The sequence below is a fragment of the Rhineura floridana genome, chromosome 2, assembly GCF_030035675.1.
Source record: "Rhineura floridana isolate rRhiFlo1 chromosome 2, rRhiFlo1.hap2, whole genome shotgun sequence".
Classification (NCBI taxonomy): Eukaryota; Metazoa; Chordata; class Lepidosauria; order Squamata; family Rhineuridae; genus Rhineura; species Rhineura floridana.
In genome coordinates this window covers 237,505,889-237,628,294 of record NC_084481.1, presented here as the reverse complement: position 1 = coordinate 237,628,294, position 122,406 = coordinate 237,505,889, and the positions used below count along the sequence as shown (strand labels likewise).

Genomic DNA, 122,406 nt, shown 5'->3' with positions numbered 1-122,406 from the left:
GAAGATGTAGTGGGAGCATCATGTATGGGAGTGTCTTTGATTTCTGCCTTTGATTCATCCCTTTCCTTTTCTACCCTTGCTTGATTTTCTTGAGTCTTGCAAGGCAAGATCTGTGATTTCTTTGCAGTCACATGCACTCCTTTTTTTTGGAAACTTCAGGCCTTTTTCAGATTGCTTTCCTTGCATTTCGTTATGGATTGCTGTTTGGTTGCTCTTTTTGTTGTAGCCTATGTGTCTGTCTTTCTGAATAATTATTTCCTGCGTGCACATTGAGCAGCAATTTTGTCTTTGCAGTGCATGTAGTCCTTGCTTGTGCATGCTCTTCTTCAAGAATCCATTTTGGTCCTTCATCTGTGATGTGAGAGGGGAAAAGAAAACAAAGATGATATATGAGCACAGAGAAATAGTTTATACATGATGTGGACTACTGTGGCTAGCAGATGTCTTCTTCTACCGCACAAAGGGGGCTTGTAAGTGGCCCATATTTTTTAACTTTTGGGCTCTAACTTTTTGAGACAGATAATGCACCAGCCAATCACTTCACAAACCTGTAACACCCGAAACTCACAAACTTGAAATGCCCCCTTAACTTAAACAGATTGAACTGGACATAGATTGCAAGAAATGCAAGTACAGACTGCTTCTTCATAGTCTCTATCCAAGGTCAGAGTTCTGTATATGAAAAGTGGTGATTACATCCATCAGCGTAATAAAAACCCCATTTTTTGCCATATTATATCACTGGGGAATGGATGTATATACAGTGGAATGAATGATTACAATATTGGAAGTAGTTCTGATGCTAGATTGAGAGTGGCTCCCAAAAGAATGGCCAATGGCATTCCCGTATCAAAGAACATTAAGAGCTCGGAAAAGTTACTTTTTTGGACTACAACTCCCATCAGCCCCAGCCAGCGCTTGCTGGCTGGGGCTGATGGGAATTGTAGTTCAAAAAAGTAACTTTTCCAAGCTCTGCAACAAGTTTCTTTCATTTCTTGTTCACATATTGCCTTCCCCCTGCATAGGCCCAGTATCAGTCTGCGAGGAATGGCAATCATGCAATGACTCTGAAATAGAAATGAGCAGTTATAAAGAACTAGATTGTAATACATAAATAGTAATTAGAAAGATACATAAATACACATAATTCAATTAATAAGGCGAATGAAGTAGTCTTTAATAAATATCAACATATAGGGCTCCTGCTGGGAGGAAGGGCGGGATATAAATCAATGAATCAATCAATAAACAAACATGAAGTAGTATTTTGGGCTCTTCAGTCACTTTAGTGCTTCTATACAGTCTCTTATTAGTTGATTAAAATAATACTGATAATCATATTATTTGTTAAAAAATGAATTCCACTTCCATAGCAATACACTTATTACAGAACTAATTCCAGAATTATTGCAGCTGTCCATTCTAGCATGCCCTAATTAAATAATAATAATAATAGACCCCTTCTTTAGTTTAACAGCATAGCTACATAACTGGTTAAAAAAAACCTGGCATGCAAAACTAGTTTGAGTATGCAAAGCTCAAGAGCCAATATTAGCTGCCTTTAGGTGTTCCTTTCACTGTTGTCTGTAGTGCTTTTTTTTTTTAAAAAAAGAAAGGAACCCCCAAAAGCAAAAGGTGGCTCTTCCTTAACTTTTTAAATTTTCAATTAAAGTCCCACATAAGCACTTGCCTGTGCCACCTCAAATTTATGCTACACAAATAATACATTGTTCATGTGTGCATATCACACCAGAGAAGGGATGGTGCCTGACCTTACCCATACAGAAATACAGCAAGGAAAGAGTTTGGCAATGCCCTTAAATAAACTCTTCTCCGTGGAGCACCAAGTAGCCTATGTAGAAGAAAATTTGCCTATTTAATCAAGCAAGCAGCTGAAGCAAGCAATCCAATTGCTGGACTGGTGGTGTGTGTGTGTGTGTGTGAAAGAGACAGAGAGTAAAAGAAGTGGTTTCATATAAGATTGCCATACTGGTATAGCCCACAGATATTTCTATCAAACTTTAAAAAGCAGGAAAATTGGGCAGCTATAGTGAATGCACTAGGGGAGCAGGCAGTGGTGTGCTGGTAAATGTTTAACAACAGGCTCTCTGAAAAAAAAAATCCAAGCTGGATTTAGAAAAGGAAGAGGCACCAGAGATCATATTGCAAGCATACGCTGGATGGAATGGACCAAGGTATTTCAGAAGAAAATCACCCTGTGCTTTATAGATTACAGCAAAGCCTTAGATCATGAAAAACTATGGAGCGGTTTTAAAAGAAATGGGGGTACCAGAGTATCTGATTGTTCTGATGCACAACTACTCTGGACAAGAGGCTAGTGTAAGGACAGAATATGGAGAAACCGATTGGTTTCCCATCGGAAAGGGTGTGAGACAGGGGTGTATTTTATCATCCTTTGTTTAATCTATATGCAGAACACATCATATGGAAAGCAGGATTGGCCCAAGATGAAGGAGGTGTGAAAATTGAGGGAGAAATATCAGTAATTTAAGATAAGTAGATAATACCATACTGCTAGCAGAAACCAGTAATGATCTGAAACGAATGGTGATGAAAGTTAAAGAGGAAAGCTCAAAAGCAGGACTACAGCTGAACGCAAAGAAGACTAAAGTAATGATAACAGAAGATTTATGTAACTTCAGAGCTGATAATGAGGACATTGACCTTGTCAAGGATTATCAATACCTTGGCACAGTCATTAACCAAACTGGAGACAATAGTCAAGAAATCAGAAGAAGGCTAGGACTGGGGAGGGCAGTTATGAGAGAACTAGAAAAGGTTCTCAAATGCAAAGATGTATCAACACTAAAGTCAGGATCATTCAGACCATGGTATTCCCAATCTCTATGTGTGGATGTGAAAGTTGGACAGTGAAAACAGCAGGTAAGAGAAAAATCAACTCATTTGAAATGTGGTGTTGGAGGAGAGCTTTGCGGATACCATGGACTGCGAAAAAGACAAATAATTTGATGTTAGAACAAATTAACCCAGAACTGTCACTAGAAGCTAAAATGATGAAACTGAGGTTATCATGCTTTGGACACATAATGAGAAGACCTGATTCACTAGAAAAGACCATAATGCTGGGAAAAACAGAAGGGAGTGGAAAAAGAGGAAGAGCTAACAAGAAATTGGTTGATTCCATAAAGGAAGCCACAGACCTGAATTTACAAGATCTGAACAGGGTGGTTCATGACAGATGCTCTTGGAGGTCACTGATTCATAGGGTCGCCATAAGTCGTAATCGACCTGAAGGCACGTAACAACCATCGGGCCAAGTGGTGGTTTTACCATTGCCTTCCTCTGAGGCTGAGAGGCAGTGACTGGCCAAAGGTCACCCAGTAAGCTTCATGGCTGTGTGGGGATTCGAACTCTGGTCTCCCAGGTTGTAGTCTAGCACCTTAACCACTACACCACACTGGCTTTCATGAATCAATATACAGTATCTATATCTATATCTGTAATTAGTAATAAAGCTGAATGATGTATGTAAAGCATTTTTTCTCTTTTCTTATTTATTATTATTTTATTACTACTTGTAATTTTCTTCTTAATAAACATTATTTAAAAATATTATTAATAATAATGATAATTAACTCTGTACAAGCCTCTATGCACTATCACAAAATTGCTTATGGGGGGGCATGGATGGTTTGAAATGGGTTTACTTTGGAAGGAAGGAACTATTTGGAACAAACGTCCCCTGCCAGCAACTAAGGCACTTGCGGGGCTTGCCTGCCCAAGGGAGGAGGGGAGGGCAGGAAGACAGAGGCCACCACTCAGCTGCTTTGCCTGCCATCCAGGCTCACCAAGCACAGACAGAGCAAGTAGCTACGAGGGGCAGGGAAGCAGCCGCTTAGTGCAAGTACGCGCACACACACCTCTCAGCTAGCACCCATCGAGGCTCACCAAGCACAGATGGAGCAAGTAGCCACGAGGAGCCCCTGCTTCCTCTCAACAACTGGCTCGCAAAACCCCCCAAAATGTAACAATGGGCTCTCGCGAGCCCCTATGAGCCGGCTCCAGCACACCACTGGGAGCAGGAGACCTGAACTCCTCTCTGAGATATTGTACTGCCCTACAAATTGGTCAAAATGCAAATACCATTTGGGTTGGTCTTTCACAGTCAAATTCACTTCCTGTGTAGCTTGGAAGAATTTGGTAATGTGCCTCTGAGCATATGGTAAGTGGTGGCAACACCTGCAATCAGCCCAAATAATAGAAAGAAGACATGTGCTGTGCTGATCTTGTTTTAGCAGGGAGGAAGCAACATTATTAAGACAGTTGATATAGTTCAGATGGTCACTTTGAATATGTCTGATTTCCTTTGCAATTTTAGTGACGTTTCCTATAGGAAATCATTTTCTTTTGTTTCTATTTCTGTGAATATGTGAAGTACAGCAACACTTTGCAAAATTTACACTAAAAAAACTCCAAACATAATTGTGTTATAATGGCACTGACTTCTGCAGAATAGTCTCCAGTGGACCTCAGGAGTGTCTCAATTTGCACAAGATAAAATAGTGGGAGGTGAAATATATTCTAGCAAAATTCTAGGTGTGCTCTATGTTTTTAATTGACTGTACACACCTTGCCTTAAATGAAGTGGTTTAAACATAGCAGGCTGAAAACATGCATCCTCTTTTTTCTAACAGCTAGAGTCATTGCTGAAGTAGCAACATATTGTAGATTTTACATCAAACTGCAGTTTCAGATTCCACTGTTAATGCACCCAAAATAGAAATAGAACATAACCTCCAATTTGAAACACAAAAGGCTATCTTCACCATCATATAACACTGACCAATAAAAAGGCTTTGAAATTAATAAAAATAAATTTGACAGATTTCTGGGATGAATAAGGAGGGAAATAAAATTTTCTAGTTTAGATTCTCTGTAGAAACATTAGTAACACAAGAAAGAAGCAACGTAAGCAGAACACCAACAAACATACACAAATATAATTCTCTATCTTTGGAGATGGCAGGTGTTGCCACCATGCACCATATGCTCAGAGGCACATGTTACCAAATTCTCCCAAGCTACACAGGAAGTGGATTGGACTGTGAAAGACCAACCCAAATGGTGTTTGCATTTTGACCAATTTGCAGGGCAGTCTAATATCTCAGAGAGGAGTTCAGGTCTCCTGCTCCCCTGGTGCATTCACTATAGCTGCACAATTTCCCTGCTTTTTAAAGTTTGATAGAAATATCTGTTGGCTATAGGTACATTCTTAAACTGCAAGGTTTTTTGCCTATTAGTGAATATATAGATAGATAGATAGATAGATAGATAGATAGATAGATAGATAGATAGATAGATAGATAGATAGATAGATAGATAGATAGATAGATAGATAGATAGATAGATAGATAGATATAGTTAGTACCACCTTAGAGAGTTTTAAAAATATTAAGCAGATTATAAATGCTTCTAAATAAATAACTATTTTATTTACATTTTTGTAAACTGCCTTGTATAATCTTGATAGATGTGGGATAGTTTAAAAGTGAAAAATAAACTATAAGATAAAACCTTCTTTCACTTTGTCAGGTGCTCCAGTCTTAAGTGCTGGCAAAGGCCTACCTCTCACAGTTGGGGGGAAGGGGGGCAGCATGTATCCAGAACTGAGAGAGAAGCGGCAGGCAGGCAGTTTGGAAGCAGAGAGAGGAGCATCCTGTCTCAGCCACTCTTGAAGCTTTCTAGCAGGCAGTGAATGGCACAGGATTGGCTTTGACCCTTGCAACATGGAGGATTATGGTCTGTAGCATTAAGTATTCCAGCTTGACCCGACTGCAGTTCCTGCCTCCAAATTCCCAGTGGAGCAGGGAGTAGGGAATATAACCTGGAATGATACCTATAGTGTCTGATAAGTATGAAAATGGAAATGGCCTGCCTTCAAGTTGATCCCGACTTATGGCTACCCTATGAATAGGGTTTTCATGGAAAGCGGTATTCAGAGGGGGTTTACCATTGCCTCCCTCTGAGGCTAGTCCTCCCCAGCTGGCTAGAGCCTGCTCAGCTTGCCACAGCTGCACAAGCCAGTCCCTTCCTTGTCCGCAACTGCCAGCTGGGGGGCAACTGGGCTCCTTGGAACTATGCAGCTTGCCCACAAGTGGCAGGGCATGTAACCCCTGAGTCACTCACTGTGGTGGGGATCTTTAGCTAGCCCTTGACACCCAGGAGACACGAGCGGAGATTTGAACTCACAGACTCTGGACTCCCAGCCAGGCTCTCCTCCCCACTGTGCCATACCAGCTGTTCTGATAAGTATACTTCACTGTAAAGTAAATAATAGTAAATAAGATTTCTGCTTACCTTGAATGTGATGGGTGAGTGCATTATATTACCTGCTTACCTTGAATTTGACAGGTGACTGCTAGGAGGAAGGGTGGGATATAAAATAATAAGTAAGCAAGTAAGTAAATAAATAAATAAAATAATTATATCACACATGCACACAGATACAGGGCCAGCACCAGGAGCTGGCATTCTCAGGCATCTGCTGAGGCTCGTACACAGCAGGGAGCCTGCTACAAACCCCCAGAGCCCTGTGACCCCAGTGTTCCTATTCCTTTCCATAACTGCCTGCTTGTCTCTTCTCTCCAAGGAAGTTAGCAGTGACAAGAGCCAGGAGAGGAGCACCAGCCTTAGCTTGCCTTGCCCTTTCTCTCTCTGGGCAAAGGTGCCAGTGGGAATTAGAGGGACAGGTCAAGTGAGTGGACAGCTACAGTGTGGAGGAGGGGTTCCCTGAAAGCATGTTGTGCAAGTGCCCCCCTCAAACTGGGGCCAACTGTGTATGTGTGATATATAGTTATATAATATATAAATACAGTGCCTTACAAAAGTAATCAAACCCCTGACCAGTGCTCTGATATTACTGAATTACAAATGGTGCATTGTAATTTCATTCTGTGTGATATTTTATTTTGAAACATTGAAATTCACAATCAATTATTGTAAGGTGACATTGGTTTTATGTTGGAAAGTGTTTGTAAGAAACATAAAAAACTGAAACATGTTGCTTGCGTAAGTATCCAACCCGCACATATTAATATTTGGTAGAGCCACCTTTCGCTGCAATAACAGCTTTAAGTCTTTTGAGGTAGGTATACTCCAGCTTTGCACATAGTGTCGGAGAGATTTTGGCCCATTTCAGGTCGTTCAGGTTGGTTGGATGTCGCTTGTGGACTGAATTTTTCAAAGAGCACAACATATTCTCGATGGGATTGAGATCAGGACTTTGACTGGGCCACTGTAGGACATTAACCTTCTTGAGCCACTCCAGTGTTGCTTTGGCCTTGCCCTTGGGATCACTGCCCTGCTAAAAAGTGAATTTCCTCCCAAGCTTCAGTTTTTTAGTGGACTGAAGCAGGTTCTCTTGCAGTATTTCCCTATATTTTGCTCCATCCATTTTTCCTTCAATTTTAACAAGATGCCTAGTCTCTGCTGATGAGAAGCATCCCCACAGCATGATGCTGTCACCACCATACTTCACTGTAGGGATGGTGTGTCTTGAGACATGGGCAGTGTTAGGTTTGCGCCACACATAGCGCTTTGAGTTTTGGCCAAAAAGCTCTATCTTGGTCTCATCTGACCACAAAACCTTTTCCCAAATCACAACTAGGGTGCACTCATGCTTTCTGGCAAACTCCAGATGTGCTTTTAGATGGTACTTTTTGAGTAACAGCTTCTTTCTTGCCACCCTCCCATACAGCCCAGTGTTATGCATACCTCTTGATATGGTTGACTGGTGCACCATCACTCCGCTCCCAGCCACTGAACTCTGTAGCTCCTTCAAAGTGATTATTGGCATCTCTGTGGTGTCTCTCACAATTCTCCTTGTTTTGGATGGCCTTTTCTTGGCAGTGCGTGGGAGGTGTGATGCAGCTTCCACTTCCTGATTATTGATCCAACTGTGCTCACTGGGACATCCAAACACTTGGATATTATTTTGTACCCTTTTCCTAATCTATGGATTAGTATTACATTATCTCTCACTTCTGTAGAATGCTCTTTGGTCTTCATTTTCCTTCAGATCCACAGCCTGACCAATGATCCCTCAACAGTGGCGTTTTTATCCTGACAATGTGACAGCCATGTTAATGGTTCACAGGTGGAGAATTGTGTCTTGGATAGGACAATTTATTTCATCTGTGTAAACTGGGAGCTTCCACAGCACAGGGGTTGAATACTTATGCAAGTAACATGTTTCAGTTTTTTATGTTTCTTACAAACATTTCCCAACATAAAACCAATGTTACCTTACAGTAATTGATTTTGTTTCAAAATATCACACAGAACAAAATTACAATGTACCATTTGTAATTCAGTAATATGAGAGCATTGGTCAGGGGTCTGATTATTTTTGCAAGGCACTGTATATATAAGTCACTTTGATGGATTTTAGGGGGTGGGGAGGGAAGGCAACCTTAAACCACAACATAAAAGTCCCCAGAGCAGCCTCATCCTAAGCTGTGTGAGGGTGGGCTGAATTTTTAAAGCAAGCATGTTCCCAAGGTTCATCTTATGTCCACTAAGACCAGGGACTTTAATCTAATGTGGCAGCACCTGTTCTTTGGAACACGCCACCAGTGAACCTCAGGCAGGCACCGCCGGTATTGGCTTTTAGGCACCTGCTTAAACTCATCACCTGAGGAGTATTCCAGCTTTGTTGATGTATTAAGCTTAACAACTGATTTGTGGTGTATTTTGTACTTGTTTTATAAATGTAATTTTATTATCAATTTTATGCTGTTGGCCACCCTGATATTTTCTTCTTAATATTGGCGGTGTATAAATTTTTGCCAATAAAATAAATAAGTTATTGCAGGCTGTGTCTGTTCTCCCCAGGGACTTCTTTGTGGTGTCTGTATTATGACTTGTCTTCCTCGTTATCCTGAGGGAAAAAACCTAGAATGTCTCATGGATTTTTACAGGCACAGGCTTGCAGATACAATATGGTAGGGAAAAATCCCACACACACCATAGAAGTCAGGAATTGAAGGGTAAAAAAAAAAGCTGCTTTGTGTAGATACTGCACTCTAAATTGGAAGCTAAGATTTGAAAAGATAGAACTGGAGGAAGTATCCAGTTTTGAAGCTTGTGACTGAATGTGGAGCATGCTAACAACTCTTATTCACTAGGAAGATTTCCCCACAGAGGTAACCCCCAGTCTTTGGAGGACATTGTCTGGGGAGGGGGAACAGCTTGTCTTGGTATAGTATGAGCAGATATTTTATTATTTATTTATTTATTATTGGATTTATATCCTGTCCTTCTTCCCAGCAGGAGCCCAGGGCAGCATAATATGTAGATAATATGTAGTATGGTTGAAGAAGTAATTCAAAAGACTGAACTGATAGTTAAGGAAGATAGTTTCAATAGGTGTTGAAATTCCTGCTTAGGAAACTGTCTTGATCTCTCTTGACTGTCTGTCACGATATAATAATTATTTTCCTTCTGAAATATTTATTTTGTAATCTCCAGAGTGAAACTGTGGGACTTATTTTTACAGTATGTTTTGAACAGCTGGTAACTTGATATGGTACAGTAGGGCACCGCTTACTGGTGCTTCGCATTCCGACGTTCCGCTAATGCGGCGGCTTTCAATTAGGGGAAATTCCCCGTTTTAAAGCCATTTTTGTGCTTTTGCGCCATTTTCGCATCATTTTCGTGTGATGCACCCCATTATCCTCAATGGGTTCCACTTTACGGCGATTTACGCTTTACGGCGGCAGTCCAGAACGGAACCTGCTGTATAAGAGGGGCCCGCCTGTATCCAGTAGCTTGAGTGCCTTAGATATCTCATAGAATCATAGAATAGTAGAGTAGGCCATTAAATCCAACCCCCTGCTCAATGCAGGAATCCAAATCAAAGCATTCCCAACAGATGTCTGTCCAGCTGCCTCTTGAATGTCTCCAGTGTCGGAGACCCCACTACCTCTCTAGGTAATTGGTTCCATTGTCATATGGCTCTTACAGTTAGGAAGTTTTTCCTTTTTTTTTTTTTGTAATAATTTTTATTATTCAAATTTTCATAAAACAAACACAAACAAAATCAAACAACAAAAACAATACAACAAAAATAAAAAAAGAACTTGACTTCCGATTTGTTACAGATCAGCTATAAGTATATAATATATATCAAACCTGTCCCCTAAAACATACGAAATTCACTTTTTCCCATGGTCTATCTTAATTAATAGTCAAATCCCATTATCATCATTTCATTTTTTTCTTTCAACAAAAAGTCCAAAAGAGGCTTCCATTCCTTAAGAAATGTATCTGTCGTTTTTTCTCTGAGAAGGCATGTCAATTTGTCCATCTCAACTAAATCCATTAATCTCAATAGCCATTCTTCCATTGTTGGTATTGATTCCATTTTCCACTTTTGTGCATATAATAATCTTGCTGCCGTAATCATATATAATATTATTCTTCCATATTTCTTTTCCTTTTGTTTATCCATAAAACCCAATAAAAAAAATTCTGGCTTTGACTGAATATTTATCTTTAAGATTTTTTGCATCATCCTACCTATCTGTGCCCAAAATAATTTTGCCTGTTTACACGACCACCACATATGATAAAAAGATCCTTCTTGTTGTTTACATTTCCAACATACATTAGAAACATTACTATACATTTTTGACAACTTTTCTGGAGTCATGTACCAACGATACATCATTTTATAAAAATTTTCTTTAAGATTATAGCATAATGTAAATTTCAAACCTTTTTTCCACATATTTTCCCATTGATCCATTTGTATATTATAACCAAAATTTTTTGCCCACTTGACCATACATTCTTTTACTTGTTCTTCTTCCATGTCCATTTTCAATAAAAATTTATACATTTTTGCAATTATACATTCATCATTTGTACACAAACCTATTTCAAAATCAGATTTATTTATTTCAAACCCATACATTTTCTTATCCAATTTGTATCTTTCTAACAATTGTAAATAGGCAAACCATTGAGAACTATATCCTTCCTTTATTAGTTGTTCTCTCTCTTTCATTATATATTCTCCATGTACATTTTCTAATAGTTCTTGGTAAGTTAACCATTTCTCTTTTCCAGCCATTTCTCTTCTATAAAATGCTTCTTGACTTGAAACACATAGTGGTATTTTCGAAAAAAACCTTGTTTTGTATTTATTCCATATTTTCAACAAAGGACGTCTTATAAAATGATTATTAAAATCCACATTAACTTTTACTTTATCATACCATAGATATCCATGCCATCCCCACTTCAGGTTGTGGCCCTCCAAATCCAATAATCTTTTGTTCCTCAATACAATCCATTCCTTTATCCAGACTAAGCAACAAGCAGCAAAATAAAGTCTCAAATTTGATAATCCCAGTCCTCCTCTTTCTTTGGCATCTTGTAATAATTTAAATTTAACTCTTGGTTTTTCCCCCTGCCAAACAAATTTAGAAATATCTTTTTGCCATTGTTTAAAAGGTAAATCAGAGGATATGACAGGTATTGTTTGAAATAGAAACATCATTCTCGGCAATACATTCATTTTTATTACAGATATTCTACCCATTAATGACAACTGTAATTTATCCCATCTTAACAAATCTTTCTTAATCTCTGTCCATAATTTTTCATAATTATTATGAAACAACTTTGATTTTTTATTTGTCATAATAATACCTAAATATTTCACCTTTTCTTCTATTTTAAAATCTGTTAGGAAGTTTTTCCTGATGTCCAGTTGAAATCTGGCTTCCTGCAACTTGAGCCCATTATTCCACGTCCTGCACTCTGGGACGATTGAGAAGAGATCCCGGCCCTCCTCTGTGTGGCAACTCTTCATGTACCTGAAGAGTGCTATCATATCTCCCCTCAGTCTTCTCTTCTCCAGGCTAAACATGCCCAGTTCTTTCAGTCTCTCCTCATAGGGCTTTGTTTCCAGTCCCCTGATCATCCTTGTTGCCCTCCTCTGAACCTGTTCCAGTATGTCTGCATCCTTCTTGAGTGTGGAGACCAGAACTGGATGCAGTACTCAAGATGAGGCTTAACCAGTGCTGAATAAAGGGGAACTAATACTTCACACGATTTGGAAACTATACTTCTGTTAATGTAGCCTAATATAGCATTTGCCTTTTTTGCAGCCACATCACACTGTTGGCTCATATTCAGCTTGTGATCAACGATTCCTTCTCACATGTCGTATTGCTGAGCCAAGTATCCCTCATCTTATAACTGTGCATTTGGTTTCTTTTTCCTAAGTGTAGAACTTTGCATTTATCCCTGTTGAATTTCATTCTGTTGTTTTCAGCCCAATGCTCCAGCCTATCAAGGTCCCTTTGAATTTTGTTTCTGTCTTCCACGGTATTAGCTATGCCCCCCAATTTTGTATCATCTGCAAATTTGATAAGCATGCTCTGTACCTCCTCATCCAAGTCGTTAATGAAAATGTTGAAGGGCACTGGGCCCAGGACCGAGCCCTGTGGTACCCCTCTCGTTACTTCTGCCCAGTTTGAGAAGTAACCATTGATAAGCACTCTTTGAGTATGATTCTGGATCCAACTGTGGATCCACCTGATAGTTGTTCCATCCAGCCCACATTTAGCTAGCTTGCTAATCAGAATATCATGGGGCACTTTCTCAAAAGCTTTGCTGAAGTCGAGATATATTATGTCCACAGCATTCCCACAGTCTACAAGGGAAGTTACCCAATCAAAAAATGAGATAATATTAGTTTGGCAGGATTTGTTCTTCATAAATCCATGTTGGCTCCTAGTAATCACTGCATTGCTTTCAAGGTGCTTAGAGATTGACTGCTTTATAATCTGCTCCAGAGTTTTTCCAAGGATTGATGTTAGGCTGACTGGTCTGTAGTTCCCTGGTTCCTCCTTCTTGCCCTTTTTGAAGATAGGGACAACATTAGCTCTCCTCCAGTCATCCGGCATTTCACCAGTCCTCCACGATTTTGCAAAGATAATAGACAGTGGTTCTGAGAGTTCTTCAGCCAGTTCCTTCAATACTCTAGGATGCAGTTTATCGGGCCCTGCTGATTTGAACTCATTCAAAGTGATTAGGTATTCCTTGACTGTTTGTCTATCAATCTCAAGGTCAAATCCTGCCCCTTCTACTTCCTGTTTCCCGGGAGGGTCATAGACCCTTTTTTGGGAGAAGACTGAGCCAAAGTAGGAATTGAGCATTTCTGCCTTTTCTTTGTCATCTGTTATCATTTTGCCATCCTCACTGAGTAGCTGTGCCACCATTTCTTTTCTCTGTCTTTTACTATGGATGTACCTGATGAAAACTTTTTTGTTGCTTTTAGCATCCCTTGCTAACCTCAGCTCATTCTTAGCTTTAGTTTTCCTGACACCATCCCTGCAATTCCGTGCTATCTCTGACTGGAATTGCTCTTCTTGACCTTGATGACAATGAAGCACATGAATTCCTGTCCTCCTGCTTACCTGCAATCTTCGGTAGACTAAGTGCTATTGCAATTGGCTTCACATCTTTTGGGAATCAAATTCGTTTGGCAAAAATATGGCTTGCTATTTGTAGTTTGAGATCCTTCGTGGCGCAGAGAGGTAAGCAGTGGTAACGCAGCCAAAGCTCTGCTCACGGCCAGAGTTCGATTCCAATGGAAGGAGGAAGTCGAATCTCCGGTAAAAGGGGTCGAGGTCCACTCAGCCTTCCATCCATCTGTGGTCGGTAAAATGAGTACCCGGCATATGCTGGGGGGTAAAGAAAGGCCAGGGAAGGAACTGGCAATCCCACCCCATATATAAGGTCTGCCTAGTAAACGTCACAAGACATCACCCTAAGAGTCGGAAACAACTCGCACTATAAGTGCGGGGACACCTTTACCTTTACCTTTATTTGCACAGAAGCTGGAAAAGGCCATTTAAAATATTTACAGTTTCTGTGGCTCTTTTTGAATATTTTTTTTAAAAAATTAGTAATTCTTAGGATAACCCTGTAAGGTAAGTGTGTGTTAACCTCAAACAGGGCTCCACAGCTGCTTGCTATGCCCACCTCAGTGAGTGTTCTGTTTTGCTCTGGTGAGGATAATGAGGACAGCCTTCCTCTTCCGTTTGGAGCAGGAGAGTTGGTGGGGTTTGTCCCCACGTTTGTGATAAGCTTAAGAAGTTCAGCAGAGCTATGGGAAAGATGATCCCTGCAGTTGCACGGGCGCATCCTTCCCCCAGCTCCAAACATGGAGCATAGGGAGGGGGATTGCCCCGATCTTGCATGGAGATGCAGTATGAGGTTGCAGATGAGGGAAGGGCAGGGTTCTGGTGATCACAGATTTTGGCTTGGTTACCAACATTTCAGCTGGAGAGCTGGGGCTAAGAGCATATTGGCTTGTCTAAGGGAGACTGTGGCGAAGGCAACTCTTACCAGTTATGCTACACCAGCTTTCAGGTGCTGCAAAGATAGCGTGAGGACCTGTAGGAAAGAATTATCTTCAAAAAGGCAGCTTGAGGCAACCCAAAAGTGGAAGATGCCCATGCACTTTTTAAGATGATAAAAAAACATGTGAGAAGCAAGAATTTTGAATACATGCAAATGGCAGCCCCCAAAAAGGCTCAGGGCAGAGCACAATAAATGGATACAATGCAGCAAAACTGGAGATAAAGCTCCAGTTCAAGCTTATAAATACTTCATAATTCCAAAATGAAGTGTGAGCATGTGTGTGTTCTCCAGCTGAAGCATCAGTAACACTTGCTTATCAAGGGAGTCTAAACCAATTTCTTACTGCTGACTTTTTGTCCTGGCATTAAACATGCATGAGGTATATGGGAAAACCCAGTGGAGCAATGGAACAGTGTGCAATGCATGCAGACTTCCTATCTCGATCAATGATAAAACCAAACGCTGAGAAATTGTACTTAAGAGTTTAGATCAGAAATTCCCTCGAGCCCTTGATATCAAGTGTTTTGTGTAGAGCTAAGCTGTCTGCCTTGCTTGTGAGTGCAAATGGGAAAAGCGGGATAAGTTAGGAATGGAGACAGATTTTTTTTCGGAGTCAGAGTTGGTAAGATGTCATTGTCTTTGGTGTGTATGTATGGAGGGCCCATTGCTCAGTGGTGAAGCATCTACTTTGTATGCAGAAAGTCCCAGGTTCAGTCCCTGGCATCTCCAGTTAAAAGGATCACGTAGCAGGTGATAAGAAAGACCTGTGTCTGCCTAAGACCCGGGAAAGCTGCTGCCAGTCAGAGTAGACAATACTGGACTGGTATACGGTCATTTTACTATCTGCTCTTGTTGATTTTTGGCCGTAGTGAATCAAAAGAGCTGCCCTGGGCTCTTTCTAGGAGGAAGGGCAGGATATAAATAAATAAATAAAAAGAGAGAGGTGTACCATAGCAATAATGGCTCTGTTAAATGACCTTCAATTCTCTGTTGCGGGTGTGGGGAATCTTTGGCCTTTCAGATGTTGAACTACAACTCTCATCAGCCCCAACAAGCATAGCCAGTGGCAAAGGATGTTGGGAGTTGTAGTCTAGCAACATCTGGAAGGCCAAAGGTTCTCCACAACTGATGTGCTGTGCCACCCTAGTCAGAGGCAGCATGCTTCTGAAAACCAGTTGCCGGAAGCCTCAGGAGGGGAGAGTGTTCTTGCACTCAGGTCCTGCTTGCGGGCTTCCCCCAGGCACCTGGTTGGCCACTGTGAGAACAGGATGCTGGACTAGATGGGCCACTGGCCTGATCCAGCAGGCTCTTCTTATGTTTGTATGTATTGTCCTCTGTCTCCAGCCTTAGATAAAACTAGGTAGACTATATGGATGAAATACAGTAATTGCTGAAGCAGAAATCGTCACCCCAGACATCTGGAATAGATTTTGGGAGAAGCAGGAGACGCTGCGGTGGGGAAGAAAGGAAGGTGAAGTCCTGCCGTGTGAACAGAAATTGCTCGTGCAAGGGCAGCATCAGATAAAATCTTATCTTTGAAAACTTTTGTAGGCCTAAGAATAGAAACTACTTCACACTGTCATTAGAAAAAGTAACGTTTGATTTGGCTATTTAGAATTTTAGTTTGTAGCATGATGGCTGCATTCAGTGAAAATTTACACCCAGACTTGGTAAAGGAAATCTTGACTATGGTTTGGTGAGATACCTGAATAGACAGAGTTGGCTTGTTGATCACAAACAAGGTTCTGAAATAATAGTTTGAATTGGATATCCACAGAATGGTTTTGCATGAAGTATGGTTTGACATGTCTGAATTGACAAACCATAGTTATGGCCTTTACTCTGCCTCTAGGAAGTCCCTGCATTACAGAAACAGGAGCTACTAAACAGGTGGAATACAAAAGCAGACAAGCATCTCTAAACTATGGTTTGCCCTAGGCTGAGAACCTCAGTTCATGGTTTGGTTTTAAATGGTTAGTGCAGACCGTGTGTTGGTGAAATCCTGTGATTGAGTTTATATTTCTCTTGCACATCTGAGATGCTGGAATGACATTTGATGTGTACTTTCAGGACACTAGTCAGAACATCAGCTGGACTGGGCATGTATTTTCAATTTGGTGGGATGGGTGAGGAAAATGAAAAATATATTGTAATGTCATCTCTCTCTTGAAGATTGAGATATCAGAATGAAAGTTGGTTCAGAGGTGGTGAAACTTTGGCGCTCCAGATGTTGCTGAACCACAACTCCTATCATCCCTGCCCATGGACCATGCTTGCTGGGGTTGATGGGTATTGTACTTCAGCAAAATCTGGAGTGCCAAAGGTTCACTACCCCTGGATGGTGTGCATGTTTAAGATCAGTACTTGGAAAGTTAATTTTAAAAAGGAACTAGTTCAAGCTCATGCTGTTCAAAAAGGAAGTTATTCCAGTTTGTTCTTTGGAAAATAAACCAGTTCAATTTGAATGTTCATCCTTGGCATTTTCCCCCTCAGCATTCAGAATGTTATGAACTGCTGTGCTTAAGTATAGGGCACAAAAGTAAATCAGGAGCCATGCACAAGTAATAAGATATCTGACAGACAGAATGTCAAGAGGCGAAGCTTCCCCATAATTGTATTTCCATTCTACAAAAGGCTTACACTATTTATTTATTTATTTATTTATTTATTTATTAAATTTATATCCCACCCTTCCTCCCAGGAGCAGGATTCATTTGTGCAGCCACACAACTGTATTATTTATTTATTTATTGTATTTATATACCGCCCCATAGCCAGAGCTCTCTGGGCGGTTTACAATAACTAACGCACAGTAAAATGCACAAGGCATCATTCGTTTTATTTCTGTATCTATACTTCTCACTGCAAGTTGTTTCTGTTGCAAGAGAGTGAATCTCTTCACAGGGAGATACAGGAAATGCTTCACATTCCTTCCTTCTGATTGCTTTGCAACAGCAATAAAGTGACTAACCGTGCTTATCAATAGAAGAGCTCCCATATCTGCCTAATAAGCCTTAGAACATTACCTCCATGTTTTGCTCTCTAACTTTCTTTATAGATGTCTGATTGACTTACTTGCATTTAGAAGGAAAAAGCTGATTCCTGGTCTCCTGCTGTGGTGGATAGAAGGAATGAGCATGAAGATGAATTAGAAGTCATTCAAAGTTCTATCCCAGAATGAACTGAGTTCACCTTTCATTCACCTGGCAATTATGGGAACTACTTTCAGGTGTAGTTCAGAGATTTTTGAACTAGTTCATTCCAAACACTGTTCAAGATGCAATTCTGTGATATTACCACACTTATTTAAAGGATGGGGGAGGGGAGAAAGATGAAGAATGTGTTGCAATGTGGTATCTAAAGTGCAACTTCTTGAATATTGTGCTTATACTGGCTTTTTTTTCTGGGAGGGGGCTTCCAGATATTGGTGCCCCTAGCCACAGGTAACAATTTGAGCTTTGTGCCCTGACCCCACTTACCTTGTTTTTTCTCCCTCCCTGCAATATGTTTGGCATTGGTTACAAGAGGCTTCTTGCTCTTGCTCTGCTGGATTTAGTTTGTGGCAACCCATGGATGTTTTTCCTGCTTTCATGTAAAGAATGGGAAAGGGCAGAGGACCAGTAGACAGAAATGTCGATTGGTTGATCTGTGCATTGCCCTCCCTGCACATATGTAAATGGAAAGATACTAATTGTAATAAGCAGGAAAAAGCTATGGTGTTTGGCTCAAAGATATGACTGGCCAACTTTCTACATAGAAGGGTTAGAGCTGAAGGTCAGCCAATTAAGAGGGTAATACAACTTGGAGAATACTCTTCAGTCTAAAAAAAAAAGTAATTTTCTAAAAACCTGTAAGAAGCCATTTTCTTGATAAGACATCTACAGAATTTATTGCATAGTAAAAATTCGTATGAACTATGAATAACTGAGATGAGGAATATTGCTATAGGTGAAATGTGTTTTTCCTCCCCTCACAATCATAGGTGTTGTAAGGAAGCTTACTTGAAAATGCTGGCCCCTTTTAAGACCACCGAGAGCTTTATGCTACACCTTGACCAGCATCCACTTTTACTTGGTGCTTCTTCATGTGCTGACCTGTACTGTACGTTTTGTGACATCTCTTCCTGTTTACCCACTGGCTTTTTCCATATCCTTCAGAGAGACGATATTCATGAACTTGATACGCTGAAGTAGGAGAGCCAAGACACAATTATTTGTTTGACAACCTTGCCGAATGGAGCTTGTGCAATTGTAGTGGTGCCGCATGTCCTTCTAACACAGGCTAACTTTGTAATTGCTTTTGGGGGGATTGATTTGCAGTGCTGGGAGATGAATGATGAAACAGTTATGGCTTTGTAGCGTAATTGATGTTTGTATATGAATAAATGAAGGTTGTGATTCAGGCTAACAATATCTGACAGTTGCCAAAGTGCTTAAGAACAAATTGGAAGTCTATCAAAGGCCATATTGGCTTAGGGCGGTATATAAATGAAATAAAATAAATAAATAAATAAATAATACATGGCAAGGAGTAGAGTGTCTCATTCCTTTCAGTGGGTTGTATCTGTCAGTAGCTTTAGACGAGTGGGAAGTGCCTATGGTTATGCAAAGCACAGTAACCTGTTTTCAGCAATGTTCCACCCACCCACTGCAGCTCTGTAGGCCAGATATCTCATACTATTCCCTGTAACTAGTCTCTCTGTGCCATATCCTGAATCTGGGCAACCCTCAGATGCATCTTTTTGGCAGGTCCAGGTGACTGCAGTGGGCAGAGGGACTTGGTGAAAATTGGGTGCCTTACTTCACATGAGTGGAAGTGTTTTCTGCTAGTGCAAAGCCAGCACTGGATACAAACCAGTGTGGATATTTCTGGCCTTTAAGACTGATAAATAATAACTGGCAGTACTAGAAGTGGATTTTTTTCATACACTTGGATGCTTGTTTAAATGTAAACTGATCATTTTCAGGATACTGTTTTATATCTATACAAGGGCATATTTAACTTCTATTTTTTTCCCCTCCTTATACAGGTGAATGTCTACATCTTGGGGAAAACTTTTCTTCTGTTGGCCAGAGAGCTCTGCATAAATGCTCCAGCTATAGGTATTTTTTAATAAGAGTTGGCTTTCGGTACGTGGGTATCTTGTGCCATGATTTCATGGCAGCTTCTCAAAGCTAAAATATTTGCATAATGCAATTTAACCTGTTTTTAAAAGGCATTTCAATATTAAATCCAGGAGCTGGGAGATGAAAGCTGTCAATTAAAAGCACAGAGGTAACCTTAGAATAGACAATCTTACAGCAGTCTATTATCACGTTACAAGCAAGATAAGGCTTTCTCTTTCAATTTTATTTATTAAATTTGAGTAAATTAAAGGCTCAGCTGTTGATTAAAATTCAGTAGAAATGGTACAAATTATCTTATTAAACATTTAATGTCATCACCTGTAGAGGGAAAGCCTTGCAATTAGACATTGACTTGTTGCATCTAGCAGATTTCCCTTTGGCAGTTGGGCCTCTTGAAGTAGAGAGTGCTGCTCAGAGAACAGCATCACAGCACCCTTGTGCATGGAGTCCTCCTGATCCTTTACCTGTAGGAAGCTCAATTCGTATCCTACCTGGTTGCGACTGCCTGTGAGATGTAAATAGGGTTGTGCGTTTGAACAATCTGCTTGGTTTGAAATCATAAACAGGTTGAAGTATCTTTTGAAAGTACTGTTTTATTTTAGACAGAAGTCAGTCAATGTTTTTCTGGCTTTGATGTTCCCCACTTTGAAATGGCAGTGGTTCACAAGCAACCTTGAGAAATCAAAGCAAATTTTGTAACTCTGGTGTTGTACGCAGACTCTTTGGGGCTTGTTTCCATGACCAAAGATGCATTCTCACAATTACTGGTAAAGAAATATATACTCAACTAGTAATGCCTTCTGTTGGTGTCATACTACTAGTGGTACCAACTCCTATAGAGATGTGTTTATCACGTCTGATGTATAAGCAATGGCGTACGCCCAGTGGAGTGTGTTACTCCTCTAAAAGTATACATATCACTGCAAATGTTAGAAGCATGCTGAATGTTGTCATTTGCAGGCTAATTGCTAATATTTTGAGGAAGTGAGACATGCCAGGGAATCCCACATTTACTGCTCAATGTGAAAAATCTGCACATATGTTTTGACTAATGACCAATTTTTTAATCTGCATTTAACAAGCTATTCCATGTTGATCAAGGCACTAGTGTAATTGCCCTAAACTTGTCTGGTAATAACTCTACTGTCATAATAATACATAGAATTTGTATGGTATTTTAGAATGCCCCAAGCACTTCACATACAACTGAGACAGGCACATACGATCTTACAGTAAGCTTGTGAATCGGCATTACTCTAGTTTAACACTCCAGCTGAGGACAAAGGCTGAGTGGCTTGGCGAACGCCATTTGGGGAGTTCATGGCAGAGGTGACACTTGAACCAGGGATGTTGTGGCTTGCACTCCTTGTGATAAAGCCGTGACAACTATTTCCAAAAGACAGCTTGTGTTGCATGCTGCTATGCATGTTGAATAGGATATATTATGCTTTTGGTTTCAAAGGCTACCAAAGCTATTTAGGATATGATTCAGACACCAGCTAACATTATTGTAGTCTAATTAGCTTAAATGACACAATGACAGTACAAATGGTCTTTAAACTTGCACCAACTTCTTGCACTGTTGGACCTTAGCGAATGGACAGGAATATTACGAGTGACATCAGTATAGATTTGTGCTATCGTATCGTAGGAGTTCATCAGCATGATGCTGAGATATCTCAAAAGCTGTTTGGCTATTCATTCATGGTGATCTTGCAGTACGACTTCTGTGGAATTCATAAAAATTATGCCCAGTATCAAAGCCACTTGAGACATTATATACGCTCAAATTTCTGACTGTGGCTTTTCTTGCAACAGTGTCCCTATTTGTGAATGTTCCTCCAGTTTCAAAAATGTACCACAGTGGACATTTTATTTTGAGAAAATATAAATGTATAGTCGCATTGAGTGTACAGAACTAGTTGCAATCTTCTTTAGATCCTGGACAGTGCCACTTTACTAGTTCACCCTAACTCTAATGCTACCAAATTGTTTCAGATGAGAATATTTAACCCAACCACAATCAATTTGAGCATACGTTGTTCTGAAAATGTGTTTGTTATGACAAACTTTCAAGATCTAAAGTTCTAATGACCATCTACCTATGTGAGTTTCTGCAAGACCTGCTCCCTGCATTTCTGGCTGATTTCCACCTGGCCTGGAAGGGCGGGGCCCTGTCTCTCTCCAGCTGCAAAAGCAGCAACTGCTGAAGGGGCCAGAGACCATCTACCTGTGTGAGTTTCTGCAAGACCTGCTCCCTGCATTTCTGGCTGATTTCCACCTGGCCTGGAAGGGTGGGGCCCTGTCTCTCTCCAGCTGCAAAAGCAGCAACTGCTGAAGGGGCCAGAGACCATCTACCTGTGTGAGTTTCTGCAAGACCTACCTGCTCCCTGCATTTCTGGTTGATTTCCACCTGGCCTGGAAGGGTGGGGCCCTGTCTCTCTCCAGCTGCAAAAGCAGCAACTGCTGAAGGGGCCAGAGACCGTGTGTGTGTATGTGTGCGTGAACCTGCTGCTCGGGATGTCTATAGACTACTGTGGTTTTGTTTAGTATTATATGTTATATTTTACTCTGTTATATTTTAGTCTATGTACGCCGCCTAGAGTGGCCGTTAATTCGGCCAGATAGGCGGCCTAGAAATAAAATTTTATTATTATTATTATTATTAATGAAAGGGTATCATGGCTGCCAAAACCATTCAGAAAACAAGTAAACTTTGAAATTAGCAATCTCCAATTGGTCTCAGTTTTTGTAGGTGAAAAGGGAGATAGCTAGTATACCCCACGATTGTAAAATACCTTGAGAGCACTCAATTCTGTTTATTTAATTGATTTATATCCCTGCCTTCCTCCCAGTAGGAGCCCAGGGCAGCTGTCCCTAGGATCTACTGTGTAGGGTATATATGCAGCCGATGAACTGACAGCAATCTTCTGGGGGTTTATTGTATTGTAAAAAACAGTTAACCCCCCCCCTCAATTGTGAGGCAGTCCTTTTCACAGTTAAGACTTTTAAAGGTATTTAATAGCAAAACCCAGTGTTCGCTTATCAAGAAGTAAACTTCCCTAAGTTCAGAATGACCTAAGGATAGCTGCATAAAGATTAGTCTGTCATTGTTTCTTCTTTGTTCATGATTTTGAAAATAAAGTGAATGCAACGTGCAGTTTGACACCAAACAGAAAAAAGTTTCATTATTTGCCAATAGTTTTTGGCTGACCTTACAATAAGATTGCTAGGACTGAGATACTAATTGTTGTTTAGGAAGTAAAATTCTGTTGGTATCTGAGTGTAAGGATTGGAGTTATACAGAACTCTTTTAGGGTTTGCAAACATTTTGAGTTGTTCAACTCTGACAATTGTACTTTTTGCTAGTCAAAGGTAGATTTATTGTTACCTCTTATTCAAGGCACCCAACTGGACAATAGTTATCATGGTCTGCGGCAGAGAATAACTGCAAATGTAACTGTTATTTGCAGTGTAGTCCTGCCCTCAGTCATGTGGTCACATGTATTTTTAACATCAATGGAAGTGGGCGTGGAAGTGCAGCCTTGGGTTGATCCTTATAAAAGTCTCAGTTTATGCAAACATTCATGTGAAAGCAAGTGATCGAGGTTCAGTAATCAGCAAAACACAGATATCTAGGACAAGTAAAAATGTTTTATATTCAACAGATCCTCAAAACTGCTCTACTTTAGAACATTCTGTTTGAGTCAGCTGCAGTCTGCAAGTTAGTTATCTATATACAAAATAAATGCACACCATGTGCAATTTTTAAAAACATTTTCTCCCTCCTGCATGTTGCAGTTCAATAATTAAGTCAAATAGCTTATGAATAAATAAAATAAGATTAAATTCAAGAGCATTCCTTCACTTAGTTTGATAGCCAGATGGTAAGGTAAGTAGATGGGTAAGTAGTATAACATTCCAAGCTGCTCTGGAATCTTTGCAGTCAAACCAAAGTATCCCTTAATGTGCAGAGCAGTCCTGGAATACAATCTAAGTGAAGTGCATCATGCATAGAAAATGAGTTCAGGTATTTGTCCTCCTTGTACTCCTGTGCCATTGGTGCTGTCTGAGGAGCACTGGAACTGGAAGGTCACTTTCCCACATTGTACTTCTGTCATTCCCTCTTGTCCAAAATAACTCAGTTCATTGCCATCCAGAATGGCGCTTACATTGTAAAAGGTGTCTTGCTCAACTTGCACAGGATGCTCAAACCATACTGAGAAAGTGTTACTAGATCCATCAGAGGTAAACTTTGTCAGGTTCTGGGCGAGAACAGCTCCTAGCCGCTTTAGTTCGATTTTGACGCTGTATTCAGCTTTTCCACAACTTGACCCATACAACCCCAGTCCGGCTATAAATATCCTTTTATCTACAGCAAACTGGATGCTGTCACACCGCCCTCGGTACCTCCACTGGTTGCTACGATAGGCAGAGGATTGAAATCGATGGCACCTTTGAGGTGCAAGTCCTTTCCTTTTTGTTAGTGGAAATTCTAGCTTAGGTTTATTTGCAGCAGTATACCATAAGAAAATATTATGCCTTTCCTCAAGGGTTAGGATGTCAGACTGTGCTGCACCGTTGGCAAACTCTTCCAAAGTCATGGTTGGAATCCGTACCAAGTATAAAGCTTTGCCCAATACATTCCGCTTGTTCCTTGGTGTAATTGGCAGCCCTTGTCTCTTGCATTCAGCCTCAGCCCAGTTCAGAACTGCCTCAAATACTACAACCTCTTTCGTGTTCAGTGCTTCCCTTGTCACAATGATCTCTAGCGTCTGGTGATCTATTTCGCAGAAACCCTCCGATTTTAGTGCCATTTCAGCTTGAGCGTCAATGACTTCCCAGCAGCGCTGTGTGAGCTCCGGCTCTTCAAAGAGTCTGCTCTGAGACAGCAGGACGCAAGCATTCTTGGCTTCTAGACTGGTCTCCAGGAAATTGACACAAGCTTTTGCTAATGCTGGGACAATGTATTTCTTGGCTGCATACAAAGTAGCAAGCACAGTATCTGCTTCCAGGTCGATTTCATCGCTGTACATGTACCTATTAATATATATATAAAAAACTTCTTTAAAAAAAAGAATGACCATATGGCTGTCCACGTTTTGCAGATAGTAATTTAACATCAACATCTTTACATGCCTTTAAACGCAATGCTTCCAAGTTGTGAAAAGACCTTTATAAAAAGCTTTGTTTTTTTGGTGAGATTTAGCCAAGTTATCTTTAAGACTTACTTTAATAAGATAAGGAAGGCTGCAGGTTCCACATCTGGTATATGGATCTCAGATTTGACCTCTGCAAGATCTCCATAAAACATTGCGTAGAAGACAGAGCTACCAACCGCCAAAACATACTGCATTAAAATAATAACAATAATAAATTCAGCCATGGAAATAGGCAGTTCTATTTAAATAGGTAGGTAGAATTATACCAAAATTTCAATTTTAGGAGTATTCTCTCCCTTCCCCCATTTAGCTATAAAACCTGGACTGTACCACATGTGAGCAAATTAATTTTATCTAACTATATTTTTAGACAACCCTTTGGTGGCATTTTGTAAAGATAGTATCATTGGATGACCCTGCAGCTAAGAACATGTTGAGCTGGGACAGATTGAAGGGATGGGCAATACAGGTGTCTTTGATACAGAGGATATTATAAATGTCATAAACGTTACCGTGGAAGAGAAAGGTGTGTGAGATTCCACAAACCTTGTGAGCAGGAACTTTCTTGGCTGCCCCCACTGGGCCCACAATAAAATGCACGTCAGCCATAAGTTCGTTATTGAACATGAGTGCGTTCCTGCAAGTTTACAGAAAAGGAGGCAGTGTTGAAACCACAACAGAGTAGACAAGACAGCCATCCCACTGCTTTTGAGTATTTCCTCTTCCCCCTTCTTCTTCAAGGGGCTGTGCATGCCATCCTCCCCCATCTTGGAACCATTCCAACCATTACTGCAGTGCCTCCTTCCCTTCTGGTTTATCACCAGAAAAGGACAGCAAATCCCCCCCCAAATATCTCTGGAAACATCTCCTATGAGCTCAAGGCCCTTTTTCCAGGCACTCCAAACTCCACCCCCCCTTGTTGATCTTGCAACCCTCCTCAGAAGTTCACGCCCAGGTTCTTGCTGCAACCTGCAGCGGGCTGGAGCTTTTTCAGCTCTTAAGGGGAGAGTTTCTCTCTCTCTCTGCTGCTGCCCTCCCTCCCTTTCTCCCACTGCCGCTGCCACCCCCAGGAGCTTCTCCCTCTTCTGGGCTAGTTGCCCGGGCAGGCACTTACCTCTCTCGCAGGGTGGGGTGGAAGGACTGCCAGTTGGCGCTTTCCACGTTGTTGTTGTTGAGGTTTTGGAGCGGCGGCGGGGGCGGGGGCTGCGCGCTCTGCTGGAGCTGAAGGGCGTTTTTCTTGCTGTTAGCGGCGGCGGCGTTATTGCTGTTGGCAAGATTGGTGTTGGCGCTGGCAGGGTAAAGTTCCGCAGCCATCTTCTTCTTGAGGGCCAGGGGCGCTACCTCATAGCATGCTGGCCCCTTGCCGCTGGCCCGGACGCTCTTTTTGGACTTCTTCAAGGCCTCTGGAAGCAGAAGAAAGAAAGTCAAACACTTCATGATCCGGCCATGGAAGCAACCATGGTCCAGTGACATCAGCGGGGAGGGATCCCTCCCTCCTCCTCCTCAGCTGGCAATCGAGCAGTCCCACTTCAAAAGATGGAAACACGCAAACAAAAATTCCTGCCTTTCGGTGGGGAAAAACAAACCAGAACAGCGACCGCTTCAGCTTGTTGCTGAAAGAACTATGCCCAAAGCACCTTTTGCCTTCTGTTCCTGATGGAAGCGCAGCGATGGTGCCTTAATGAGTCATCGCTCACCTGGCGGCCGGGAACGGAGTGACGGTGGGGATCGTGCGGGGGTGTCCAGAAAGCCGGCAAGGCAGGAACCCGGCGCACCCCTCCCGCAAAAGCCCGAGGTGATCTGTCAAGGTGCCGGTCGTCTTCGGCGAGGCAAGCTGTAGCAAGCAGCCCCGGCGACGCTGAACTTCTGCCAGCCCTCTTGGAGAAGAGGGGGTGGAGGGGAAAGCAGGAAACTCGGCTCTTTTTGGAGCAGCAGGTCCCCCTCGGATTATTAGTATTTTCCTTCCACTGAAGTCTCCCTGGTCAATAGACCCTGCTAGGTAAAATCCCGGAGGTGGCTGGCGCCAGATCCAGCCGCTTTTTCTCTCTCCAAAAAAGTTGTTTTGTATTTTTTTTAAAAAAAATTGATTTTTTTTTAAAAAAACCTTGTAAATTGCAACCAATTCAGCGTTTGCGCTCGGAGAGGCCGTTTCTCCGGGGAGGCCGGTCCCCGGCGTTGTCTTCCATTAGCGGGCGCTGCTCCTGCTCCTCCTCCTGCTGCGTCGTATTTTGAGTGTCAGCAGGAGCAGCTATACCGGGCTGGGCGCCCGTGGCCATCCGCATGTGTGCCTTCTCACGCGCCTGCACTCCCCTGCCTGCCTCGCTCTATCTGGCGTTGCTGCTGCTGCTACCGCCGCCTCAAATAGCCAGCAGCAGCTGCGCGCGTCATCGCCTCCTCCTCCAATGGCAAGGCGGCGGCGAGCAGGGCGAAGAGGGGAGGCGGCCCTCCCCTCCCCTGCCAGACAATATGTCATTCTTCCCCTCTTTTTTTCTAGCCGCCCACCCTCTTTCCCCCCTCCCTTTTCTCTCCCATCAATCTAGTCCCCTCCTCCATTTGGGAAATTTACAGGAAACCCAAATTCGCTCTCCTTGTTGGATGGAGAATATTTCCAAAGCAAAAGGCACACTCGCGCACGCGCGCGGCTGCAGTAGAGCGTAAGGAGCTTGCAAACGAAAACAGTCTCCGAAAAGGAGTCACCGAAACTCTGCAGAAGTATTTCAGTTTAAAAGGGATTTGCAGGGCTTTTTTTACCCCCCCTTTTTTTGCAGACAGGAGGGAAACGTTTGGTTGCTTTTTAGCGTGCTCGCCCGTTACCCCCGCGCTTTTATGGCAAATTCCACCTTTCCCCCTCCCCGGCTCTTGGCAGCGCTCGCCTCGCTGTTTGTTGTTGCTGCTGCTGGCCCAAAAGGTGACCACGAAAGGAATAAACAGCGCCGACAGTTTCTGACCCAGCTGCAAAGCGTGGGGGGTATCGCTCAAGGCGACGAGCTTCGAAGCCAGGCAGCACTGCAGTTTGCAAACTCGGCTGCGGCGCCCTGCCAATGCTGATCGCCCGAACCCCAGCCTTGGCCTTCTCCCTTTCCCATCGCCACAGCTGCCGCCCCCAACCTTGCAAAAGCCACTGAAGTGTACCTGCTCTCTTCCTCACCAGGCGTCCTTTTCCCGCAGCCCAGCTGGGAAAGTTTTCGCGGCAGGCTTATCCGTGGAGTCAGAAGCCATGATTATGGAAATGGAAGGCTCCAGTGGCGGCACCATCAGGCAGGCGGGAGGGGCCGCCTCGTCGATCCTGGCTCAGTGCAGCAGCAGCAGCCCCGCAGAAAGTCCTTTTCTAAAGCGCGCCTAACGAGGGCGCCCCTGCTCCTTCTGGTCGAAGCCTGGCACAATGCTTCTTTTCAGGCACCTTTCCCCACTCAGTTTGATCCCCTCCCCCCATCTGGGGCAGAGGGTTGGGGTGAGGGGGGAAAATAGTGCTTTTTCAAACTTTTTGTCAGGCTAAAAGTAAGGCGGAGCCATCCAAGGTGCAGTCAGCAACCAGAGTGGCATGGTCCAAATTCTTTGGATGCAGAGGCCGCCAGATTTCTTTGCAAATCTTGGGAAGTTTTGCCTGTCTCATTCCCCTCTTTAAGATCTTGGCGGCAAAGTGGAAACTGTGATCTATCTGTGACTGGAGACTGCTTCAGACGTCACAAAAGCCTTACGCAGAAGAAACAAGCCTTCAAAAGTCTGACAGCGTGATAAACGTTAGTTTACATTTGTTAACCCCTTCTGTTTGCGGATACCATGGATTGTGAAAAAGACAAATAATTGTTTTTAGAACAAATTAAACCAGAACTGTCACTAGAAGCTAAAATGATGAAACTGAGGTTATCATACTTTGGACACATCATGAGAAGACCTGATTCACTAGAAAAGACCATAATGCTGGGAAAAACAGAAGGGAGTAGAAAAAGAGGAAGGCCAATCAAGAAATGGATTGATTCCGTAAAGGAAGCCACAGACCTGAACTTACACAATCTGAACCGGGTGGTATAACAGATGCTACTGGAAGTTGCTGATTCATAGGGTTGCCATAAGTTGAAATCGACTTGAAGGCACATAACAATGACAGCAACCCCTTCTGTTCATGGCTACTCAGAAGTGTTCAGTGTGGCTTGCTCCGACGATAGTGAGTTTTGGGTTGTAGCTGTAAAGTGCTATAAGACTCTTTGTTTTTGCTGAAACAGAATTAGCACTGCTGCCCCTCTGGATATTCTTACATAGGCAGTGCTTCCAGGCAGGAATCCGTGTAGGTCATTTTGTGTTTGTTTTGCTGCATGTCCATGAAACTGTGTTTAGTCTTAGCCTTATCAGCATGCAGTGCTTTTTTTGTGATGATACTCGCCTGTAAGGAGGACTATGAAGTCTTTTTTTTAAGCGGCCCAAGCTGGCATTCATGGCACTTCTATCAAGATATGAGTACTGGCACCTCTTTTTTTAAAAAAACAAACAAAAACACTGCCAGTATGTGGGCAAATAATTAAATACAAAGTGTGACAGTTCCCCATTTAAAAAAACCCGCCAAAGTCTTACACAAACTACAGATGACACGTTATTTTAAGAGGCAAAACTTCTTTTCTCTTGTACATGAGAAAATGATGCTTCTAAGCTATTACTTTTTTATTATTATATCTCACCTTTCCTCAAAATGGTGTGCAGAATTCTCTTCACTGTACCATTAGGATGGTCCGCCCCAGGCGCTTGATGGATCCTGATGGATTCCTGAATGCGCTTGGGGACTTTATGGAACCTGTAGGTGGGCACTCGGTCGAGACCCTGGTGGAGGAGTGGAATAAGGCGATTACCAGGGCATTAGACTGGGTGGCTCCGAAACGCCGTCTCCCCCTGAATAGAGCTCAGATGACACCGTGGTATACTCCACGGTTGCGAACTCTGAGGCAGGAGGTGAGACGGCTAGAGCGCTGGTGGCGGAAATCTCGCTCTGATGACGATTGGACACGGGTTAGAGCAGCTGCAGTAGCCTACCATATGGCGATAAGGGCAGCAGAAAAGGATTTTTATGCTGCCTCTATTGTGTCCGCAGAGTGCTGTCCCAGGAGGCTGTTCCAAGTGGTCCGAAGCCTGGTCGGTCCAGTTGCTTCGGAACCTGTGGAACATTCTAAGATCTCCTGTGATGAGTTTGCAAAGCACTTTGCGGATAAAATTGATCATCTAAAGAGTGCGATTCCGCACGCCATGGATACAGTGAGCGAGCCAGAGTCGGCCAGTGGTTCTCCGGTGGTGTGGGATTGGTTCCAGCTTCTTCCTTCTGATGAAGTGGACAAGGTGCTTTCAACCTTAAGGCCAACCACCTGCTTACTCGACCCTTGCCTGTTGTGGCTCATTATGAGCTGCAAGAACAGATTGGGCGAGGGGATCAAGGCAGTGGTAAATGCATCCTTGGAAGAGGGCATAATGCCATCAGCCCTCAAGGAGGCAGTAATAAAACCAATTTTAAAGAAGCCCTCCTTGGATCCCCAAGATTTGAACAACTTTCGCCCAATCTCAAACTTACCATTCCTGGGCAAGGCGGTTGAGCGGGTGGTGGCGAAGCAGTTGCAAGCGCATTTGGAAGAAGCAGATTATCTGGATCCATTTCAGTCGGGCTTCAGGCCTGGATATGGGACTGAAACAGCCTTGGTCGCCTTGGTGGATAATATGAGGAGAGCGTTGGATAGGGGTGAGTGCACCTTCCTCGTCCTCCTGGACCTCTCAGCAGCTTTTGATACCGTTGACCATGGTATCCTTCTGGATCGCCTGGAGGGGTTAGGCATAGGGGGCACTGTATTGCAGTGGTTCCATTCCTTCCTCTCTGATAGGCACCAAAGAGTAGCATTGGGGGATGAGGTTTCGGACCCTTGGCCTCTCAGTTGTGGGGTGCCACAGGGCTCCATCCTCTCCCCGATGCTATTTAACATCTATATAAAGCCGCTGGGGACTATCATCAGGATATTTGGGCTGCAGTGTCACCAATATGCGGATGACACACAGCTCTATCTCTCATTTAAATCTTCACCGAGGTTGGCTGTAGAAACCCTATCCAAGTGCCTGGAATCAGTGAGTGGCTGGATGGGAAGGAATTAGCTGAAGCTGAACCCTGACAAAACTGAGGTACTGTTTGTGGGAGACAAGGGAAGGTTAGGGGATTTGGACCTGGTGCTCAATGGGGTACAGTTGCCCCTAAAAGACCAGGTCTGTAGCCTCGGGGTCATTCTTGACTCCCAACTGTCCATGGAAGCTCAAGTTTTGGCTGTGAGCCAGGCAGCGCTGTATCAACTCCATCTGATACGGAGGCTACGCCCCTACCTTCCCAATCATCTGCTCCCATCGGTGGTACATGCCCTGGTCTCCTCTCGCCTAGACTACTGTAATGCGCTCTACGTGGGGCTACCCTTGAAAATGGTCCGGAAACTGCAACTGGTACAGAACGCGGCGGCGTGCCTGATTAAAGGCAGCTGCCGGCGAGATCCTATCACTCCAGTGCTAAAAGAGCTGCACTGGTTACCAGTTGCTTACCGGGCCCAATTCAAGGTGTTGGTTTTGACCTTTAAAACCCTATACGGTTTCAGCCCAGTCTATCTAAAGAAGCGCCTCCAGCATCATCAATTATGCCGCCTAACAAGATCAGCCTCAAAAGACCTTCTCTCCATCCCATCCGTCAAAACAGCCAAACTGGTGAGGACTACAGACAGGGCTTTTTCAATTGTGCCCCCCACCCTGTAACTCCCTCCCAAATGATCTCTGCCATGCCCCTTCTATGATGAGTTTCTGCCGGGCCTTGAAGACCTGGCTCTTCAGGAAGGCTTTTGGGGTGGGCTAGATTTTATCTTCATTGTTTTTAGATTTTCAATGTCTAGGTATTATATGCCTATGTTGTACGTCGCCCAGAGTGGCTGGACAGCCAGCCAGATGGGTGACTAATAAATTCTATAAATAAATAAATAAATAAATAAATAAATACTTATTATGTATGTATTTATTGGATTTGTATCCCACCCTCCTGAAGGAGCCGTGGGCAGCAGACAAAGCAATAAGAAAACCTTTTTTTTAAAAAAATATATCTAAAAACAGTCTCAAAGCAGCCCTGCAAAGTAGGTTAAGCTGAGAGAGTGACTGACCTAATGTCACCCAGTGAGTTTTAGGCTGAGTGGAGATTTGAATCCTGGGCTCCAAGATCCTAAGCAAAGATGCTTCAGAATTATTGTTTTTACCTATATGCACATGTAACTGATCAAAAAAAATGGAAGTTTTAACTTTAATTTTTTGTCTTGTTTACTGCTCAGTTTTATTTGTAATATACAGTTGCATATTTTATCTAGTTTTCAGAAAATTTTACTGAATGCTGTTGTATATTTTTATTGTTTTTATGTAAACCGTTTTGAGGTTGTCTAACTTTTAAATGGTATAATTTTTAAATAAATAAATAAAATGAACAAAGGTTACTTTAAACTGAGCGCCAACCCTAATTTTCACCTGTAAGGTCCTGTAGGATTGGCTTAATGTTTCAAATTCCCAGAGTAGTTTAACAGCCAGTCCCTCTTTCCAGGGAACTCTGGAAATTGTAGCTCTGCAAGGGGAATAGCGGTCTCCTAATAACTCTCAATACCTTTAACAAACTACAGTTCTCGGGACTTCCGGGAAGGGTGACTTAGCCTGTGCCTGCTTTTGAGACGGGCTCCTGCCTCAAAAGAAGCTTATTCAGATATATCAGTCAGATTTTTTTTTTTTTTGACTGATTAAACTTCTCCCGGGTAGGGAGAAACGAAGAGATTAACCTCAAAGCCTATTTTTGTTGGGACGACCAGATCTCATTAATTTATGGGACGAGGTCCAGCCGACGAAGGTGGGACGGATTTTCAACAACAAGCTCTATCTGATAAAGCGAACGTTCATCTTATCTTCTAAGAGAGAACGCACTAACAGGCAAGCACCCTTCTTTCTATATTTTTCTTTTACTTGACCTAAATTGTTGCTGTTTAAAAGAGATTTGCCAGATTGATCGGTTTTTGACATCTCACTGGGGAGCCATAACTTCTCTCTGCTACTCACTAATTAATAGCTTATCTCTGTTTTTGTTGCAAAAAGCTGTCCTGGATTTGCATTCTAAAGATATACACAGAAGAGGGATTTCTATTCCAGATTTTTATTTTGAAGAATATTATATTGTCTGAGACTACTCTCTTTTTGGTCTATTTTATTTTGACGAATCTGTTTCCTGACGACCGCCATTAATTGTTTCGATCCTGGGAACTGCATTTTGTTTACTTAAGCATGGAGAGATAAGGCTGTCTGCTCTGTTTATACTGTGATGTCACCAAGTTTGGAGTATTAACCCAATTGTTGCTGAAATAAGAAGTGGTTTTCCTATATTTTTCTTTTAAAATGGCAATTAAGAAAGTGGCTGAGAAGCTGGAAATAACTATGTTTCAGAAAATAATGGATGAGATTGAGATAACGAAACAAAACCTGCGACAGGGTTGTAAGGAGCTGAAAATTGAATTGAGTAAAATGAAGCAGGAGATTAAAGATATAGGGGTCCCTGTGAGAGAGGTGACCCTGGAAGGGGTCCCTGTGAGAGAGGAGACCCCGGAGATTGGAACAAACGTGGAACAGGAAAAAGATTTGGAGTCTATGGACTTTAGAAACAAAATCTATTGTTTGGAGACACAGGAGATTAAAGACATAGGGGTCCTTGTGAGAGAGGAGACCCTGGAGACTGGAACAGGGGTCCCTGTGAGAGAGGAGACCCTGGAGACTGGAACAGGGGTCCCTGTGAGAGAGGAGATCCCGGAGATTGGAACAAACGTGGAACAGGAACAAGATTTGGAGTCTATGGACTTTAGAAATAAAATCTATTGTTTGGAACTCAATGTTATCTCTGAAGAAATTAATGAAGATTCTAGAGATAAAGTTATCAATGGCATGGATAATCTTCTGGACTGGAATGATGTGATGGAGCCCAATATAGAGAAAATCTATGGAATTAACTGCAGCCATGTGACAATGGAAAAACTTTCAAGAGATGACCCAGTGTATTTTGAAAAAAAGAACAGAGATATGATTTTACAGCAGTATTTCAGCAACCTATTCAGAATGGATGGCAAGAAAATATTTGGGATAGAGGTAATTCCCATCAGACTCTTACTATATGACTATGGCTTTGACAGCAAGATTATTATGGAATACTGATAATGGAAGATTGGATACTGAAATTACTGGACTTAACAAGACTACTGAAGATGGAAGATGGAAAATGGAACTAATAGGGATAATAGAACAATGGCTACTGAAATTACTGAACCTAACAGATTCTGATGTGATGGATTAATTGAAATGTTTATTTTGACTATGGTTATGACAATAAGATTATCATAATTAGTAATGAGATGGATTAATCGATATGCTTATCTGGAAAAAAAAATTGATAGATATATTTCTTAAAGAATTGAAACCTCTCTTTGACTTTTTGTGGAAAGAATAAAGTAATGTTTATGAGATTTGATGATTAAGTAAGATAACTACTGGAGGAAAGTGATTTTATAATATGACTTAAGAGACAGGATTGTTATATATTATAGACTTATAACTGATTTGATCTTTGACAAATGGGAAGTCAATATTTTACTCTTTACTTTTTATTTTTGTTTTTTTTTTTCTTTTTTTCTTTTTGTTTAACTATTTTTGATTTTGTTTTTTGTCTTTGAATGTTTTATGATTTTGTCTTGTATGTTTTATGAAAATCTGAATAAAAATTATTGAAAAAAAAAAAAAAACAAACTACAGTTCTCAGGATTCTTTGGGGGAAGCCTTGACTAAATAAATGATTCTGCTTTAAATGTATAGTGCAGATGGGGCCTTAACATTATACACAAATTTCCGTGGAGGGGCTACAGCAATAGTACTGTCTACAGTGACTGATAGTGGCTCTCCAGGGTTTCAGGGGGGACATGCCCAGCTGTACTTGGAGATGCTGGGGAATGAACCAGGGACCTTCTACAAGCAAAGCAGATGTTCTGTCCCTGAGCTACGTTCCTTGCAGCTGCCCAATTTTCACTCCGCATTTAAAGGCGAGATGCACCAATGGTTTGACTTGCAGTTGGCTCTGCTGATATACCATTAGCTATTTGAATGCACAATTTACTTATGGAAATTGCTGCCATAGGATGTGGGATGACCATTAGCTTAGATGGCTTTTAAAGCAGATTAGACAAATTTGTGGAGGAGAAGTCTATCATTGGCTATTAGGTCTCATGAGCAATGCTTTTTTTGGAGCATAAATGGGTTGTCAACATATCAGAACTGATTCTCTAAGACAAGTTGATAAATACATCCAGGGATAGAAATACATGAAATGTGAGTAAATATTCTTACGATAAGCTTGAGTAGCGGCCAAGATATTTCCCAAAAGGAAAGTTGTTGGGATGATAACATGCCTGATTTTAAAATCAGAGGTTGGGTCAACATGTCAAAATTCACTTTAAAAAGAAAATCTATTTTAAAAGCATCCTGCAGAAAAAAAGGCTGTGTGAATTAGATGCACTTTGTATGGGGATACTTTGATGACGAACAGCAAATTTGTACATCTCAAAGGTAGTTATGATAGATCAGAATTCATGTGTTCTGAATGTTTGTGGTTCCCGTGAAGAAGTTATTCCAGTGTAACCTATTACTAACACAGCTGAATTCCTTTTAGGGAGAGTGGAAGTTAGAATGAAGAGTGAGTGTAGGTATATATACTCTTAGAAGAGGAATATACATCCTTGTTCCTGAGCTGTGTGCTCACTAGAGTCACTACAAGACCCTTCCCATCCCTTCATGAGGTGTTCTGCTCCATAATGGAGAATTACCGCTTCATCTCTGGAAAGGAGATCCACATATACCTGGTAGCTGGACATGATACTTGTGAGGGGGAAAAAAGAGGCAGGCAATGTACCCCCCTAAAGAAAGAATGTAAAGCACTTGGCTACTGATAAACCTCTTTGCAACAGCTTGCTGCATTTGTTCATGTAAACACAAAAAGAAAGGCTTGCTTTTCCAAATCATCATGCACCCCTTTCTGGGTGTTGCTATCAGACTGGAAGCAAGCTCTTGAATTTCTATAAATGCCTGATTATTCCAATTTGCACATTGCTTGAACCATTTGGATAAACTATATCCAAAGTTGGATTGCAATGTTTCCTCAAATCGTGGCTGTATACTATAGGCAGCATGGATTATTCACATTCCGCAATGTTAAATTGAAAATACCCCGCCATGCCATTCTGATGCATCCCATCAGCTCATTTCAAAACAAAACCTTACAAAACTTACAGTCCTGAACTCAGAAACGCTTGCTTAACAACCCTCTCAATTTTCAGGGTGATATACAAAACAAAAATAATTGAGAGTTCAAAGTCTAAAGAGAGAGAAAAAAACCCAGACACCTTTTTTCTCTCTGTTTTCATAATCTGTTGAAATTAATTAAAAATCAGCCATGTTCACAGAGTACCTGTAATCCTGTTACTGACATTGCCCCATACTCTGACCTTCCATCTTCTGCAGTTTAAAAGTTTAAAAAATGCCTGGCTGATTTTTAATTAATTTAAGAAATTTTGGCTGGAACCCTATGATAGTGTTGGGCATGCTCAGTAAGAACCAACTGTCAGTGTTCTAAAAGCCAGACTCACAGCTTGACAACATAATTTTCTGAATTACTGCAGTGCATGGGAGCCTTAGGTAAAAGAGTTCCTTACTGGCTTCCACCTTTGATATATGAAGTTATGCTGAATGTTTACAAGCATTAGTTTTTAATTTGGATACTAGCAGAGAAATCCAAATGACGGAGAGCCGGCTGGAGGAGGAGGAGCTGGCGGAAAGCTCCATGGGATCCTCCTCCTGCTCAGAAGCTGTCAGCCCGGTTGAATGCCGGAAATAATTAAAATTATGTTACTGTGCCAGCCTTTTGGCCAGGACCTGGGAGAGGGCTCTGAACATGAGGAAGATCTTGTGTAAGTCCCCCTTGAGTGTCCTCCCTTGGTATGCCCTGTTTTCAGGGCTTTCACCAGCCCTCTATCTGCTGGGCTGGGCATTCCTGGTGGATCCCTGGCAGTGCTGACCGGCTCCCGGCAGCACCACAGCTCAGCCATAGTGGAGGGTTGCTGCTAGCGGAGGCTGGCAAAGCCCTGCACAGTTGATAGCCTACCGGTGGAACTGGAGATCAGCAGCATCCAACTCACCCCAGTCTGGCGGAAAGGTGAGTTGGATTGTACCCTACATTTTCTTGGGGGGGATTGGTTCTTCCAAACACCTATTCATTTACAGCATTTATTGAGCAGTATCTAAAAACCCGTATGGACATCATGAATAACTAATAAAGATCTATGTGGTGATTTCCTCCATAAATATTTTTGACACATTGGGAGGAAATAAAACTAGCAACATAACAGGCAAGGCAACACTTAGCAGCAAATGAGACTGATTTCATTTATTATAAATCCACAAGAACTATTTAAATGAATATTTTCAAGCAAAGCCTCATCTTTGTCAACAGAAGAGCTGAAACAGGGCATCAGCTGAGGAAATGGAGTTTCATATAATAGTCAACAATTTATCTGACAGGAAATGAGGAAAAATAGAAATATCTCTGCAGAAGAGCATGGATGTGTTAAACAAAGCTTTTTTAAAAAAAATCTCCTTGGTTAGAAGTTGGCCCAAAAGAGCACTGTTTCTGTAGCTCTCTTCATTTGGTACTGAAAACACCTAATAGGAAAAATGATTTTATTGCGGTACAGCTGCTACACACCGCATTGCATTGAACAGCACATGTAACTGTGGCCCTGAATGAAGACTGGAAGTTTGATAGAAGGCTGTGTGCCCACAATATTCTATTCTAGAATCAATGGAGACCAAGTACTTTTTTTTCCTACGCAGTTCACATGCAATCTAAATCTTTTGCTTATTTTTTGCCCCTAAGAAGTGCTTCTTGAGAAACTATTATTATTATTCAGAAAACAATAATAACTATTATTATTATCCAGAAAATAAAAGCTCATTGCAGATTGATTCTGCATTGCCCTGCAGTGAGTCCATCTGGAACCTACGAAAACAGATGCACGCAGCAGTGAGTGTGCGTGTATTCACACTTGCCCAATGATATTGTAGGTGGGCGTATACCAAGATCCCAGTCACCACTTCCTTCTTCATTCACTTTAGGCATGAGCAGGGAGGAAATGGTGTGAATTTGTTGTTGTTGTTATGTGCCTCCAAGTCAACTACGACTTATGGCAACCCTATGAATCGGCAACCTCCAACAGCATCTGTTGTGAACCACCCTGTTCAGATCTTGTAAGTTCAGGTCTGTGGCTTCCTTTATGGAATCAATCCATCTCTTGTTTGGCCTTCCTCTTTTTCTACTCCCTTCTGTTTTCCCCAGCATTATTGTCTTTTCTAGTGAATCACGTCTTCTCATTATGTGTCCAAAGTATGATAACGTCAGTTTCATCATCTTAGCTTCTGGTGATAGTTCTGTTTTATTACTAATTATAGATATAGATATAGATACTGTATATTGATTCATGAAAGCCAGTGTGGTGTAGTGGTTAAGGTGCTAGACTACAACCTGGGAGACCAGAGTTCGAATCCCCACACAGCCATGAAGCTTACTGGGTGACCTTTGGCCAGTCACTGCCTCTCAGCCTCAGAGGAAGGCAATGGTAAAACCACCACTTGGCCCGATGGTTGTTACGTGCCTTCAGGTCGATTACGACTTATGGCGACCCTATGAATCAGTGACCTCCAAGAGCATCTGTCATGAACCACCCTGTTCAGATCTTGTAAATTCAGGTCTGTGGCTTCCTTTATGGAATCAACCAATTTCTTGTTAGCTCTTCCTCTTTTTCCACTCCCTTCTGTTTTTCCCAGCATTATGGTCTTTTCCAGTGAATCAGGTCTTCTCATTATGTGTCCAAAGCATGATAACCTCAGTTTCATCATTTTAGCTTCTAGTGACAGTTCTGGGTTAATTTGTTCTAACACCCAATTATTTGTCTTTTTCGCAGTCCATGGTATGCGCAAAGCTCTCCTCCAACACCACCTTTCAAATGAGTTGTTTTTTCTCTTACCTGCTTTTTTCACTGTCCAACTTTCACATCCATACATAGAGATCGGGAATACCAAGGTCTGAATGATCCTGACTTTAGTGTTCAGTGATACATCTTTGCATTTGAGAACTTTTTCTAGTTCTCTCATAGTTGCCTGTGACGCCCTTCCCTGGCTCTCCCTGTCAGGTTCCTACCTGCGCGTGGCTACTGCCTGTCACTAGGCACCACCAGGGACTCCACCAGTCCGGACTGTCCTTTTTTATTGTTTCTCTCCCCGCTCTAGCACAGATCTCAACAGATCCCCCTGCTAGGCAACCACCAGTCACGTCCTAATACTAGTATTCCCAGAGACTCTGAATACTGGTATTGTTATTCTCTTCACCGCTGCTACCATTTGTTACAGTTTCCCTTCAGCCTTGGTCATTACCTTACCCTCCCTTCTGGTCTGTGAAACCCCAGCCAAGGATCAGGCCTTTGGTAAACCAAATTAAGTATTTATTAAAGATAACAAAGCTAACAAGATTAACAAGATTTCTTCTTAAGGCACATAAGCATATGGTTTTACTCAATACTAATCCAAACTCCACCCCCCTCCTTCTCCACTCTCTCCTGGCAAACGACTCTCTCAAACCCACCAAACAACCCACTCTTTCTCTTCTCCCCCCAGATTCCACTCTCACTCTTCCTTTTATACATTCAGCCATTTTAAACACTCAGCCAATCATCTAGCATTCTACTGCCCATTCACTCCCCCTCCTCTTTCACTCCACTTACCATGTATCTTCTAAACAACAACACTTACCATATATACATTAATATAGGAACATCACATCCCCCCCCCCTTAAAACAACGGCAGAGTATTATTCCTGTTCCAGGATTTATATGTCGCATTAACAAATAAAAGTCTCTATGGGGAAAATGTCTTTCTTTGTTCCTCCGTCTGGTCACGTTACTGCAGTCCCAGCCACTTGCCTGGAAAGTCCATCGGCCAGTACATTGTCCTTGCCTTTTATGAACTGGAAGTCCACTTGATAGTCCTGTAGGGCCCAGGACCACCTCTGCAGCATAGTGTTATGGTTTTTCATAGTCTGCAACCATAACAAGGCCCGATGATCCATAGTCACTGTGAATCTTCGTCCCCACACGTATGGGCGCAACTTGTTCAGTCCCCACACGACCGCTAGGCACTCCTTCTGGACCGACGAATAGTTTTTCTCCCTCGGCGTCAGCTTGGGACTCAGGTATGCCACTGGATGTCTGGTGCCTTCTCTCTCCTGTAGCAAGACGACTCCCAGCACCAGGTCCGACGCATCTGTAGCCACGATGAATGGTTTCTCATAGTCTGGTGCTATTAATATGGGTTCTTGGCACAAGGCTTGCTTCAGTAGATCAAAAGCCTTCTGACATTCATCCGTCCATACCACACGCTCAGAACACTTCTTCTTTGTTAATTCATGCAAGGGGGTTGCTATTTCCCCAAAATTTCTCACAAACTTCCTATAAAATCCAGCCACACCCAGAAATGCCCTTACTTGTTTTTTGGTTAAGGGGATCGGCCACACTTGTATTGCCTCCACCTTGCTCCATAAGGGGGTGATTTTCCCACTCCCCACCTTATGTCCTAAATAGATTACTTCCTTTAGTCCAAACTGGCATTTCTTAGCTTTTATTGTGAGGCCTGCTTTTCTTAAGGCCTCCAATACTGTTGTCAGGTGTTGGACATGCTCAGGCACCGACTTGCTAAAAATGGCCACGTCATCGATATAGGCCACTGCAAAATCTGACATGCCTCGCAACACAGTATTGATTAGCCTCTGAAATGAACTTGGTGAGTTCCTTAGTCCCATGGGTAAGGTCACAAACTCATATAACCCATCTGGTGTTCTGAAGGCAGTTTTGGCTCTGGATTGCTCGTCTAGTTCCATTTGCCAAAATCCTTTACAGAGATCTAGTGTAGAGATAATGGTTGCTGCCCCCAATAACTCTAACATTGCGTCTACCCTAGGCATAGGATACGCATCTGGGACAGTAATTTTATTGATTAGCCGATAATCAATGCAAAACCTTGTCGTTCCATCTTTTTTCGGAACCAGGACAATACTTGAGGCCCAGGGACTGATGGATTCCCTGATCACTCCTAATTCCAGCATCTCTTCCACCTCCTTTTTGATCTCATTCAAAACTTTCCCATTCACACGGTACGGAACAGATCTGATTGGGGCATGATCTCCAGTATCAATGGAATGTATAACTATACTGGTTCGGCCAGGTTTGTTGCTAAAGAGATTCCTATAGGTTTTCAAAACTCTCAGAATCTCTTTCTACTTCCTCCTTCACCTCCTCTGACCATTCCACTTGATCTACCCCTCCTTTGTCTTTGCTTTCCTGTACCAAATCTGGAAGTTCAGGCCCACTTCCCTCAGGGAATAAGATAACTTGCAACACCTGTGCATCCCTGGTATGGTAAGGCTTCAACATATTTACATAAACCACTTTGCTTTTGTTTAATTGGTCTGTGGTGATTACATACGTCACTGTGTCAAGCCTTTCTCTGATGGTATATGGTCCTTCCCAGTTAGCCTGTAATTTGTCATGTTTCCTGGGTATGAACACCATAACCATATCTCCCACATCATACACACGTTCCCTGGCTGTTCTGCCATACCAGTAACTTTGCTTCTGCTGAGCTTGACTGAGATTCTCTTTCACCACTTCCATCATTGATGTTAATTTATTGCGGAATTCCAATACAAAATCTACTACAGATGTTTTGTACTCTCCCAGGGTTCCTTCCCATGAATTTTTTAATAGTTCCAAAGGTCCCCTCACTTTTCTAGTGAACATGAGTTCAAAGGGTGAGAAGCCTGTTGACTCCTGAGGGACTTCTCTATATGCAAATAAGAAGCATCCCAACCGTTCATCCCAGTCTTGTGGGTGATCTTGAACATAGCTTCTGATCATGCCCTTCAAAACGCCATTGAATCTCTCTGTTAACCCATTAGTGGCGGGATGGTAAGTAGTGGTCTTTAGATGTTTTAGACCACAACATTTCCACATACATTGCATCACTTCTCCCATGAATACACTGCCTTGATCCGTCAGCACTTCATGAGGGAAACCCAGCCTCATAAAGATTTTTAATAAAGCCTCTGCCACTACAGGGGCTTCTACAGATCTTAGTGCTTCTGCGTCTGGGTACCTGGTGGCAAAATCCACCACCACCAATAGATATTTCTTGCCATGCCTTGTGGGTTTGGAAAAAGGGCCCACCAAATCTATTCCCACTCTATAAAAGGGTTGTCCAATTATAGGAAGGGGCTTTAAGGGTGCCTTAGTCTTTACTCCACTTTTTCCCACCTTTTGGCATATTCCACAAGATAGACAATGTTGTTTTACATCTTTGGAGATGTTTGGCCAATAATAGTGTGCTGCCAATCTCCTCTTGGTCTTTTTTATTCCCAGATGTCCTGCACATGGGACATCGTGGGCTACCTCTAGCAATCTGGTTCTGTATTTGCTAGGTACTATCAATTGCTTCACTGGTTCACATTCATCCTTTCTCTCAGCGGGCATCCACAGTCTATATAAAATCCCATTCTCACACACAACTTGATTCCTCAGTTTGTCAGTGAAAGGAATCTGTTGGGTCAGAGCTTGTTCCTTTATCTGCTTCAAACTTATATCTTTAAGAACATAAGAAGAGCCTGCTGGATCAGGCCAGTGGCCCATCTAGTCCAGCATCCTGTTCTCACAGTGGCCAACCAGGTGCCTGGGGGAAGCCCGCAACCAGGACCCGAGTGCAAGAACACTCTCCCCTCCTGAGGCTTCCGGCAACTGGTTTTCAGAAGCATGCTGCCTCTGACTAGGGTGGCAGAGCACAGCCATCATGGCTAGTAGCCATTGATAGCCCTGTCCTCCATGAATTTGTCTAATCTTCTTTTAAAGCCGTCCAAGCTGGTGGCCATTACTGCATCTTGTGGGAGCAAATTCCATAGTTTAACTATGCGCTGAGTAAAGAAGTACTTCCTTTTGTCTGTCCTGAATCTTCCAACATTCAGCTTCTTTGAATGTCCACGAGTTCTAGTATTATGAGAGAGGGAGAAGAACTTTTCTCTATCCACTTTCTCAATGCCATGCATAATTTTATACACTTCTATCATGTCTCCTCTGACCCGCCTTTTCTCTAAACTAAAAAGCCCCAAATGCTGCAACCTTTCCTCGTAAGGGAGTCGCTCGATCCCCTTGATCATTCTGGTTGCCCTCTTCTGAACCTTTTCCAACTCTATAATATCCTTTTTGAGATGAGGCGACCAGAACTGTACACAGTATTCCAAATGCGGCCGCACCATAGATTTATACAACGGCATTATGATATCGGCTGTTTTATTTTCAATACCTTTCCTAATTATTGCTAGCATGGAATTTGCCTTTTTCACAGCTGCCGCACACTGGGTCGACATTTTCATCGTGCTGTCCACTACAACCCCGAGGTCTCTCTCCTGGTCGGTCACCGCCAGTTCAGACCCCATGAGCGTATATGTGAAATTAAGATTTTTTGCTCCAATATGCATAATTTTACACTTGTTTATATTGAATTGCATTTGCCATTTTTCCGCCCATTCACTCAGTTTGGAGAGGTCTTTTTGGAGCTCTTCGCAATCCCTTTTTGTTTTAACAACCCTGAACAATTTAGTGTCATCAGCAAACTTGGCCACTTCACTGCTCACTCCTAATTCTAGGTCATTAATGAACAAGTTGAAAAGTACAGGTCCCAGTACCGATCCTTGAGGGACTCCACTTTCTACAGCCCTCCATTGGGAGAACTGTTCGTTTATTCCTACTCTCTGCTTTCTGCTTCTTAACCAATTCCTTATCCACAAGAGGACCTCTCCTCTTATTCCATGACTGCTAAGCTTCCTCAGAAGCCTTTGGTGAGGTACCTTGTCAAACGCTTTTTGAAAGTCTAAGTACACTATGTCCACTGGATCACCTCTATCTATATGCTTGTTGACACTCTCAAAGAATTCTAATAGGTTACTGAGACAGGACTTTCCCTTGCAGAAGCCATGCTGGCTCTGCTTCAGCAAGGCTTGTTCTTCTATGTGCTTAGTTAATCTAGCTTTAATCATACTTTCCACCAGTTTTCCAGGGACAGAAGTTAAGCTAACTGGCCTGTAATTTCTGGGATCCCCTCTGGATCCCTGTTTGAAGATTGGCGTTACATTTGCCACTTTCCAGTCCTCAGGCACGGAGGAGGACCGAGGGACAAGTTACATATTTTAGTTAGCAGATCAGCAATTTCACCTTTGAGTTCTTTGAGAACTCTCGGGTGGATGCCATCCGGGCCCGGTGATTTGTCAGTTTTTATATTGTCCATTAAGCTTAGAACTTCCTCTCTCGTTACCACTATTTGTCTCAGTTCCTCAGAATCCCTTCCTGCAAATGTTAGTTCAGGTTCAGGGATCTGCCCTATATCTTCCACTGTGAAGACAGATGCAAAGAATTCATTTAGCTTCTCTGCAATCTCCTTATCGTTCTTTAGTACACCTTTGACTCCCTTATCATCCAAGGGTCCAATTGTCTCCCTAGATGGTCTCCTGCTTTGAATGTATTTATAGAATTTTTTGTTGTTGGTTTTTATGTTCTTAGCAATGTGCTCCTCAAATTCTTTTTTAGCATCCCTTATTGTCTTCTTGCATTTCTTTTGCCAGAGTTTGTGTTCTTTTTTATTTTCTTCATTCGGACAAGACTTCCATTTTCTGAAGGAAGACTTTTTGCCTCTAAGAGCTTCCTTGACTTTGCTCGTTAACCATGCTGGCATCTTCTTGGCCCTGGCGGTACCTTTTCTGATCTGCGGTATGCACTCCAGTTGAGCTTCTAATAGAGTGTTTTTAAACAACTTCCAAGCATTTTCGAGTGATGTGACCCTCTGGACTTTGTTTTTCAGCTTTCTTTTTACCAATCCCCTCATTTTTGTGAAGTTTCCTCTTTTGAAGTCAAATGTGACCGTGTTGGATTTTCTTGGCAATTGGCCAGTTACATGTATGTTTAATTTAATAGCACTGTGGTCACTGCTCCCAATCGGTTCAACAACACTTACATCTCGCACCAGGTCCCGGTCCCCACTGAGGATTAAGTCCAGGGTTGCCGTCCCTCTGGTCGGTTCCATGACCAACTGGTCTAGGGAATAGTCATTTAGAATATCTAGAAACTTTGCTTCTTTGTCATGACTGGAACACATATGCAGCCAGTCTATGTCCGGGTAGTTGAAGTCACCCATTACTACCGCATTTCCTAGTTTGGATGCTTCCTCAATTTCATATCTCATCTCATGGTCTCCCTGAGCATTTTGATCAGGGGGACGATAGATCGTTCCCAGTATTAAGTCCCTCCTGGGGCACGGTATCACCACCCACAACGATTCTGTGGAGGAGTCTGCCTCTTTTGGGGTTTCGAGCTTGCTGGATTCAATGACTTCTTTCACGTATAGAGCGACTCCGCCACCAATACGTCCTTCCCTGTCCTTCCGATATATTGATCTGCTTCTTTATTATCAGAGACCACTTGATACAGTTTGTCTCCTTCAGCAGGCCTGCTAGTGGTTGCTATGGTGACCTGAGGCTGGTTAACAGATTCCACCCTGTTTGTTTCAGCCCCCCTTAATATGGCTTCTTTTTCTCTGCCAATTTGCTGTCTGGTCACTACATAGATCTTTCCTTGGGCTCCCATTACATCTCTTCCCAGTATTACTGGTTCTTGTTGCTGGGCATTAATGCCTACTTTATATCGGCCCTCTTGGCCTCTCCAAGTCATTTCCACCAGGGCCACAGGCAAACTTTCTGGTTGACCCCTCACTCCTTGGATAGTCACAGTTTCCTGAGGTAATATTACCTCAGATTTTATTAAATCTGGCCTCAGTAATGTCTGAGCGGCACCAGTATCAAGCAATGCCCAATAATTTGCCCCTTGTACACTCACTTCCTCTCTCAGACTTGAATCAAGGTCTGTTACTTCTGTCCAGTTTATCTGGCAGAACTGAACCTTTTTCGCTGTTTCTAAAGCCTTGGGCTTTGTTTTCACTGCCTTTGTCTGAGCAGGATTACTAATGGGGTTGGCAACCTCACATTGAAAACGTAGGTGCCCCGGTCTACCACATTTGTAGCATAATTTCTCCTCACTTTTAGGGTACACAGTTCCACTCTGGGGTGTCCTGTGCCCTTCAGATTTTACTGGAGGACTCACTCGCTGTGGTACCACATCCCTTCTGCCAGCGTTATATGGTCTGGGTTTAAAATCTCTTGATGTTTTCCCCACCCAGCCAGTTCTGTTGGAGGTGACGTGATCCGCCATCTCTGCGGCCTCCTGCACCGATGTAGGGGAACGGTCTTTGACCAGGAGCCTTATTTCTGGTGGTAACTGATGGTATAATTGATCCAATATCATGAGGTTTTTCACCTCCTCCACAGACTGAGCTTTTGCACTTGTCAGCCATTTCCCAAATATGTCCATCAGTTTTGCCCCCAGCTCCACGAAAGACCTCCCTGTCTGTATCTGGCAGTTTCTGAAAAGCTTTCTAAAATAATCAGGGCCCAGTCTGAATCTTTTAAACACTGTTTCTTTGAATTCAGCATAGGTGACGGGCCTGTCTGAGGGGAAATATTGGTATACCTCAGCCAATTCCCCTTTAATCAGGTTTGATAAATACTGCATGTATTTATCTTCAGGTAGCCCCCACAACTGAGCTGCTTTTTCAAAGGTTGTGAGATAAATTTGAGGATCTTGACCAGGCTCATAGACAGCAAAGTCCTTTGGAGTAATTTTTATTTTTGCTCCATCTCTGTCTTTCCTTGTCTCATCAGAATGAAACTTCTCTCTTTCAAATTTTAACTTTTCTGCCTGTAATTCCGCATCCACTCTCATTCTTTCAGTTTCCATTTGCAATCTTTCAGTTTCCAACTCTTGCTGTTTATCTTTTTCCTCAGCCTCCCTCCTCAATCTCTCAGCTTCCAACTCCCTCTGCTTGTCTTTTTCCTCAGCCTCCCATCTTAACTTCTCTCTCAAGTACTGTATATAAGCGGGATTGCTTAAATATCCTTCTGGGGTCTCTTCCCTGACAGGTTGTTTTTGCTGGGCAGTTGCAAATCCTATAAGTGCTACCCTCAATTCATCTACCCCTTTACCCTCGTGAGGTAAATTGAATGTTATGCACTTCTCCACCAGCTCCTCTCTTTTCATTTTTATGTATTCAGCCATGGTGTTTGAGTTCACTCACTCTTTGCCACACACTTTTTGCCAGTCACTCTCACAAGTAATCTTGTTTTGTTATTTCTGTCTGCCACACCACTGTTAAGGATTCCCTAGTATTCGTACCACTGCTACAGCCAACACCTGTGACGTAGTCTCCTTTGTTCGTATCTGGATTCTCTGTTGTTCGTATCCCACCGCTACTGCCACCACCTGTGACGCCCTTCCCTGGCTCTCCCTGTCAGGTTCCTACCTGCGCGTGGCTACTGCCTGTCACTAGGCACCACCAGGGACTCCACCAGTCCGGACTGTCCTTTTTTATTGTTTCTCTCCCCGCTCTAGCACAGATCTCAACAGATCCCCCTGCTAGGCAACCACCAGTCACGTCCTAATACTAGTATTCCCAGAGACTCTGAATACTGGTATTGTTATTCTCTTCACGGCTGCCACCATTTGTTACAGTTTCCCTTCAGCCTTGGTCATTACCTTACCCTCCCTTCTGGTCTGTGAAACCCCAGCCAAGGATCAGGCCTTTGGTAAACCAAATTAAGTATTTATTAAAGATAACAAAGCTAACAAGATTAACAAGATTTCTTCTTAAGGCACATAAGCATATGGTTTTACTCAATACTAATCCGAACTCCACCCCCCTCCTTCTCCACTCTCTCCTGGCAAACGACTCTCTCAAACCCACCAAACAACCCACTCTTTCTCTTCTCCCCCCAGATTCCACTCTCACTCTTCCTTTTATACGTTCAGCCATTTTAAACACTCAGCCAATCATCTAGCATTCTACTGCCCATTCACTCCCCCTCCTCTTTCACTCCACTTACCATGTATCTTCTAAACAACAACACTTACCATATATACATTAATATAGGAACATCACATTGCCCTCCTCAGTCCTAGCCTTCTTCTGATTTCTTGAGTATTATCTCCATTTTGGTTAATGACTGTGCTGAGGTATTGATAATCCTTGACAAGTTCAATGTCCTCATTGTCAACTTTAAAGTTACATAAACCTTCTGTTGTCATCACTTTAGTCTTTTTGACATTCAGCTGTAGTCCTGCTTTGTGCTTTCCTCTTTAACTTTCATCAGCATTCTTTTCAAATCATTACTAATTTCTGTTAGTAGTATGGTATCATCTGCATATCTTAAATTACTGATATTTCTCTCTCCAGTTTTCACAACTCCTTCATCTTGGTCCAATCCCGCTTTCCGTATGATATGTTCTGCTTATAGATTAAATAAATAGAGTGATAAAATACACTCCTGTCTCACTCCCTTTCTGATGGGGAACCAGTCGGTTTCTCCATATTGTGACCTTACAGTAGCCTCTTGTCCAGAGTATAGGTTGCGCATCAGGACAATCAGATGCTGTGGCACCCCCATTTCTTTTAAAGCATTCCATAGTTTTTCATGAACTACACAGTCAAAGGCTTTGCTGTAATCTATAAAGCACAGGGCGATATTCTTCTGAAATTCCTTGGTCCGTTTCATTATCCAACATACGTTTGTGATATGATCTCTGGTGCCTCTTATTTATTTATTTTATTTATTTATTATTTCATTTATACCCCGCCCTTCCTTCCAACAGGAACCCAGGGCGGCAAAGAGAAACACTAAAAACACTTTAAAACATCATAAAAAAACCCTTAAAATACATTAAAACAACGTTAAAACATTAAAAAAAAAGGTTAAAGACATATTAAAAGACCTATTAAAAGCAATTCTAACACAGACACAGACTGGGATAGGTCTCAACTTAAAAGGCTTGTTGAAAGAGGAAAGTCTTCCAAAGGCGCTGAAAAGATAGCAGAGATGGTGTCTGCCTAATATTTAAGGGGAGGGAATTCCACAGGGTAGGTGCCGCCACACTAAAGGTCCGTTTCCTTTACAGAATGAACCTCCTGATAAGATGGTATCTGCAGGAGGCCTTCACCTGCAGAGCGCAGTGATCGGGTAAGACGGTCTTTCTGGTATCCTGGTCCCGAGCTGTATAGGGCTTTGTACACCAAAACTAGAACCTTGAACTTGGCCCGGTAGCAAATGGGCAGCCAGTGCAGTTCTTTCAGCAGTGGGGTGACATGTTGGCGATACCCTGCCCCAGTGAGCAGTCTCGCCGCTGCATTTTGCACTAGCTGCAGCTTCCGGACCAACCTCAAGGGCAGCCCCACATAGAGCACATTACAGTAATCTAGCCTAGAGGTTACCAGTGCATGAACAACAGTGGTCAGGCTATCCTGGTCCGGAAACGGCCGCAGTTGTCTTATCAGCCGAAGCTGGTAAAAGGCACTCCTAGCCACAGAGGTCACCTGGGCCTCTAGCGACAAAGATGGATCCAGGAGCACCCCCAGACTACGGACCTGCTCTTTCAGAGGGAGTACAACCCCATCCAAAGCAGGCAACTGACCAATTATTTGAACTCGGGAACCACCAACCCACAGCACCTCCGTCTTGCTAGGATTCAGACTCAGTTTATTGGCCCTCATCCAGCCCACCACCGAGTCCAGGCAGCAGTCCAGGGCTTGCACGGCCTCTCCTGATTCAGGTGCTATGGAGAAATAGAGCTGGGTATCGTCAGCATACTGCTGACACCATGCCCCAAATCTCCATATAGATGTTAAACAGCATGGGGGACAAGATGGTACCCTGTGTCACCCTACAGCACAACTGCCAGGGGGCCGAAAGACAGTCACCCAATGCTATTCTCTGAGAGCAACCTTGGAGATAGGATCAGAACCACCGTAAAACAGTTCCTCCAATACCCATCTCACCAAGTCGGCCCAGAAGGATACTATGGTCAATGGTATCAAAAGCTGCTGAGAGATCAAGTAAGAATAACAGGGTTGCACTCCCCCGTCCTTCTCCCGATAAAGGTCATCCATCCTCTTCCCTTTCTAAATCTAGCTTGGACATCTGGCATTTCTCGCTCCAAATATGGTATGAGCCATTGTTGAAGAATCGTGAGCATTACTTTACTTGCATGGGATATTAAAGCAATAGTTTGATAATTACTGCATTCCCTGGGATCCCCTTTCTTTGGAATTGGGATGTATATGGAACTCTTCCAGTCTGTGGGCCATTGTTTAGTTTTCCATATTTCTTGAAAGCTTTTGTCAAAATTTGGACAGATTCGGTCTCAGTAGCTTGTAACAACTCTACTGGTATGCCATGCGTTCCTGGTGATTTGTTCCAAGTATTTTAAGAGCAGCTTTCACCTCACATTCTAAAATTTCTGGTCCTTCATCATATGGTTCCTCCATGAATGAATCTGTCATTCTTGCATCTCTTTTATAGTTATTCAGTGTGCTGCTTCCATCTTCCTTTTATTTCATGTTGGTCAGTCAGTGTGTTCTCCTGTGGATTATTCAACATCCCTAGTTGTGGTTTAAATTTCCCTTTCATTTCTCTAATCTTTTGGAATAGGGCTCTTGTTCTTCCCTTTTTGTTGTCATCTTCTATTTCTAGACAATAACCATTGTAATAGTTCTCTTTGTCCCTACATACTAGTCGCTGTATTGTTGCATTTAGGATTCTAATCGTGTTTCTATCTCCTTTTGCTTTTGCTTCCCTTCTCTCTTTAACCATTTGAAGAGTTTCTTCAGTCATCCATTGAGGTCTTTCTCTCTTTTTAACTCAAGGTATTGTCTTTTTGCATTCTTCCCTGGTAATGGCTCTGACTTCACTTCATAGTTCTTCCGGTTCTCTGTCAACTAAATTTAAAGCCTCAAATCTGTTCTGTTATTTGATCTTTATATTCTTCTGGGATGTTATTTAAATTGTATTTTGGCATTATGATTACTTTGTTCTTCTTCTTTAGCTTTACTCTGATTTTCGATATGACCAGTTCATGATCTGTACCGCAGTCTGCTCCTGGTCTTGTTTTCACAGAAAGTATTGAACTTTTCCATCTTCTGCTACCAATTATATAATCAATATACAGTGTTTACAGTCTTTTCGGTTGCTCAAAAAATGTGTTGGCAAGAAACCAATTATTGGCTTCACAGAATTCAATTAAGTCTTTTTTCTGCTTCATTTCTGTCCCCTAGGCCCCATTTCCCCAATATTCCTAGTTCTTCTCTGTTCCCTACTTTTGCAGTCCAGTCCCCCATGATTATCAGCACATCTTGTTTTGGTGTGTGATCAATTTCTTCCTGTACTTCTGCGTAAAATCCCTCCAATTCCTCCTCTTCTGTGTTTGCCGTTGGAGCGTAGAGTGAGATGATGGTTATGTTAATAGGTTTCCCGTTTAATCTCATTGATATAACTCACCCAGACCTTGTGTTGTAGCTCCTAATTGCTTTTGTTACATCACTTCTCACTATTAAAACAACCCTGTTTCTTTTTAATTTCTCATTTCCTGCATAAAATATTTTGTAGTTGCCTGATTGAAAATGTCCCATTCCAGTTCATTTTAATTCACTCACGCCAAATATTGTCATGTTGATACATTCCGTTTCTTGCTTGACAATTTCTAACTTTCTCTGGTTCATGCATCAGCCTCTGGGCTCCTTTCGGCTTTGACCCAGCTGTGTCATTAGTCACAGCGCTATTCGTACTTGTCCTTTGTTCTTCCCCAATAGCTTGCTGAGTGCCTTCTGACCTGGGGATCTCATCTTCCAGTACTATCTCGTGTTGCATTTTGGATACTCTGTTCATAGGGTCTTCGTGGTAAGAGATATTCAGAGGTGGTTTACCATTGCCTTCGTCTGAGTTTGGATGCATCTTAGTCTGGTGTCTCAGCTTTGACCATTCTGCCGTGGGTGCCCCTGCTAGGAGTCTAGCCTCTTGGTCTAGACACCTGACGGCATTGCTCTCAGCTTCTTCAACACTCTCAAACTCCCTCACCATGTTAAGATGTGCATCCTAGGGGGGGATGATGTGGATAACGGAAGGGTTTTCAAACATGTAGCAAATAACCGCACCCACCCTTGTGGATGGCAGGATATGGACTCAACCTAGATTGAAATCAGCATATTGAGGATGAACATGAACTGAGGACTGAGAAAAGTCACATTTTTATGCTACAAATGGGTTAGTGTGTACGCAGCCTTAATTTGGAGAAACAAGAAGGCTGGCAAACCACATTGGCTGCCTGCTCAAAATGGTTTTCCAAATGAAAATTCAGAAGTATTTATTTATACAGTTTTTCAGGAGGATCTCGCAAAGTGGTCTCCATAAAATTATTTTTAAAAAATGCTTCAATCAAAATTATATAATAAAATAGAATAGGTAACCAATTGTTTGTCATCGAAGAAGCTGTATTTGTTCTCCTTCACTCTCTGCAGGGAGGGGAAAATATAGTCTAATCCATGACTAATGGAATGTTGATTCTGCTACTATAAACCTTACAGCCCTGGACAGCAATTAGTTTTATCGATCACTTTTGGGAAGGGGATGGCAAGAACCAGCCCACCAGAACACCTTTTTGGCTTAGGAAGCATAGGAAGTTGCCATATACTGAATCAGACCATTGGCCCATCTAGCTCAGTACACTGACTGGCAATAGCTCTCCAGGGTTTTGGGCAGGGTTTCCTCCTAACCCTACCTGGAGATGCCAGAGATTGAACCTGGGACCTTCTGCATGGAAAGCAGATTTTCTGCCACTGGGCCATGAAGCGTATGGCTATGGTTTTCAATCTGAATTTGTTCGACTGAGATACAGGGAAGGGCCTTCTCGCCAAAACTGTGAAATACTCTGTGAGCGAGGCCCATGTTGTCTCCATCTTAATGAAAATGTCGACCCAGTGTGCGGCAGCTGTGAAAAAGGCAAATTCCATGCTAGGGATAATTAGGAAAGGTATTGAAAATAAAACAGCTGATATCATAATGCCGTTGTATAAATCTATGGTGCGGCCCCATTTGGAATACTGTGTACAGTTCTGGTCGCCTCATCTCAAAAAGGATATTATAGAGTTGGAAAAGGTTCAGAAGAGTGCAACCAGAATGATCAAGGGGATGGAGCGACTCCCTTACGAGGAAAGGTTGCAGCATTTGGGGCTTTTTTATTGGTCAGTGACGCAGGCTGTGAGACTCACAGACAAGGTTTTTAGCAGAGAGAGAGAAACCTGAAGCAGAAGGATTAAGCTGTGAGAACAGAGTGCCAGACTATCAAGGTCAGTGGCTGGCTGGGAGTGTGATAAGGTGGGAAACTTGCAGGAACTCAGAGTGGGGGAAGAAATGTCAATGGAGAGAGCTGTGTCTAATGTCTTTGCCTAGTAAAGACTCTTACAAGAAACTTGCCTGGCCTGTCTTATTCCTGTTCTATACGGCGCTTGAATTCAAACCACGTTTGACCTATACACGCAATCGCCAACAGGGGTTATGGGCCCAGCTTATCAGGTGTGGTAGCGGGTTCAAGAGCCGGTGAAGTGGTGTTGTTGCAGAGAGAAACAAAGCGCAAGTAAGAGGCAAGTAAGAGTGGGCAACATGGCTGTAAATCTGTCTTCCGGGATGCCGATGGAGAGGCTGAATGCTGTAAATTACTCCAGCTGGAAGTGGAGAATGAGAGCAGTTCTGATTAAAGAGGATTTGAATGATGTCGTGGAAAACCCCCCTCCGGCAGCTCCTTCAGCAGCGTGGCTGAAGAAAGACGAGAAAGCGAAGGCTTTTATTACTCTGGGGCTATCAGATTCACAACTGTTGCTGGTGAGTAATGAGCCGACAGCTAATCAGATGTGGGAAAAGTTAAAAGCCGCTCATGTACAGCAAACTGCGGGAAGCAGGCTGTGTTTAGCACGGAAGCTTTATCAAATGCGTTTTACAGATGAAGTAACTATGGAAGAGCATTTGGCTGAATTTCGTAGATTAAATGCTGAGCTGCAAGATCGAGGCGTGCATCATAATGACTTACAGATGGTTTATCTCCTGTTATCTTCATTGGATCAAAAATGGGACGTGCTGGTCTCTAGTCTTGAAACCCAACCTGATGGGAATCTGACTTTGGACTTTGTGGAACAGAAACTTCAACAAGAGTGGAATAGGAGACAAGAGAATAAGAAAACAGAATTAAAAGAGACTGTGACTGTGTCTGTACAACACCAAAATCAAAGAAGCAAGCAAGAGACTAAAATATGTTATTTTTGTGGATCACGTGGGCATATACAGAGACATTGTTTAAAGAAGAGGAATTACAGAGACTTTGAAAGTCAGAGAGCAAGCGTGAACTTTGTTACTAAGGACAATAAACTCATTAACTCTAAATGGCTTCTTGACAGTGGAGCGTCTAATTGCCTAATCACAGACTCTAGTTTATTTTACACTTCAAAGCCGACGCAGGAGAAGATTTATCTGGCTGACGGATCGACTCAGGACGTGATTGCAACAGGCACGCTGAAGATGGGTAATTTGGGAATTTTAACAGATGTATTATTGATTTCTGGTTTAAAATATAACATTCTATCAGTAAGAAAATTGGCTCAAATAGGTTGCAAAGTTACATTTGAAGGGGATAGATGTTTTGTGAGAAAAGATGGTGAAATATGCATGCAAGGGAAATTACAGAATCAAATGTTTATGGTTGAGTGCAAGCTTGATAAACCCACGTGTGCTTGGATAGCAGTTAATAAAGATAAACATGATAATTGTTACCATGAATGGCACAGAAAACTGGCACACGCACATTTCCAAAAGATACAAAACACCCCAAAGCATAGTCAAGATTTGAAATTAACACATTGTGAGCATGTGGATGAGTGTGAGGTATGCTATAAAACAAAAATGACAGTAACTCCAGTAAATAAGAGCTGTGAAAGCACGACTACTGAACCCTATCAGCTCATACATGTGGATTTAGCTGGACCTTTTCAGTGCTCAAAAGGTGGAGCAAGGTTTTATTTAGTGATTGTGGATGATTTCTCCAGATTTACACATGTGTTCTTATTGAAAAAGAAAAGTGATGCAGAAGAGAAATTAAAGGCATTCATACAGAGAACAGAAACACAACATGGGGTTGTTATCAAAAATATCAGATCAGACAGAGGTGGTGAATTTACCAGTAATTCATTTAAAACATATTTGGAAAATAAGGGAATAATACAGAGTCTCACTGCTCCCTTCAGCCCATCCTCCAACGGAACGGCAGAGAGGAGGAACCGGTCATTGCAGGATTCATTGAGAGCAATGCTAGCAGATGCTGATATGAATAACACTTATTGGGGTGAATGTATTCTGTACACTGTTTATATTCAGAACCGCCTTATGCACAGAACAATAGGCATGTCTCCCTATGAGAAACTGACTGGAAGAAAACCCAGGGTGAAACACATAGAACGTTTTGGGGCAAAATGCTGGGTACATGTAGTAAAACAAAGAAGACATGGTAAATTAGGCTCAAGAGCTCAAGCAGGACGCATTTTGGGATTTCAGAATTCATATTATAGAGTTTGGTTGCCTGAGAAACAACAAGTAGTGTTAAGCAGAAGCATAAAGGTGATAGATAAACCTTGGAGAGACAGTCAAACAGTGATCCTAGATAGTGCAAGCAAACAGGAAGCTGCTGATGTTCCTTTCGGGCAACAAATTCCATTAAAAACTGCATTAACAGATTTAATACACGGTGGCAAACGTACTGTTAAAAGGCTGAGAGGTGAAGACATAACAACACATGATACAGAAATGCCAAGTACCAGTGGTGCAGGTCCAAGTAAAATTGAAAGTGAAGAAGAAATGGAAATAGATAATGTCAGGAAATCAGAGAGAAAAACGAAAGGTCAACCACCTCAGAGATTTGCATTTAATGTTACACAACAGAATAATGAAACAGATGAATTTCCAGTAGAATGGGAAAAAGAAGGACCAATAGATAAAGAAACAATGGATCTAATGTGGAAGTTTTGTATTGAGGAATGAAATAAATGTATTGTCAAATAAAAGTGAACAAACATGAATCTGTGAAACTTGTGTAAATAAAGAATAAAGAAACTGAACTGAACTGAAAATGTAAATGTAAGCTGTAAGAAAACAAACCATGTACTGAAATGTATTGTAATGAAAAGTTAATGTTGTAGAAAATGTAATAATTGTAACATGAAGTTTTGTAGTCTGTAAGTCTCAGGTGGGGGCTATTGGTCAGTGACGCAGGCTGTGAGACTCACAGACAAGGTTTTTAGCAGAGAGAGAGAAACCTGAAACAGAAGGGTTAAGCTGTGAGAACAGAGTGCCAGACTATCAAGGTCAGTGGCTGGCTGGGAGTGTGATAAGGTGGGAAACTTGCAGGAACTCAGAGTGGGGGAAGAAATGTCAATGGAGAGAGCTGTGTCTAATGTCTTTGCCTAGTAAAGACTCTTACAAGAAACTTGCCTGGCCTGTCTTATTCCTGTTCTATACGGCGCTTGAATTCAAACCACGTTTGACCTATACACGCAATCGCCAACATTTTTAGTTTAGAGAAAAGGCGGGTCAGAGGAGACATGATAGAAGTGTATAAAATTATGCATGGCATTGAGAAAGTGGATAGAGAAAAGTTCTTCTCCCTCTTTCATAATACTAGAACTCGTGGACATTCAAAGAAGCTGAATGTTGGAAGATTCAGGACAGACAAAAGGAAGTACTTCTTTACTCAGCGCATAGTTAAACTATGGAATTTGCTCCCACAAGATGCAGTAATGGCCACCAGCTTGGATGGCTTTAAAAGAAGATTAGACAAATTCATGGAGGACAGGGCTATCAATGGCTACTAGCCATGATGGCTGTGCTCTGCCACCCTAGTCAGAGGCAGCATGCTTCTGAAAACCAGTTGCCGGAAGCCTCAGGAGGGGAGAGTGTTCTTGCACTCGGGTCCTGCTTGCGGGCTTCCCCCAGGCACCTGGTTGGCCACTGTGAGAACAGGATGCTGGACTAGATGGGCCACTGGCCTGATCCAGCAGGCTCTTCTTATGTTCTTATGTTCTTAATGGCCTTCTGCTATGTCACAAAGCCCTTCTTCTTTCAACGGGAATTTGGATTAATAAACTATTGACTGGTTGTTCTTTTTTTATAATGCTGCTTTGAATTTTTGTAAATATTTATTAAGGAGCCAACAAATATCCTTCAGTGGTCTGGGTTTAGGGTCTGCAATCGCTAGTCCATTTGGCTAAACTTTATATGATGTGGGAGATCTTAATCCAGATCTCGCATGGTAGATTTATTGCCCCTCAAAACAAACTTCACAGCAGCCATGTGGGGCTGCTGATTTAATCTACATCTTGTACCTGTCCACCTGGAATTAATAGCAGTTAGGGGGTGGAATGTAGATTGGGGAAACAGCATGGAAGGAATGGATGTAACAGCCTCCCATCCATTGCCACTTTCCCACATTGAAGTAAAAGCGAATACATGGAAGCCCTCATCACATATCCTCTGTGCCATGTCTGACGTACCAGCCTACCTTCTCTTATCAAGCATGCTCTATGGGGCAAATGCCCTCCTCTTAATGTGAAAACAAATGTTCACTGGTGCATTTTGGATGGCTTGTTGAATATGATTCAAATATTGCATCAGAACTCTGAAAAGGCTTAAATTCAAGTGCAACAATAAAATCTTCAGCTGTTATTTACTAAAAATATTTTACTCCATCCCCCTCACCTTTCTTGAATAATCTATGATCTTTGCAAGGAACATAGATGGAAAACTAGCAGACAGAACGTTCCCTGTTGAAATGCTTTACGAGAACATTATTGTCTCCTGTCACTTCCTGTTCCCAGTTGGTGCTGCCCTCTAGCACACCCTGGCCACTCCTTCCCAAACATTCTGGTAATATATTTTACTGGCCTGGTTATTGCCTGCATTGTCGTATTAATTACGGTCAAGAGTAGTCAGCAGTGTTTCCTTGTGTAGTGCAGTAATTTAAAAATCTGGTTTTATCTGTATGCAGTGTTGAGAAATAGTGCAAGAGATAATGCAACCCCCTTTGGCTTCCATCCACCAGTTGTATGCAAATACAGAAGTTTGCAAATGACTCTTAGGTTGTATCCAATGGTAATCCTACTGAGAGTAGACCCATTGAAATTAATAGCCATGGCTAACTTTGCTCCATTAATTTCAATGGGTCTACTTTTAGTAAAACTTAGTTAGCGATAACTCTTAGGGCATCAGCACAAGGGTTACTACTAACACAGTGGGACTCCTCCCTCTCCTTCCCCCTGTGCGTGCTCTGCACCCTCCCCAAATCTGCTCTGGAGGGTTGTGGGAACCCCTAGAACAGATTTAAGGGACACATGGGGGAGTTCTGTTGCACAAGCACTTGTGCTGATGGAGCTACTTATTTAGCACCACATTAAATACTACCCTTAGAATTTAAATGGAACAGGTGAGTCCCACAGAGGTCAATGAGACTACTCAAGAGTAAATCGTGTAAGAGTAAATTTAAGCATTTATTCCCAAATAAACTTTGCTGCAGAGACTAGGCAGATTCCGTCACTCATGGTCTTATTTTTAAGGCATCAGTTATGGTGTAGCGGACAACCTTTTAAAATGTAAGCACATTCCTTGGCCATATTTATTTTAATGAAAGCATGAAGAAGAATGCACTGCATTATTTTGGACTGGTTTTGTGGATGTCTTCAAATTTATCTTCTGTGACAAGGAAGACACCAAGGAGAAAACTGTGGGTGTGGTTACTAACTTGCAAACATTTGTGCTTGTTTTTTCTTGGTGTTGTGGTGGATAGCTTAAAAAAAATGACCCAAGTGTGGGCAAGCCATATAAACGGTGCACTAAGAAAAGGATTGAAAATGAAACAGCCAATATCATAATTCATAAATCTGTGCAGCCACACTTTGAAAACAGCATACAGTTCTGTTCACTAAACAGTTTCTGTTCAGAAAAAGGAAGCCAATTTGATCAAGGAGCTGGAACAACTCCCCAATGAGGAAAGGTTACAGTGCTTGGGGCTTTTAAATACACAAAGACAAGTACAGTAGGGCCCCACTCATATGGCAGGTTACTTTCCGGACCCCCGCTGTAAAGCGGAACATTGAATAGAACCCCCGCTCGGTTTACTTACCGGGCCGCGGGGCGAGATTTGTGGCCTGGAGTGAAGCCCAGCAGCCATCAACGAAGAGGGCAGGCGTGCCTGAACTGACGAGCGGCCGGGCCTATTTAAACTCGCGCTGGCTTCTCCTCTCCCTCTTCTTTATTTGGCATCGGAGGGATCTGTGCTTCAGTGAAGAGAGCGAAGCTGCAGTGTGGCGAGCGCCATTTTGACGGAGCAAAAGAGCGGTGTGGCGGGCGCCATTTTCGGGCGTCTTTCAAGCCGTTTTTGCAGGCTTTTTCCTCCCCCCTCACGGGGAGTATATGTGTTTGGCCTTACAGAGGCTGGTTCCTGGGCCTCTCCAGCCTTATATTCCCCTGCGGGGAGCGTTAAGAGGGCCATCTAGCCTCGCGGAGGCCGGTTCCAGGGCCCAATCCAGGGCCTGGCTGGTGCGGGCTGGGTCTGGGCCTCCCTCTCCCCACGGATAGCCAGCCAGCCGGCCTGTGAGGCCTTTGAGCCTTCACTGGGCAGGAGCCTTAACTCCTCCCAGGGGAGGTTCTGCACTGCTTGCAGGCTTTTCAGAGGCTGACTAACAGGGCCCGATTCTAGGCCTGCTGAGCCTGGCTGATTGGGCCTCATGTTGTCTGTGGGGGTATCATATAGGCTTGCAGGACCATTAGGCCTTCCCATTTACAACTGCTCTCGGGGTTTCGTTAAGACTGCTCTCAAGGGGTTTAGTTTAGTTAGTGGGCTGTGAATTTGATCTATAAGGCCTCTTATAACGGGAGCGGGGGTAATAGGAGCCAGGGGCATCAGGCCCTCACTTTTACCTGAGATTTCATAATGCCACCGAAAAAAGGACAAGGGGGGCCTAAGGGGAAAGGTAGGGCCCCCAGATTGGTTTTGGAGGTGCCTCCTCTCAGTGCTTCCATGGCGAAGGATGCTGAACCACCTTGGGCTGCTATCCTGGCTCACCTTGAGGCCTTGGAGAGGGCTCCCTCACAGCACTCTACCACCACTCAGTTAGTTGCTACCGCAGCTAACAACCCCCCTGCAAAGCGGGCCAGGGGGAGGGGTCAGCAGGTATCAAGCGTGGGATTTAATTACCATACAGCTATGGCCTCTTCTTCCCAGCAATCCACTCCTGTTCGAGGGGTTACCACCACAGCTAGCAACCCCTATGCCAAACACTTTCGCGGTAGGCGCCAGCAGAATGCGACCTCTGAAGGAGATGGTCGAACTGCTACTGCTGTCCATACGACTATTGCCTCTTCTCAGCAAGCCACCCCTAATCAGGTGGTTGTGCTTACAGCCACCCATCCCCCTGCTAAGCGGATTAGGTGGAAGAGTCAGCAACGCGCAAACACAGAAGTTGAGGTTCCACCAGTTCATGATTCCAATAACATTAATCATACTCTGGATTTAATTCTAGCTCGACTGGACGACCTGGAGGCAGGGCCCAGCAGGTTGGCTGACGTGGCATCTGTTTCTGAGCAGGCAGGGACTTCGACTCCGCAGTCATCAATGGATGCTGGATCGGGGGAGAACTCGGGTGAGTGTGACAGGGCCAGCTCGCGAGGACCAGGTCCTGTGTGGGGCTGGCCGCCTTGGGGCTATCCATACTGGGGGCTGGGGCAGGCTTGGCCCTTTTCAGCACCGATGGGAGCTGAGGAGGTTGACCAAGCTACTGCTACGCAAGAAGGGGCTGGCATTCAGGAACAACAACCCACATTGCTCCAGGCCTGTGACAAGGTATGGGGACCTACTCAGGCTGGCGCTACAGCTTCCTTAGGGGGGACTTCGCCAGATGTTACAGCTGACCCTCTAGGGCGCATTTGTGCGGGAGCCATCCCATTTGGTGAAACTTCTGCCCCTTTGGGATTTCACTTGCTGCCTGCAACTAGGGAGAAAATATGGAAAGGTGACTATATAGACCTTTTTACCCTGTTGTATAGGGAACCAGCGAGGAAGGAGAAAGATAAGGGAGACGATAAGGATAGTGACATGACTAAGAGGTGCAAGATTGAACATACTTGGGCTAATTGGCTACCTGCCTTTTTAACTTATATGGGTGTCATTATGCAAAAACAGCCACAGCGTGGCTCTGTCATGATTAAATATCTTGACATTATTTATAGAGCATACGCAGAGTTCCAGGGCCTGGCTTGGCTTTCGTATGACAAAGTCTTTCGCATGAGGGCTGCATATGACACCTCCCTTCCTTGGGACAAGAAGGAGGCGGACCTATGGCTTCTGTTCATGTCCCATTCACGTCCAGTGCCAGGCGACCGTACGGATAGTGGACACCTCTTGCCTAAGCAGTTAATGTTGACCCCCTCCCGTGGGGCAGGGGGTTCAATCACACCTGCTCTGCTGGGAGTTCAGCTCCCATGGTTCCTGCGGCCACAGCTCATGCCGCTTTAGGCATGAGTGTTCCCTGTGTGGGAGCCAGCATGCCTGTACGTCCTGCCCAAGGAGACGTTTCTTCAAAGGAGGGAATAAGGACCACCCCGGCCCCAGGAGGCAAGGAGCTCCTGGCCCAAATCAAGGAAAAGGGCCCCAGTCCAATTAAGCTGATGGAGTTACGAAGTTTATTGGAAGTTTACCCCCTAGTTCACGAAGCTCAGTTTCTGTTAGACGGCTTTACAAGAGGCTTTCGGATCCCTTATATAGGACCTAGGTGTGCGTTCCGGTCCAAGAACCTTAAGTCAGTCTTGGGCATGGAACAGGTGGTACAAAACAAAATTAACAAAGAAAGGGAGGCAGGTAGGGTTTTAGGTCCCTTTCCCTCACCACCCACTTCTTCCCTTAGGGTTTCTCCGCTGGGCATTGTGCCAAAGAAGGCACCTGGTGAGTTCCGCCTGATACATCTCCTACCCACACGGCCAGTCAGTAAATGACTTTATTCCCCAACTTCTCTGTTCGGTGCGCTACACCCCCTTTGACAGTGCAGTGGCGATGGTTCGGTGCTGCGGGATTGGTGCACTGATGGGAAAGTGTGATATAAAGTCAGTGTTCCGCCTTCTGCCTGTCCATCCTGGGGACTTCGAATAGTTGGGTTCGCTTTTGCGGGCAGTTTTTATATAGACCGAGCATTGCCCATGGGCTGTTCGATCTCTTGCTTAGTATTTGAGCGTTTTAGCTCTTTTCTGGAGTGGGCAATCAGGAGGCGGTCTGGGGCACAATCAGTGGTTCATTATCTGGATGATTTTTTGTTTGCTGGCTGTGCACGCACTGGTGATTGTAAAACTCTTATGGATCACTTCACGGGTTTGTCACACCTTGGGGTTCCGCTAGCGGAGGAGAAAACCGAGGGCCCATCCCCTATTATTACCTATTTTGGAATTGAAATCGATACTCTGTCCCAATGCTGCCGGCTTCCACTGGCAAAGTTAAAGTTGTTGCGTGACAAGATCACACGTGTTCTGGCCTCCAGCAAGGCGACACTGCTTTCTCTCCAGGAGCTAGCAGGTTCATTAAACTTTGCATGCAGGGTAGTAGCACCGGGGCGCGCCTTCCTTTGGAGGGTGTACGATGCAATGTCAGGACTATCACATCCACTGTTGCGTGTGCGTGTATGGATCATACAAGGATGGAATCCAAGAGCCGCATAGAACAGGAATAAGCCAGGCCAGGCAAGTTTCTTGTAAGAGTCTTTACTAGGCAAAGACATTAGACACAGTTCTCTCCACAGACAGCTTTTCCCCCACTCTGAGCTTTTCCAAGCATCCCACCTTATCAGGCTTCCCAGCCAGCTACTGACCTTGGCAAACCTGGCGCTCTGTTCTCACAGCTTAACCCTTCTGCTTCAGGTTTCACTCTCTTTGCTAAAAACACCCTGTCTGTGAGTCTCACAGCATGCTTCACTGACCAACAGCCCCCACCTGAGACTCACAGATTACAAAACTTCATTGTTCATCATTACATTTCTACAATATTAACTTTTCATTATTCTGTTGTGTAACATTAAATGTGAATCTCTGAGGTGGTTGACCTTTCGTTTTTCTTTCTGATCTTCTAACATTATCTATTTCCATTTCTTCCTCACTCTCTATTTTACTTGGACCTGCACCTGTTCCTGCACTGGTACTTGGCACTTCTGTATCTTGCATTGCCATGTCTTCACCTCTCAGCCTTTTTACAGTACATTTGCCACCGTGTATTAGATCAGTCAATGCAGTTCTTAATGGAATTTGCTGTCCAAAAGGAACATCTGCTGCTTCCTGCTTGCTTGCACTATCAAGTATAACTGTTTGACTGTCTCTCCAAGGTTTATCTATCACCTTTATGCTTCTGCTTAACACTACTTGTTGTTTCTCAGGCAACCAAACTCTATAATATGAATTCTGAAATCCCAAAATGCGTCCTGCCTGAGCTCTTGAGCCTAATTTACCATGCCTTTTCTGTTTTGCAACATGTACCCAGCATTTTGCCCCAAAACGTTCTATGTGTTTCACCCTGGGCTTTCTTCCAGTCAGTTTCTCATAGGGAGACATGCCTATTGTTCTGTGCATGAGACGGTTCTGAATATAAACAGTGTACAGAATACATTCACCCCAATAAGTGTTATTCATATCAGCATCTGCTAGCATGGCTCTCATTGAATCCTGCAATGACCGGTTCCTCCTCTCTGCCGTTCCGTTGGAGGATGGGCTGAAGGGAGCAGTGAGACTTTGTATTATTCCCTTCTTTTCCAAATATGTTTTAAATGAATTACTGGTAAATTCCCCACCTTGATCTGATTTGATATTTTTGATAACAACCCCATATTGTGTCTCTGTCCTCTGTATAAATGCCTTCAATTTCTCTTCTGCTTCACTTTTCTTTTTCAATAAGAACACATGTGTAAATCTGGAGAAATCATCCACAATCACTAAATAAAACCTTGCTCCACCTTTTGAGCACTGGAAAGGTCCAGCCAAGTCCACATGTATGGGCTGATAGGGTTCAGTGGTTGTGCTTTCACATCTCTTATTGACAGGAGTCACAGTCATTTTTGTTTTATAGCATACCTCACACTCATCCACATGCTCACAATGTGTTAATTTCAAATCTTGACTATGCTTTGGGGTGTTTTGTACGTGTGCTAATTTTCTGTGCCATTCATGTAAACAATTATCATGTTTATCTTTATTAACTCCTATCCAAGCACACGTGGGTTTATCAAGATTGCACTCAACCATAAACATTTGGTTCTGTAATTTCCTTTGCATGCATATTTCACCATCTTTTCTCACAAAACATCTATCCCCTTCAAATGTAACTTTACAACCTATTTGAGCCAATTTTCTTACTGATAGAATGTTATATTTTAAACCAGAAACCAATAACACATCTGTTAATATAGTTCCCAAATTACTCAACCTGAGCGTGCCTTTTGCAATCGCGTCCTGAGTCGATCCGTCAGCCAGATAAATCTTCTCCTGCGTCGGCTTTGAAGTGTAAAATAAACTAGAGTTTGTGATTAGGCAATTAGACGCTCCGCTGTCGAGAAGCCACTTAGAGTTAATTAGTTTATTGTCCTCCTTAGTAACAAAGTTCACGCTTGTTCTCTGACTTTCAAAGTCCCTGTTATTCCTCTTCTTTAAACAGCATGCTTCACTGACCAACATCCACAACACCACATTAGAGTTTCAGCGGCCCTTAAGGCAGACCTGGTAGTTTGGTCTGCGTTTCTACAGGATTTTAATGGGGTCTCTTTCTGGAGGCGGGATCGCCTACTGGAGGCTGAACTCCAAGTGCACTCCGACACTTCCGGGTCTTTTGGTTTTGGAGTTATTTTTAATGATTCCTGGTGCCATGGTAGCTGGCCGCTGCACTGGGTTCAAGAGGGTTTAGTCAGAGATTTGACCCTCTTGGAATTCTTCCCCATAGTAGTGGCAGTACATCTTTGGCCAGACAGGTTACGGGATACCACAGTACATTTCTGGTGTGATAACCTGTCCACGGTGCATGTTATTAATTCATTATCATCAAAAAACCCTAGGGTCATGCACCTAGTACGCGCCTTCGTGTTGCATTGTCTCCAGTTTAATATTCTGTTCCTGGCACGCCATGTCCCAGGTGTTGATAATACTATTGCTGATGCTCTGTCACGGAACCAGATGGAGAGATTTCGACAGCTGGCACCGTGGGCCAGGGCTCAGCTGGACGTGGTGCCACCGGAACTGTGGGAGATTGGCGGCTTGAATCAGAAAAGGCAATAAGCACTATGTACTATGCCCAGCACTATGGCCAGCTACCAAAGATCAGGTAGGGAGCTTTTGGTTTTCAGGGCTGAAAGGGGATACATACAACAATGGCCTGTCCCAGTGGAGCACCTCATTGAGTTTTGTGTAGAAGGCAGAAGGAAGGGCCTGGTTGTCACAACTATTAGAGGTAAGCTTTCTGGCCTTTCCTTTTTGGCTAAGTCCCAGGGATTTCTGGACCTTTCAGATGACTTCCGCATCCGTAAGATGTTGGAAGGTTGGGCACGGGAGCACCCTGTAATTCCGGATGCTCGCTCTCCGATACACCCAGAACTTCTTAGGGGGCTTCAAAGGCAGTGGGAGGTGCTATGTTCTTCCAATTTTGAGGCCAAGCTTCTTCATGCTACTGCACTTACACTTTTCTTCGGAGCGTTCCGGATTAGTGAAGTGGTGGCTAGGTCCAAGGGGGACTTATCTCTACGTGCCCTTTTGATATCGGACCTTAGTTGGCAGAAGGAGCAGGCCCTCTTACGGCTGCGATGGTCCAAAACTGACCAGTGCATGAAGGTTCGGGTGGTGATACTCTTCCCTTCACTGATGGGTGACATCTGCCCAGTGTTAGCATTGAGGTGTTATTTGGCCCTGAGGGGTCAACAACCAGGATATCTTTTCAATCATGAGGATGGTCAACCCCTTTCAAAATTTCAATTCTGGGCTTTGACTCGGAAGGCCATGGACGATTTGTGTCTCGACCACCACTTGTTTGGGACTCACTCCTTTCGTATTGGGGCGGCTTCTACAGCAGCATGCCTGGGATACCCCCAGGAGCGACTACAGGCTTTGGGGAGATGGCGTTCCAAGGCATATAAGTCCTATGTGCGATTGTTTACAGGGAGTCAAAACGCTAGCCGGTTATTACTGTTATACGTTAATCGTTTGTTTTGACAGACCACTGGAAAGAAAACGGAAGAGCATGCATCCTCCTCTGCAGCCATAGTATGATCTGTTGGGCCGGCCACATATTTAACCCAATGCATATTGTATCTGTGTCTTATTTCACCCCTGGGCTGCAATGACGCGTGGTGCCCAAAAACCGCCGTAAAAGCGGATCAAGCACCATATGAGTGGGGCTTTAGTCTAATTGTGTCTAATTGAGACTGCTGCATTAGCGAAGCACCTTAAAGCGAAGAGCTGTAAAGCGGGGCCCTACTGTAGGACATAGGAAGCTGCCGTATACTAAATCAGACTGTCGGTCCATCTTGCTCAGTATTGTTTACACTGACTGGCAGAGGCTCTTCAAGGTTTCAGGCAGGAGTCTCTCCCAACCCTACCTGGAGATGCCAGGCACTGAGCCTGGGATGTTCTGCATGCAAGACAGATACTCTACCACTGAGCTGTGGTCCACATGTACATGGTATGGGGATATGATATCGGTGTATAACATTATGCATGGTGTAGAGAAAGCAGGTAGCTTTTCTCTATCTCTCAAAATACTAGAAATGGGATTCATCCAATGAAGCGAAATGTTAGAAGATTCAGGACAGACAAAAGACAGTACTTCTTCACACCGCACACAGTTAAGCTATGAAATTCCCGCAGAAAATAGTAATGGCTGCCAATTTGGACAACTTAAAAGGAAATTAGACAAATTTAAGCTCTCAATGGCTGCTAGCCATGATGGCTAGGGTTGCCAGGTTCTTGGCCTGAGACTGATCCTGTATCTTTAGGAGAAGAGAAAGTCGGCCAAGTGCAGGTGTTCTTGCAACCCTGTAATGGGAAAAACCACAAGGTGGAATTCTCCCTCCTTCCTGCACAACCTTTAAATATACAGAAGACCTCTTGCTTGCCAAGCCCAGCCTCCAAGAGGTCTTCTGTATCTTTAAAAGTTGTGCAGGGGGAAGAGAGAATTCCACCTTGTGGTTTTTCCCATTACAGAGTTGCAAGCACACCTGCACTTGGCTGACTTTCTCTTCTCCTAAAGATACGGGATCAGTCTCAGGCCAAGAACCTGGCAACCCTAATTGATGGCTGTGTTCTGCCTCCATTGTAGAAGGCAGCATGCCTGTGAATATCAGTATTGATAATCTCAGGCGGGGAGAGTGGTGTTGCGCTCAGATCCTGCTTTTGGACTTCCTAGAGGCATCTGATTGGTGCTGTGACGACAGGATACTGGACTAGATTGGTCTTTGCCATGATCCAGTGGAGCTCTTCTTACGTTAGTTATAAGAAGAGCTGGTAGAAGACTCAATTCCTCCTTTGCTAGTCCACTTTTATAACAAGTGTAGGCTAGTGAAAACATTGGCAGGCTAGAAACACAACAGGTTGACAAAGGAGACATGGAGTGTTGCTTGGCCCCTCAACTTGTTGTATATACTGAGCCCACAGGAAGAGGCTTTGCAGTAATGGCAGGATGTTACTTTAGCTTCTGTCTGTGTTGCTGCACCTGAAAGAGCTTTCCAAACCTTAACTGTGGCAGAAATGGGTTGCTGCTGCTTCCAGTTGGACTCTAGCAGTATAAGGGCAACTTCCTTGGAGACTGCACTGCAGGGAGTAGCAGGGGAGGGGATGCAGCTTAATCCTTTCCTTTCTTGCCATATCTGTCTTTTGTTTTCCTTTTAAATGTTTTTTATGTTGCTGTGCATTGCCCTGATGTTTTGCGAGGGGGCAGTATAGAAATACTTCTGTATATAAATAAAATTAATAAATTTATCTAATTAAAATCCCAAGCCCACCAGGTGATTTTGTTTTTTGGGGGGGATTGTTCCCACAAAACATAGCAAAGCAACTGCTCTGTGTGTGTGTGCATGCGTACACTGAATTTTGAACAGGCAAGTGGCAGGATAGTCCCTCCTCATGCCTTTTGGCTCAATCTAGCAACATCCCACAATTGCTTTTATCATTGAAAAGAGAGACATTCTTGTGCGCCTCATGTAATGTCTAGCTTGGCCCTTACAGCCTACTTCCTCCCAAGTGGTGTTCAGAGAAAGAGCCATAGCAAAGTGGTTGAACATCTGCTTTGCCTGCAAAAGGCTGCAGGTTCGATCCCTGGCATCTCTAGGTAGAGCCGGGAATGTTCCTTGTCTGAAACCCTGGATAGCTGCTGCCAGTCTTTGTAGACAGTACTGAGCTAGATGGACTGATGATCTGACCTGGTACAAGGCAGCTTCCTATGGGCTACTACCACCGGAGTATGTTGCTAAATGTCTGAGGTTAGAAAGACGGCTGTAGAAGAAACTGTTTTCTGTCAGTGAAATAAGAAACGAGGGTAGACTTTCTCGTTCAGGATGCATGTTTACAAAGGTAAAGGTTGAGATCAGAAATAGCTGACTCTTGTTTTGTTGCAGATCCATGTTTATATAACCCTCGTTTTGCCCACATGCTGGAGTTAGGCAAGAAGAACCACGAGGTTTCGATGACTGCCCTAAGGCTCCTGCAGCAGATGAAGAGAGACTAGATGCATACAGGGCGGTGGCCATCAGGGCTTTGTGGTGCAGGTATTACAGAACTTGTGCAAATGGTGCTGTGCATGGAGAGGCAACAGTAGGTAGTACAGAAAGTGTTTTGCAGGCAGCCCTGTTCCTTTCGTAACTAAGAAGCGGTTGCTAAATCTACAAGCCTGAACGTAAAATCAAGCTAAGAGGATTGGAATTCACCTCTAGGGTCTAAGCCAGGGGTGGACAGAAGACATATTGGGCTCTACTGGTTGATTTCTGAGTGGTTTGCAATAGATAGCAAGGATTCCAACAACCAAATAACAGCAACAACCAAAATTCTCTTTTAAATTATGCTGCTGATATGAAGAAACTTGAGGAGGAAAACCAGACGTGGGTCTTTGTGTGACACGACTGTAAGCTCAGTTACGATTCTGAAAACAAATTCCTGGGTTGAGTATATGCTCAGAGGTACACTTTCCTTAATTCTAATAGCATGCTCCCGCCCTCTGGCCACTATTTTGCAACTGGCTGGTGTAACTAGAAAGTAGACCCTGCAAGGCTGATGTGTAATGGAGCTCCTGGCAATGCACCAGAATATCATATGTGTTCCTAGTGCAGTGATTCTCAAATGGTGCGCCACGGCACACTGGTGCGCCGCAAGAGGTGACTAGGTGTGCCGTGAATATTATGAAAGTATATTTTAAAAATGAGAAGAAACCCATTTGTATAGAGATTTATTACATCCATGATCAATTTATCATTGTGAGGCACATGCATCACTACTGGGACTCTGTTCCTAGCAGTGCATATGTGCAAGGAAAAGGCCTCCCTGGATATATCTAAAAATATAATATTTTTGTAAGCCATCACCGAGCATGATGACAGTATTCCATGGGGGCAGTGGCAGTCACGTGGCAAGTGAGGACAGCAGGCATGAGGCAAGCAAGCAAGGGGGAAGAGCGAGGCGGCCCGAGCGAGCTGTGGAGGAACAGTTAGGATAGCCCAGGGGAGCTTTTTTATCAACCGTCCTCTGCTGTTGCTGACCTCCACCTCACCAGCAGCCTCAGTGGCAGAAGTCAAGAAGGAAGAAAGCAGCGAGAGAGAAGGACAATTGCTGAGGTGCTGCCTGGGCGCTCCCCACTGTTCCTGTGTCACTCGCCTTGGCAAGTCGCCTCCCTCCTCTTCACAGGAAAAGGTCTAAAGGGAAGAAAGGAGGAAGCTTAGCAAGCCGGTGGGGGTGGGAGAGAGGAGGAAGGTCAGAGAAGGGTGGCTTGTTTGGGAGTCCCTGTGTGTGTTTGGGAGTCCCGGAGGGAAGGCTGGGGGTTGGGAGTTCCTGTGTGTGTGTGTCCCCCTGATTGGTGAGTGGAGCGAGTGGGGGGGGGGTGAGCAAAGGAAGCAGGAGACAGTCTCCCATGTGTGTGTGTATAGATAGATAGATAGATAGATAGATTGATAGATTATTATTTTTTTATTTATATTTATTATTTGATTTATATCCCGCCCTTCCTCCCAGCAGGAGCCCAGGGTGGCAACAGAAACGCTAAAAACACTTTAAAACATCATAAAAGACCTTAAAATACATTAAAACAAAACAATGTTAAAAACGTTTTTAAAAAATCTTTAAAAACATCTTTAAAAAAAGGGTTAAAAACATATTATTAAAGAAAACATATTAAGGGCAATTCTAACACAGACACGGACTTGGATAGACAGATAGATAACAGTGATATGTCCAGAAAGAAAATACTACATTGCATTTACAGAACCTCTTCAGCAGCTGGCTTGATTTTACTGCATGCAAAGTAAGTTTTATAAAATTCCAGTTCAATCACTCTGTATTCAAGCCCTGAGCTAAACATCAATATTTTAAAATAAATATGAGAATTAGAATTTCAGGCGGTACTTGCATGACTCACTCTATTCCCTCGTTTTCTCTCCCTCCTTGAACTGCCTTTTGATGTAGCACTTTCCCTGTTTATGCTCTAGCCGTTCTAGTTGCGGCACGAATGCATGATTTTCGGCGCACTGTTAAAGAAGTCATCAGGGTTGTCAAAGTTGGTGAATCAACACTAAGGAAAAGGTAGTGCATTGTTTCACGTTTGAGATGAGGTTTGGAGCAATGCATTTGCATTGAGAACAGGATGGTTTCCTTTTCTAGGAAGACATCCTTTAGAAGTGCAATCCTGACCCTGTGCAAGAGCAGCAGTTTCACATAGAACTTCCCAGTAACTGGAATGTGAATCAGGGCCTAGCTGGGGCTGTGAGTGGCTGTACCCAAATATAGACTGTTCTTCAGCCTAGGACCTCTGAGGTCAGTTGCTGGCACTCGAGTTAGATTTGAAGAGCTGAAGCCTTATCAAGGAGAAGGTGCTGCTTTGTTGACTAGGCAAGGTCAGAAGGCCAGATACCTTGTATTTATTACAAGGCATAGCCAACTCAGAGGCTTCATGCTACCTGTCAATTATTGGGGGTGGTGTTGCACACTCACATTGCCTCGACAGACAGATCACTTGACATTTCCCAAGCCTGGGCTATGAGATTCCAGGTTTAAGTCCTATTGTTGTCTCTTACAACATACATAATCTGAGTTTTTCCTCAAAGGGAAACTTTGCAATCATCATTGTGATGAACAATTCTATAGAACAAAGCTTGGCGAAGTTAACCTTTGAGGCTTCTTGAATTTGAGTTGGCCCCAAATCCCAATGTGCGCCAAACAATTTCCTCAGTCTCATTCTTAGTAGATCCCCAGCTCAAGGGGGTGCCAAAGGTCATATCATGGTGGAGAAAAAACATAGGAATTTCATTGCTCCCACCTGGAAGCCATGCACACATGAAGAGTTCCTGCACATGCAGACTACCCCATTCATTTCACCAGAAGGCGCAGCATTTGGATGTGTATTCTTTCCTCTGCAGGGAGCTTTCTCCTTCACTGAAGTGAGTGAGATTGCCTTCCTGCGCTGTGAGCTATGAAACCTTCAAGGGATTTCTGGATTGGAGCAACTGCTCAAAATTAGTCATTTCTACAGAGATGTTAAGGCAAAGATACCAGTGCCTTGCTAGCATTTCGTTTAATATACTGGCAGTAAAAATTATTAGGGGTTAGGCTTGGATGCTATGGACTTGTTTTAAGTAAAAGCCATGGGACGTATTTGTAACTTGTAGTTTGCTACTGCTAAAAATATCTCTTTAAAGCCCAGCATTTGAAATGTTTCATAGTTTGATGTGAACCAGATAGTAGTTTGTGCAAAATAATAAATAATTTATTTGTTAAGTAATGCAAGTGCAGGGAACCTGTGGCCCTTCTGATGTTACAGAACTGTAACTCCCATCAGCCCAAGCAAGTATGGTCAGCGACCAGGGATGATGGGAGTTGTAGTTCAGCAATATCTGGAGGGCAACAGGTTCCCCACACCTGAAATAATGTAATGCCATTGATGGGTCTGAATAATATAGATATCATGTGTTGGAAATTGTCCATGTAATTCTACATTTTTGATTGGCAAGGTATTCTGTTTTATTTTTTAAACAAAATTGATTTTTTTTAAAAAAATGTTTATTTTGTCAAAGTGTTGATTTTGTAAAAGCTATTGTACACTTTTTAACCATCTGCATGAAATAGGAATCCTGAAATTAATAATGATAGGGTAAGTGCTAGTATTAGGGATCTTTTCATCCTCCTCCCAAAAATAATCTAAGAAAGTAAGTAGTTGCAAAATTATCTCAGCGCATTCATATTGCTAATGTTTTCAACGTATGTTAAAATATTTTTCTTAAGTCAAAACAATTAATGAATGCAATTTAATACATTGGGTGATGATTACTGTTTTAAAACGCTGCTTTTAATTCTGGAAAAATCTTTGTGCTTCAAGGTTCCATTTATGAATACCCGAGAAATCCACTACTGGAGGCTAATAAATATTTGACTTTTTCATGGCTGGTCAACAGAAATTCTAAATAGTGGGCTGCCAGGCAATTAAATCATATTAATCATCTAGTTTTTAACTGGTGGATTAATGAATTGATAAAATTTAAACATATTTACATAAGGCCAAAGCTTCAATATAAATATGTTTTTGAGATGCAGAAGTGTAAGATAAATTGCAATTTAATAAGGCAAAAGCTACCACTCCTTGTGGAAAAGGTCATCTTTAATATTCTGTTATTCATTCCCTGTTATAGTGAACATACTGAAATTGAAAAATAAAATTGTGTGCCTTTAAATCTCAGCATCATCAATTAAAAATGGTTACCGATTTAAAAACTGGCACCCACTTAAGTTCTTCCATAGTTGTCAAACTCCTTGCATTCAAGTGTTGGTATTAACCTATAAAGCCTTATACGGTGCGGGACCACGATACCTTGCGGAACGCCTCTTCCGATATGAACCGGCCCGTGCACTACGTTCTGCTACGAAGGCCCTCCTCCGGGTTCCAACTCACAGGGAGGCCGGGAGGGTGATGACAAGATCTAGGGCCTTCTCAGTGGTGGCCCCCGAACTATGGAACAGTCTCCCCGAGGAAGTACGTCTGGCGCCGACTCTGCTCTCCTTCCGGCGCCAGGTCAAAACCTTCCTATTCTCTGAAGCATTTTAAGTTACACTGATTTACTTTTAAAAATGTATTGGATTGTTGATTGTATTTTAGTATTATTTTGTTATTCATTGTATTTTTATGTTATTCATTGTATTTTTATGCTATTTTATGTTCACCGCCCAGAGAGCTATTGCTAGTCGGGCGGTATATAAATTTAATAAATAAATAAATAAATAAATAAATAAATAAATAAGAGAGCCTTTTCACATCTATTTAACCCTTGCTAGTCCTTCTGTGGAATCCCTGCATTGTGATAGGATTCTGTGGCACGTCATGGGATACCCTCTCGCATATAAGTACTGCTTGCTAGCCCTTGGCAGTTGTGCCAGGCTCACTGTGTAACTGCCTTTGATTGTGTCCAACACTTCCTAGTGGTTGTTTGTTGTGGGGATAAATCTGTTTTGAAGAGCAACCTGCTTTAAAAGGATGCTTGCCCAGTATTACTGTTGTTTTTTTGCCTGTTGCCTCTGAACATGGAGATTTCATGCAGCCACATGTGGCTTGCAGGCCAGCCACATCTCCTGATTTGGCCTGAGAGGCTGTTTTGGCTAAGCAATATTCACTTGCCATACACCTGATGTCATACATGACGTCAGGTGTAGGGTAAGTAAAAACTGGGCTTAGCCTAAAGAGGGTTTGTAGGCACTGTTGATCAAAGCCCTGTGAAAAGCCCTGTGTACCGGGCTCTGCAAGTGCCAAAGATCAATTCATTGACAGGGTTTGCAAAGTGTTGTGACTTTACCCACATAGTTTTGATTTCAGACTGGTCAACTGACATCATTGCATTGAAAGGTGGCCGGCCATGCCTACCTGTCAAACTTGACCAGTTGGGAGAGATGCATCCAGCCTACTGGCCAGATCCCCACCCCTGCTCTATATGTTTCACTTATTTGACCATCTGATCCTCTTGATAAGCTTCAGGAAAAGTCCTGGCTTCCTAAGAACATCATTTGAAAGCCACCATTCCAATTGATTGCTCTTTAGTTGACTAGCCTACAAGTTTAAGTCAGTTTAAAGCTTGTGGCCCTACTAAGCAGATACTTTGCACAATTTCCAAATGATTTGGATGGATTATTTTATTTGAGTCATAGCAAATGTGTTGAATTGTAGTGGAAGCACATTCATTTGAGCAGTTGTTTAAAATGAAGAAGCGTAACTGCAAAATTCGTGCTTTGAAATGTTTACTCAGGTCATGCATATCAACTAAATTGACAGTGTTATTTACTTTGACAAGGTAAACGTGACAGCTGAATTATTTTCAGGGAGCTATAATTACAACTGTATTTATCACAAATCCATAAAACATGATTGATGTTTCTCAAATAACCCCACATTATATTGCATTTATCACAGGAATATTCAAAACAAACCTTTTAAAGTAAGCCTTCCTGAGCCCAAGATTTTTCCTTCAAGCACTTAGATTCTTGAAATGTCATTAAGTAGAAGTTGGCTGAATTAATAAGTGCTTGTTTCACATAACTCTTAAAAAAAATCCTTAAGAGCCTGCTTCTTGTGATAGACGTCGCTCTCTTCACCTGAGGTTTACTCAGGGTGAGAATTGGAGCAGATCTCTTTCCTATTTCTTTCCTTTCCCCTCTTCTCTGTTCATTTTGTTTGGGAAGGACTGCAGCTCAGTGGTAGAGCACATGCTTTCTATGCAAAGGGTTCCAGGTTCAATCCCTGGCATCTCCAGGCAGGACCCTGGTCTGAAACCCAGAAGAACTGTGGCTGGTCAGTATAGATGAGGAGTAGCCAACATGGTTTCCCTCAGTTGCTGGACTCCCACTCCCACTAGCCCTCACCATATAACCAAATGTCAGGTGTGAGGAGAGCTGTCCATCTTGAGAGTACTACGTTGGCTACCTCTGGTGTGGACAGTCTTGAGCTTTTTGGACCAGAGGTTTGACTATCTTACAGGATCTCCTTGTTCAATCATTAATTTCTGTCTTGCATCAATTGTACCCGTGTTGGAGCCTCTCTTACTGATGAGTGCCAGTTTATGAAATCATGTACACTCAAAGCATGCACACTCTTAGCCAGTATTGGCAGTTTTTGGAGAGTGCATAATTCAATTTATATAGAACGATGATTGCTTCAGCTTCATGTTCTGTGTTAGGCGTAAATACATTCATATACACTGCAGACTCCAGCATGCCCTGCACATAATAACAAAGGGTTATTTTCAGGAGTGTAAGAAGAAAGGAATTCTATAATAATAATAATAATAAAATTTTATTTTTAGGCCGCCTATCTGGCTGAATAAACAGCCACTCTAGGCGGCGTACATAATTAAAATTTAAAATACACATATAAATACAATCATAACATATTCAATTTACCCACATCTGTACACTATAGAATTAAAATTAACTAGTGATTCTGTATGCCTGCTGAAACAGCCATGTTTTTAGTCCTTGGCAGAAGCCTACCAAGGAGGGACATGGCGCAGGTCATATGGCAGAGAGTTCCAGAGGGTGGGGGCCACAACCGAGAATGCCCTCTCTATTCCTTTGCTGTGTTATGGGCCAAGTTCTGATATTTGTCATGGGCATTGTATTACACTTTTTTAAAAAATGAAAGAGAGAAGGAAAAATGAGGGGAGGATATATTAAGCACTGGGGAGTGGGGGAAACATGCAATGTCAGTGGTTAGCGGATGTGTGTCAGTCAAGATGGATCTTGAATCAGCTGTCAAGCAGATGGCTGACTTAAGGAATTTGGGATGTTACCAAAAGGAAAAGAATGTTTGTTATGAATGGAAGTGCATGGCTTTTTTTGGTATCTGGATACAAATTTCTTTGGAGATGCACCAAGAATTGCTTTGCTAAATTAAGTAGCAGCCTGAAATACATACTAAAATAATTTCAAAGTGGTATCATTGGTTGAATGACAAGCATCTTGCCAGTACGTTAGGCAAAGATCCAATCTGGGTATCTTCCTAATTTCTTCCAGTAAGTTAGCTGGTCAATCTCTCTCTGTTTTCCTTCCATAGAGAAAGTGCTATTTTCCCCACAGAGTTTTCTTCCAAGCGAGTCTAACATTTCAGCAAACTATTTACAAAGACACTAAGAATTCGCTGGTAGACTTCCGTACTTTGATTTTCACACTCGCTTAAGCAGTTGTCAGCATTACTGTCGCTTGAGAGTTACAACCACAAAGTCAGTACAAAAACACCCAAAATATTTTTGTTGTTGTTTCTTCCTTTTATTCTTAGATGATCGTTGATGCATAGATGAGAAAATTTGGGTCCCCAAAGATTTCTTTGACATAGTCTGTGACACTATAAGAGGATTACAAGTTATGTTCCTCTAACTCTGGCGGAATCATTGCTGCTCTTGCTAGAATTAGAAGGCAATTGTCTAAGCTGAAATCTTTGCAGCACTCTTGAATTGACACCAAGCCGTACTTACTTCCCCTGTATTTGTAGCCAACACTGGTTTCTTAGCTAGCAAAGTGGTCATCATTTGTGATTGGTGGGGTTTGTGTGTGGATGGAGTACTGGGAGGAACCCATCATTGTATTCTAATAATTCCTGGGAGGTGTTGGGCATCTCTGCTTCCACTGCATACACACATGCATTATATTGCCTTGTGGCATTCCTGTCATTGGGAGCCAGCCCATCTAGTGTCTGGGATGAAGGGCGTGCTTTGCTATCATCATACCCCGGCCTCAAACTGTAAAAGATTATCCCATACAAACCTGCCTGCTCATAAAGGGCTAAACCTGTTATCTGCCTCAAAGACCCCACCCTTAAGAATCAGCCTGTTTCTAGCCTCTGTGTAGGAGATCCTATGTGGTTTCTCTATTTCTAGGCCACCTTAGAGCGTGTTGTGTTGGAAATAAGTAGGAATGTGTGTGTGTGAGAGAGAGAGAGCACATGCACACATACACATGCTCACATCACCTGTCTTCCCTGGGGCCACTTAAGAAACAGCTGTGCGCCCCGACGGAAGAAGAAATCAGGGAGCTGAAGTCAAGGAGCACTTGTAGCATCGGCTCCTGACAGAACCGCCAGTGGCCTGAGAGAACTGATGGGGCAGCCCCTCCTCTATCTTCCCTGGAGCTCTGTGTGGCCTGAGGGAAGGGAGAAGTGAGGGAGCCCTGGCCAGGGATATATGCACAACTTAGGCTAGAGCTATACCGGTTGCCAGCTGATGTTGGTTGTGAGCCAGGTAGCTAGCCAATTATTGTGACTCCTTCTTGACACGTGCCCTCCTCTTCCACGTGGCATTGCCACCACTGGAGTGAACAGGGCAACCACCAGGGCAACCACCCTCTCTAGTCACGGTGGAAACCAGGGCCAGGTTCAAGATCCAAATTCAGTTTTGGGAGTTGATCAGTGCTATCCCTATTCACACCTGCTTCCAACCAGCCCCATGCTCATATGCATGGGACGAAGGGTGGGATGTAAATGTAATATAAATCAATGTGTGTACAAAATAAAAAGAGCAAATGAGGATGGAAAAACTACCTAGAACAGAAACATCTGTCTCCTTTCTTGTTGGCAGCAGGTGCCCAGATCAATACAGAGGCCTAGGATTGTTCTTGAATAACCAGTTTTGTGATATATAAACATTATAAGTGGCCAGGAAATGGAAAAGAGGAAGATTGCATTGAAAAATGTAACCTACAGATGCCAGATGAAGCTCATGACTTGGAATTCTTGCAGGACCGGTTCCTGTTGCATGAGAGATGGATGGTTCATCCACGAGGTACAGCCATTGCCATTTGTGGCATATGGTTGCTATTTTTTCCAGCATAAGGAGTGCTTGTAATGCAGCTGCTCAGAGTGTAAGCCAGAAAGTCCCTGGTTCAAATCCCACATTAGCCTGAAGCTCATCGGATGATGGTTGGAAAGCCACTATTCTTTCAGCCCCAGCTCCCTGCCAACAGCAGTATGGGAATGATAATACTGGCCTGCCTTACAGGATTACTGCAGGAGTATATGAAGTGCTTTGAACACTCAAAATGTGCTATAGGAATGTAAAGTGTTATTAAGTACATAGTGTTCATAACACTTGCAGTGAGGAGAGGAGGAAAAACGCTTGAAAAAGCAGCATGGCTCTTGCTAAACCAGTGCTGATTGTTTCTTCTGCTATGTTAATTTGCAGTATTGGGCAGATTTTCCCCAGATATATGAATGTGTTTTTTTAAAAAAAAACACCCAAAAGGTCATTGACAGAGCTTTGCATGTGTAACATAACATTGCATATTCATTCCCAAACATCTCAAGTTAAAAGGGTCTCTGGTTACAGACTTGGCAAGGACTTCTGCTTTCAACCCTGGAGGCCTGCTGTAAGGTCAGGGCTGGATAGCTCAACGCTGGTTAAACTTGCTTCCAATATGAGAATATTATGAATGCTTAAATGATATTGATCTAATTACATTTTTTTAGATGAATGTAAAGCTTGTTTCTACGTTTTCATTAGGCCACTCTTAGTGATGTATAGCACCTAGCATTTTTGTTTTAAGAAGGCTTTCCCTGACGTATGAACGTCATTTATGGAATATTAATTGTATATCTGTAGAAATGATTTTATTTTTGTAGAAATTATTTTATTGCTTAGAGCTTGTATCTTATCTCATTTTATCTTGTACATCTTTTCAGTGGCTTCAGGCTGTGAAGTGGTTTCTAAATGTGTAAAATATATAATAATAATTATTATTATCACCTGTACTTTCCACATTTAATTTCCTTCTGACTTCAATGTTTACAGTTCCTTCCCCCTGCCCTCATGTACATATGCAATATATTCTTGTAACTCAGGATAGCACATCATGTCTCTGGTGAAATGGACTGTAGTTCACAAAAACTATTGCCCTCATTTGTTAGTGTTTAAGGTGACACAATTCTTTCTTGTTTTTGTTGCATCTGACAAATAACACGACTCTTTGGAACCTGCATTTTAATGGGCAGTTTATGTTGGAAAAGAATAGCTTATGGGTCTGTCTTGTTGGTCATGAAGCTGAGTTATGTAAATTGTTTTGGCCGAGTTCTTTACTCAGTTTTGTTACAAGCTGGGGAGCATCTTTTAAATCACTTTTGATTTGTCTACTTTGAAATTCGCTGATGGAATTACTGTGCTAATCTTTTTATGTATGCTTTTAGACTTACAGAGTTTGAAGACACACCTGCAAGTCAGCTAACAATAGATGAGTTCATGACAATTGATTTGGAAGAGGAATGTGACCCTCCTTCATTTACAGCTGGTCAACGAAAGATAAAGATTCAGCAGGTGAACACTTTTGAATGCATAGTCCTTTCTTACTTTTGTGGTTAGAAGGGCAATGCTATGCCATTCTGTCTATAGAATCTGATACTGCTTTTCTCTCCCATCTGGAAGCCCAAAGTGATGAATAAAAAGAACGACATGAAAGTTTACATAACACCAGCAAAATCATATAATGTTGAGGTCAGTTCCAACCTGTCACCAAAACCCAGTGTGTAAAAAATCATTCTTAAAAACAGAGGCCCAGCCGTGCATCGTGACAAAATATAGAATCTTCTTTGAAAAGTATGCTGAAATAAAGATGTCTTCTCCATTCTCCCAGAGGTCTGAAGTTTCTAGAGCATCACCATCAAAAAGGCCCAGCTCTGAGCCCTTTCAGATGTTCCTTCTTTAACATATGGGATGCAGAGCAGAGCATTTTAGATGACCTTAATATGTGAAAAATTTCATTGATTTTAATGCTAATTTCTTTTGAGTACGGATGACAGGAGATGATGCAGAAAAGGAATGTGATTTGTGGTGTTTTCCACAATATATTGTCATTGCCTCTATTTCCAAAGCTCAGAAACAAGTGCTGGTCCTTAAATAGCTCAAATGGCACTGTTCATACACAACTATCAACAAACTCAGGGGAACCCCAAGGCTTACAGAAGTATAACAAATCTTTAGAAAAAGAAACCTAAGGGGAGAGCCTCCCCAGACAGACCAGTGAAGACTTAGTGTGCAAGGCATGTTGACTGATTGTTGGGATGGGGGAGAGGAAACTGGGTGAGAGAAGAAATGGAACAGAATATCATGGTATAAGACACCATGATTGATTGGAGCAGAATTTGGCTATCAATGGCTACTTGTCATGATGGTTTTATGTTGCCTCCTGCATCAAAGGCAGCATGCTCTGGTATTGCTGAGGATTATGAAGGAAAATGTGCTATTGAGCTTACGTCCTGTTTGTGGCCTTGTTATAGGCATCTGGTTGGCTGGAGTAGATGGATCTTTGGCCTGATCCAGACGGTCTTACGTACAGACGGCAGCAAGGGAAGCTGGGCGGATCCATTGGAGAGCAAGTGTCCACCCAGACTCCCTTTTGGGCAGCTGGAAGAATGAAGGCAGGGGTATAGTGAGAAGCAAGGGCAGAAAAATGGACTTGAGGTCTTGGAGATTTGTAAAGGATGTGCCAGATGTGGAAGGGGCTGAGAAGGGAGTGTTAGGGGTTTGAGGAAGGGCGTGGTGTGATCCGAGTGGCAGGAGTGGTGAACAGTTCTGGCTACAGAGTTTTTGGTAGAGGCGAGAAGACTGAGGTGTGGCAAAGCAATGCCCAGAGAGAATATGGTTGAAGACGTGAAGATGTGCCAGCCGTGCATCAGCATTTGTGCTCAGCGCCTGCTCCTGCTTTGGAAACTGTGCAGGGCACAAGCATTTATTCCATTTGCAGAGCTGTCACGGTTGCTCTCTGCGTAGTCCCTGGCAGGCTACCTGCTGGGCACAAGTTCTCCCTGTCAGCACACAGCTCACCCAACAGTGCAGTGACAAATTTGTTCTGACTTAAAAAGTAAAGGTGTCCCCGCACTTGTAGTGCGAGTCGTTACTCTTAGGGTGACGTCTTGTGACATTTACTAGGCAGACCGTATATATGGGGTGGGATTGCCAGTTCCTTCCCCGGCCTTTCTTTACCCCCCAGCATATGCCAGGTACTCATTTTACCGACCACGGATGGATGGAAGGCTGAGTGGACCTTGTGATGTTCCTGCTTATATTGTAAATATGGTAAGTGCTGGTTATATAGAAGATATATGGTAAATGGAGTGAAAGAGGAGGGGGAGTACATGAGCAATAGAATGCTGAGTGATTGGCTGAGCGTTTGAATGGCTGGGAGTATAAATGAAAGAATGACAGTTGAATCGGTGTGGAGGTTTGGTGGTGAATTGAGGTGGTGGCTGTGAGGTGGTGTTTGGAGGTTGTTGTTGTTGAGAGTGAGTTGGAGTTCTGAGGCAATTAGTAAGAAGTTAAGTACACAACAGAATATAGATGAAACCATACGCTTGTGAAACATTCCTTAAGTAATCTTGTTATTTCTAATTCTTAATAAATGTTTCTTGGTTAAATAAAAGCCTGATTCCTTCAGCTGGGATACACATACCAGGGGGAATAGCAAAGTAACCAAGGCTGAACAGTTTGTATCAAATGGTGGCAGCGGCGGATCGGAGGAAAGTGTATCCAGTCCCACAGAGAAACCCAGGGCTGTATGCTTCAGAGTCAAGGGGCTGCAGGGGGGTTTACAAATTACCTATACCCATTGACACAAGGTATCGGAATAGCCAGGCAGAGACTAGGCACAGTCTATTGGCTAAAAGGGTTACAGAGTGTTGGGGGGTGCTGCCTAGCAGTGGGATCTTTTGAGATAGGTGCTAGTGCTGTAAAGGGTAAGAATAAACCTGATGATCCTGTCTGCCAGTAGCCACAAGTGAGAGCTTCACAGGTGGTGCTGGGGAAGGACATCACAGACCTCGACCCCTTTTACTGGAGATTCAACTTCATCCTTCCGCTGGAATCGAACTCCGGCCGTGAGCAGAGCTTCGGCTGTGTTACCGTTGCTTACCACTCTGCACCATGGTGGGCTGACTTACAAGATTTAAAAATCTTTATCATATGTTACAGCTAAGCTTATTTTGTTTTGTGTAAATTCCTCCTCCTCTGTATGCCACATTCATTCTTCCACCCCAATTAACAAAGGCCACAGCTGGAAAGGTATTTGCTTGTTAATTGGATCCCCCCCCCCCAAAAAAAGAGCTCTTTTCAAGTTCTGATCTCTCTGGAGATGCCCAGGAGTAGAGAGAGACAATACATTACATAGAATTATGTGTTTTATCTGGCCCAATTTAAAATAAGCGCTGCTATTAATTATGATTAAATTGCATTGGATTTGCTCCAAAATGTTGCTTGCCAAGACATGTGGAGTGTCACTAGAATCAGTTCCTGAGCTGATTGTTCAGAAATATCTATCACTAATTTTGCATAGAAATTGTTATTTCTGTAAAAAAAAGAAAACACCACCATTTTGGTGTTGTCTTTAAATCCCCTCCAAAAGGTTTTGTAGAGGCTCTTGGGGATATATTATCATAATATGGTCCCTTTTTAAGGTACACAAAAGTTTCTATCCCTGCCAGATCTTTGCTGAAACTTAGCACAGGCATCCAAAGACATTTATGAATTTCAGATCTTCTGGCATAGAATCATTCCATCATGGAGGTTGTTGGGGCTGATCTCAGAGGATCTCTCCAAACTGGTGGCAACAGGGATGGCAGAAGAGATTTAGTATAATGGAAGTGCATAGTGAGGCACACTGGAACAAAAATGTCTGATCACATATACACCAATGGATTGAGGGGCTGTAGCTCAGTGGCAAAGCCACATGCTTTACATGCAGAAGGCCTCTGGTTCAGCCCTTGGCATTTCCAGTTAAGAGGACCAAGTAGCAGGTGATGGAAAAGACCTCTTTCTGAGGCCCCGAAGAGACAGTCAGAGGAGACAGTACTAGGCTAGATGGGCAGCTAGTTCTTATGTCACATAAGGCAGTTTCCTATGGCTTAGAACAGCCTTTCCCAACCCGTGGGCCCCTGGATGTTGCCAGACTACAATTCCTATCATTCCTGACCATTGGCCATGGTGACTGGGGCTGATGGGAATTGTAGTCCAGCAACTTCTGGGGACTAAAAGAGTGGGAATGGCTGGCTTAGAAATTGGCTGTAGCTGCCTAGGAAAGAGGCCTTGGAGGGGGTTATATTGAGTAGCTGACCGAAAACACCAGCTGAATGTGTTGGTGGGGGGCAAAGATGCAACGTCAGTGTTGGAAAATATTTTGTAGAAAGCCAGTACCATCATTATAGAAATCTTTGGTACAAGTACATTGGAAACATTACATACAGTTCTGATTGCTCTGTATGATAACGGGAGAGCCATAGCTCAGTGGCAAAGCATGTGCTTTGCACTCAGGAGGTCCCGGATTCAATCCTTTGCACCTCCAAGCAAAAACGTCAGGTAGTAGGCCTGGGGAAAATCCCTGCCTGGGATCCTGGAGAGCTTCTGCCAGTCAGAGCAGACAGCACTGGCCCGGATAGAACAATGGCCTGACTCTGTCCTAGACAGCTTCCTATGTAAAAAATATTGTACAGCTGGGAAAGATAACACAAAACAGCAACTAAAATGATGAGAAGGCTGGAGCATCTTATGAGGAATGAATAGGGTGATTAGGGATTTTAGTTTAGAAAACAGTTAATTTAAGAGGGGCATAGACGTGTATAGAATTACAAATGATGTGAGGAAATTGGACAGGGAGGGATTATTCACTTTCAGAATACTAGACGTCAACATCATCCAATGAAATCAACTGCCTGAACTTTATTCAGTCCAGGCAAGACAGGTTCTTGTTTATAGAGAGAGAAATTTCCCATTCAGTAGCAATCAGGCACTTGTGTGTTTGTACTGATTCAGCAGCCGAAAGATCCTACATACTCGGATTGTAGAGACCAAGTTGGAAATCCCATTAAGTATAACGCCCTATACATGTCATGAATTAAGTGTGGCCTTTTGAGATGTAGCCAGTTTGTGATGGCTACAAACATAGTTGGTGTCCCACTCCCTGTGACCTTTATGGCAGCCACTGACAATAAAATGAAAAGCTAATCCGTTGCAATTTCCTTGTTGGTACATGAAAGCCATTATGTTTTCTCTGTGCAAAAGGTGTGTGCTCCCCCTTCCCTTATTTTTGACTATGATGTTTATTTTAAGAACTATCTAATGCTTAGGAAGCATTAGACATAACTCTTTCCGGGCAGCTACAACCAATTTTATAACTCATTGGAAGTTGCCTTGTACCAGGTCCGAGTGTTTCTCCCTCTAGCCCAATATTGTCCATTCTGACTGGCAGCAGCTCTCCAGGGTCTCAGGCAGAGGTCTAGCCCACCACCTGCTACCTAAGCCTCTTAACATGTCAGAAATTGAACCTGGGATCTTCTGCCTGCAAAGCTTGTGTCCCACCATGGAACCAATAATGCATGTAGGAGGCAGTATGAGGTTGCTTGATTGCTACATCTGGACTGGATATAGCCCCCCAAACTAGCCCAAACCCCTTCCTTGTAGCATTTGGGTAGAAAATGAAGCACTCATTTCATTAATCATTGATCGTTACTGCAAGTAAAGCAAATGATGTGTTAAAGAATCTATTGCTTAGGAAGACCTATCTAATGCTTAAGATTTATAATTCCTAGGAAGTTGCCTTATCCTAGGTCAGACTAGTTAACCTGCCTAGCCCAGTATTATCTACTCTGACTGGCAGTGACTCTCCAGCCAAGGAGTTATATGCAACAATCGGCATACTCAGAGTAGACCCATTGAAATTGATGGGCATGACTAACATAGGGTCATTAATTACAATGGGTCTTCTCTATGTAGAAAGTTGAGTATAACTCATTGCAAAGGTAGGTAGAGAGTGGATGTCATTCAATGAATCAGTTGAATGGAGGGGGGTGGCCCAGAATGATGAAAAAGCGTAAGTAAAAAGTCACAGTTTTATTCCATTTATGTAAATTAAAATTGTAAAAAAAGCCCAACGCGTTTCGGCTAATCTTATATAGCCTTCATCAGGGGCTGAAAGAGACAGATATACATTGGAATCACTTAACATTCTGTACAAACTTGTAACTTACAGTTTCTATTTTTTGAATACCCCTAGCCTCAGTTCACCATCTTAAAATGGACATGCTGAGACTGAACAAAGAAGGATTGTAAAGTACCTTCATCCCAGTCTCTATGCATGTACTCAGAAAATGAAATGGACTGCCTTCCAGTTGATGCCAACTTATGGCGACCCTATGAATAGGGTTTTCATGGTAAGAGTTATTCAGAGGGGGTTTACCATTGCCTTCCTCTGGGGCTGAGAGGCCGTGACTGACCCAAGGTCACCCAGTGAGCTTCATGGCTGTGTGGGGGTTCGAACCCTGATCTCCCAGGTTGTAGTCCAACACTCTAACCACTACGCCACACTGGCCCCTCTAAATTCAAAAGGTTTTACTCCCAAGTATGTGTGCATAGGATTGCAGTCGTAGTGTACTGAAGATGCTCAGGGGAGTGAACAGTTGAACGAGGGTGTTAGTTACATGGATTGTGTGTTTCTGTTTGTACTGCAAAAGTGCAAAGAACAGCAAAGAAACTCATCTGAAAGATAGAGGGACAAATGAAAAGAACTGTAATGCAACTGGTGCAGACACAAAACGCGCTGTAGGTAGTGAACCCCTGTGTGTGTGTGTGAGCACGCACTTTTGTATAATATACATAAAGTATATGGCCTGCGTTATACTAGGTCAGATTATTTGACCGTCTAGTCCAGTATATTCTTCTTTGACTGTTGGCACTATATGGCCCACAACTGGATCCTTTGCTGCCCTGGGCTCCTACTGGGAGGAAAGATGGGATATAAATCTAATCATAAATAAAAATAAATAAATACACTGGAAATGGTAGAGATTGAACCTGGGACCTTTTGCATGCAACACATGTTCTCTACGGCTGAGCTGTGGACCCTCCCCACACATCTTTGAGAGCTGGTTCACGTGTGTCTGTACTGAAAGAGGATGACTTGAGCTTTCTGAAAATTATATGCAAATTGTACTGCGGTGTGGTATGATGAAGTGGCCAGATTTGGGAAACTCATATTCAGATCCTCATTCAGACATGAAAATCAGTGGATGACCTTGGGCAAGTAACTTTCTCTGTCTCCTAAACTGATTTCTAGAATGAATGTGAGCCCACCTTCTAGCTTATCCTGCTGTGAACTCAGAATGCACACCTATCCTGTCCTCAAATCTGTGTGTTCAATTCTGAATTCCAGTGCCTTTTGGAGAAATCTTGCATCCCAACATTTATATATGCTACATGAATGTCAGGTAAAGTGACACATTTTGTAATGCTCCGTGGGATTGGGTTGTACTTGTTTCTGGTTGCATAGTGAATACAGTAAATCAAAGAATATCACAACAGCTATTTGTGAGCTTTTCCAGATTGAGGCATGAATCTTGGCAGGTAATTTAAAGATTTCAAGCCCTATTATAAATCTTTTTGGTATTTTTCTTTTGTTCTGCCCTAGATCATAGGACTACCTCGTTGAAGGTAAACCCTTCTGCATGCAATCTTGATTTCACACAGAAGTTTATTGTTGATTTAGAACAGCCTTTCCCAACTAGTGGGCCACGAGATGTTGTTGGACCACAATTCCCATGTTTCCTGACCATTGGCAATGCTGGCTGAGGCTGATGGGAGTTGTGGTGCAACAACATCTGGTGGCCCACTAGTTGGGAGAGGCTGATTTAGAACTTTGTCAGGCCTGCCACAGGATATGTGTTTCATAGGATATAGTTCTTGGTGCTTTTAAATCTTCCTATTTTACAATGTGGTTCTGTTCCTCATTTCTCTTCCTCTCTCCTTTCTCCAGCTTGAGAAGGAGCTGTCAAAAAAACTTGAAGAGTTAGAAGGTAAGGGCTACATTTCATACAATATTCTCATTTGTGCCACATTTCCTTTGTGCACTGGTGACACTTCTTTGTCTGTACTGTAGGTGAAATATCAAGCTACCAAGATGAAATAGAGATTGTTAGAAAATAGCAGGCCAAAAGCAAAAGGACTTTATGCAAATTACAGTAAAGATGGTAAGTCTGTCTAAAATCCATGAATTAGGACTATGAATTAGGAGAGTGATTTTATGCCAGTTGTGTATTTTGGGTGTATAAGTGCATCAGTCTGGACTATGGAGAGGAGGAAGTTTTCCACTTGTGGGCTAGATAGGCAAGGGTAGAATGACCCAGAAAGGGATGAATTTTCTAGCGGAATTGGAGAGTGTGTGAGATCTCTTCCAGGGCTGTCAGCCCTGACTAGCTGAACTGAAAATGTTGTATTCCATTTTAAAGATAATCGGGAGAGAATCCAAATAATTTGAGAAGAAAAGAGAGCAGGCAGTGGTGTTAGTACTGGCGAGGACAGGGTGATGCATCTGCTCAACTGCAGAACTATTATCAGTATGAATGGGATATAAATAGCTTCATTTCCCTCCCCAACCTTTTAGGAGCTCCCAGTCACCACGAACACACAAAACGTGTGCATCTGGTAAAGGAGTAAAAGGTGTGATGGTGCCCATCTATGCTTGACTCACTGATTTAAAAAAAAAAAACCCAAAAGTGAAGACTGCAGAATGACACACCTCAATATGTGATTGCATTTCATTGTTCAAATAATTTCATTGATGAAGGTGGCTTCTGTGGGCGAGGGAGCTTTTGATCAAGGGGTTGTGGTCTTCCAACTTATAGGAAGTGAGGTTTCTGAAGGCTGCAACCACTGTTCTGCCTGGAGCCCAACTCTGCACCGGTGTGAGCAGAGGGAAAACTGTGTGAGCGAGGAGGAGGAGGAGGCAGACCTTTGATAGTCAGACTGCAAGGTTTAAGATAACAGACTGCAATTTTATTTATTATTTATATGCAGTTTATGTACTGCCTTTCTGTACTGTCACCCTCTGATACAGCCTACAAGATGTAATAACATCAAGGACAGGTCACAGCCATAAAAAAGAATACAATTAGCGTGGACAGCTGGTTGTATTCGACAGCATGCTAGTGGAGGTCTGCTTGCACAACGTGGCTTCTGTTTCCTCTCCCCCCCATGTGCCCCAAATTGCTCCAGAGGGTCCCCCCAACCCCCAGAGCTGATTTTGAGGGCATGTGGGGGGAGTAGAGGTATCGGCCAGGAGAGGAAAAAGAAGCTGCGTCGTGTGCATGGAAGTCTGTTGCGTGAGCAGAGCTGCAGCATTGGCTACAGCCCAGTAGCAGCAGATTAAAATTGCCCTGTGTTGCTTCCTCAGCATATATTCCATGCGCTTGATTTATACCAAGCCTCCATACAGCATTTCACGATTTCCCAAACCGTTTGTTGAGCCTATGGAGATTTCAGGTGTGGATTATTAGACAAATTCATGGAGGACAGGGCTATCAATGGCTACTAGCCATGATGGCTGTGCTCTGCCACCCTAGTCAGAGGCAGCATGCTTCTGAAAACCAGTTGCCGGAAGCCTCAGGAGGGGAGAGTGTTCTTGCACTCGGGTCCTGCTTGCAGGCTTCCCCCAGGCACCTGGTTGGCCACTGTGAGAACAGGATGCTGGACTAGATGGGCCACTGGCCTGATCCAGCAGGCTCTTCTTATGTTCTTATTATTATACTGTCTTTGCTTTCCATTCTTCGAAATCCCCCACATCTGCATGACAGGTAGTAATTCAGCAGCTCATGGCACACTAAAGGGGCAGCCGCTTTCCCTTCCTCCGGTGGCCTCAGCAAAGTCAATTGCTAGTTGGAGAGAAGGATGGGGACTGTAACCTGGTGCTGGAGCTTGATGCAGTAGAAGCGTGTCAGGCTGATGCTTCCTTTTCCTCTGAAACAAAAGTTTAGCATTTGGCCCTCCGAGAATATTCCTTTGTTACCGATATGCCCCAGTTTAAAACAATAGGATATAGAATTAATAATGAGATTGATTCCGCTCACAGAGCAGCTTCTGCACCAGCCACCACAGGTTCAGAGGACTCTGGAGCCCTGTTCACACCGTTGAGTAGAGGTTACTGTGGATGTCGTTTTTTTTTGACAAGGACAGGTAATGAACCAGTAATCGATCTTATGCCAGAAAGAAATAGCGATTGTGGGAGTTTCTTGGGAGTCTAAACAAGCCTACTAGGAGCATATAGCACACCTCTGCTTTAATGCATTTGATGAAATTATTTGATCCTTTTCCTTTCAAGACTGCATGGAAGATAATACCTTGAGTATATTTGGAGAAGAGGAGGGAGAAGACGAAGAACTGGAAGCAGCTGCAAATCATTTAAACAAGGACTTTTACAGTGAACTTCTCAATAAAGACAAGTCAAAGGAAAAAGAGTATCCTGTGAGGCCACCTGCCCTAGAATCCCTCCTTGGCCCTCTCCCCACTGCAGCCAGTCTTGGGATAACGGAATCTATAAAAGAATGTATCTTGACTAAGGATAGAGATCACAGTAAGTATGAGCTGAGTTAGACGTTTGAATGGGGTTGTGAAGGACAAAGCGGCTCTGATTGTTCTCTGTGGGATTTCGCTTTTTGTGCCAAATTGGTCTTAGGTATTTTATGAGGAGACTTGCGGTAGGCAATCCTCTTGTTAGTATTTCTACATGAGCTCAGCGGCTGGGAGTTTCAAAACAAGAGGAAAGAAACTCTTAGATGGCACATCAAGAATAGCACAACTAGATGATGTTGTACCTTAACGAGTTTTGTAATCATTTGGTTATGCCATGGGCTATCTTTCTACTGGGTACATTTTTAATAACTGCTGGTGTTATATTGAACTAAGGTTGGAAGTAATTAGCTTACATACTAGAATAAGTCTTATCCCTTATATACCTAGTCGATCACTGCACTCTGCAAGTGAGGGCCTCCTGCAGATACCATCTTATCAGGAGGTCCGTTCTGCACAACATAGGAAACAGACCTTTAGTGTGGCAGCACCTACCCTGTGGAATTCCCTCCCCTTAAATATTAGACAGGCACCATCTCTGTTATCTTTTTGGTGCCTGTTGAAGATCTTCCTCTTTCAACAAGCCTTTTAAGATGAGACCATATCGCAGTCTGCGTCTGTGATGGAATTGCTTTTTAATATGTTTTTAAACCTTTTTAATACAAAAACAAAAAAACCCACTTTTTAACCTTTTTTTTAAAAAAATGCTTTGAAAACTTTTTAAAGTCTGTTTTTATGATTTTTAAAGTCTGTTTTTATGATTTTTAAAGTGTTTTTAGTGCTTTTGTTTGCCGCCCTAGGCTCCTGCTGGGAGGAAGGGCGGGATATAAATCAATCAATCAATCAAGTTGTCCATATAATGAAGATTATATGGACAGCGTATGCTAATATGTTAGCCATTCATTTTTCTTCCTCTGCTGCAAATTGTTAAACTTCTAGGCTGAGGAAATTTACTTTGTATTCTCTTTAACATTTTCTGTGTTTTGCTATTACTTTGATATGCATATCTTTGCACTCTGAACAGTCATGAATGCTGGTATAAATGCAGTTGGAAGGTTTTTAACAGTCCTCTCTCAGGAATTGTTAACAATTCATTCTCCCAGCCCTCTTCAACCCTGAGTCCCCAGATATTGTTGGCCTGCAGCTTCCATCATCCCTAACCATTAGCTGAGGCGGTGTCGTGTCCAGGTTGGGACTCAGGAACCAGACCAGTTGGTGAAAGCAAATCAGTTTTTATTAAAGTAATATCCAGACAAAGACTACGCCGTCTCATGAAGTTTCACTACAAAACATAACCTGCGACTAGGAAGAGAGTTGACAGAACAAGGAACCACTATTGCCCCTGTCCCTTAAGAAGGGGGCAATCGAGCGCAAATTCTCTCACTCCGCCTCAAAGTGCTCTCATCCACACCCCTCCTCTCCCCCTTCTTTTGCTGCCTCTTTTGCTGTCTCCTTGTACGTGGTGAAGGGGGTGCCACTGCCCCCTCCCCTTCTGAGGACTCTACTTCAGGTATGGGGGAAAGCGGGGGGGCAAGGCCTAAACCATCTGGCTCCTTGCTTTTCCCTGGATCAGGAGGAGGTTGGATTCCCCCTTGCCCTCCCTCCTTCTCCAACTGCTCTAAGCTCGAAGGGGGAGGAGGCGTGGGAAGCTCACAGGAAGGATATGTGTCTGTTGGACATTCAAGGTCTTCGCTGCCAGACAGTTCTATCTCTGAGCTTCCCTCCCCCTCCTCTGCGTCTTCTTCACACGGCTCTGGCCAAAGGACCCCCTCCCTCTCCTCATCTTCTGAAACATCAGGGCCCCAATCCTGCATCCTGACACCATCCCCTTTCCTATGCTGTGCTCCCCCCCAACTTGTCGGCTTAGGACGATGAGGGAACCGTTGATGAAAGTTTTTTACTAAGTCCGGAGCATGGACATCGCTCTCATTTTCCCATGACCTGTTGGCTGGTCCATAACCCTTCCAGTGAATCAAATACTGTAGTTTATTACGCCTTCTCCTTGAGTCCAGAATTTCTGCCACTTCGAACTCAGTTTGCTCACCACTATTAACAGCGCCCCTGGAGATTCCACCAGTCTTAACTCACTGGGAGGGGCTGCTTTCGTTAACAAGGAGCGATGGAACACAGGGTGTATTTTAAAAGTATCTGGCAACTTCAGACGATAAGCCACTGGGTTGATTTGCACCTCTATTTCAAAGGGCCCCACTCTCTTATTCTGCAGCTTCCTGGTTTTGCCCGGCATCTGGAGGAAGTGGGTAGACAACCATACCTTGTCTCCTATTTGAAGGGGGGGCCCTCCTGTTGATGTTGATCAGCAATTCATTTATACTCCGTTTTGGCGTCGTCTAATTGTTGTTTCAGTACCTGCTGCACTGCCTGAAGCTCCTGCAGAAATTCCCCTGCAGCCAGTACAGGCATACTTCCTGTACTGCTAGGGAAAGCTTTGGGGTGGAATCCATAATTAGCAAAGAAAGGTGTTTGTCCAGTACTGGTATGCAAGGAGTTATTATAAGCAAATTCTGCAAAATGCAAATAAGAGACCCAATCAGTCTGTTGGTAAGACACATAACAATGTAAATACCTTTCTAGAACGGCATTAAGTGTCTCCGTCTGCCCGTCTGTCTGGGGGTGATGTGCTGAAGAAAGTTTTAACTCCGTCTGCAGCTGTTTCCAAACAGCCCTCCAAAATTTAGCTGTAAACTGAGTTCCCCGATCCGAGACTAGGCTATTTGGCAATCCATGCAGTCGATAGATTTCCTTTATGAACAGTTTTGCTGTTTCTCTAGCTTCTAAGGCTCCTGAGCAAGGAAGGAAATGTGCCATCTTGGTCAATGAATCCACTATGACCAATATCGCCATCATTCCTTGTGACTTCGGTAAATCAGTTATAAAATCCATGGAAAGGTCCTTCCAAGGTTCGGTCGGCGTGGGTAGAGGGTTCAGCAACCCTACCGGTTTTCCCGTGTCTGTTTTCGCTCGCATACAGACAGAGCAGGATTTTACATAGTTCTCAATGTCTCGGCGCATTTGGGGCCACCAAAAATCCTTAGCCACATTCTGAATGGTCTTAAAGATGCCAAAGTGCCCAGCCGTGATAGAGTCATGACATTGACGCAAAATTCTGAGTCTTAGGTCCCCCTTTGGCACATATCTGGCAGCTTTAAACCACAACAGTCGATCCTTCCAATGGAAATTTACTTCTGAATCCAGGTCCTGTTCCATTTCCTGGATATATTGTTGCATGCATGGATCCCCCTGCTGTGCCTTCCTGAGCTCCTCTTCCCATGAAGGCTGGCATAATCCCAACATCAGCTTCTCCGGCGGGACAATGTACTGGGGGGGGCTGCCAACTTCATCTCCTTTGTATTGCGGTTGTCTAGATAGAGCATCCGCTCTCTGATTTTTTGCATGGGCATGGTAAGTAATCCTGAAGTTAAACCTGGCGAAAAACTGCGACCAACGTATCTGTCTCTGGTTCAGCTTCCTAGTTGTTTGCAGACTTTCCAAGTTCTTATGATCAGAATGTACTTCTATCTGATGCTGGGCTCCCTCTAAATACTGTCTCCAATTCTCAAATGAGTCCTTGATGGCTAACAGCTCTTTTTCCCACACTGTATAATTTCTTTCGGCATCCTTTAATTTTCTGGAGAAATACGCACAGGGATACAATTTCTTCCTGTCCATGCCTGGTTGCAAAAGAACCCCCCCATGGCTAGGTCTGAAGCATCCGCTTCCACGACGAAAAGGCGGGTAGGGTCAGCAAAACGCAAAATAGGCTCAGATGCATATTTCCTTTTCAGTTCCTCGAAAGCTCTTGCTGCGTTCTCTGTCCATTGAAACTTTCCTTTTCCCCTTAAACAGTCAGTAAGGGGGGCTGTTAGCTTAGAAAAGCCGGGGATGAATTTTCTGTAGTAATTGGCAAATCCTAAAAAACGCTGTACATCCTTCTTGGTGGTTGGCTGGCCCCAATCCAATACACAACTCACTTTTCCTGGATCCATCTCCACTCCTCCTGCCGAGATTCGGTATCCAAGGAAGTCCAAAGATGACAAGTCAAACCCACATTTCTCTAACTTGGCATACAAGTGATTGTCTCTCAGTCTTTTCAACACAGTTTTCACGTGTTGATCATGTTCTTCCTGGTTCTTTGAAAACACCAGAATATCATCCAGATTGTTGCAGAACGCAGTCGGTCTAACAATTCCGGAATCTGGCAACGGATAACTGTTAGGGATAGTAATTTGATTTAATGCACGGTAATCATTACAGGGTCTGAGTTCACCTCCTTTCTTCTTCACGAACAGCAAGGGGGCCCCTGCGGGGGATTGTGAGGGTCGGATAAATCCTCGCTTCAGATTTTTTTCCAAAAACTCTCTCAGAGCCGCTCTTTCTGGCTCTGTAAGGGAGTAAATTCTTCCAGCTGGAATGCTTGCTCCTGGCACTAAATCAATGACACAGTCATAAGGGCGATGAGGAGGTAAGGACTCTGCTTCCTTTTCGTTAAACACATCCCCAAAGTCTACATATTTTGAGGGAAGGGCCACTTCCTTGACCCCCTGCACAGCTCCTGCTAGAGCTTTTACGGTTATCTCTGGCTGACAGTTCTCGTAACAGTACTGCGAAGTGAACCATACAGCCGCATCCTTCCAGGCCATCTTTGGTTCATGCTTTGCTAGCCAGGGCATTCCCAGAATCACATCAAAGTTCGAGAGATCTGACACATACAAGGAAATTAACTCTTCGTGCCCAGGAATTTCTAGTTTCAATTTCTCTGTGGCTCGCGTCACTCCGCCTGATTTCAAAGGTCTACCATCAATAGTTTCCACTGACAAGGGGGTGTCCAGTTTCCATTGGGAGATTCGGTAACGTTTTGCCAACTTTGCATCAATGAAATTGGTAGAGGCTCCACTGTCAATCAGCGCTGTAGAGTTAAACATTACTCCTGTGGAAGTTGTAATCCGAATTGGCAGCACCAGTACCCCTTTTGAGGGGGGTTGTGCTACCGGAGGCCCTTTGTACACCGCAGCCCCCAGCCCTCCGGCCTGCATGAGAGCTGGGTACTTTAGTTTCCCGACAGCCCTGTTTTATCCCCTTTAAGTCCTCATTCTCTAGCTACGTGGCCTGGCTTCGAACAGTAAAAACAGAGACGTTCCCGACAATGCCTTTCTTTTTCCTCTTCCGACAGCTTCGGACGAGCCCCTCCCTGTCCTTCGCCCGGGTTACCTGGTATCCCTGGAGTGGAAGGGATTTTACTGCGGGATGCTGAAGTTGAGTATCTCTGTACGTCCTGTTTCTTTTCCAGGCGTCTTCCTTCCAACCGGTGATCGATTTGCAGGCACAGCCTAATCAGCCCAGGCAAGTCAGTTGGGGGTGTAGTTCTGGCCAGATCATCCAAGATCTCGGCATTCAGTCCACTTCTGTACATAAACATCAGGGCTAAGTCATTATAACCAGTTTCCTGAGCCAGAATTTTAAAGGCATTAGTATACTCTGAAACAGTTCCTTTCCCTTGCTTCAAAGCGCCCAATTGCCTCGCCACAGTCTCAGCTGTTTGAGGGTCCTGAAACATCTCGGTCATGGCTTGCATAAATCCTTGATATCTTCCTAGAAGGGCATCCTTTCTTACCAGATAGAGAGTGACCCACTTGGCAGCTTCCCCTTCCAATAGACTGATCACGAAGGCCACTTTGGCCGCATCACTAGGAAACTCTGCATTCCTAATGTCCAGATACATTTCACATTGAGCCACGAAGGTGGAGAGTTGGTCACTCTGTCCTGCATATTTAGGTGGTAATCCAATCGGGATCTTAACCACAGCGGCTGAAGGGGCTGTCTACATTTGGGCTATCATGGATTTCAAGGTTTGGTTGTCAGTTTTCAATGCCCTTACTGATGCCAACAAGGTTTGGACATCTGCCTGTAAATCTGCAACATTAGTCCTCAGCTGTCGCACTTCCTCTGCCTCAGAAGTGGGATTTGTCCCCCCTGCTGCTCCCCATTCCATCTTGTCACGTTCAAGTGGTAGAAGCGTCGAGGGTGGGGTAGGTGGTTCTGTCAAACGTGTCCAGGTTGGGGCTCAGGAACCAGACCAGTTGGTGAAAGCAAATCAGTTTTTATTAAAGTAATATCCAGACAAAGACTACGCCGTCTCATGAAGTTTCACTACAAAACATAACCTGTGACTAGGAAGAGAGTTGACAGAACAAGGAACCACTATTCCCCCTGTCCCTTAAGAAGGGGGCAATCGAGCGCAAATTCTCTCACTCCACCTCAAAGTGCTCTCATCCACACCCCTCCTCTCCCCCTTCTTTTGCTGCCTCTTTTGCTGTCTCCTTGTACGTGGTGAAGGGGGTGCCACTGCCCCCTCCCCTTCTGAGGACTCTGCTTCAGGTATGGGGGAAAGCGGGGGGGCAAGGCCTAAACCATCTGGCTCCTTGCTTTTCCCTGGATCAGGAGGAGGTTGGATTCCCCCTTGCCCTCCCTCCTTCTCCAACTGCTCTAAGCTCGAAGGGGGAGGAGGCGTGGGAAGCTCACGGGAAGGATATGTGTCTGTTGGACATTCAAGGTCTTCGCTGCCAGACAGTTCTATCTCTGAGCTTCCCTCCCCCTCCTCTGCGTCTTCTTCACACAGCTCTGGCCAAAGGACCCCCTTCCTCTCCTCATCTTCTGAAACATCAGGGCCCCAATCCTGCATCCTGACAGCCGGCTAGAGTTGATAGGAGTTGGAGTCCAACATCTGGGAACCCAAGGTTGAAGAATTCTGCATTATACCTTCCCCCAGCCTTAATATAGTGGCACCAAGGGCGCACAGGGAGAGAAGATTGTTCTGCTGTACAAGAGAAATCCTTGTGTTGACACAACAAGCGACTTAGCGCAACACTAAATTCCACCCATGGTTGGCCGCTGTGGAAAACAGGATGCTGGACAATGTCTGTATCTTGACCAACCATATTGAAAGATATAGAAAGCATATTAAAAGATATACAAAATGCTTCTTGATAAATGAAGAGTGTGATTTGATTGCAAAGCTTGCTTCTTTATTCCATTTTCGGAGCCAGTACCTGTTTTTCTGTTCCTCTGACCATCCATGCCACTCCTGTGCCTTGTTCATTCTACATCTCACGCTTTAACCAGCTGTTTACACCTGCCTTTAACCCCCTTCAGGAGTCCATCAAATCTAGGTGTACAGGTGACTCCACATTAGTGATGCCAATAGTAGTGGTATTGTGTGGTCAGTTTTGTCCCACAGAGTATGTTTACTGTAAGGAACATGGTAAGAAAGTTCAGATCATTGTTGTACTTCTGTCTGTTGTAACATGTTCAATTGTTGGCTTAAAAATTGCTTGCTTTTATTTTCCTTTTGCCTCAAGGTAAATCTTGCTTCTTTCTAATAGTTTTCTTAATCCCCGCCACTCCCCTCTTTGCTCTTATTGAGGCATGTATTACTTTCTATATTCCTTAGCACTACTTGTCAAAATTCTTTAGTAAGTGGACACCTAGGCATGCAGGTGCCCAAATGAAATCCCCTGAAAATGTGCAAATTGCTTTTGCAGTCTGCTCTTAATGTATATTCCATGTACCGTATCATGCTGAAAAGGTCTCTCTAAGTGGGTGATGATGAATCTCAGTCAAAGCAAGCTCTTCAAATCGAACCTTGTATGTACAGCTCATAAATTTGGCAGTCTTTATAGACTATTGTATCTGTGATTGAGCCTTCATTATGCCTTTAATGAGATGTGAAAATCTTGCCGCAGCCGGCTTGATAAAGTTGGAGCCCTCTCTCCCAGCTGCTCCATACGCAGTTTCCAATATCTGAGTTCTTTGCTTTGAATTGTTATTTGTATTATCTTGATTTTGTTCAAAACATGGATGAACAAGATGATTTTGTTGCCTAATAATCTGTTGATTGCACTTAGAAACTTATGTTCTTTTGAATGGTGAAATGCGAGGGGCAGGCAGCAATGCCTGCTTTTTTTTTTTTAATGAAGAAACTTGCATTTGAGTTAGCAGCACATGCTAATGAAAATATGCCTAGTGCTTTGGAGTTTCTAGTAATTGATTGAGACCAATTTCAAAGGAAACTCTGCAACCTGTAAGAACCAAAAGGTGACTTCACACATCTGTTGAAACAGGAAAAGTAGAAGTTATCATGCTTCCAGCCTAATGTATGAAAAGGCCCATGGAGTTTGGAGTAGATGGGATTTCAGTTCCCTTAAAATAGCAAGTTCTCAGCTTGGGGGTGCTCTTTGACCTAGCACTGCTGTTTAGTACACAGGTGACAGCTCTGGAAAGGAGTGCCTTTTTCCAGCGGCAACCTCTCCTAGAATAGAGGCAACAGCTCAGTGGCAGCGCACCTGCTTTGCATGCAAAAAGGCCCAAGTACAATCCTTAGCTCCGACAGGACTGGAAAACATCCCTGTCTGAAAACCTAGAGAGCTGCTGCTAATCATTTTAGATGATATTGATCTAAATGGACCACTGGTCAGATTATCTACAAAGTAACTTCCTTTGTTCCTAAGATAAAGATCTTGCTTCCAACTTTCTTCCCTTGTTAACCTCTGTGTTAGATTGCTGTAGTGAGAGAGCCTTTGAAGACTGTTAGGAAATTTGCACCGGGCCAGAAAGTGGCTTCTAGTTAGGCCTGGTCTTATGGGTCTAATATTACTCCTATTCTTATGGAGCTACACTGGTTACCAGTTGCGTTTTGAGCACAAATCAAAGGTTTTTGACCTTTTAAAATCGTTGTGATCTGGGCCCTGGTTACTTTTTTGAACTACAACTCCCATGAGCCCAATCCAGAGGCCATGCTGGCTGTGGCTGATGGGAGTTGTAGTTAAAAAAAAGTACGTTTTCCAAGCTCTGGGCCCTGGTTACTTTTCCCCTTACGTCTTGACCCTGTACTTCAGGATCATCCAAGGAGGTTCTGCTGAATGTGCTGCCATTATCAGAAGTTCATCTGTGGAGCCAGTGTGGTGTAGAGGTTCATTTTTATCCTGCTGTTCAGCTGAAAATTGTTCCCAGAGTGACTTATAAATATCAATAATAAGACAATGTAATCATCATCCGTTGGCAAGAGGGGCTAGTTCCATCTTGGTAATGACATCCAAGCTCTGGGATTTGCTTCCTAGACTGACCCCTCCGGCTACTTCAGTGTCACCTTCTAGGAAACTAGCAAAAGCTACCTTGCTTATGAGAACATTCTCCCTCATGAAAAAAAAACTATCCCTAAAGTAGGAAACTGAATTCAGAGTGAACATAAGAACATAAGAGTGGTTTTATGACTTTTTGTTATGTGTTTGGATTTACTTTTAATTGTTGCACTGAAGGTATTTTATGTTTTTTGAACTGGGTCTTAGGCTTTACAAGCCACTTATGAGAGTGTTGCTGGGACGTGAAGTAAAAATTTGAGTTAATAATTAATTATAATTATATACACAATGCCGTTCTTTATCCTTACTATTCTCTTTTGAAAAGCTGGATTTGAGTTTCAAGACCAAGTACTTCACACATAATAAACATCAGCAATGTACCTTCTTAAGGACACAGCTGTTTTTTTTTTAATGTTTTGGCAGGGATCTTTTACTGAACATCATGACTGATTATGTCACTCATTAACTTGGCAGGGTTGCATCCACTTTTGGCAAACTTGGGCATGTTTGAACATAGTGTTGCTGTGTCAACAAAAGTTGTTTTATACCAAGCATTTTCTCTTTATAGGCCTTCATGTGGAACAGATTCACATGCTGGCTACCCCTGAGCGCATGGAGCATACTGGATTGATTCCTTCAGTTCTTCCTGTGGCATAGTTTGAAGTGCAGAGGTGTAAGGGCCTTGCTGCCATCTAACATACCAAGACACTTTGTCCTCTCCTACCCTCTTGAGGTCCACTTGAATGTTGAGCTGTATATGTATATCCAAGACTGGCTTCTTTTTCTCCCCTTCTGTTTGCCCCAGCCTTTGAAATTAATCTGTCATTTTGATGGGGTACTCTATCATCATATAGGAGAGGTGCATTTAGGGGCATGATCAAGGAGATGGAGGTAGGAAAACTTGACCTATAAGTGGTGAGGGGGCGGGGTGAAAGACCTCCGGCTCAGCAGATGGATTGTATCCTTTGTCCGCATCTCCTGAGCTCATACCAGTCAATTATTTGGATGAGCAGTCACTAGGAGCTAGCAAAAAGAATTGCTCCCTTGCCCATTTCTCCCTTGGTTTCATTTAACCTAGAAACCTTTTATTATAATAACCATATAAAAGGCAATCGTATTGATCTTGGCTTATTACAGAAGCATGATTGCAAATGAAAACTTGGTGATCAAATGGAGTTTTCATTGGATTCAAGTGAAAATGAAACCCATTAAAGAACTGCTATTTAAGCAGTTATCATTGCGTTGACTGAAATGTCAAACTTGTAGTCCTCCAAGACTGTATTCAATGCGGAGACGACTCATCACTGCACTTCCAGTTGTGGATGAAGATTTATGAATCTGTGCTAAAGAGCCACGAATCTTGCCCTTGGCAGGAGGTGGTACAAGGAGACACAGATAGAATTTTGCTGGGGTTAACTGCTTTGAAGACAGCATGACAGATCAATGCACAGAGTGATGAGGTACCCTGTGCATGTTTTACTTGGTTTATATTTTGCCCTAGATGACCTCTCTTTAAGACTTTGACCTCCTTAGATCCGTTGGATCTGCTAGTGAGGTCTCCATATTATTATTAGTGGCATTGACAGTACAAGTATCTTTAGCTGTGTTGTCCAAAAAACTAAGCCATGGAGGGAGGAGACAAAATTATGGGCCATGCACTAAATCTGATGTAAAGTCTTGGAACACTACAATTTTTGTGCAGCACATTTTGTCCGCTTATCCCACAAGCCAGTCAGGGTACATCATACCCTATAAAGTCCTAACATGTGAAGCAGCTTCTCGGTAAGAGCAACACGTCCTTAGGAGAAGCTGCTGAACAGACCAGTGATATGGGTTGGGAAATCTTCTATGGACAAATAAAATGCTGGGAAATTTTCTAGCACCTTTTCCCTGAGGAATTTTGTTTGTTTGTTTCATAAGTTCATCATAGCAATGCACAGTTGCTAGTTGCAAAATACAATATTAGGTAAGGTTGGCAATTTAAATTTTTTAAGCTTTGTTTACTATATACTGTAAAAGTAAAATAAAAGTGCTCAATTATGTCACTCTCTAGAGCAGCCTTTCCCAACCAGTGTGCCTCCAGATGTTGTTGGACCACAACTCCCATCTTTTCTGACTATTGGCAATGCTGGCTGAGGCTGATGGGAATTGTGGTCCAACAACATCTGGAGGCACACTGGTTGGGAAAGGCTGCTCTAGAGCATCAGAAAACCTTCAAATACAAGCTGAAAATTTTCCTATGCATATTATCTGTATGCATAGGAAATTATACCCTATGCACAGGAAAATTTTCCAGTTCAACTTTTGCCAGAATACCTGCATCACTGGAACAAGCTTGTCTTGTGCTCCCCCTGCCCCATGGTCTGTCTGCTCCAGAACTTCTCTACAAGCCCATGTTCAACCACATAATCTGCTTTTGGCCTTTTGGATGTTGGTCTGCAATGTAAATAAACATTTTTTTAAAAAGCTGGTTATTTGCCCCAGTTGTATATTTGTATTTGTCCGTCAAACCCAACCAAATATTTATTGATTGATTGATTTGCTTTATAGCCTACCCTTCCTCCCAATAGGAGCCCAGGGTGGCAAACAAAAGCACTAAAAACACTTAAAAACGTCATACAAACAGACTTTAAAATATATGAAAACAAAACATTTAAAAACATTTTAAAAAAAGCTTTAAAAACATCTTTAAAAAGAAGAAGAAAAGGTTTAAAACATATTAAAAACCATTCTCCCTGCACCAGCCTCTCCCACCAAACGGAAACCTCAGGGGCTGCATATTGTAAAATGAACGAAGCCTGTAAAAAGAATAGCAGAACTAAACATCACGTATATTTCTGCCCTAAGACTTGGGTAATTTAAGAACAGACTTCATCAGTCTCAAACCTGATGAATTCAGATGAAATGCAAATGAAGTTGAAACTGCATATAACACAACACACAACATTCTCAGAACAGGTATAACAGTTCCCAGTGCTATCAAATAATTGCATATTGGCTCAAAAATCCTAATGTTCAACAGGCTAAGATGCAGGAAGGAATAAATGTATTGTCAGTAATGAAAGCTGTAGATAGTCCTTTAATACTGAAGAGGTCAAATCAGTGACCTTAGAAAGTTATTTATTTGCTCCTACTGTAATGTATAATCTGCTGAAGCAATCAGTTGGCTGCTTTCCTGACCTGGCTGAGCAGCAATGATAGTTGACTGGTGTAAAGAAGGGTAAGAATACCCCCTGAAAAACAAATAAAAGATGTGAATGTGTAGGGATCTCATTGAGGAGCAGGCCGAGGTCATAGTAAGTGGATCTCATGGTGTTTTGGTGGGGAATATCCTTAAGGGCATGGAACAGCGCCAATGTGGTGTAATGGTTAGAGTGTTGGACTAGGAGCTGGGATACCAGGGTTCTGATTCCCACTCAGTCATGAAACTTGCTGGGTGACCTTGCACCAATCATAATCTCTCAGCCTAACCTACCCCACAGGGTTGTTGTGAGGAAAAAAATGGAGAGGGTGGAAATCATGTACACCACCTTGAGGTTCTTCGAGGAAAGGTGGGATATAAATATAATAAATAAATAAAATAGCAAGCATTCACAGAGAAAATATCAGTACAGTAACTGGTTAAAGAAGAAGCATGTCCTGGTCTACTTTATTATTCTGTATAAATGCTACAGCCATTCCTGTCATAGAAGAAAGTGCTTGAAAGGCGGTTGAGATAACCTTTATGGCAAAAGGTTATCAGTTTCAAGGGAATAACATATTGTGTGTTTGAGAATGTGAGTGAGTGAAAGAGAGATACATACATTTACCTTGAATTTCTTATTGAAGGGACAAAGTCCACAAATGCCCATGAGCTCTGATGCACATTGTACGTGCATCATGGGAAAGCTAGCTGGTCTCAGCTGTGAGTATGTTGCAATGGGGAATCTCTTTGCATTCTCAGAGCCTTTCCCCTTCATATAAGAGGATGGGTAGGTGAATACCATTTATCAAGTGGTAGTTTACTATAGCGTGTGTGTAGCCACTTCGTAAGCTGGATGTCTGTAATGCCCTGCCATGTGCGGAGGAGAATTGTACATATTCTGTTGCTACTTTTTCTCTGGATTTCTTATCAGATGCTGATGTACCGCTTGATGAGCTCTTTCAAAATGAAATATTTTTTGGAATATATGTCTCTCTTATCAGAGGGGTATGTGTGGAATAGGGATGGGCAAGCATTCTGCTGAATTTGGATTCAGCACCAGATTTTTCAGTGCCCCGCGTATTCTCCATCTTTGCGGAGTGATCCCGTTTTCTCCAAACTTCACCAAATTTCCACCGACACTGGATTTTCTTCCTCTTGAATATTCCTTCAAATATATTGTTCTTGTATTGATTTTACTCACAGTACAGCACAGCGGTGTAGGTCTCTCTCTCTCCTCCCCTCCCCGTCACCCCCTCACTCAAATAATCCAAACTCTGAGCAGAAGGAAGCAAGCCAAGTCCTCCCATGTTAAGGACTCAGGGCTTGCCGAAGAGGAGGGGGAGGTAGGGGGCACTGAAAGCTGCTTGGTTCATTTCCTTTCCAAAAGAAAAACAGCCAGTCTCTGCTAACGTGAAAACTCAGTCTCAGTCACAATGGAAGAGGTGGTTTCATCAATATTTTCTGTTAAAATATTGATATTTTCTTTCAAAAATGCTGATTTTTTATTTGCCTTTCAAAATAACAATATTTTGAAAGAATTGATATTAATATCAATATTTTGGGGGAGGAAAAAAAATGGGCCTATAAGAGCAGTGGATAGCGGACAAAGAACGAATGTGAATCGATACTGCCTGTTAGGTCGACGGAATGCTTTCAAAGCAGCACCAGCCAGTGGATCCCATCCCAAGTGTGGAATAGAATGTAAATATTTTGAATACAGACCTCTAGTCACGTATGGGTTACACAATCCTAGGTCTACACAAGTGGTGGGGAACCTCAGGCTTGAGGGCTAAGGTGGCCCTCAGACCTCTCTCTCTGGCCCTCAGGACTTTTTCTAGGCCACACTCTCACTCCACACCCTTATGCTCTTTTGCCCAGTTAGAATGTGTCCTTGAACTGCGATAATGCCTTTTGCTTACCTGGCTGGAGGATGGAAGTGTGTGTGTGTGTATGCTGCCTTCTGACTTTGGTGTGGTTGAAAGGTAGCCTACAAAAGTAAGAGTCACATGCATTGCTCTACCCACTTTCCCCTATGGCACTGTCCATCACTGCAGCCCCAAGAAGATTGTCCAGAAGTCCATTGGCTGAAAAAGGTTCCCCATTCCTAGTCTCCACCACTGCAGGGTCTTAGATGACATGGTAAGTTTGGATAAGAGGTGGTTTGATTAAATGTGAGTGAGTCCCATTATATATGGGTAATAGTCTCACTGAATGTATTAATGAAGGTGTTTTTCTTTTCCAAGGAATAATATTCTTGCACTTTATTTTTAAACTACAGTGGGAGAGGCTAACCTTCCTTATGCCACAGCTAATGTTTTATTTAGATTTTATGTAAAGTAGGGTGGAAAATCCTTGCATATGGATCTTGCTATGCTAAATGCTATGCAGTAAATCTTTAGTGGGCCTTTGGGTTTTTCCATGTAATTTCAAATGTAAGACATTTGTTAGCTTTTACAGTGGCAATATTTGTAACTTCTCCCATGTCAACACTGTTGCCTTAAACACTTACAGTTATGCTAGTTAACTGTAGAACTCCCAACATTCAGTTTTGTCTTCACATCATTCACCCCCAAGTCTATACAACTTTCCCCTTGTCTCTCTATTTCTGCTGCCCCGTGTCTATGCGTAAAAAGGTATTGATGGTTGACATGCTGGTCCAAGTAAATAAGAAACAAAATAGGCAATAGGCGGTGGCCAACTTACTATTTAGGACAGAAGTTGTCAAACCTATAGTGAACCTCTCCATGTCAATTTTGTTTTAAAATGACATGAAGCTCCCCCCAGCACTGTTAAGGGTTTATCCAAATGGATTCTCAGCATATAAAATGCAGCCTAGTGCTTTAAGGTCAGGATATATTTCCCCCCGTTCTCAGAACGTTAAATTTTGTGCATGCAGACAGCAGGTACAACTTCCAAAAAGCACTGTTGGTATGGGAAAAACCAGCCAGTCTTGAAACATTCTGTGCACAAATATAGAGTGCCCCCCCAAAAAAAACATATACAAATGATGCAGGGTGGCTGACAGATATTTCTTGTCTTCCCAGGAATTTTGTGACACCCCCCTGATGTTTTGCTTGTGTCCTCCTCCAGCTATCTTTCTTTCTATGGCAACTTCCTGGGGTGATGGAGCTGGAGACCAAAATGAGATCTCGAACATGACATACTCAGAGCCCCCCCCCCCCGGTTGACTTGAATTCGGTAGCCAGTGTTGTGCCTACAATACAGACTTCTCAAAGGAAAGTGTCCCCAGTTTCCTAACAAAAGAACACAATAATCCTGCTGGACCAGGCGAGAGGCCCATCTAGTCCAGCACTCTGTTCTTCCACTGGCCAACCAGATGCCCATGGGAAGCCTGCAAGGAGGACCTGAGTGCAACAGCGCTTTCCCCATCTGCCATTCACAGCAACTGGTATTCAGAGGCGTACTGTCCTCCAGCAGTGGAGGCAGAATATAGCCATTGTGGCTGGTAGCCGTTGATAGCCTTACCTTCCATGAATTTTAGGACTACACAGGCTATGTAACCTGTTTGGGCAGAGCAAGCAAAATCTATAAATTCATCATACCATCTCCATTACCTCTCCCCCACCTAGTTTTAGCCTGAGCCGCGATTGAAATGCAGAAAGCTAGCACTTCACTGGCACCAAATTGCTGATTTCTCATGCTAGCTAGTTTATTCTCTCTGCAGCTGTCCCTGCCGCTTCTTTCTCCCTGCTCCATTTTTCTTCTTCTTTCCACCACATTAAAGCTGCTTGTCTATTTCGGTCTCATGCCTGAGAATGTAGTCTTGAAATGATTCTCCTGAAATGAGTATCTCAATAATCCAGAATCTACCTATTGGCATTTTGAAATGGGACTTAAGAAAAAGAAAAGAAAAGCTAGTGTATGAAGGCATTTGGATAAACATTGTTCAATTAGCATAGTTATTATGGGAGAATTGTACATTAAAATACAGTTATACATTTGTTTTGTGTTTTGGAGACTCTGGCTGTTGATGTAGCAAGGCAGTAGGCATGCGCATCCCAGAGGTTTTTTTTTTGTTTTTTTTGCTGTTTCTCTCTTGCACTTTGTCAAACCTGGCTCTTGTGGAGTTGAGAATGAAACAGAGACAGAAAGGGAGGAAGCCGCAGGCTGAAAGCTTCTGGGTCTCGCTTACATGCTAGCCTGAACAACTAGGATATTTATTTATTTAAAACATTTATATACCACTTAATCATTTGCATTTCTGAGTGGTGTATATTAAAACAAGCCATACATGAAATAAACAGTAGAACAATGGAAGCACCATAAAGCAAAACATTACCTTAAAATGCCTGCCAGAACAAGGAAGTTTTAGTCATACCCCTGAAGTTCAACAAGGAAGGTACCTGCCTTATTTCAGGAGGGAGTTCCACAGGCTTAGTTGTTCCTTTTATAGTCACCAGGAAATACCAGCTGACACGTTCTGACTACAGTAGGGCCCCGCTTTACAGCGCTTCGCTTTACAGCTTTCCGCTAATACAGTGGCGTTTTTTGGCCTTCGGGCGCCATTTTGGTCAATGTTAGTCAATGCGTTCCACTTTACAGTGGTTTTTGCTTTAAAGCGGGGGTCCGGAATGTAACCCGCTGTATGAGTGGGTCCCTACTGTATTGGTCTAAGGAGGACGCTGCCTTGATGGGTCTGCCTGCAGTTCTTCCTTCCTTCTTGGTCGGAGCTATTTGGCAATTTCTAAGGCTGAATCCCCCACTTAACATCTCCCCTTCCCTGAAGAACCCTTGCAGGCTTCCAGCTTGATACTTTGACCAGCCGACGTGCCTAGCCTTGTAACTGCTTTTCAAAATCAAGTTAGCCCTATGAAGAAATGAAATGAAAAGAATGATGAAATTTTAAAAGGGGTAGGCCTAGAAGTAGGCATTGTGAGAGCAGAGGCACAGGATATCAATTCAGAAGGGCAAAATTACCACAGGCCAAACCAAAAGTGCCAAAGACACTTGAAGAGAGACACTGCTTACAAGTGTCTGTACGCTAATGCTAGGAGCCTCCGAACCAAGATGGGAGAACTGGAGTGCTTGGTCTTAGAGGAGAGCATTGATATAGTGAGCATAACGGAGACCTGGTGGAATGGAGAAAACCAGTGGGATACGGTTATCCCTGGATATAAACTATATCGGAAGGACAGGGAAGGACGTATTGGTGGCGGAGTCGCTCTATACGTGAAAGAAGGCATTGAATCCAGCAAACTGGAAACCCCAAAAGAGGCAGACTCCTCCACAGAATCGTTGTGGGTGGTGATACCATGCCCCAGGAGGGATTTAATACTGGGAATGATCTATTGTCCCCCTGATCAAAATCAGCCGCGTCACTAGCGGGAGTGCGGGGGGGTGCGGACCTCCGGTGTGCACCCTCCCAGGGACATGAACGAGGTGGCTGGGCTTGCGTGTGCATGCACTTGAGGCCAGCCACCCCGTCCATGCCTCTGGGAGGGCACACGCCGGAGGGGCACCGAGCCGGAGAAGGCCTGGGAATGTCGGCACACCTCCCTCGCCCCGCTGATGCTGCTCTCGGTCTTGCCTGCCGCCCACCTTCGAGGAGGAGTTGGAGCAGCCTTGCCAGGCAATGGCGCGGGGTGGGGCGGCTCCGGGTATCACCCCCCTCATAGTGACACCCGGGTGCGGGCCGCACCCTCCGCACCCCGGTTGTGACGCCCTTGATCAAAATGCATAGGGAGACCTTGAGATGAGATATGAATGTGGGTAAGCAATTGGTTAAGAAGCAGAAAGCAGAGAGTAGGAATAAATGGACAGTTCTCCCAATGGAGGGCTGTAGAAAGTGGAGTCCCTCAAGGATCGGTATTGGGACCTGTACTTTTCAACTTGTTCATTAATGACCTAGAATTAGGAGTGAGCAGTGAAGTGGCCAAGCTTGCTGATGATACTAAATTGTTCAGGGTTGTTAAAACAAAAAGGGATTGCGAAGAGCTCCAAAAAGACCTCACCAAACTGAGTGAATGGGCAGAAAAATGGCAAATGCAATTCAATATAAACAAGTGTAAAATTATGCATATTGGAGCAAAAAATCTGAATTTCACATATACGCTCATGGGGTCTGAACTGGCGGTGACCGACCAGGAGAGAGACCTCGGGGTTGTAGTGGACAGCACGATGAAAATGTCGACCCAGTGTGCGGCAGCTGTGAAAAAGGCAAATTCCATGCTAGGGATAATTAGGAAAGGTAATGAAAATAAAACAGCCGATATCATAATGCCGTTGTATAAATCTATGGTGCGGCCGCATTTGGAATACTGTGTACAGTTCTGGTCACCTCATCTCAAAAAGGATATTATAGAGTTGGAAAAGGTTCAGAAGGGGGCAACCAGAATGATCAAGGGGATGGAGCGACTCCCTTACGAGGAAAGGTTGCAGCATTTGGGGCTTTTTAGTTTAGAGAAAAGGTGGGTCAGAGGAGACATGATAGAAGTGTATAAAATTATGCATGGCACTGAGAAAGTGGATAGAGAAAAGTTTTTCTCCCTCTCATAATACTAGAACTCGTGGACATTCAAAGAAGCTGAATGTTGGAAGATTCATGACAGACAAAAGGAAGTACTTCTTTACTCAGCGCATAGTTAAACTATGGAATTTGCTCCCACAAGATTCAGTAATAGCCACCAGCTTGGTTATTAGATTAGACAAATTCATGGAGGACAGGGCTATCAATGGCTACTAGCCATGATGGCTGTGCTCTGCCACCCTAGTCAGAGGCAGCATGCTTCTGAAAACCAGTTGCCGGAAGCCTCAGGAGGGGAGAGTGTTCTTGCACTCGGGTCCTGCTTGCGGGCTTCCCCCAGGCACCTGGTTGGCCACTGTGAGAACAGGATGCTGGACTAGATGGGCCACTGGCCTGATCCAGCAGGCTCTTCTTATGTTCTTATGAATCTTACAGTCAATGTATCCAATCTACCAGCTTCTCTCTCTCTCTCTCTCTCTCTCTCTGTTTGTGTGTGTGTGTGTGTGTGAGAGAGAGAAAGAGAGAGAGAGAGAGAGAATCCCTTTTGTTACACGGCTGGGGCTGGGGCTTGCCAAAAGAACAGCACATGGTGGATTGTTCCCCAAATCATGTGTTTCCAAACCAGTAACTGTATGCAACAAATCTAGAATTTCTGCTACATTTCTGGCCACTGACTGATAAGATCAGCTTCTTCTTGATATGTTTAAATTAGGAACAGGTGCTGCAAATGACCATAGCAACCTTCTAGCCTCCCTGTTTCCTTTCAGGTAAAATACAAAAGATTTGCCAGGAATTTAAGAACCCCGTTCCGCGCCCGGGACTTACTGGGCGAAGGGCCGTGTTTGTGGCCGCCGCTGAAGCCGGGCCACCATCTTGGGGGGGGTGCATGCACGCAGCGCGCAGCGAGGGGGCGGGGCGGCAGACGGCCATTTAAGGCCGTGCCGCCAGCCGCCCTCCCTCACTGCAAACTTGGCGGCAAATTTAAAAAACAGCGGCAGGCTCCTGCATCGGCGGCGCGACGCAGCTCCGATCGCCGTCCGACGCACGCGGCTTTGCAAGGCCCCTACAGGCCAGGTCTTGGTGCGGTGGGGCCGACGGCAAGGAACGGTCAGCGCGGCTTGATCGTGGCACGTTGCGGGGAGCCCCTGCCTCCGTGGCGGGGCAGGAGCGAGCCCTAGGCCTCGGGAGGCCCTCCAGCTGCGGAGGTGCAGCTGCAGCAGCCGTGGAGGCTTCTCTCAAGGAAGCCTGCAGGAGGCATCGGTAGACCAGGTGGCGCAGCGGTGAGAGCCCTAGGCCCTCCAGTGGCGAAGGTGCGGTGGCAGCAGCTGTGGGGCTCATCTCCAAGGAAGCCTGCAGGAGGCATCTGCAGACCCGGTGGCACAGCAGGAAGAACCTAGGCCTCGGGAGGCCGTACAGTGGAGCGAAGCTGCATGGCGGTGGCAGCACGGCCTAGCAGCAGCGGCGGATTTCAGGCGCAGCGGCCTTGTGGCCGCGTTCTTTTCTTTGTCTAATACCCGGGGAACCCCTGTGGGAGGGTTCTCAGCCCCTCACCCACCCATAGCAAGGGAGTGGGTCCAAGCCCCATCTTACACACCACCCCATTTGCCACTTAGAGCCCAGGTAGCCAGGATTGTGGGGGCGAGATAAAGGGGCCCATCGGCAGGGGATGGGAGTGAGCAGGGGACGCAGTCCAGCAGGGCCGTGAGGGTGCTGGTCTCCCTTAAGGTATCCCTTGGGGGGTCATTAGTGAAGGACAGACCCGGCTACACTGTAGCTCAGAATGCCACCCAAAAAAGGTCAAGGTGGGCCAAAAGGGAAGGGAAGGGCCCCCAGGGCAGAGAGTAGATGCCCACCCCCAGCTGCAGAGGATGGGGGACAAGGGGAAGGCATACCATGGACCGCTATACTGGCTAGGTTAGAAGCCCTGGAGAGGGGCCCTGCCCAGCTGGCAACGGGGAGAACAAAGGAACCACCCCCCAAGCGGCCCTGGGAGAAAGCGCAACGTCCAGCTGGCGGGGCTAACGCTGCGGCTATTACTTCTATCTTAGCGTGACTGGACGCGCTAGAGGCAGGGCCTAGCGGGGCCGCAGCAAGAGCGCCCGGAGCAGAAGCAGGAACAGTGTTGTCTCCGCATGCAGCCCCAGGACCACAGCCCACGCAGCAGATAACATAGTGGGTGAGTCTCGTTGGGCAGCGCAACAACAGGGGCAGCCCCAGTGGGGTTGGCCCCTGTGGGGGTTCCCATACTGGCCTTTTTCCCCACCAGCTGAAACTGAGCGGTATGGGCAAGCTGTGATCCCCATGCGTGTGGGGCACGGCACGCCACAACAGCAGCCTCCCCTAGGGTTGGCCTGTGAGCAGGTCTGGCAGTCCACTGCCAGGACAGGGATGGGAGTGGGGGCGCAGCCCTCCTGGTCGGTACCCCCTCCTGCAGAGGACACTGACCCTCTGGGTTCAGTGAGGGACGGGGCTATACCTTTCGGGGAGACATCAGCCCCACTGGGCTTTCACCTGCTGCCCGCTACAAAGGAAAAAATATGGAAGGGGGAGTACGTCGACTTATTCTCACTTCTATACAGGGAGCCAGTTAGGAGGGAGAAGGATAAGGGCGAAGAGGCAGAACCAGACAAGCCCAAGAGGCGGCGCATAGAGCGCACTTGGGCCAATTGGTTGCCTGCATTTCTGACATACATTGGGGTGGTAATGCAGAAACAGCCACAGAAGGGCCCTATCCTTATTAAATACCTCGATATCGTATATCGGGGCTACTCTGAGTTCCAGGGGGCAGCATGGCTCGCCTATGACGAATCGTTTCATATGAGGGCGGCCTTTGATACCTCCCTCCCCTGGGACAAAAAGGAAGCAGACTTGTGGCTACAGTTTATGTCTCACTCCAAGCCCATAGCCGGGGATAGAACAGACAGTGGCCACCTCTTGGCCCGCCAGGCGGCAGCAGCTCCTTCCTGCGTGCCCGCGGGGCAGGGGGTTCAACCCCGCCTGCTCTGCTGGGAGTTCAGCTCCCGAGGCCACTGTGGTTGTACCCCCTGCAGGTTCCGACACGAGTGCGCAATATGCGGGGGTCCGCACTTCTGCGCTGCCTGCCCCAGGGTCCGCCCTTTCAGAGGTGGGAACAGGGACTCAGCCAGCGCAAGGAGACCGGGAGCTGCTAGCGCAGCTCAAGGAAAGGGGCCCCAGTCCAGTTAAACTCCCTGAACTCCAGTACTTGCTCTGCCTTTACCCACGAGTCCAAGATGCCCAGTTTTTGCTCCAGGGCTTTACAGAGGGTTTTCAGATCCCCTATTCGGGCCCCAGGCACCACTTCATGTCCCGTAACCTCAAATCAGTGGCAGGCATGGAATCAGTTGTGGGAGAGAAAATTGGAAAGGAGGTCATGGCAGGCCGCGTTCTGGGCCCCTTTGCGGCACCACCCATCCCTTCACTCAGAGTTTCCCTGCTGGGCCTCGTTCCCAAGAAGGCACCAGGCGAATTTCGCCTTATACACCACCTGTCTTTTCCCCAGGGTGGGTCAGTAAATGACTTCATCCCATCAGACCTCTGCTCTGTCCGCTACACGTCATTTGACTGTGCAGTTCGTATGGTTAGGGACTGCGGGATTGGCGCCCTCATGGGAAAGTGTGACATCAAATCTGCCTTCCGTCTCCTCCCTGTGCACCCATGGGACTTTGAGCTGTTAGGCTTTGCCTTCATGGGCAAATATTATGTGGATAGGGCATTGCCTATGGGCTGCTCCATCTCATGCTCAGTTTTTGAGCGCTTCAGTTCTTTCTTGGAGTGGGCAGTCAGGAGACGGGCAGGCCAGCCATCAGTGGTGCACTATTTGGACGACTTCCTGTTTGCGGGCCCTGCAGACTCGGGCGCCTGTCAGGCTTTTATGGAGCAGTTTGCAGGGATGGCGGGGGAACTGGGCGTTCCCCTTGCGGCTGAGAAAAGTGAGGGCCCGTCCACCACCCTCACTTTTCTGGGCATAGAGATCGATACAGTGGCCCAATGCTGTAGGCTCCCACGGGATAAGCTGGTGGCCCTTAAGGGGAAAATCTCGGAGGTGGTTGGGGCAAAGAAGGTGACATTGGCCACACTTCAACAGCTGGCAGGCCATATGAACTTTGCATGCAGGGTGGTAGCACCCGGGCGCGCATTCCTGTGGCGCATGTACGATGCCATGGAGGGCCTATCACGCCCCCCCCACCACACGCGTGTTACGGCCACTCTCCGGAAGGACCTGGCAGTTTGGTCCACCTTCCTGCGGGAATTCAATGGGGTCTCCTTATGGAGAAGGGATCGCCTGTTGGAAGCGGAGCTACAGGTGAGCTCCGACGCCTCAGGTTCCTGCGGTTTTGGGGTCATTTTCCATGACTCATGGTGTCATGGCAGCTGGCCACAGAACTGGGCGCAGGCTGGCCTGACCAGAGACCTGACCTTTTTGGAGTTCTTCCCCATTGTCGTGGCCGTACACCTTTGGCCCGACAAGCTGGGCAATTCCTCAGTCCACTTTTGGTGCGACAACCTTTCTACGGTGCATGTCATCAACACCCTGTCCTCTAGAAACCCCATCGTTATGAGGCTGGTTCGTGTGTTCGTGCTCCAATGTCTTCGCTATAATATACAGTTCCTTGCACGCCATGTCCCGGGTATTGATAATAGTATTGCTGATGCTCTATCACGGAACCAGATGGAGAGATTTCACCAGCTGGTGCCGTGGGCAAGGGCTCAGCTGGACGTGGTACCCCCAGCGCTATGGGAGATTGGAGGAGCGAATCAGAACGGGCCATAAGCCTGTCTGTGGTACCCAGCACTTTGGCCAGCTACCAGGGGGCAGGTAGGGACCTGGCAAGCTTCAGGGAGTCCAGAGGCTACACCCAGGAGTGGCCCATCTCCGTGGAGCATCTTATGGAGTTCTGCATGGAAGGGAAGCAGAGGGGACTTTCAGTCAGGACCATCAGAGGTAAGCTCTCTGGTCTATTCTTCCTAGGGAAAGCACGGGGCTTCCAGGACTACTCCGGTGACTTTAGGGTCCGCCGGATGCTGGAGGGGTGGTCCCGTGAGCGCCCGCACACACCTGATGCCCGCGCCCCTTTTCCCCAGAGCTACTGTTGGGTCTGCAGGGACAGTGGAGGGTTCTATGTTCTTCCCATTTTGAGGCACTGCTATACCATGCTGCGGCCCTCACCTTGTTCTTTGGGGCCTTCCGAATAGGGGAGGTAGTGGCAGGTTCTAAGACGGATGGCTCCCTCCAGGCCCTTCTGGTTTCTGATCTCAGCTGGGAGGCAGAGGGGGTCCGCCTGCGACTCAGGCAGTCAAAGACGGACCAACACCACAAGGGTCGTCTGATTGTGTTATCCCCATGCCAACAGGAGGAACCCCTAGGTGAGGGCCCTACGCATCTTTCTGGCAGCCCGGGGGCTGCAGCCAGGGTACCTATTCAGGCATAGGGACCTCCAGCCCCTTACCAAGTATCAGTTTTGGTCGGTGACAAAGGCAGCACTCCATAGGCTAGGTGTGGATGCCCGCAAGTTCGGGACACACTCCTTCCGGATAGGAGCAGCCTCCACGGCCGCCCACCTGGGTTTTTCCAAGGGGCAGCTACAGGCAGTGGGCAGGTGGTCCTCGGATGCATATAAGACTTATGTTAGACCACTAACGGAGATGCAGGAGGCCAGCGGCTAATGGCAATTGTTGTCGTTTTTGGCAGGCTGCTGGGAAAGATCGGAGCAAGTGAGCATCCTCCTGTGCAGTCACAGCATGATTTTCTGGGCAGGCCGCAGGGCGGCAAAGTCCCGCACTGGAACGCAGCTGGGGCTCAGTCAGTGGGCCTCAGTGCGGTGGCTGGGGCGCCGGGGGATGCATTGGGATGTTCTCCTGCCTACCTTGTTCCAGTCGGCTGTGGACCGGGCGGTGCCCCAGGTGCTGGTCATCCACCTGGGAGGTAATGACTTGGGCCTGTTGAAGGGCAAGGCCCTGATCGAACAGGCATGTAGTGACCTCCAGGCCATTGCGCTGCGCTGGCCGGGGGTGCACTTGGCATGGTCTGACATCCTGCCGCGCAGGACGTGGAATTGTGCTGGTGACCCACGGGGAATGGACAGGGCTCGGAAGAAGGTTAATAGACAGATTCAGAGGGCCATCAAGGGCCTTGGGGGTTCTGTCATACACCACCCAGAGATCAAGCACAATAGGCTGGAGTTGTTCAGGCCAGATGGCGTGCACTTGACTGACGTGGGCAATGACATCTTCCTGATGGACCTGCAGAGGGGTGTGCACCAGATTCTTATCGGGTGTGGGGTAAAGGGAGACTAAGCAGAGGCTTGTCCCCCTTTTGTGGCAAGGAAGCGTGGGGGAAAGGTTAAAAGGGAAAGGGCAGCTAGGTGACACCTTTAGGCACCTTTGGGGGTGATTGGCGGTCCGGGAGCCTGCAGCTCAGGGCTATACGGCCCGGGGGCAGAACACGGGCCGCTTTTGGGGCCAACGTGCCTCATCCGCTCGGAGTTTCAGGGCTCCGGGGGGCGGTGATGCGGGTTGGACCCCCTACACATCTTCAGGGTGTGGCCAGAGCTGGGGCCTGGCACAGGGCAGCCCCAGGCTCAGGCAAGGTTTGGTTGCCCTATAGCTGCAAGCAGGCTTCGCCTGGATCAGCAGAATTCCCCCTCACTTGATTGTCCCTCTGCAGGTTCATTGGTTATAATTGACTCTGTTTTTAATAAAGTGGCCCATGATTTAACCCAATGAATGGTGTCTGTGTTTATTTCGGCAATAGGCCGCAAAGCAACCTTTTGATTTAGTCACAGATATAATGGTAAAATTGTGGCATTCATAATCATGATGCCATATGGGCAATAATTTCCACAGGGGATGTTGAATCTAGCATAAATCCCAGGTTCTGCAACAGAAGCCAAGCTCTGTTCCAAATGAGTCAGGAAGAACTCCACATTCTCTTATATTCTGTTTTAACAACTGTGATCACACAAATAATGAGAGGCCTTCTGCACAGTCACCATGAATGAAATCAGTGTGTCAGGTGGTGGGGGAGGGGGATTAATTTACAAGAGCATGTAGTGTCCTCCACATAATAACTGTAGAGAAAGTTTGTTGCTGAGTTAATGGAAGCAACAGCACTCCTTCACACATTTTGCTGGGGAAATCTCACTTCTCTGGAGTGCTACCCAGCTGTAATGTTCCCCATGCTGCAAAACTGCTGATTTATTCTTGAATTATTTTTTCTTACTACCATCTATAACCTGCCTTTCCAGCGGGCTGCCGTGCAGCTGTGGGTAAGCGACTGCGCTTTGGGAACTCTTCCTCTGCGAAGTGGTCCAGTGGATCAAGCGGTGGGCACGGATTTGAGAGTCCTAAATTCAGTCCCTAGCTAATCCCAACCAAGATTGCCAAATCTGGCAGAGGAGGGAATGATAGTATGTGCCTTCTCAAAACAATGATACTTGGTAGTCATCCATTGAAATCAGTTGACAGCAGGTACAGAATCAACAAAAGGAAGCACTTCATCATGCAGCCAACAAACAACTTCAGCTGCAGTCCTGTATACACTTACTCACTGTGAAACCCACTGGGATTTATTTCTGGATAGGCAGAAACCAGTAATGATCTGAAACAAATGCTGGTGAAAGAGGAAAGCACAAAAGCAGGACTACACCTGAACGTCAAGAAGACTAAAGTAATGAGAACAGAAGATTTATGTAACTTTAAAGTTGACAATGAGGACATTGAACTTGTCAAGGATTATCCATACCTTGGCACAGTCATTAACCAAAATGGAGACAATAGTCAAGAAATCAGAAGAAGGCTAGGACTGGGGAGGGCAGCTATGGGAGAACTAGAAAAGGTCCTCAAATGCAAAGATGTATCACTGAACACTAAAGTCAGGATCATTCAGACCATGGTATTTCTGATCTCTATGTATGTATGTAGACCCTCCGTGGCGCAGAGTGGTAAGCGGCGGTGACGCAGCCGAAGGTCTGCTCATGTCCGGAGTTTGGTTCCAATGGAAAGAGGAAGTCGAATCTCTAGTAAAAGGGGTCGAGGTCCACTCAGCCTTCCATCCATCCGTGGTTGGTAAAATGAGTAACCGGCACACGCTGGGGGGTGAAGAAGGGCCGGGGAAGGAACTGGCACACCCATCCTGTATATATGGTCTGCCTAGTAAACGTCGCGAGACATCACCCTACGAGTCGGAAACGACATGCACTATAAGTGCAGGGACACCTTTACCATTATGTATGTATGTGAAAGTTGGACAGTGAAAAAAGTGGATAAGAGAAAAAACTCATTTGAAATGTGGTGTTGGAGGAGCATTTTGCGCATACCATGGACTGCAAAAAAGACAAATAATTGGGTCATAGAACAAATTAAACCAGAACTATCATTAGAAGCTAAAATGATGAAACTGAGGTTATTATACTTTGGACATATAATGAGAAGACACGATTCACTAGAAAAGACCATAATGCTGGGAAAACCAGAAGGGAGTAGAAAAAGAGGAAAGCCAAACAACAGATGGATTAATTCCATAAAGGAAGCGACAGACCTGAATTTACAAGATCTGAACAGGGTGGTTTATGACAGATGCTCTTGGAGGTCACTGATTCATAGAGTTGCCGTAAGTCGTAATCGACTTGAAGGCATATAACAACAACAAAGTTATGGTATAAAATGTAAATGTACTGTCTTCATAGGGCTATGATAATACGGCATTTATTGCCAGCTACCTCTGATAGCTAGATGTTTGGGTCCAACAGTGAGGGATGGCTACTTAGTTCATGCTTTACTTGCAAGCTTCCTTGAGTTGGCTAGCTGGTGATCACTGATAATGTTGCGCTTGGTGGACTCCAGGTGAGGTCCAAGGAAGCAATGTTTATATTTGTACAGAAAGACTGAAGTAATCATTATTCCTCAGATATTTGATCAAATCATCTCTCTTAAGGAAGCAAAGTGATATCTCCTGTACCACGGTGGTCAAAGGTGAAGAAGCTAGAGGGTTAAACTCCCCACCCAGCAAATGTCCTGGATCCACACCCCTAATTTGTCACCAAAATACCACTGGTTTTAATTGCAGAAAAGAGCATACTTCCTGCTGTCTAAACCAAATGTGCCACCCTTCCAAGTCTTCCATGCCAAAATCCTTTTGTCGGTCCCATGGCCACCTCCAGTGGACAGATTTCTGCCTGGGCCTGAGAAGCCTCCTGCCATTCTGAACTCCCTGTCATGTCGGACTGTCTACCTACGTGCTGATCTTGTGCCAAAATGCTTTCACAGACTGAAGCAGAAGCAGCCATCCTGCCAGCCTCAATATCACCACCATCCAATTTCCTTTTGCACTGGCCAAAGCGCCCCCTCAATAAATTCCATAGTCCATTCTGTTCTACCTCAGCGCACTACACCCTACTCTTCTCTATTTCCCGTGTTCCATGATACCTGAAATAATAATTTAAGTGGGATGGGGGAGAAGGTCACACTGGGGCAACAGGAAGTGGCCCATCCCAGCGGTTTCATGTCATTGTTAAGTAGCACAGGGGACAAAATGCCCTGTAGAAGAATTGCCATGGAAAAGAGGAAAAGTACCCCCCCCCAGCCACTCTACCTTTCTCGCTTAAGATGAAATATTTATCTCTTTACAATAAGAGTTGTTATGGTGGCAAACAGGTAGATTTATGGAAGTAGAATACAATGATGTGATTGTGTGAGTTTGGCGCAAGTGTCATGGACCTTCCCCCCCAGCCCCCTCTGTTGGTGAAATCTTCTTGTGCCGTCACAACTTTGCCCTTTGGTTATGCAGGGTGAAGTCAAGGCATCTGATAAATATTTCCAGAATTAAATCTTTTCCTTGTGCGGAGATTCTGAGCTGTGCTTTTGTGGCCTCACAAATAGATCCTTGTAATGCTTCCATGTGTTTGGCAATCCCAGGCTGTTTTATTTTTGGCTCAGCTGTGTTCCCTCCCCCTCTCCCTTCCTGCCCAAGCTTGGCCCGGCTGTACTGGCTACCTGTCAAGTTTTGGTTTGCTTGTAAGATGCTTGTGCACTGACTTATAAAGCCTTTTTGGAACAAAGGCCAAGTTCTCCTCCGAGTCATTAATTTCCCAGTTCTCTTTGCCAGCAGAGGTCAGTTGACTCGGTCCTGCTTTATTTCTTCTGTGCCTAAATGCATCACTGTCCGACTCGTTTTTGTGACAGCTTTTGGGTTTTCTGTCCTTTGCGGCGACTTTTGAGGCCACCTCGCTTGGCCCGCCTGAAGACACTGGCACTCATATGCTGGGGGTCTCTGTGTTACAAAGGCTTAGTGTTGACTTCTACCTCCCAATAAGCCCTCGAGCAACCAGGAAAGATTTTGTGTCTGTGTGCGTGTATTCTTTTTAGCATTTTTAAGCTTTTAAAGCAAGTACAGCACGTCCTTGTTTTACTGCTGAGCCCTCTGTTGTTCTTAGAAAAATAACGGGCAATGCTCCTTCTGTACCACTGTTTCCGTCAGTCCTGCAGAGCTAAGCCACTAAGCAGCCCTTGGCATGAGGGGGACCCGATACAGAACTGGAGGTCCCCTTTGTCTCCTTAGCACACTCCTGCCTCCATACTTTCTGCTGTGTACCCAGTTCCCTACCTTTCAACATTCTGCTGCTTCTCTCAGGGAGTCATATGTCCAGTGTATAGGAAGAGCAAGAATGTTGTTTTCACTTTGAGATTCCATTCGTTTTTGTTGCTGTAAGCCTATTTTTTCATGTTTTATTCATGTGCATTTGTGTCATTGCGGTCCTCATAGGTTTTGGATATGTTTTCTTCTCTTTTTTTCCTTTTTAATATTTTTGTAGCCAGCAGTGGCAGCAGCAGAGTCAACACAGGTGGCCACCGTTTTCCTTTTTCCAGAATTCCCCACTGCAGCATTGTTTGCAGAGCTTGGAAAATTTACTTTTTTGAACCACAACTCCCATCAGCTCCAGCCAGCATGGCCACTGGATTGGGCTGATGGGAGTTGTAGTTCAAAAAAGTAACTTTTCCAAGCTCTGGTTCTGGGGCATTGGTTCCCAAACTTTATGAGTACGGGACCTTCCTCTGTAACCTCAAAAAACCTCAGGATCCCCAGATGTTAATTGTTGTTCCTGTTCCTGCTACTCTGGCCATCACCACGATTTGCATGCAGGTAGAGAAACAGACAGAAGAGAGAGAGAAACCTGCCTGGCAGGACATTGTATAGGGAGAAATGGTTGCCACCTTTATTATTATTATTATTATTATTAAATTTATTTATACCCTGCCTTTTGGGCAAAGGCCCTCAAGGTGGCTTACAAAGAAAAATAAACACAAGTATAAAAATACATCAATAAAAGCAATACAATTTACAAAAATTAAACTAAATAAATAACATTATTAAGAAAAAAATGTCCTTTTTGTTCTATGCAAGCGTCACAAGGGTCTGTCCTATCCTTTTGACCTTCCAACAAGAGTTTGTTGCCACATTCCAAAGTGGGTGAAGTTGACTTGGCATTTGAACTTCCTGGTCATGGACCACCCACTTGCCCAGGATGTATTCCACATTGTTGTGCACTGTGTTGTCGTCATGCCCCTGGTATGGCTGGATATGAAATGCAACCTTGATAACATATCTCTTTGCTCTGGGCTCGCTCCTTGGTGGCTGCGGCAGCTGCGGCTACGGCTTCCCCTCCAGCTCCTGCTTCTCCTCTGCCTCCCTCCGCCCTGCCCTGGCAGCAGCAGCGGCGGCTTGGGCAGGCCTGGCGTGGGTCTCGAGGGCCTCGCAGAACTGCTTGAGGCTGATGGCGTGCTCCCCACGGCCCAGGCGGGCCTCCAGCCAGCGCACCAGGGTGGAGTGGTGCCGGGAGGAGGAGCGGCTCGGCTAGAGGAACTTCGTGCAGGCAGGCCATCTCCTCCTCTCACAACCTGGCCTGGCCCAACAGCACTGGCGCCAGAGGAAGCAGCGACGACGATGTCGTCGAAGAAAGCACCACGGGACCGGAGGAGGAAAGTGAGGCTGACAACGCCCCCATGGGCAGTTGGTAATACAGCAGATGGTGTCAAGTTCCCCACCCCCAAGGGAGCTTTAAAAAAATGTTCCTCAAATGATGCTGTATCCAGGAGTTCTGGGAAAAACAAAGTGGCAGTTTCCAATTTCCTTCTGTCACTAATTCAGTGACTGCCACTGCCGTGTTGGCAGTGTTGGCGCCAGGTGCACCTCATCGGAAAAATCATTCCATAATTTGGGGGCCACCACTGAGAAGGCCCTCTCCCTTGTTGCCAGACTCCCAGCTTCCCTCAGAGTAGGCATCCGGAGGAGGACCTTTGATGTTGGTAGTGTACGGGTGGGTTCATGTTGGGAGAGGCGTTCCATCAGGTATTGTGGTCCCAAGCCATGTAAGGCTTTATAGGTTAAAACCAGCACCTTGAATCGAGCTCAGAAACATACAGGCAGCCAATGCAAGTGGACCAGAATCGGTTTTATATGTTCGAATCGTCTGGTCCCTGTTACCAACTGCTGCATTTTGCACAAGCTGCAGTTTCTGAACCATACTGATGGCAACGCACTCTAGAACTCTGGATGACCGTACCCAACGGTTTCATTTAGATGTTGAACAGCATGGGGGACAGAACTGACCCCTACAGAACCCTATACTGGAGAATCCATGGGGCCGAGCAATGTTCCCCAAGCACCACCTTCTGGAGCTGACCCGCCAAGTAGGAGCAGAACCACCGCCATGCAGTCACTCCCACTCCCAACTCAGCCAGTCGTCCCAGAAGGATACCATGGATGATGGTATCGAAAGTCGCTGAGAGATCAAGGAAAATCAACAGAGCCACATTCCCCCTGTCTCTCTCGCAACAGAGGTCATCATACAGGACGACCAAGGCTGTTTCCATGCCAAAACCAGGCCTGAAACCTGACTGAAATGGATCCTGATAATCGGTCTTATCCAAGAGTGTCTGGAGCTGGCCTGCAACCACTCGTTCAAGGACCTTGCCCAGGAATGAAACATTTGCCACCGGCCTATAGTTATTAAGATTTTCTGGGTCCAGAGAGGGTCTCTTCAGGAGTGATCTCACTACCGTCTCTTTCAGGCGGCCAAGGACCACTTCCTCTCGCAGAGAGGCATTAATCACTTCCCTGGCCCAGCTAGCTGTTCCGTCCCTGCTAGCTTTTATTAGCCAAGAATGGCAAGGATCCAGTACAGAAGTGGTTGCACGAACCTGTCCAAGCACCTTGTCAATGTCCTCAAGCTGTACCAACTGAAACTCATCCAAGAAATCAGGACAAGGTTGTGCTCTGGACTTGATTCACCTGCTGTAATACTGGAGTCTAAGTCCTGGCGGATGCTAAAGATTTTATCCTGGAAGTGCCTAGCAAATTCATTACAGCGGGCCTCAGATGGTTATGCCATGTCCTTGGGGGCAGCATGTAATAGCCCCTGGACAATTCTGAAGCGCTCCGCTTGGCGGGAGACTGATGATTTGATAGTGGCAGCAAACTATTGATTTTTTTTGCTGCCCTCACTGTTAAAACTGTTCAAGCCAGAACCAAACAGTATAAACTCAGCAAAAAAGAAAAGGAAAGGAAAAAGAAAAAAGCAAAGTCCCACAAAACAAAATACCTTAGCAGGACTTCCGGGAAGGGTGACTTAGCCTGTGCCTGCTTTTGAGACGGGCTCCTGCCTCAAAAGAAGCTTATTCAGATATATCAGTCAGTTTTTTCTTTTTTTTTTGACTGATTAAACTTCTCCCGGGTAGGGAGAAACGAAGAGATTAACCTCAAAGCCTATTTTTGTTGGGACGACCAGATCTCATTAATTTATGGGACGAGGTCCAGCCGACGAAGGTGGGACGGATTTTCAACAGCAAGCTCTATCTGTTAAAGCGAACGTTCATCTTATCTTCTAAGAGAGAACGCACTAACAGGCAAGCACCCTTCTTTCTATATTTTTCTTTTACTTGACTTAAATTGTTGCTGTTTAAAAGAGATTTGCCAGATTGATCGGTTTTTGACATCTCACTGGGGAGCCGTAACTTCTCTCTGCTACGCACTAA

At 44.1% G+C, this 122,406-nt stretch overlaps 1 protein-coding gene and 1 pseudogene across 4 annotated transcripts; one reads left to right on the top strand and one right to left on the bottom strand.

Moving 5' to 3' along the window:
* Positions 1-19,453: 19,453 nt before the first annotated feature.
* On the top strand, positions 19,454-89,561 carry LOC133378053 (transcription factor IIIB 90 kDa subunit-like; annotated as a pseudogene).
* On the bottom strand, positions 23,182-27,982 carry LOC133377869 (BTB/POZ domain-containing protein 6). 4 transcript variants are annotated; one of them, XM_061612658.1, is made up of 5 exons: positions 27,842-27,982; positions 25,824-26,112; positions 25,256-25,346; positions 24,779-24,897; positions 23,182-24,587 (listed from the first exon to the last, which is right to left on the bottom strand). In XM_061612658.1, exons 2-5 carry the CDS (start codon positions 26,021-26,023, stop codon positions 23,555-23,557), a joined length of 1,443 nt encoding a protein of 480 aa, XP_061468642.1. In that variant the 5' UTR covers positions 26,024-26,112; positions 27,842-27,982; the 3' UTR covers positions 23,182-23,554. The 4 variants fall into 4 exon arrangements, with proteins under 4 accessions (XP_061468642.1, XP_061468641.1, XP_061468639.1 ...); XM_061612657.1 differs by lacking the exon at positions 27,842-27,982 and adding an exon at positions 26,347-27,060; XM_061612655.1 differs by lacking the exon at positions 27,842-27,982 and adding an exon at positions 26,407-27,060.
* Positions 89,562-122,406: the final 32,845 nt, after the last annotated feature.

What these genes read in the sequence shown, in the direction of transcription:
- LOC133377869 (XM_061612654.1), bottom strand. Translation starts at nt 26,182, where the DNA reads ATGTCACTGGACCATGGTTGCTTCCATGGCCGGATCATGAAGTGTTTG. An exon ending in AGAAAGTTCCTGCTCACAAG is followed by an intron (nt 24,898 to 25,255) that starts GTTTGTGGAATC and finishes ATTTTAATGCAG; the next exon opens with TATGTTTTGGCGGTTGGTAG. An exon ending in GCCTTCCTTATCTTATTAAA is followed by an intron (nt 24,588 to 24,778) that starts GTAAGTCTTAAA and finishes ATATATTAATAG; the next exon opens with GTACATGTACAGCGATGAAA.